The sequence below is a fragment of the Ctenopharyngodon idella genome, chromosome 5 (genome assembly GCF_019924925.1).
Source record: "Ctenopharyngodon idella isolate HZGC_01 chromosome 5, HZGC01, whole genome shotgun sequence".
NCBI classification, from domain to species: Eukaryota; Metazoa; Chordata; class Actinopteri; order Cypriniformes; family Xenocyprididae; genus Ctenopharyngodon; species Ctenopharyngodon idella.
The window spans coordinates 303,539-447,717 of record NC_067224.1 but is presented as its reverse complement, the minus strand read 5'-3'; the positions used below and the strand labels follow the sequence as shown (position 1 = coordinate 447,717).

At 37.8% G+C, this 144,179-nt stretch overlaps 2 protein-coding genes and 1 long non-coding RNA gene across 10 annotated transcripts; 2 read left to right on the top strand and 1 right to left on the bottom strand.

Annotated features, from left to right (window-relative positions):
• Nucleotides 1-39,775: 39,775 nt before the first annotated feature.
• rgs3a (regulator of G protein signaling 3a) lies at nt 39,776-129,047 on the bottom strand. 7 transcript variants are annotated; one of them, XM_051894415.1, is made up of 10 exons: nt 128,957-129,047; nt 127,952-128,063; nt 125,556-125,599; nt 111,855-111,986; nt 81,159-82,019; nt 58,536-58,606; nt 46,152-46,253; nt 45,069-45,130; nt 43,855-44,021; nt 39,776-41,220 (listed from the first exon to the last, which is right to left on the bottom strand). In XM_051894415.1, exons 1-10 carry the CDS (start codon nt 128,990-128,992, stop codon nt 41,017-41,019), a joined length of 1,791 nt encoding a protein of 596 aa, XP_051750375.1. In that variant the 5' UTR covers nt 128,993-129,047; the 3' UTR covers nt 39,776-41,016. The 7 variants fall into 7 exon arrangements, with proteins under 7 accessions (XP_051750375.1, XP_051750377.1, XP_051750378.1 ...); XM_051894417.1 differs by lacking the exons at nt 111,855-111,986; nt 125,556-125,599; nt 127,952-128,063; nt 128,957-129,047 and adding an exon at nt 111,157-111,183; XM_051894418.1 differs by lacking the exons at nt 111,855-111,986; nt 125,556-125,599; nt 127,952-128,063; nt 128,957-129,047 and adding an exon at nt 98,870-99,118.
• LOC127512998 (uncharacterized) lies at nt 46,711-49,323 on the top strand. Its single transcript, XR_007930297.1, has 2 exons — nt 46,711-48,195; nt 48,508-49,323. It is a non-coding gene; the product is annotated as an uncharacterized LOC127512998 (long non-coding RNA).
• A 4,927-nt stretch (nt 129,048-133,974) lies between the features above and the next one.
• Nucleotides 133,975-136,422, top strand: LOC127512997 (uncharacterized PE-PGRS family protein PE_PGRS46-like). Of its 2 annotated transcripts, none has more exons than XM_051894426.1 (2): nt 133,975-135,536; nt 135,633-136,422. In XM_051894426.1, the coding sequence occupies exon 1, from the start codon at nt 134,370-134,372 to the stop codon at nt 135,321-135,323; it is 954 nt and encodes a 317-aa protein (XP_051750386.1). In that variant the 5' UTR covers nt 133,975-134,369; the 3' UTR covers nt 135,324-135,536; nt 135,633-136,422. The 2 variants fall into 2 exon arrangements, with proteins under 2 accessions (XP_051750386.1, XP_051750385.1); XM_051894425.1 differs by having other exon boundaries at nt 135,585-136,422.
• Nucleotides 136,423-144,179: the final 7,757 nt, after the last annotated feature.

Below are 144,179 nucleotides of genomic sequence, written 5' to 3'. Positions count from 1 at the left end.
ATTGCATGTTAGTTAGACAACTAATACAAAATGCCTGATTGCAAACTTTTATTTTTCTGCCCATTGTTCAGTTGTAGAAAACCAACTTCAATTCAGTAAATAGATTTAATAAATGTCTAGTTCAGTCATGAAACTCTAGAGGGCACAGGCTGATCTGTCCTACACATGCAATCTGCAATCACATCATTACCACATGGCATAAGCTGATTGGCCTCTGCTGATCCTTTAGCCAATGAGATTGTTTGCTCAACATTTAAATAGCCTTGTTCAGTGTTTGCTGTAATCTAGTCCTGCAGCTCCATCAGAGTTCCTCTGAACCCTCCACCTCCCCAGCTCCACCTGTCTAGATCTGCTGCAGGATCGATGTATGTTTATTTATGCAGCAGCAGCAGATCTTACATGATCACGTGTATCTATCAGCAGTATCAGCTCCATACTTGATCTGCAGTAGCAGCAATAATCAACAGCAGCAGCAGATCTATTCCACCAAGATCAAATACATTAACACTGCCATATTCAATAACATGCTAAAACTATTCAGAGAGTTGTCATGATAGAAATACATAAATAAAATCAATAATTCATTTATTCACCCCACCCCGCAAACATGATTTTTACTTTACATTTATTTTTTGTTTAATGACAATGACATTCTTTTCCACACAAAAACAGTTCTTGTAAGTTATTTTTCTCTAGTCCCATCAGATGCAGTAATAATCTCCAGAGATCTCAGCATGACTTAACTTGCAAATCAAATATTATCTGAAAGTACAGCAAAGGACATCAGCATAAAATGCTTCTCTTCCTCTACCGTTACACCTCTGCGTCTCTCTCCAGGTTGTATAACTCTCATTACGTGTGGCACTGTTGCTGTGATACCGTCTTACTCATCAAATCATTATCTTTGCTTTCATGAGTTAATGATGGAGAGATGCACGCATGCACAACACGCAATATGAAGTGCTTTCCCACTGACAGCGTTTTGGAACTGCAGCTCTACATACATACAGTAGAAAATAAAGACAAATAAACATGGTCAGCAGAGGACAGTGCTGCAATATGTGGACTGCACTGATGATGGGAGTTTATGTGTGCCACCACTCTAAAAAATGATTTAGAGCAAAAATTCACCAAAACACAACACATATGCTTGTACATAAACATACTTGCGCTTTTGCATACTTAAATAATACTTATTTTAGAATTAATATACTTGAAACGAATATACTAAATGTAATGTTTTCAGATACTAAATGAACTTTAGAGTGTTTTTGACCCATTTAAGTATGATTTAAGTAATTTCATAATTCTCTTGTCTTTGAAATATGGTTAAAGTGTACTGATGAATGTACTGACAAGCATTTATGGTAAACTAATATATACTTTAATGTCATTTCTAATGGTATGTATTTACATATATTTGGAATTACACATTTGTAATGATGAACTTGAAATTTAGTACATTCATATTATATTAACTAAATGTAATATTGAATAACACACTTAAAATGATAAATAAGTACTTTACGTGCTGTCGACACATCAAGATAAGTGTACTTTAAAGTACGACAAAAGACTATTAAACACAATGATTCACTCCCGGTTCACTACCATTATAAAGCTTGGATGAGCCAGGATAGTTTTTAATATTTCTCCAATTGTGTTCTTTTGAAAGAAGAAAGTCATATACACCTAGGATGGCTTGAGGGTGAGTAAATCATGGGATAATTTTTGGGTGGACTATCCCTTTAATGCACATGTGTGCATGGCTGTGCATTCAGTGTGTAATTCTAAGTGTTCATTCATGCATGTCTCTTGTTATGAAACACTGCAGTTCCTCATCGTTCAGAGAGTCTCTCAGTATCCTGCAGCCACCTTCATTATAAAACACTCACTGATTTATGTTTTTGTGCACCTGCGGTCCGGTCAATACACAAACAAAAAGATAAAACACTGGCCAAGTATGTATGTATGTTTTATCTGTTATATACTCCAATCATCCTTGTGAAAAATGTGCTTGAATGTGCACACTTAAAAAAAAATTTTATTTTTTAAAAACTGTACTTGCAGATAATATAATACTAATGAAATAAAAGGCCACTTAAATGTACTTAAAGATGACTATGTTTAACACACTTAAGTACACTTTAAAAATGCAGTTTGCAATAATGTCAAATTAAAAGTTTTACTTTAAAGTACATTTTAAATTTGATTAGTTGACTAACATACTAAAGCACATGTAAAGTATTATAATTCTACCTGCAATGTGTTATTCAATATTACATTTAAAGTTAATATATTTTAAAGTTAATATATTTTAAATGTAATATATATATATATATATATATATATATATATATATATATATATATATATATTACTTCATCAATGTCAGCATACAGAAGGAGACAACACAGGTAATATCGTTTACAAGGTTTGATACAGGTAGCAAAGAGCAGGTGAAGCAAAGAGGTAAGTTGATGGAGTGCAAATAGTTTAAATGAACTTAACTCCATAGTAATAGTCTCTGTTTCTTTGTGGATGGCAGGGTAATGGCTTGCAGGTGAAGGTGATCGGGGAGTGAGAACAGGTGTGAACCAGAGAGGATGATGGGAAGTGTAGTGCTGAGGGTGACTGAGCTGGTGACTGTGACATTACTTCCCCCTCCTGGAAAGCGCGACCTCATGCAAAAAATAGACTCCATCCAGTGTGGGAGGGTGGGTGTCCTAGAGCTGTGTCAGGTGACCAGGGAGGCGCCGGCCATTCAGGGAGCCAGGGAGGAGCTGGCAGCCAGAACGTGGCGGCCAGAACGTGGCGGCCATGACGGGACTAGACTCTGGAATGGCAGCCATGATGGGACGAGACTCTGGAATGGTAGGTTAACAGGTAAGTTGATGCAATGCAGGTAGTTTGAATGAGCTCAAAGTAGTAGTAATAGTCTCTGTTTCTTTGTAGATATGGATGGCAGGCAGACAGTTGATCAGGACTGGAGAAGAGGATTGACGAAGACAGATGACGGTGAGAACCAGACATGTGGTGATCAGGTGAGGAATCAGGAAAGTGGACTGGTAAGTATCAACATCAAGACCAGACACTGAGGTGAGGAAAGTGACTGCAGATATGCAGATGCAGGTGATTGGGGAGTGAAAACAGGTGTGAACCAGAGAGGATGATGGGAAGTGTAGTGCTGAGGGTGACTGAGCTGGTGTCTGTGACAATCATTACAAATGTGTAAATGAAAATATATTTAATTACACGATATACAATTTAAATAGAAATAACATGAAGTATATTTTAGTTTACCATAAGTGCAGTACATTCGGCAGTACATTTTAACTAGGGCTGCACGATATATATAAAAATCATTAAAAAATATGCATATCACAACATCTTGCGATAGTTGCATTTTTTATTTTAATACTCCAAATGTTTACAAAAAGTCCAAGTTTCAGGTTGATGCAGACAGCAGAGATTAGACTGGACACATACGTGTGACATGCTTAATGTTATTAAATGCAGTAAGCGAAGTACACAGGCACGCAGGACGTCACCTCTCAGACAACAAGTGATCCCGAATTCAGTTCTCTTCCACAGCTTATATGTAGGGATGCTTTCTTCTCACAAAAAGAATGCAAAACATGTATGCTGGTTATAGCCTAACATTTTTAGTTTTTAAATATATTTAAATATAATTAACATTTATTTTACACACTTGAAGCATTATCATATTGCATATTGAATATCTCATTGTATAACAAGTTATTGCATATCGCATTTTTCTTCAACATCATGCAGCCCTAATTTTCCATAAATTCTAACCAATAAATATTATCTTTCAGGCATCTTTAATTTGTTCATCAGTTTAACGGTGCTAACAGATGGTATCAGGTTCCAACCAACAAAAAAGGCAAAGACCATCTAATACTTGGAAAGCAACATGGTTTCATAAGCTACATTACTTAATGATTCACTAAATGGACACGAGGAGGAGAGAGAATATGACCTTGTGTTACATTTTAGATTTTAGAGCCAAGGAATTTCAAACCTTGAAATCTGATTTTCTCGTAAAGACACATAATGGGTGATATAACCACATTCCCTGAGGAACTGGACTCCTTCACTGCATCACTGTACCATTTATCAGGAAGGAGTCACACTAGATCAGATTGGTGGTTGTTGTTGAGCAGAGGTAACTGACACTGCCCTTGTGAAAAAGAAGTGCACTTTACTGAAATTGTATAAATTAAGTACAAATTGTACTTGTACATAATATAATATTAATTAAATAAAAGGCCACTTAAGTGAATCAAAAAGCACTCTAAAGTTCAGCCAATTGCCTTTAACATACATTTAAACTGTAACACATTTTTATTCAAATGCAATTAACATGCACTTAAGTGTCCGAAAACATTATATTTTCAGTTTGTACTTACAAGTATATTCTATATTTCTGTATTAAGCACTTGTTTTAAAGTGTCCTTCTTTTTCACAAGGGTGATTATTAAGATCATCTGAACAAATGGATGTTCTAATTCTTTGTGTCGCTGTTAAAGTGATGGAGAATTAGCAGTGCTGATGGACACACTAAGCTGGTGCAGTGATTTGGACCTCCTTAATTGTAATAATTGCCATCCATCTTAAAAGATGCAGATAGCATAAGTTTGACGCACAAATGGTAGCTCAAGTAGGTCAAAATACATGAGGAGAAGCACATAATATAATATTAGCCATCATTCGCATTAGATTTCTCAAGAGGACCATTAAGTTAGTTGAGTCTCTTGACAACAGTAGGTAATTTCCTCTGATGCAAAACGTCATTAGTTATTGTGCGTATTAACATGGTGAACCGGTCTGAATGCAGTGAAGAGAATGAGATTTGAGAGCCGCAGTGGATGGGAAGAACTTTTTTTGTTTAATAATTGCATGAATTTTACATCACTCTACCCAAGCAAAGAAAGTCACTGAATGATTAACATGTTTGCAGAACATCAAAATAATGTTCAATTACAAAAGATCATATTGGGGATGATGGAATCATCTCACACCCCAGAGAATCTGAACTCTGAATGGGATTATTGAGGCTACAGGTCTTCGACTCCCAGAGATCAAATGTTCTGTCCTTATTTAGCCTGCCAGTGACGCAAGTGATTTGTGCAACACGGGCATGTCTATTGATTGAAAGACAACATCTGAAACTTGCAGAGAGAAAGAGGGGGATTTAGGGGTGAACACTATAACAATACCACTTTTTCCACAAAATCCGTTTTTATATTATATCAATTGTCAATCTTAAGCTTACTTAAAGGGATAGTTCACCCAAAAATTAAAATTATCCCATGATTTATTCACCCTCAAGCCATAGGTTTATTTGACTATCTTCTTTCAGATGAACACAATATGCTGCCCAAACACGGAGTGTCTATTTAGACTAAGTGCAAATAGCGTCCCTTGTTGGCAAACGCTATTTACACTAGCTCCGCCCACCAATGTCTGGTTGGGCCACACAAGTTTTAAAAAAGACGCATGAATTCAACGTCTTCAGTGGTGCAGCAGATCTAGCTTTTAATGCGATCGACGCGGGGTGGATTCCACCTTTTGCCGCGCTTGCATTTATTTTCAATAAAAATGAAAATAATGTTCTAAAAGTGGAAATAAACTGTGAACAAGTGTTTAATAATATTAAAAGTGTTTATTGGGTAGGGTTAGGGCAGGGGTGTCCAAACTCGGTCCTGGAGGGCCGCTGTCCTGCAGAATTCAGCTCCAACACCAATTAAACACACCTGAACCAGCTAATCAAGATCCAACTAGGCATACTTTAGTATACTTTAAAAGTATTTATAAAGTAAAATAACTAGCTTCCGGCAGACGACCGTCCGCATACTGCGCAAGTCGACTTGTGCCACAAGAGTAACCCGTGACACGATGTTTGACGCAGGATGTAGGAGTATCGTAAGCTTAGACGCCTCTCGCGATTTAAACAAATAGGGCTGTGAAACAAACTCAAACTCATCTTCTCTTATATCGAAATCCTCTGACATTTCTCTTTAAAACTTCTCGTTTTAGACTTCTAATTTGTGACCAGTGTTTTGTTTTGCTCTATCCTCCGAGCTTCTGCGTTCATCATTGCGTCATGTGTCGGGTCAAAGGTTGTGCTTCCGCCATAATTCGATGCGAACGGCTGTTTGCCGGAAGCTAGTTATTAAAGTTAATAAACTTTTAAATATGGATAATTTTATTACAAACACAAATCACTTTGCTTCAGAAGGCCTTTATTGACTCCCTGGAGCCGTACGGATTAAATTTATGATGGATGGATGGATGCACTGGGCTTCAAAACACTACCATTATAAAGCTTGGAAGAGGATATTTTTAAATATATCTCCAATTGTGTTCTTCTGAAAGAAGAAAGTCATATACACCTAGGATGGCTTGAGGGTGAGTAAATCATGGGATAATTTTCATTTTTGGGTGAACTATCCCTTTAAGACTCACTTTGAGCCAGGAACTATGGTGTGAATCCATAATATCAAGCGTTGCCGAGTGATCACAGAGAGACTGCCACATTATCTTTGGAAAAACGCCATCTCTCAATTGGATTTACAGAAAGGCGTGAGCGGAACTCAATTCTCCTGCAAATGTGCGTCATACCCGAGTCACAGTGAATTTATACCCAGACTTGCAGATAAATTAGGAATATGTTCTACATTACACTGAAACTATTTGTGCTCATTCTTTTGGCCTGGAAGAGAGATGTTCAATGAAGCTCTTCTGTTGCAAATGTCTGTATAATCTCCCATTTTATAATTCCCTATTTTTATGCAACAAAAAAAAAAAAAAAAAAAAAAAACAAACAAACAAACATGACAAACAGTTTAAAAAGAACATTCAAAAGAGAATGCATTCATTTTAACAGAACTAAATATCATTGGACATAATTCTTGGAAGTGTTTTAGAAGCTGCTACAATGCAACAGAGTAAATTGGAGCATTAGTTAAAAATACACTGCCTTCTGTAGCAGAATCATGCTGACTGTCCAGTGCCTCAGTGTCAGAGTAAAACACGTCACAATGGATGTGGAAGCAGTGATATGCAACATTCTTCTTCACTTCCATGCTTGTATGGTTACTATTCCATGCTTTTAAAAAATAGCTATTTTCTCATGTTTATTTTGCTCAGGAACAATGCACTGGCACTTTAATCTGTAGCAGCCTTTGCAGTGTTTTCTGTGTGCCTCTCAACAGAAGGAGCCTCAGCTTGCGTTCGGAAGAGAGCCCCGCATGCACACACATGCTCTGCTTCTCAGAATTGTTCACTGTTGCATACAGAGGAAGGAGTTTTTCATGCCAGAGGCTATAAAAAAAATCATACCTGCGGTCATTGCTTGAAGTGGGCGAGTACTCAGAGATACACAGTACCTGTGCTTGTATAATTTAGTACCTGAGGTTCGTACCACCACTTTCTACAGTCTGCAGGACATAACTTCTCTATTTCATCTAAGTCAATGGATGATTTGGGGCTTGATATGAGCAATTCCACGATATTCACAGATTTAACACCGACAGCTTGTTTAACATTTGACTCTGATCATTCTGTGTACGTTTGTTTGACTATTAGTGCAACTGTGCCTATTCACTTTTTCAGCAGCCATGGTTCTGCAAATATTTTTCCCATTCATTTTTACCATAGAGGTTTTTGAAAAGTCTTTTAAGCCATGAACCAAACCAACAAGCAATAAGCTAAAAACACAACTGCAAACTAATATTTGAAACAAAAATTATTTGAAAATCGGACAGTTTTCACCAGTAATTCCCTGTTAAATATGATTGTTTAAGAAATAAGTTGAAATAAAGCAGGCTTATAGTCTTAACAAAAGCATATACCATCAATTAACAACCTCGTCACAGTGGGTCTGTCTTTAAGTTATCATTATAGTTAGGTCTTTAAATTAGCATTAAATATCAGTTCCTCTTTGGAGAAAATGAATGGAATGAACTTGACTGTTGCAATCTGTGCAGTTAATCATACTTCTAACTAGAATAAAACAAAATAGCAAAATTAAGCTGAATGTTAACTATATACATATTGCCAAAAGTATTAGGACACCCCTCCAAATCACTGAATTCAGGTGTTTCAATCACTTCCATGGCCACAGGTGTATGAAATCAAGCACTAGGCATGCAGACTGCTTCTACAAACATTTGTGAAAGAATGGGTCGCTCTCAGGAGCTCAGTGAATTCAAGCGTGGTACCGTGATAGGTTGCCACCTGTGCAATAAGTCCATTCGTCAAATTTCCTCACTACTAAATATTCCACGGTCAACTGTTAGTGGTATCATAACAAAGTGGAAGCAGTTAGGAACAACAGCAACTCAGCCACAAAGTGGTAGGCCACGTAAAATCACAGAGCGGGGTCAGCGCATGCTGAGGTGTACAGTGCGCAGAAGTCTTTCTGCAGAGTCAATAGCTACAGACCTCCAAACTTTGTGTGGCCTTCAGATTAGCTCAAGAACAGTGCATAGAGAGCTTCATGGAATGGGTTTCCATGGCCGAGCAGCTGCATCCAAGCCTTACATCACCGCAAAGCGTCGGATGCAGTGGTGTAAAGCTTGCCGCCACTGGACTCTAGAGCAGTGGAGACGTGTTCTCTGGAGTGACCAATCACGCTTCTCTGTCTGGCAATCCCATGGACGAGTCTGGGTTTGGCGGTTTCCAGGAGAACGGTACTTGCCTGACTGCATTGTGCCAAGTGTAAAGTTTGGTGGAGGGGGGATTATGGTGTGGGGTTGTTTTTCAGGGGTTGGGCTTGACCCTTAGTTCCAGTGAAAGGAACACTTAATGCTTCAGCATACCAAGACATTTTGGACAATTTCATGCTCCCAACTTTGTGGGAACAGTTTGGAGATGGCCCCTTCCTGTTCCAACATGACCGCGCACCAGTGCACAAAGCAAGGTCCATAAAGACATGGATGAGCGAGTTTGGTGTGGAGGAACTTGACTGGACTGCACAGAGTCCCGACCTCAACCCGACAGAACACCTTTGGGATGAATTAGAGTGGAGAATGTGAGCCAGGCCTTCTCGCCAACATCACTGCCTGACCCCACAAATGCGCTTCTTGAAGAAAATTCCCATAAACACACTCCTAAACCTTGTGGAAAGCCTTCCCAGAAGAGTTGAGGCTGTTATAGCTGCAAAGGGTGGAACAACTCCATATTAAACCCTACGGATTAAGAATGGGATGTCATTAAAGTTCATGTGCATGTAAAGGCAGGCGTCCCAAAACTTTTGGCAATATAGTGTATTACATGTAGCAAAACAAGAAAACTCCCTAATGTGTATTTGATTTAGATATTCTACTAACTATAAGTAACTTTGAAACTACATGTCAATTTATTCTACTAACCCTAAAGCTTAACCTAACAGTCTACTAATACTCTAATGAGAGTTAGTTGACATGTAGGGCCCTATTTTAATGATCTAAGCACGTGGTCTGAAACACATGGCCATGGTGGATTCGCTATTTACATGCCGAAATTTGCAAGCGGAAAGACTGAACGCTTCTCCAGAGAAGAATCCTTTTATTTTTAATATTTGGCATGTTTGTGTGTTGCTGTGCGTCCCTGTTTGTGTGTAATAAGCAGTGTGTATGTGCGTTGTGCACCCACCTATAGGCGCATATTACTAACATGCCCTGTAAATAACAAAAAAAAAAAAAAATAAAATACTGCGGCATTGACTTTAGAGCAGGTTTTTGTTGGTCAGTGGTGCAGTTGTTTTCAGTTGCCTCAAAATAGCAACACGCCAACAATGCGCCTCGTTTTTAGACCAGCAGCCCATGGCGAACAGATGGGCACAAGTGCATTTGATATTTACACAACATGGCGCTGGATGTGAAAATGATAACTGCATTGGGCTGAAACACTTGCGTCGCACCTGGGGCCGCATCGCGCCTGGTGTATGATTGGGCCTGTAGTTGCAAAGCTACTTATAATTAGTAGCAGGGCTTGACATTAACACCCGCCAACCCACCAAACACGGGTGTATTTCAGCAGTAGCGTGTAACGCAGTCACTCCTACTAGCCACTTGGCGGGCTGAATTTTATATATAATATATGTATTTTTTAATTGTGGTCTTTTAAAACGGCATCTGAAATAATTAAATGCAATGTAGTGTTGTCAAAAATATAGATTTTTCAATACTGAAAAATCTGAAACGCTTCCGATACTGATTTTCCACAGAATAGATACATGATTCCAACTGCACTTTCTCACTCTCTTATTGACACACAAACCCACCTCGTTTCATTTGCTCCAGATGAATATTGTTGGTGTTACAGGGCTTGAATTGCGGTGTGGGATTGCACGCATTATGCATAATTTTACTCATTCCCACAGATTTTTTGCTCACACCCAAAGTTTGTGCACATAAAGCCGCCTCTCAGTACTAAATTGAGTTCTTTTTTGCTGCATATTGTACTTAAACAGTCAAATACACACAAAATAACGACTTATATAGTGATGGCCAATTTCAAAACACTGCTTCATGAAGCTTCGGAGCGTTATGAATCTTTTGTGTCGAATCATGATTCGGATCGCGTGCATTACAAATGTCTTTAATCAAAGACCTGACTCTGCTTAGTTCTTTTGTCTTTGTGTGTGAAATTAAATAAGAGCCAGTAAAACTTTCTGAGTAACATTTAAATCATATGAAATGCTGAAACCGTGAAACCCTATCATGAATGGAATTTTAACTGAAAACCTAGTAAGCAATGCACAGAACCTGTATAATTTATCAAAAGTTAATGTTAGTTAAGTTTCCCTTAAATTGTCAACATTTAGAATTACACTAACATATAGAAAGCTAGTTCTACGATTTGTTCACTGACCAGACATCACTATTTGCTTACGGAACAAATCAGTCCGGACTGAAAAACACTTTTCACTTCTAAAATCTTATTCCTTCTTCCTCCCTTGTCACATAATCCAATTCTTGGGGTATTAATAGCACAGGAAAAATTACAATGAGGGGATAGAGCACTTGCAATATTTATACAGACATGTTATGCAAGCGTCTGACGTAGGACCACAGGCCAGAAATTGAGGCTGCATTCCTGGCGATTCAAACTCCTGGGGAGAGGCCTGGATGAAGAATGTGAAACTAACATTCGTTTTCTTCAGCAGGGCCAGGCCTCAAGCGTGTTAGCATGCTGAACCAAGAATCTCATGATGATAACTTATAACACAGAGGTTTTTTTTCTGAATTAGAAAACTAACGGGGTATTTACACATGGCACTCTTACTGATTAGATAGATACTGTATCTGACCACTTCTGAAAGTATTTGCACCCCAAACAAGATGAGAGTTTGGGAAGAGTAAAGCTGGAAAGGAATTCATTTACAGACAAAGCATTATGAAAATTGTTTACTTACACTTTGCAGTGTGTCTGCTCTCAGATCAGTGCATCTGCCACTGCTCCACCTTTAATACACGTGTCTTTGTGTCACAGCTGATAGTTTTGTGGTGCAGTGCAGCTGCGCAGTTGTGCTTTGAGCAACCTGAGTTTGAATCTCGTCTTGTGGTCTTTCTGATCTCATCCCCACTTTGCTTTCTATCCGTTTTCCATTTTGCAATCGAAACAATATATGCAAGTTTATGAAAACAAGATATATAGAAAACTCCTCAGCCAATCGCACTCAATGCATGTAGACAATGACCAAGAGAATCTGCTGATGTGTGTGGCATCATTGCTGATCTGAGTCTTTCAGAAACTGCTGATCTACTGGGATCTTCACACACAACCATCTCTAGGGTTTACAGAGAATGATCCGAAAAAGAGAAAATGTCCAGTGAATGAAAATGCCTTGTTGAGGTCAGAGGAGAATGGGCAGACTGGTTCAGCTGATAGAAAGGCAACAGTAACTCAAATAAGCACTTGGTACAGTCGAGGTCTGCAGAAGAGCATTTCTGAACACACAACACGTCCAAACTTGAAGCAGATGAGCTCCAGGAGCAGAAGACACACCGGTGACTGTCAGCTGAGAACAGCAAACTGAGGCTACAATTCACACGGACTCATCAAAACTGGACAATAGAAGATTGGAGAAAAGATGTCTGGTCTGATGAGTGGATTTCTGCTGTGATATTCAGATGGGAGGGTCAGAATTTGGTGTAAACAACATGAAAGCATGGATCATCCTGCCTTGTATCAGCAGTTCAGGCCGCTGCTGGTGCTGTAATGGTGTGGGGGAATCTTGGCACACTTTGGGTCTCTTAGTACCAATTGATCATCGTTTAAACGACACAGCCTACCTGAGTATTGTTTCTGAACATGTCCATCCCTTTATGACCACAGTGGACCATCTTCTGATAGCTACTTCCAGCAAGATAATGCGTCACAAATCATCTCAAACTGGTCTCTTGAACATGACAATGAGTCACCAGACCTCAATCCAGTAGAGCAGCTTTGGGATGTGTTGGAACTGGAGATTCACATCATGGATGTGCAGCCGACAAATCCTCAATGCGTGATGAATGACATCATGACAATATGGACCAAAATCTCTGAGGAATGTTTCCAGCACCTTGTTGAATCTCTGCCATGAAGAATTAAGGCAGTTCTGAAGGCAAAAGGAGGTCCGACCTGGTACTTGCAAAGTGTACCTAATAAAGTGGCCTACATAAAATGAAAAATTATAAAAATGGTTCCAGAAATGCATCATAAGTAAAACTGAAAAATGATTATCAAATTTTTTTCTTTATTAATGTAATGAAGCTAAACTCTTACACCTTTGATAAATAATTATGTATGATTAAATAGGGCTGGGACAATATATTGATGCATTGCAATTCGTGGAATGATTCTGATATTTTCCAAATGCATCACAAATTGATTCTGAGCTTTTTAACAGCAGATGGCGCTCTAGGCTATTTTTTTAACCGTATATTCAAATGCTCATGAAGATGAGCGCTCGTGCGTTCGGCTGAGTCTGACATTTCTTTGCACCTCAGAATGACTTTATGATGTGAGATTAATGTAAACAGCCCACTGCAAACACCCCTGTAATTCACTTCAACCTTTACAAACTTTATGAATGATTATTTTATAGAAGGTTCAAAGTAAGGAAATGGAAGGAAGCAGAGTATGGCTGTTCCTAAAGCACACAGTGCCATCTGCTGTTGAAAACTAAGCTCAGAACCGATTCGAGAGAGAAACGCGATACATACGAAAAATATCAGAATTTATCCAGAATCATTTCTCGATTTGCGATGCATCGATGTATTGTCCCAGCCCTATGATTAAATAACTATGTAATAATGTTATATTTTTAATATTACTAACAAATTATTTTTGATGCAAGACCCCAGAGCATATGGAGGGAGGGAGAATCATCGGTTACACTTTATTTTGATGGTCTATTTTGAATATTCTGTTGACTATAAGTAACTTTGCAACTACATGTCAACTAACTCTCATTACAGTATTAGTAGACGGTTTGCTTAACACTTTATTTTGATGCTCCCAAACAGACATTCTACTGACTGTTTGCTAGTACTGTACATGTCAACTTATTCTAACCCTGTCTACTAATACTCTCCTAACACTGAAAGTTGGTCTTTGAAAGAATTTTTCGCTGGCTTCTACTATACACAGATATGTTTATGTTCAAGGGGATTTGCTGTCCTGTCACAAATATGAGAGAATAACTGCTGCTTAAAAAGACATGCCTTTAGATTACACTAGTGACACACATACAGTAGGTACAAAAACATTTTAGTAATTCTGTTTTATACAGCAGTAACAAACTGTATTAAAGTCGCCATGAAATCAAAAGTGAGAATTCTTCAGAATACTGCAGTATTTATTATAAATGATAGAAGCAACCTGTCACTCACATGAGAAACCACAACCATCCTGTCACGTTCACTTCATAATCTCTCTTTCTGTCAGAGCGGGATGTTTATCCTTGCTCGGTTCAGATTATGATTCTTCTTTTTGGGTGGGTGATTATTTTGATGCTCTCTGTGATTATTGTGATCCACAGATGGATTTGATATCTTTCTCTGAGATTTTAGTCCTAAATATAGACTGACATTTCAAAACACAATAAAAGGATTGAAGACATTTTGCAGTTTAAGGTCACGCCACTTTATGATTTTAGCAAAGTGGGGTAAAGCAGTTGAAAACACTCATCTCGAATGATCATGACACGCATCTCAATTATCGATTGCATTAAAAATGAATATTATTAATATTACTGTAATACTGTTGCCATGTTCCTGGTGATTGTATTGTACATTGTAATGGATATATTGTTGAAAATTAAAAAGACAGTTAAGATTTCAAAATAATTTCAACTCAAATCAATATTTAATTCCCAAGTAATTATTTATTCAGTGAGTAGGCATATAAAAATCATGATTACTGTATGCTATCCCTGATGTTCATCTTGTTTAACGTGCATTTTAGCTAAAATCTGCTTACTAGAAATCATTTTATTACAAGAGAGCTAATAAAATATATCAACTGAACATTTTGCGTCCAGTAATTTACTTATGTGGCAAATAGTTCTGTAATAAGCAGTATAATGTGCAATCAGTCGGTTGATATTGCAAGTCTGCTTCACGTCAGGCTCTTAATTACCCTATCATGGTTTATTTTGCAGTAACAATCACCATTTTCCTCCATGTGCATTATCTGTTACATGCATTCAACTCCATTTAACACATTTTACCATATAAAATCCATTCCCCAAACCCCTGTTTGATATTCCTCTCACCCCATCATACCTCACCCTGTTCCTGAGTCCGAGACACAACACTGCTTGACATTGAAACGACACAAATGGACTGAAGAAATGAGAGCAGAGGCTTTGTGCTCCATCTCTCACAGGCTTCACTCTCAACCCCAAAAGCAAGCTCACCAGTGGGAGATAAAAATAGGCGGTGGGCATTGTGACTGCGCTGAGGCTGAGCTTTATTTAGATGTAAGTAGGGCAGACTCAGATCTTAGAAAGATAAATGAAGGTGTGCTGCATCACACAGGTTAGCTGCTGTGAGAGGAGACTGACGGAGTTATTCATCTTCTCTCAGTTCACAGGTAGATGGGCGTCAAGGTCTCGAGGTGAAGGAGGGGCTCGCAGTGATTTCTTGCCGAGTTTAAGATCAGCTTTCCAGTTCAAACACAACACGTCTTTGAGTAGACAGCTCTTTGAACTGATTTGTGTTATTATTTGTGAAAGGACTTGATTTATAAACAGTCAAAGTGTAAGATTTGAGCAATGAAATGTGAAAAAAAGAGGCTGAGGCTGAAAATTGTTTATTTCAGGTAGCAAATATTTATTATGAAATGCCTTTTTAAAGGATTAGGTCACTTCAGAATGAAAATTTCCTGATAGTTTACTCACCCCCATGTCATCCAAGATGTTCATGTCTTTCTTTCTTCAGTGGAAAAGAAATGAAGGTTTTTGAGGAAAACATTCCAGGATTTTTCTCCATATAGTGGACTTCACTGGGGTTCAACGGGTTGAAGGTCCAAATGTCAGTTTCAGTGCAGCTTCAAAGAGCTCTACACGATCCCAGACGAGGAATAAGAGTCTTATCTAGAGAAACCATCAGCCGTTTTCTAAAAAAAAATAAAAATTATATACTTTTTAACCACAAATGCTCGTCTTGCACTGCTCTGTGATGCTCCACGCATTACATAATCATGTTGGAAAGGTCACGCGTGACGTAGACGGAAGTACCGCGGTAGGGCGAAAAACTCCATCTCATTTTCTCCTCCAACTTCAAAATCGTCCAACATCATTGTTTTACCTTTTGTTGCAAAGGCCGTTTGACTTAGTCTTTGCACATTTGCTTTGTAGACACTGGATCAGTACTTCCGCCTACGTCACGCGTGACCTTTCCAACGTGCAAGATGAGCATTTGTGGTTAAAAAGTATATAATTTTTTAATGTGAATAATGCATAATGTATAATTAATCCTGCTCGCCATGTATATACTATGTACTTTTTATAGTAATTACGGGAACACACATAAACTATTAACTACGACTTTTCCCTCAATAAACTCCTAATTTACTGCTCATTAATAGTTAGTAAGGTAGTTGTTAAGTTAGGTATTGGGTAGGATTAAGAATGTAGAATAAGGTCATACAGAATAAGGCATTAATATGTGCTTAATAAGTAATAAATAACCATAATTCTAGTAATATGCATGCTAATAACAACTAGTTAAAAGGCCCTAAAATAAAGTGTTACCGTAATTACAATATCTGGGTAATAACTAGGATCTAACCCTGAATCTACCCTTAACCCATGTAGTTACCTTATTTTTACCAGTACTTTCTTAGGTAAGTACACTGTAAGTACACATACTGTAAATAAAGTGCAACCCATTATGTATTATTCTCATTAATTATGAACCTGTATATAGAAGTTCTTAGTAGTCCTCTGAGAGTAATGAAACAATAGTAGTTATTGATTAGCTAATAGTGAACTACCTCATTCAACTGAGCACTATTAGTTACTAATTAGTTAATAAGAGTTTCTTGATAGTTAATAGCGGTTACTAGAATGTTAATATATTCATCTGTTCCTGTGTAGTTATTCATTAATGATGGAACAGTAATCTACATTTTTGATAGCTGGGATTATGCTTCATCAGGGCTTTTATTTTTAGCACTATGGTAGCCTTGTGGATTTTTATAGTGTGGTTTTGCAGATGGCCAGTGTTCACAGAAACATGTGCAGAATACTAAACGATTGAGATGAGTCATTCCACTGCAGATCCTTGCGGTTCTGCTGTGGGTTCGCTGACCGAGAGACGGGCTGTGGATAGAGAAGTCATAGACAATGTGAGTTATGGGATGGGATGGAAATAACAACAACAACAACAACAACAACACCTTTGCCAGGCTTTTGTTCGTAATGAGTCAAGGGTGTCCTTAAAAAATAGCAATTGGAGCATTCCAGTTCACATGGAATGCAAGTTCATATTTACTAGTTGGGAAATCATAATTACAACAGGTGCGTTCAAGTCACTTTCATCAGAGCAAGATGGCAGTGTACCTTCTCTTAACTCCCTAAGAGAAGGGAAATAATCCCTTAAAACTCATCTTTGACCACCAAAATGACATTTTAAATGTTTTTTCCTGTGAAAAAAAATTCTTCATGCCTTAAAATAGCTTGAATGTAACTCTACACTCTTGCCTCATTTAATATACGCAGACCAGACTATCTTCACATAACATTTGCATTAATTTGCATTAAAATATGCACACATGTAGGCTACTTTTACTTGTGTGCCTAATGTGTTGAAAACATAAAAGTATCTTGTCACACACAGTTAGGAATTAAATGAATCACATAAATGCATATTTTCAATTCAAAACGGCCATATTTGAGAAAAAAGTTGAGTAGTTTGCATCCCTGGATGTTACTGTCAGTTCTATCGCAAAACATGTGTTAAATGTTTCGCTATTCACATCTTACCTCACTCACTTTTAGGGCAAAACTGACGTTTCACGCTGGAATTCACGCTCTGCTTCAAAACTTGAACTGAATTAAGCTGGATGATGACATCACTGTTTTCTGCAGAGCTGCTTTATTGCTGATTCGGCTTTTCATGATTGACGGATTTTGCAAAAACAACACCGTTATTGAACTGAACTGAATCAACATTGAACTCATGACTCAAAGTGAATAATGACACTATTGTCTTCTGTAGAGCTGCTTATAGCTAAATTGAACTTATTTCATAATCGATCAACTTTACATTGTTATTAAACTTGAATCAACACTAAACTGACTTCAGCTGAATAACGACACGTACGATTCCTGACCTTAACACCACTGAGATTCTGTAGAAGGGCTGTGCACTCGAGACAAACCAGAGGTTTTGATGAATTTAAACATAATTGTAGAGAGAAATGGTTCATAATTCAACAGTAGTTCATTGTAAGAGAACTGTCGCTGTTTGCATATATACAGTACACTGTAAAAAATATTCCGTAGTTTTTACAAAATAATTTTGGCAGCTGTGGTTGCCAGAATAATTTTGTAAAAAATACAGAAAAACTGTAAACACATTTACAGAACAAACTGTCAATTTTACAGTATAAAACTGTAATTTACAAACAAGAAAATTTGAACGTAAACAAGTAAATTCAACAATGCACACTACTAAAGTCTGTTTTGTACCTTTAACATATACTGACAACCACCATAATAATGCAGGTGGTAAAAGAGAAAGCCACATGAAGAATCAGAGCTCATCACAAGTAGCTTTTCCACGAGCTGAAGTATATACTAATGTAAAGAGGGTGCAAAGAGTCATTCACGCAAACGCAAAACACCATCATGGTAACCCACAACACTTACATAATGCAATAAACATTCATTAAACAACAGAAGATGTAACATAAAACTCTAATGTACATAACTGATAACAAAAACTATTAAGAAATATGATTTTTTAAACAAAATACTTTCAAATGTGGAGTGTCACACAGGGAATTGTGGGAATATCAGTTTACAGTTTTTGACTGTAAATTATACATTGACTTGTTCTTTTTTACTTCTAAAAATTGTAAAATTTACAGCATTTTACTGTGAAAATTACATAAAATGTCTGGTAAGAGCTTTTACAGTTTTTCCCTGTATATAGTACTGGAACTTACTGTTAACCTATTTACAATTTTTTTCCGTAGCATTTTTACAATATTTCACTGTTAAAATCACATTCATTTTTTACAGTGTACTTGTATTTTGCTTAAATTTTGTTGCAAAAAAGTCATGAAAAATCATCCCATTTGGGATGGCGATCACTGAACCTGGGATTCCTCAGAGCTAATGCAGGCGTATAAGAAATAGCTGTTAAATGTTGTAAAATCCTGGTCATTTTATAGAGTGCTTGAAGGAAACAAAAGGAAACAACTGTAGTTTACTGTATAATATGATTAGAATGGAAATTTCAGGTAGACATAAAATAGACTTAATTAGTACTATTTATTAGAAATTACTGATTTATCTTTCATTTGTTTTAAATCGAGAACAGTCAGCACTATTTTTAAACGTGATCAAAGCTACGAGGCACTGGAATATAGGAACTAAAAATAAGGCTTAATCCCTCAATCCCTTATCTGGGTTGGTGTTGCTCAGAAGGGAACATTTTAATAACAGCACGTGTGCATCGGTCTGTGGGGCAGCTGTACTCTTTCTGAATAGACCTTTAATCTAGAGCGAGACCCAAACAGATGTGACAAAAAGCCACAATAAATAAAAGCAGCATTAGCACTGATGTTCAAGCATTATTTTTGAGTCAAAAATGTACTACTGGTGTTTCATATTTTAAAGCTGATATTTTTGAAGTTAACAATCAGCAAAGAAATGGAAATAAAAAGAGAAAAGAATTCCCCCAACAATAATCAAACATGCATTTATTTATTTATTCATTCATTTTATTTCCTGTGGGCAGGGGCGGTTCTAGCTTATATGGCGCCCTGGGCAAACCACACCTTCTGCAAGTCATCTTTCTAAAAGTATTTAATGTCTAAAATTCATACATAATAATCACTCAAAAATGTGCAAACTGTGCTTCAACAATACCCTTTCTGTATGATTTATCAAACATCCAAATTCAGAGAAAACTTGGCTATAAATACTGGTATGTGGTAAGAAAAGCTGAAAATGTTTTTCTGGATAAGAAAAGAAACAAAGGAGCTCATTTTTGTCTCTGTTTCTGTGATGTCATTGATCTGCAGACAAGCATCCTCAGGGAACACACTAGATGACTGGTCATGAATGAGGGGCTAATTTTAGCTCTGACGTATCCGATGGTTAGCTTGCTCTAAATGACCGCAGCGCTGACTGGGCAGTCCAAGATTGCTCTGATGGATCTCAAAATGGTGTGGCTGAAAGGAAAAGGGCAAACTGGTCTAAGAACAGTGCTAATAGATTCACCTGGACACTGGATGAAACAAGAGGAAAGAGTCGAGTAGGGAAGAAAAGAGAGATGTGATTATTCACAGCAGAGAAAGAAAACAATGTATTTCACATGCATTTTTGTCAACCTACTAATAATATTTTAGTACTTAAAGGATTAGTTCACTTCATAATTAAATAAAATTTACTCACCCCCATGTCATCCAGGATATTCATGTCTTTCTTTCTTCAGTCAAAAAGAAATGAAGGTTTTTGAGGAAAACATTCCAGGATTTTTCTCCATATAGTGGACTTCACTGGGGTTCAACGGGTTGAAGGTCCAAATGTCAGTTTCAGTGCAGCTTCAAAGAGCTCTACATGATCCCAGACGAGGAATAAGAGTCTTATCTAGAGAAATAGATGACTGAACATCTACGGCTGAACACCGCTACATACAGTTTCTGACATTTTCAGTGCGTGAGATTGTCCTGTTTTGTTGTTAAACTTAAAGCTCCGCCCTCTTCTTGAAAGGGGGCCGGGAGCACCGGCTCATTTGCATTTAAAGGGACACACACAGTTTTTGCTCAACCCCCAAAAAGTGGCAATCTGTGGGGTATTTTGAGCTAAAACTTCACACATACACTCTGGGGACATCAGAGACTTATTTTACATCTTGTCAAAAGGGGCATAATAGGTCCTCTTTAAATATATTATACTGATAAAACCAATATTTAGACCAGTGTTTCCCAACCCTGTTCCTGGAGGCACACCAACAGTATGCATTTTGAATGTCTTCAATATCTGATCCATTTCTTATCTTGGAGTCTATACTATATCAATATCGCATACTGCATAGTAGGTATGGCATTTGGTTTGAAACTTACTTTGGCACTGTTAAAACAGTATGTTTTATATAGTATGAATATGGGTAGTCTGAATGAAATCTGGACATACTACATCCGCCATGTTGTTACTGTCATGTGACCTGCCAGCGTCACTTCACTGCCATTCACAAATCCTCTCCCGTGGCCTCATGGGATAATAAAGTGTCCATTGAATGCATACTTCAGATTCTTGTCGGAAGTAGTAGGCCAGGCGTTCCCAAACACATTCCTGGAGCCTCCCCACATTTTGCATGTCTCCTTTGTCTGACAAACCCAATTCAGGTCTTGGAGTCTCGACTAATGAGCTGATGATCTGAATCAGGTGTGTTTGATTAAGGAGACATGGAAAACATGCAGTGTTGGGGAGGCTTGACTTGGCTGCTTCATAAATATAAAAATATTGTTTTTGTCTCGAAGGTGGATATCCAAAATAATAAATGAAAGTGACCATTTGAATCTAGCCATGTCATGTTTATTATCATGTCAATTATTGTGCCTTTAGCCCCAACAGCAGGGGTACTCTTTACCCCAAATACCATACTTACACAATCTTCATTTAATGAAAAACTGTTGATTTAATTACTTTGACCAAAAGTGAAAGTCCTTAAGAAGAATTTGTCTTTTACAGAATCAACATTGCTTTGCCTCCCGTGATCACGTCAAGGTTCAGCCAAATGTCCATGTGTATATGAAACACAGATGTTTAGGAAAGTGAGTTTTTGTGCAATAGTGGTTTGGAGGAAAATAAAATAAAATGTGCCTTTTACCCCAGTGCACCTTTAGCCCTGTTGTGTCATGTTCAAATCTTGTTTAATTTCATTGCCTGAGTTCTCATTTGTTACCATGATTTCTGATTAGTTACACACCTGTTACCTGCTTCGTTAATGATCTATCCCAGTGTATTTAAGTCCTCTGTTTTCTTCCGCGTTGAAGTTAATGGTATATGTTGTAGTGGTCTATCACTATATGTGTTTATTAACAACACTATTAACTATGACTTTTGTCTAGGATTAAGGGATGTAGAATATGGTCATGCAGAATAAGGCATTAATATGTGCTTTATAAGAACTAATAAACAGCCAATATGCAAGCTAATAAGCATCTAGTTAAAAGTGAGAATTATTCCCCATACTGAAGTGTTACCAAGTTTCTTAGTTATTCAGTCATTCTGCGTCACGCATCTCTCTGTTGAAGAAGCTACTTGTGACATGTTCCACCCTAAGAGTAATTTTTATTTGATTGCTTTTGTTAATTTGAAGCTTTTATTTGAGTTGGCCTTGTCAGACTTTGATCTACAGTTAAAGAACGGTGATTATAAGCAGTAATCGGCATGAAAAAGATTACTAAAGCTCTAAAAACAAACAAACAAAAAGAGCAAGGTGCACAATTTTCCAGGAAGTTGCAAAGACCCTCAAAGATCTTCAGGCCTCTCTCACCTTGGCTTTGATTGTATGTAACTTCACCGTCAGAAAAACACTGGGCAAAATGGCAGATTTGGATGCAGTTGTTGCGGTTGATTGCTGCTAATGCAGGTGATATTGACCGCTTTTTCACACAGGGGCACTTGGTGTTACATAACTTTTATGCGTTCATACATTTTGTCTAGGATCTGATGACATTAAATTTAAAAAGAAAACTGGACTGGGGCAAAGACTTTTTAATAGAATTGAATGTGTTTTCGTCACAGATTACAAAACAGATTACTTAGAAATTGCTAATTGTCATCTGACTCAACAACAAATGTTGTTCCAGAGTCCGGAACTCATTGCTTGTCTCCAGAGGCACGATGCCTCAGAAACACTATCCTGTAGAGACACTCATGAATGAATCAGAAAGCACCGCTCCATTTTTTCTCGGTAATGGAAGTTTACTTCCTAGGGCCGTTGGCTACTGACCCATTTACTCATTATGCAAGTCTCTCCTTGTGTGAAAGTGACATCCAGATAACCTCTGATTCCCCAGCTCCAGCTCTGCAGTCGGAGGAGGTTTGGGATTATACTTGTGAAATAGGACTCTACATGTTGTTACATTGTTTGTACATTCACCTGCATGTGATTGCATCTGTAGTGTAGTTACACTGTTGACACTTATAATGATATTTAATAGGCTATTTATTTAATAATGTTGCTCAAATTTCTTAAAATTTCTTATTTTCTTAGTGTGTTTAATCAACATTATGCCACAAATGCTGTTGATTTTCTCATTTCTCTTTAGAGTGTTTACTAGCTCTCTATTAAAAGCCCTTGAGTCATCTTTTATTCTTCTTCTATATAAAGAGATGGAGCGAACTGAGACTTTCTCTCGTGGTGACGGTCTTCGAAACGCAGCTGAGAAATATGATACAGCATTATGTAAAAAATGTTTTCCTGATCCAAGAAAATCATAGGTAAAGCTGTGAGCTCAGAGTAAGGAAACAATGTTTGTGTTTTGTGCGAAGCGTCTGGTTTGGGACTCTGGAGAAATTGGTCATCAGATGGCTGTGTTTGCTCTCCTCTGCAGATGAGCTCCCCTCATGAGACCAGCATTACACAACACACATTTACAGCTAAAGGAGACCTTAGGCGTCTATTGCTTTTATATATAGATTTCTACAAATGTTATTAACTCTTTCCCTCTTTTAGTGTTTACTAAAAAAATTCCCAGTCAGCGGCAGCATTTTTTTATCATATTAACAAAAATTTCATGTCCCTCCAGAATGATTTGATGTATGATTATGTAAACAGTCAATATATCAAAAGAAAAGAAAAGAAAAAATCTAGCTTCATTAATTCATTTTTTATCAAAACTTGAATATGGGTAAGTTTCATTAAAAAAGAAATTGAACAAAAACCTGAGAAAATGGATTGCTGGAAAAACTTTCAGTCACAATTTAGTGAATGACCGATAACCAGGAATATACAGTACTTTACATTCACACTAATATTTTTTACAGTGCAATAGAACAGATTATTTCAATGCAGTACATTAATAAGAGAATGGAGTTGTGTTAATTAGTAATGCACCGATATGAAATTTTTTGCCGATACCGATATCCGATAATTCTTTATATTTGAAAGCTGATAACCTATATATTGGCCGATAAATCTAAATCAAAATTTTTATATAATTTTTGAGAGCCTGATTACAAAAACAAAAGTCGCACCATTAAAAGTCAGCTTTAATATATCAGCCAAATTTTCTTATCAGGCCGATAATGATAACATTAAAAATGAACATATGTCGGCCGATACCGATATGGTGGCCGATATATCATTTTAATGCTACATATTTATAGTTTTGGACTCTATTGACTTTCATTGTATGGACAAAACAGCTGAAACATTCTCCAGATATCTTCTTTTGTGTTTTGCAGAAGAAAGTAAATCATGACAGTTGAGGGTGACCAATGCAATATTTAATTTTAATTTCAATTAATTTCAGATTTATTTCAAAGCAGATTTGCATTTTTGCAGTTGTTACAAAATACAATTACTTGCACTTGCACAGACAAATAAACAAAATAACATAATTTGCTGGAGGTTCTGACAAAATGTTAATTGCTGCAGTTTATTTTAAAAACATTTTTTTTAAAAAAACAAAAACAGTTTGAGTGAATGATTCAATGACTAATTTTTTAACACTCACTTGTCGCCACCTACTGGTGAAGCGACAAGTTTCTTTCAAAAGGTGATTTACTCTATTTTGATCTCTACTGTAGACATCAGTGTTTATTTCTGAACTATAAACTTTTATCCCAGAACTTCTGTGATAATTTGAATGATTGTAAGACAGAAATAATGATACTGTGTGGTTGAAAAGGCTGTTTGTGAAGCTGTTTCATATCTATACATGACAACGGCTCTCTCTGGATCAGAACACAGATCTGAATGTTCGCTGTGATCCGACTTGTTAAAGGTTTCATAGACGGAGCCGCATCGCTGGAATAAGATCGTGTGGGTGTTTGAATCGAGATCGATTAATTGTGCAGCTACAATTAACAGTGGAAAAGAACAGATAAGTTCATTACAATACAGCACTAAGCCTGGGATCAGACTAGCGACGAACAGATTAGGAGCTGAAAAGGAAAATCCCTGCCTTCTGTATACTAGCGGCTGGTCATTGGTACATTTGATCCTGCTGGTTCACCGGCGGTCTGGATGATGTTTTGCGGTGACACTAGCTCTTGCTATCAGAGACAAACATCCAGTGGATGGGAACTGCTGTAGTCACACATCCAACTCCCTCACAGATGCTTGGAGTGGAGCTGGTTTCACCCCATATCTGTCACCTGACTTGTTTGTAATGTGTATATTTAAAACCAGAGCATGATAATAATAGCAATCCCATGACATGCACTTTAGCAGAGTAAATTGTTTTTGTGAGGATGAGAAACTGCTTAGTTCCACTGTGACCTCACACAATGTTTCTGTTCAGTATGAAAATTCATTTAAAGGGCGAGTAAAGATCATCCTAGGTAGAGACATGCAGTATTCTTAGAAACCCATGCTAACATGTGAATGCAGCATGTGGTCATTCCTTTGCCTTGTGACAGCTAAAAGAGGATACTAGCTGAGGCGGTCAACAGAGAATGTGAAGAATAAGACAGGCATCATTTTTTAGAGTTCAAAACTTCACACTAGCAGTGGCTCATCCCAGAGACTTCTGGGAGGCTAACATCTTAATCCACAAGATTTTTATATAAATATAGTGGTGACCGGGCACTTTTGTTTGTGCCATTTCAACTCAAACTTTGATATAATGCTCCCACATTCATCTGCTACAAATCAAAGTTGTTTTAAAGAGGACCTACTCTGCTTTTTCATCTTTCTTTAGTGTGTAATGTTGCTGTTTAATCATGAAAAAGTCCCTCTAGTGGGAGTTCTTCTCTATATCAGTGTCAGTGTTTCTGAACTCCTTGAAACGCCTCCATTGTAGTCTTGAGTTTTCTTCACAATATTCCTCATTTAAATAATTCATATGCAGAATAAAGGGGCGGGGCCTGGTTGAGTTAGTTAGTAGTGTGTTGAAACTGGCTGTTATGGTAAGGGGCAGGACATTTCCCAAACACCAATCACAACACGCCGCTCCAGCCGACCAATCAGAGCACATTGTGCTTTTCAGAAGGAGGGGCTTCATAGAGACAGGAACTAAACAGAGCGTTACTGACAGACTGGGAAGAGAGGAGCTGAACAATGGAGAATATGAGGAAAATAATCAACATTCAAGCAGGAAAACCTGTTCTAGTAGAGCACAAAAACAACATCAAGAGTTTGTAAAAGGGCAGAAAATAGCCTCTTGAATAAACAGCTTTTAAATTTTTAACCAGATGAAGAACACATAGTTTTTGCCCTATAAATCTTCCATGTTTTAACACAGACATGGAATGATATGTCCAAAGCACGAATAATGACTTTATAACAAATTTTACAGAATAATAGGGGGAAAAAATGTTTGTTACACTGATTTGTTAGACCATTAAACAAGCACAAGGATAAAGTGATATTTTAATCAACATATTTAATATTACAGAGTGTGTGTAGCCAATATGACTAAACTTCGTGAATGAAAATGTGTTCAGTGTAAAATGAGAGTTCACTGGCAGGGAGAAGTGAAGAGTGAATCTATTCGTGAAGCTGTATATTCATTAAATGAAAACGAAAATCCCTTTGGAACAAGGGAGCAGGGGAAAATGTAGGAGTAACCAAACCTTACACAGACAAGAACAGACCTTTCTGTTCTCTACTGCTCCGTATATTGCTCTAGAACTAGGACACGTTGTGGAAAATTTTGTTATTAAGACAAAGTTAATTCATATTTTGCCCATTACCATGACATAATGTTAAATGTCTTGGACACAATTATTTGGATATTCCACCAAAAAAAAAAAAAAAAAGAGAGAGAGAGAGAGAGAGAAGAAAACTGAGAGAAGGAAGCAAAGAGAATGTTGCATAGCAACCAATTGAGTCATGGTCCATTCAAGTAAAGCACACAAACAATGTGTCTTATATATATTGTACCTGTGGCAATGACTGTTTTCATAGCTATGTATATTCTAATTTTTGTATTTTTATTTATTTATTTTTTTATTTGTATTTTTTTTTTTTTGCAGTTGAACAGGAAGAATGACACATGACAGTCTGGCCAACAATTGTGTTATCACAAACAAAACAATCAACTCAAAGCACAAATACACAATATGCTTACAAAATCTTTAACACATTTTTAATAATATTTGATTAAAGGATGAAGATGTCAGTTTTTTTAGGCCGGACATCACTTTTGGCATTTCTCTCATCTGCCTCAAAATACCGTCTATCTTGGCAGCTCACTTTTACATGTAAAAACAAAAGGTTTTGGAATAAAGCCAGTGATTATCTTGTGCTGGAGGATCCATGAATCATTCCATCAAACAAGCCTTAATGCTTCCGTTGCCTGCCTGTCTGCAGGCAAATACTCTCACAGGCGGTCACTTTATCTCACAAAATAATCAGGATAAAGAATAGTAACAGTGCACTTACAAAGATGCAATGAAGCATGTGTATTTTGAGAGAGTAAAGACAGTGAAGATGAATGGGATTCATGTTACATAACTCACAGCCATTCCATTCATCCGAAAACAAATATAATCTGTGAGCAAACTTTTCATAAATTTGTTGAGACTCTGTGAATGGGCCCGTTTGGATGATGCTGACTGCATCTGCTAATAGCCATTTTTAAGGCTAATGTTTGTGTATTTGAGGAGTGGAGAAGAGTGACTTAGTCTAGCATTTGTTGTTGAGTCACAGCCAATAGTGTTTTAAATAGAATGTGTGAAGCACTTCATCTTTTATAACGTGAGATTTTGAAAAAAGTAAATTGAGGAAAAAAATGAGCGCCCACTTAGTTACAATAAACTTTCTAAACTGTAAGTTGATGAAAATGTAATGCGATGCATTTACTGCCTCAAATGTGGCCATTCTAATGAAGGACAAAACATGTATGTCTGAAATTCAAACTCCATTTGAGCTTGATTTTAGTACAAAGTTAATAATATAATGACATATTCAAGTGTCTGACCATATATAAAGCCACAATATCAACTTTGACAACACAGCGTTTAACTATTAAACTGTTTCTCAATTTCCTGAAGAGTAGCGGTTTTGGACATACAAGGTTTCTGTCTTGTTTAGCTCCAACCTGCTCCATCATACCTGACTGGAAGTTTCTAGTAGTAATCCTAAAGTCCTTTTTTTGCAACAAATTATGTGTTTTGGTAAACACCTGTTACAAAAACCACAAACTGACATACAAGCAAAGAGTCAAACTGCCCAACTAAAGGAAACACCGATCCCCATTAACATTTTCAATAAAACATCAACATCTAAATCTTTGTTAATTCTCAAAAAGAACTGTTGAAAAATAACAAATAAAGTCAGTCTGGTTTGTAAAGAGAGCTTTAATGTGTTTTTCAGTTGATTTCATGTAAGGCTGTGGCTGGAAGTCAGTTGTTGTGTTTCTCTTTCCTTCAGTGATTCTGCTTGTTATCATCAGGTGTCCTAAATAATCGAACAATCATCACTCAATTAATCACTTAAGCATCTAATTAACTCTAACACTGCTTCAGTGTTACTTTTAACACCCTGCTGGTGGTTCCCATATGAACACCGAGTGGTGTTAATTTAATTTACTGTGCAGGAGCAGGATTGGACACCCCTGCTATAAGGCAAACAAGACTGACAGACAAGGCCAACCAACAGAACAATATTTTGACATGTAACCACATAATAATTGTAGCTACCTTAAAAGGTTAGTTCACCCAAAAATGAAAATTCTTTCATTAATTCTTCACCCTCATGTTGTTCCAAAACCCGTAAGACCCGTAAGTGAATCTTCTGAACACAAATGAAGATATTTTTGATGAGATCGGAGAGCTTTCTGTCCCTCCATAGACAGTCTACACAACTACCACTTTCAAGCCCCAGAAAGGTAGTAAAGACATCATTAAAGTAATTCTTGACTCCAGTGGATTAACCTCAATTTAATGAAAAGACACAAGTGCTTTGTTTGTGCAAAAAAACATAATTTACCACTTTATCTAGAAAATATTAATCTCAGAGGCATGTTCACGCAACAACGGTCTTGTATACAGGCTCTCGCATCAAGACAACACACATGCGTCGTGATGCTCTCGTGAACATGCGCAAGATTACTGTAATACTTTTTTTTTTGGTCAACGGAGGAACAGAAAGCTCTCCGATTTCATCAAAAAGATCTTAATTTGTGCTCCGAAGATGAACGAAAGTCTTACAGATGTGGAACGACACGAAGGTGAGTAATTAATGACATCATTTTCATTGTTGGGTGAACTAAGTAAAACATTATATATTAAACATTAGTCTAACATTATAAGTGAATCTCAAGGAACATTTTCAATAATAATAACCCCTTTATAATAAAAGGCACAATAAGTGATACTTATACTCAACATCAAAAAAAAAGAAAAGAAAAAAAAAATGACAAAAACATTCTCTCATCTACATAACATTTTCTTTCCCTCTTCTGTGGAACATGACACACAGCAGACACTCATCCAGGATCAGCGTCCTGCACTGTTCTTCTCTAAGCAGCTCTGTAAACTATCCATGAGGTTAGTTGCTATGGACCTCAGTTTCCTTCAAAACATGTTTAAAGTTCAACGGCTACTGCTGTCCAGGATTATTCATGTATATCTTATATGTGTGTGTGTGTGTGTGTGTGTGTATGCGCGTTTTTGTGACTTATGAGGACACAAATTTGTATAATGACATGGGTATTACACTGGTATTACGACGTAAACATATTTTATGAGGACATTTCATGAGTCCTCATATTTAAAATAGCTTTAAAAACATACTAAACAATATTTTGTTAAAAATATAAAAATGCAGACAGTTTGATGGGTAGGTTTATGAGTGGGGTAGTGTAGGGGGAGAGAATGTACAGTTTGTACAGTATAAAAACCATTACGTCTTTGGAGAGTCCCTGTAAACCACATATACAAGTGTGTGTGTGTGTGTGTGTGTGTGTGTGTGTAAGTGTGATCCTACTTTAAATTGAAAAAGCTTTGCTTTGTAATCATGATGGGGACAATATTTTTTTTTTTTTTTTTTTTTTAATTGAGCTAATGACTTTATCCCCTACCCCTGCATGGACCTCACAAAAACCTTCAAGACATTATTGAATATTTTTATATAGTGCCAGTTTTCATGTGGAGGACCGTGTTGGGGATTTCAGAGTATGAGGACATTTGATCCAAAATATAGGCAAAATATAAAGGGGGCAACTTATGAAGTTATTACTATATTAAATAGAAATTATGATATAACCTTTTGTATGTTCCTTTAGCTCATATATGACCAATGTGTGTTTCTCAGAAAATATATATTGCTACTGATTGATTGCACTGTTATTTGCTAAGAATAAAAGCATCTTTAAAATGCATAAATGTAAGTATAGTTCATGGCTTTCACACAGTGAACTATGTGATATCTTGGGTGAGATGACTCACTATAAAGGAAGTGTATAAAATTATAAAATAAATCGCTTCCTTTTTTTTTTTTTAGATGAACAAAAGTCTTGTTCTCATTTCAGCCGTCTAGCTCTAGATATGAGTTTCCACCCTTTCATTCTGAGCTTCATATAATTTTGCCTAATGTTTAGATACCAGAGTAACCACGTCCAGTCTGACATCATCAGCATGATTCAATATCACAGGTTTCCATTCCTGCAGAATATAAAAGATCCTCATTCGCCACTGAGTCAACTGCTCTGATCCAGAGGCACACATCTTTAAATGGTTATTTTCCTGCGATGTGTGGGTGTACTCGGAAACTTTATTTCTGCAGGCGTTTAACAGAGGGCATGAACAGACGTTGCGTATTGTTAACTGCTGCTTTATTATCCCAGGATTTCAGGTTATGTTTTTCTTCATGTTTCAATGACAAATAAAGATGTCCGAGATGATGAAAAGGAATATACTATTAAAAATCTAGATTAAACACATATGCCATGGTCCTGTAGCCTTTATATTCATGTTTGTTTGAAACAAAACTGATTTAATATAAATAGTATAACCATCAAGCAAGTTTGTTTTTGTTACAAAGTTTTCTATTTGCCATGGCATAAAACAGTCTGTGAATTTATGTGATTTTTTGTGACTTTGAAACACAGTCAAGACAATAAAGGTTTAACGGCTTAAGCGTGTGTTTATTCTGCAAAATTCTTACACACCACAGTGAAATACGTTGTGAAAAATAATTGGGATAAATGATGCAAGTCATAGCTTTTTAATTAATTTGATGATCAAATGTTTTAAATCATTACCCAAACACTAGATTGTATGATGGGCCTAATTTAAAGCAGAATGCAGCTTGTCCTTGATTAATAATGTGTGAGGAATATTAATCAACAATGCACAAACAATTTCTAACGTGTTATTTGTCTTTTTGCTATACACTGTGAAGCCTGTGTGGATGGTTTATAATAAATTACTTTCGGAGACACAGAGGGATGATTAAAGAGTCACGCTTCATCTATTACTGGTTTACACAGAGCTCATGGGACTGTGAGCCAAAAGATATTGAGTTTCGCAGAATAGAACTGGAACACATTTCCAAACACTGAGCTCTATTATTGGAGCTCACCTGAAGAAATGTTTTCAGTCATTCTTAAGAAACATTTAAAAACAAAGCTGTTATGCATCAGTGCTTCCAACTGCGCTTGGCGAGACCGGCCTCACGCGCGGCGAATGAAGAGATCGTTCAGTGTCTGTGCGGGGCTTTGTCATGTGATGGTGGCGAGATGGCTTTAACAAGAAATTCTGCTGAAATCAAAGGAAATTAAGTGCATGACTCGAGGGTGACATGTCAGTATTGGATGATGGGCAAAAAAAGTATTTATTAGCAATCATTAACACTTTCTTTATAGTGAAATAAAGGAATGAGGTAAATAAATGTAGCACACTTGCTTTCAGATAATTAAAGCAAAAGAGAGGAAGATGGTAATGTTGAATTAGGCTTTGAAGGCATAACAATGAAAGTTTTTAATTTGCAAAGAATTAGTCCTAAAGGCAATAGATAAATAATAAACAGAAGAGGGCCCAAGACTGAACCCTGAGGCACACCACTGCTAATCTGAGATGTCCGTGATTTGAAATGTTTCTTGAGCAGCAAATCATCATATCAGAATGATTTCTGAAGGATCATGTGACACTGAAGACTGGAGTAATGATGCTGAAAATTCAGCTTTGATCACTGGAATAAATTACATTTTAAAATATATAACAATAGTTGTTTTGTTTTTGTTGTTGTTGTTTTTTTAATTGTAATAATATTTCACAATATTAATGTTTTACTGTATTTTTAATCAAATTAATGAAGCCTTGGAGAGCAGAAAAGACTTCTTTCAAAAAAACATAATAATAATCTTACTGTCTCTAAACTTTTGAACTGTACTGTATAGTCACTTAATTTTTCATCTTTCCTGACTTTAAAAAAAAAAAAAAAATTGGTTCAGGTGTCAGAGCAGGACATTGCTACACTCACGTTAATATTTTTATAGTTCAGTACTGTAAATACAAAATTCAAATATCTATTTATTGACTTTGGCTCCACTTCTAACAATATGCCGCTTCATGTCTCTCTAACCTGAGTATAAAGAGTAATATGACGTATTGGATCAAAGACTTGCTTATGTAATATTTTCAAAGGAATTGGTTTTTAAACACAGGGGCTCCTCAGGGCCAGAACCGTCCTTGGGGCCTTCCTTATTTGTCGAGTCAAAGACTGATCTTTATCCAACAGAGTTGTAATGTTAGCAAAACAGTTTTCGAAATGGTCTGTAAGAGACACAGAAAGTATCCTGTTTATCATTATTATGTGTGCGTTTTGGGGTATTTGTTGTACATGAATCCTTTAAATAGGATTTTACATGTGTTTTTGTATATGTACAGTAATATGTGCTGTGTTAGGAGAATATTGGGAGAAGCCGTTATTAGATAGTAGATTAAAGTTTGGAACTAATGAGTTAAAGGGTCTTTTAAGGCAGCAAGGACAAATGACCTTGTATAGATCTTCCTAAAATAGACTTCTTTGTAGTTTATGGTGGATTGAATTAAATGACCAGACATCTTAAAATGTTAATAATTTTACAAGTTTTTTCACATAAAAGATTTATTGTTTCATTGCCTTTTGCAAAGGAGCTCATACACTGTATTGTGTTATATATTAAAGCAGTAGAGGTGGCTCTTTTGGTAATATAATGACGGAGACATCTACTCATCTGCGTCATGTCAACTTAAGCTGGTTATTTTAGTCCATTTGCTGTTATTCAAATAGCCTTTGTCTTAAGTTTCCACCCTGATGACGCACACTGGTGCGGTCGAGCTGGTTTATGTCACATTGCAAATGGAAATTTATAATGTATGACAAATAATGAAGCAATAAAGAGGAAGTTCAAAAGACTATATGTAATGGTGTCAAAATTGGATATTTTATTTATCTGAGGGTTGTGAAGGATTTTATGCTTTGTGTGTGGGCAAAATGCAAGAGCTTTTGCTGTTAGATTTAGATCTGTTTCATTCAGGTTTTTTTAACACACTGAGAGAAATTTTGAGAATCTTAAAAAGATTTTTTCATGCAAATTCAACAGTCCTTTGTTGAGTCCAAAAGCTTTGTGTGACATGCTTGCCAATGTCTGATGAATTGATTTATGATACATTTTATCCTACGAAAAATAATCAGACAGTATTTTGAGCCCAGATCCTAACAACCGTCTAAGAAATTACCAGCTACGGTTGACGATATTGTATGTTTGTGTGTGTGAGAGTGAACGAGAGAAATGCAACATAAACTTGTTATTCCCTTAATTGTTACTTTAGTTGTTGTGAAGAATGAACAGTCACACATTTTTTTTTTTTTTTACCTGGACACAACTGACTTCAGACACTGACTATTATTTTATCATAAAATTTTATAAAATGTAATGTTTGATTATAATGACTAACAATACCTAACGTATTAGAGTTAGATAAGACTTCTCAAATTCACATCTGCCACCATTTTGGTGTGTAATTCTCAGTTTTTACAATTGTCTTAAAGGCCAATGGATAAAATGCATTTTTTTCATTTTTGATAAGCTGTTTCACTTGATTATCCGTCACAATATGGAAATAAAGTTGGTTGCAACTTCAGATTAATGCTGATTTTAATCTAGGCATGAATCTGTGATCTAGGCTGAACTTCATGCCCAGCGTGAGTCTAGCAAGCTGATGTGAGTAGACTCTTCATCCCTCCATCTGTATTCTTAGCATCTTGCAAGGCTGACAAGCTCTTTATAGCATCAGGTGATTTGGCTCAAGGCTGCACTATTTGCATCTGGCAGTATTTGTACACTCTCACAAAAAAATGGAACAAAAGCTGTCACTGAGGTGGTACCCTTTTAAAGGACACCTGTTATGCCCCTTTTCACAAGATGTAATATAAGTCTCTGGTGTCTCCAGAATGTGTCTGTGAAGTTTCAGCTCAAAATACCCCACAGATCATTTATTATAGCTTGTCAAATTTGCCCCTATTTGGGTGTGAGCAAAAACACGCCGTTTTTGTGTGTGTCCCTTTAAATGCAAATGAGCTGCTGCTCCCGCCCCTCTTTCCAGAAGAGGGCGGAGCTTTAACGGCTCACGCTTCGGTCGCTCAACAACAACAAAGCTGGAGAATCTCACACAGACAAAATGAGGATTGTCAGTAACGGTGTTCAGCCTTACATTGTTCAAACCGGAGTCGACACTGATGGAGAGACTCAGGAAGAAGTTACAACTTTTAGACGTTTCTGAATGGTTAGTGGATAAATGTTTTGGCCTTTGCAAATAAACAGCCTTTTAATGTCTTGTTTTTACAGAAAACGTGCACAGTTTTCAAGACAATCACCTTTTACACTGTTCTTTACAAACGTGTGGTTATAAAGTATATAAACAAGGTTTAAAATAGATGACGGACATATGGTTTATAGGACAAAAATAGCTTTAGTCACATTTGTTGTGGAACTGGCTAACAGGTAAATCGAATGAAATGGAGATTTGCTCAAAAATCATTAAAAATAAACAGTGTGACACTCACTTCTTCTGGAGGATCACGAACAGTTGGTACAGATCCATCCTTGAGTACCAACTTTTTAGCAAAGCCTGCCTTGTATTGTCCTTCATTCACAAAGCATCCTCGAGTGAAATGATTTGCGCAGACACAAACGAATTTAGGTAGATTTTGGGGCGCATTATCTTCAAAAATAAAATGAATCCACTGCGTCCTCAGTCGCTCAGATGTTGGGAGAAAATGAACTCTCATGTTCACTCTTACATCCAAAAACAGAACACCACGATTGCTTACAAGACTTACAGCTGCTCTATCGATGCAATTGACACTGATTTATAAAACACTTTACTAATAAATTATTAAAATTTATGCTTGCTGTTTTTCCGACACATTCATCAACCAATACTTTTTCCGGTGTGCTGCGACAAGCTTCATTTGCGCGATTAATTAATATTTTAAAAGCTCATTATTATGGTTTAGCATTTCTCTGTAATGTATAACAATGTTAAGCCGACTAATGGCTACTAGTCTTTAGCTGAGTAGTTTAACATGGACCATTATATTTATCAAGATTTGTTTTGCAATCTAAAATTATTATATAATGATAATATTATTGACTATTTTTATGATATTATTTGTAATAATGGTACTATTAAATATTTATAATGTCTATTATATGTTTATTGTTGTGGTCTAAAGTTATTAGTATTATTAAATATCAGATATTCTGCATATTGGTTATAATAAAACAAACTGTGAGTCTCAAGCGTCAGCTGGATTTATGAGGACACCACCTCTGCAGCGTGGGAGATTACTTTTCTTTCTTTTTTTAGTCTTGCACAAAAACACAAATTACAGGCCAGTCAGATTCCCTTTCAGTGCAAGCTGGCAGACTAATAAAGTTATTTAAAGGCCATTCTGAGCATGACGAATGTCCAGTCTTGGCAACTTCCTCTTTTGTCAGGTCTTCTACACTCATAATAAAGTCATCATAGTTATGTATACATAGCATTCTCATATTAAGCTGCATGTAAATTGTCACACTTGTGTTGCTGTTCATGCTTATGGTCATGCCATGGTGACTGATTGTGACGGGAAAATAGAACAAAGAAACACATGTGATGAATGAAAACAAACTGAAAGTCCGTGAAAACTAAGACAAACTGTGCGTTATTGTGACACGGTGGCTGATGAAGTGATGGGGAGGAAGTTTAACAGCAGCTGGTTGTCCAGTAGATCCTGTGTTTATTATCTGAGCCTCAGGAAACTACCTCATCCAAAAAACAAAAAAAATCACATTCCTGATGTAGTTCACCCAAAAATTAAAACAATGTCATCCTTTTTACATACAGCACAGCTGTGGAGCACAACTCTCACATATTTTCATTTTTTTTTGTCCATGTGCATATTCAGACGTGACATCAGTGGTTATGTTTCCAGTTAAATTTTGAAGGTGAAGTTTGTAGTTTCTGCGACTACAAAAATGAAGCATATTTTCAAACAACCTCGCAAACGCCCCTTTCACACACCGCCTCCCCCAACTCAAGCATCGCAAACACAAACACAACTCTTACTGTGCTTCTGAAGGTCCAACATATAAGGAATACTTTTATCTTTATTGCTATGTGTCATAAGCAATTGAGCAGGCTAATAACACTGTCCAGAGCAAAAGAGAGCGTTTCGCTTATAATAAACCCATCCAGCGCATCGGCTCTGGGTGCATTTTTTGACATGACGCACCACATCTGTTTGAGTCTGTCTACACTGGACACATCAAAGTAAGCATTATAAACTGGTACATTTGTCTCTCTGAACAGGTGCATGATGGTCATGTATGGTATTGAAGTGTCCATTGACATGTTCATGACCCGTTTAATCTTTGAAGGTCTAAATGCAGTGAATTTTGGCTTGCAGTTCTGTTACTAAAGCTGGATGTTTTTTTCCCAATGCAACGCCCCAGACAGCAACATAGTGTCGGCCCAGATCCGGGTCACATCTGGTACATGTGGATTCCACGATTGACGGATCTGAGCGGACCGCTCACAATAGGCTTGTTCGACTTCATGCAGCGCTGCGCAGACCGATCGGCGGCTGACTAGAAGCAGTGCATGCCGGTTAGAAATTTTGTCCGACTCGAGACAGCACCGACACCACATCACTGTGACGTATGGCATCAAAGTACCATGAGAGCAATTCGAGAGCAGTCGGATGAGATAAAAAATAATGATTTTTATCTAGCAGACAATGAATAGATGAAGAAATCCTATAGACTTACATTGCAACGGATCTCCTAAATATTCTTCATTTAAGAAAACACTTTTACATTGTAAACTAGGGTGGTGTCTGAGAAAGGTCTCGTCAGGTGTCTGCAAAGTAGGAAGACTTCATCTGCCATTATGATTTCTCTGCTCCTGGCAGCGGCATGTGTTCAGGAAGGCACAGGGTTCAAAGGAACTATTAGCCACCACCGTCTTCCCAGTTAGACTCAAAAATTATGTTGGCATTAGTGAAATTGCATTGTCATGGTTCAAATCATACTTATCTGACCGTTATCAGTTTGTAGTAGTAAACAAAGAGATGTCATATCGATCACAAGTTCAATATGGAGTACCGCAAGGCTCAGTACTAGGACAGTTGCTGTTCACTCTGTACATGCTACCCTTGGGAGATATCATTAGGAAGCATGGCGTTAGTTTTCACTGTTACGCTGATGATACTCAACTCTATATTTCTTCAAGCCCTGACGAAACTTACCAACTCACAAAATTAACAGAATGCATAACTGATATATATATATATAAAAAATGGATGACTTGGCTGCTCTGTTAAGTCTTCGTCGTCAGTTAGGAACCTGGGTGTGCTCTTTGATACCAATCTCTCATTTGAAAGTCACATTTCTAGTATCTGTAAAACCACATTCTTCCATCTTAAAAATATATCAAATGCAGAACAGTTAGTTCATGGAACCATAAGCTCATGCCTTCAGGAACTTGTTTGCATTTTTCACCAGTGTGGCACAGCCAGTTTCACCAGATGCTGGATTGGGGAGTGGACATAATGGGCAGCTTGTTTAAATACAGAAAGTGTGTTGGAGTTACATGATTTAAACATACATGAGTTTCACATGAATCAGTAAAGTTACATAATTTGTTCACGTACCTTCAATATTATGGAATAAGTGACCCATGGAACGATAAGTAGTCCAAAGTCATTTTGTATGCTTCCCTGACAGGATTCATTCATTCAGTTTCATACATGTAAGAGTTGTGTTGATCATTTTTGAGTAATTGATTGGTTAATATTCACCCTACATAAGTTATTCTAGCAGATTGCACATTACATTAATTGCATTAATCAAAAGCAAAGAAATCAAGTTCAGAAGAGAAACCCAGTTTTGTTGTGTATATGATTGAGTAAATTGAACAATCTCTGTTTTCCTGTGTGACTGAAGAGCAGACAGCTGCTCATGAGTGCGTTCAGATTCATCTGCCATGACTATTGTGAAGCTTATTCTGATAAAGGGCTCTTGTTGGGTTGGCAGGGCTGCTTGAAGTGATCAAGGGCCACGGGTTCTCATCAGCGGCTGGCAATATTTCCTTAGCAACTCACTGAAGAGGTCACTCAATTGCTGCTATTTGCAGTGTTTTGATTTCAAGAGTGGCAAGCCTTAAAACAAAGCTCATTCAGAGAGATCTCGGGCCTCATTTATAAAACATGCACGGATTCGATCTTTTGCTAAAATCCACTCCAACTCGACTCTTCGACCACGTCAGGTTTTAAACTAGAGTACGCACTTTTCCTTGTGGCAGAGTCGGAGTACTGCAGGTACATATTTGGAAATCTAAGCAGCGATAATAATAATAAAATCCTGTTAGCATAATTACACAGCATTAAAGTTCAAATATTTAGTATGTATACTTTGGTTCCAGATGTGTAAATTATTTCACTCAATCTAGGCTATAAAATGGCCTATAATGCAGAAACACATTTCACATCTGGAAGCGAGGCGTACGCATGTTTATTTTATTTTGTGTGTATGTTTTCTCTGAATCACACGTGCACACATTTGAGAAATGATCTTAGCCCACTTCTCCAAAAACAACACATTCCGCTGGGATTTGTTTGATCCTCAGTTCTAAATGATGGGGAATGGTGTGATGAATATAACAATGAGGAATGTTATGAAAAAGAGGGAAAACAAATAATAAATGTATGAAATGTTTCATTATATCAGACTGTTCTAGCTCAAGAATATTGCATACATTGGTGGGGTGGTTTCTTATTTACCAGGGTTTATCCTGTGACAATGTGGCATTATTTATGTTTTTATGACAGCTGAGCTTATTCCCCATCCTAAATTGTCATTACCATTAAAAAAAAAATCATTGTAATGCATCCAGATTATTTATGTTTGAGTTTTTCCAATTTCCTATTCCCAGTTGAGTATTATTTCCAGTGGTGAAATGTTCAGTAATGAAACAAAATGTGCCTAAGCTGTCATGAAAACACCTACTGGACTAATCCTGGACATCTTTATTATTTTCAGCAATGCTGAATAATGCAATTCAATGCAAAATGCAATACTACTACTAACAATAAAAGAGAGGCAGGAGGCAATATTGTCTAATTTTGCCATCTAAATGTTTTATTTGTGTTTTGCAATGACACTGGCTTTTTAAACCTCTATTTTCTTTTGCACTTGCTATCTTAGGAGGTGCGTCGGAATTGTAAACAGTGAAAATGATAAAATACATTTCATATAACTACTTACAAGCAGTGTGCGTCCACGCCAGAGGACGACCGTTCCTGCTCCGCCCGTTTTATAACAATACATGTCATTTTATAGCTTTTAGGTTCACATATTTACATAGGTACAGCAACGCTTCATGGTGTTTTTATCTTTTTTTAATCATTTTTTTCTTAAGAATCATATATACATCCATTAACCCGGCTGCCTGCTGCCAGGGAAACACAGTTAGAATAATTTGTGTACTAACGTAATTCTTACATTACCTGTAACTTATACAATAATATTAATGCAGAGCTCAATCCATTGTCTTTTTCATAAAAAAGGTAAACTTATCCATAAGATAAGTCAACAAATAATAAACATATTGCACTTACATCAGGACAGCTGTGGACCTGGATCAAAGTGGAAAAGGGAAATTCGGCTGAGTGCAATGTACAAAGCAACCAGTGAGACTTCTAAATAAATAACTACGTTTCTGTACTGGTAAAACATGTCGTCTTTCTTATTAACAAACACAGGGACAGATCCTAACTGACCCTATTAAATATAGAGTGCATGATTAAACCTAAAGTCAGAAAAGGGAGGAAACAAACGGTTAAATAAGTCTGGAAGCTTCATAGTCGAGTGCCGTAATGTCCTGAGAATACTGTCTCTTCCATTCTTAATATGTCAAGCTACAATGAATGGCTTATTGGCTTTACAGATCGCAGCTAAGCGTTTTCTATAGTCTTTAGAGACCAACGACAGTCCATTTCGAGCTCAGAGCGAAACGCTCCAGTCTTCAGCTGCAGTTTGGTCCATTCCTCTACAATTATTTGTTTAAATTATATTTTGTGCCAGCAACTTCATCATGTGACATGGAGTCGAAAGACATGGAGGAAGGTTCACAGGAACACCATTGAGCAGTAAGTGCATGATCGTCGACGTTCTCCACCATCCAGACATCCAACCGCGTAGGGACGAGACATTTTTGAACGTCCAGGAAAGTCATCGTGAAATGGAGAACAACGAGAGGTTGGTGGCACCAACAGTGCTCGATCAGAAGAACAGGAAGAGGCGAAACAGTACCCAGTTGTCATAGTGTTAAAGAGGCGATAACAGCCTCGATTTCTCCAGTACACAAATTAAATAACATTCAAATGGGAATAACCAGCATTATTCAGCGTGGTGGTGCCCCACTCGTCCAGCTCCATCAGGTCGGGTCACGCTACCTTTTCCTCTCTCTTTCACCATTTGTAAACGATGCCTCGTGCATTTCTCCACTCTCTGTCTTTTTGCCACATTAACAGATAGAATGGCTGATGACAATGAAACGCTAAGTGAAAGAAACCTCGCGGATGCTACTCTTTATAGTGTCTCTCTCTCTCTCTCTCTGTCGTCTTAGGAGGAGGAGGAGGATGTCGATGTGGTGCTTGGTTTCTTTTGGTTCACTAAGTCCATGTAGAGCTCCGAGCGCAGAAATCGAGGATACGAGTCCTTCTCCATCAGGCCGTATATCCTCCTCTGGGCCAGGTCGAAGCAAGAGCGATTGATGTCTTGCAAGTTCTCTTTAGTGTGTTCCCTGGTGTAGGAATCCAGATTCACCTGCGGGACAAATAAAGAGCCATTACTTTAAAGTCCACAGTCGTTTTGCTTCATGTTTTAGTCAGAAATCCAGTGGACCAATGGGGTGCTTCCAATGGACTCTTTTCACAGGTCTATTTTCAATTTCTAATTTAATGTACATTTATATCACTTTAATTACCTTGGCATTAAATTAGAGAAAACTAGTTAACACTGCATGTGAGTGTTTCTAATACAGCGGTCAAGGGAGTGGCGGCAAATTTGACATCTTTCTCTCTTCTGACCAATGTAATCAATCTCTTGACATTTTCTTCCCCTCTTTTGGAAAGTCATAGAAACACTTTCTTGGCTTTTTTGAGGTTCAAACAATTATATTTGTTGCAGTTCACCACTATAGAAGTTTACCCAACTATGATGACTTCCACTTTTGAGAACTGTGTGAAAAGGGTGCAGTCCTGTTTTTACAGGGCCACCTTCCAGCAGCGTTTAGCTGAATCCCTAATTAAACACACCTGAACCTGCTAATCAAGGTCTTCAGGATCACTAGAAACTTGTTTTTAGAGTTAAACTCTGCAGGAAAAGTTTCCCTCTAGGAGCAGGACTGGACATGTATTTTGCGTACAGATGACAAACTGCTGCTTTAACTGAATTTATCTGGGAGTTGGCTGCACAATATTTTTTATAATCCACATGGAAACAAAATCATGATTACAATGACTATGAAAAATCAGTACATCCAGGGTTCGTACAGATACTGTAAAATGAAATTCCAGGACTTTTCAAGCACTAGTTTTCTGGTTTTCAAGGACAACAATGAGAGATCTCACCAAACAATATCTTTATTATCTTTCCAATTCTAAAAAAGCTAAATAGATAAATATATACTAATAAAACAATGGTACACATAAACTGCAGCACATTTTAAGCAATTTTAAGTATAGGAACATTAACAAAAGCCCTAGAACTTTCAGTGCGTAGAAGAGCAAATAGAAAGTGGGCATAAACTTCTTACACGATTATTATTGAAAGATGTAATAACAGAAGGAAAACAAAGGATTTCATTTGTAAAATGTAGAGCATTTCATTGTAAATAATTGCAATCTAATGACTTGTTTACACTAAAAAACATTGTTTTTTTTTTTTTTTAAGGATTTTCTTTAACTCAAATTACAAATGTATCCAATATACAAATGACAAATTATTTAATAATACATATTTAATACAAAGTTTATAAAGGCTATTATTGTTCAACAAATAATATTTTATATTATAATGTTTACATACTTGGTATTGAGAAATGGTCTGATGGGGGTTTATCAACGACTTCAGTGCAGGTTACATAGCTACGCCAGTAGGTGGCGCCAAGGGTCTGACTTTAAGAGTTAGTTAGTAGACCATTCAATTAAAAAAAAAGAAGCTGATTCATTCTGGAACGAAGAAAGGTTGTAAACAAGGAAATTATTTTAACTTTGAACAACACATTATAAGGCGCAACCGACAAGCAAAGCGGCTCCGGGGTGAAGCTGAATCTACTTCAAAGAGATCAATGCATTGACCAGTGATGGGAAATCCCCTTAACCATTGAACCGATACTATGACAAAGATATCGCTTTCCTCATTCAGACTGATTTTTTTTCCAGTGTTTATATGGTTGACCTGAAGAATGCAAGCTGTATCATATACTTGGAAATGTATGAGCAATATCAAACTCAAAGCCACATCAGACGGGCAGCAGTGTTAAATTTGCGTGAAAGTTTTTTTTTTTTTGGCAAAAATTAAACACCAATTTCATATATATTGTCTTTTAATAACTCAAGCACTTTTCAAGTACCTCTTCATAAATATGGCTGTTTTCAGGGGTTTTCTAGGAATTAAATTTCAAAAAGTCAAATTCAAGTACTTTAGGCATTTTTAGCACCTTGTACGAACCCTTTGTGGATGTACAAAAAGTCATGTTGCAACAGCTCATGGAGATTGGCACACAACATAGACAGGCTTATTAACTTTTAAAAGGGAGAAGAAAACACTTCCCATATCTTTCGTTGTTGACATTGGTAATGTTTGATTGTGGTGTTCATTTTAAAATCTGGGTCCTGAAGCTCAAACCAGTTGAGAAAACCAGTGGATAAACTGATCTTTCTTTATGTATAAACCTGCTCCTACATGAAAATGTGTGAAAACTGTGGTTGGTCCCTTAACATTTCAGTGAAATGGTCAATCTGGACTGGACTTTATGCTGGAATTGAAAGATCTGGCAGTGTGAATCTACACAAAGCCCAGTTTCACTGCTGGAAAGTGCCTCGAGCTCCTGCTGCTCGTCTCATTTTGAATTTCCAAACTGCTTTCCAAGTTTGGAAAATGAAAACATGCTCTCAAACTGTCTGCTGACTGTTGTGCGGCCAAGAGGGAGTCCATTAGTCAGGCATGACATCATATCCTCCACGGATCTGACAAATCTTCTAGTTTCATGACACAATGTGGAGTATTTTAAGAATATTTCCAGCCATTTTTTTTAAGCTGCTAAATAATACAGAACGACATTGTTTAGACTTTTTCGATTCCCAATGAACATCTGGAATGACTTTTAACGTCAGACGTTTCAGTAGGCGTTTGCAGTCTGTAAAAGTTCAAATAAATATGAGACTTCATGCTCACCTCTTTACAGGACTGGATGGCGATGAATTCCGCAAAGATTTTCTTAGCTTTCGATGTCATCTTGGACTGCGATTTAATCTTCTTGTAATCCTCGCAGGCCAGCCAGAAATCCAGATTCTCTTCACTAAACTCTGTGCGCAAGAAAGCTCTGAACGCCGCCAGCCCATCTGATGAGGGAGAGAATAAAGAGGCAGAAAAAGGGGAGATGTTATTGGACGGATAAACAGAGAACCATGGCAACGGCAGACTCCACTGAAGAGGCAGCGCCGAGCGCCAAACCCTGAGTCACTACAAGTCAAGAACACGACTCTTAATTGCATTTGTTCTCATCCAAGACTCTCGCTGCTATGCCTTGGACGAAACATTATTCTGTTATTTATTCAGCGTCTCTTATTTGAGTTAACTCAAACCCTCACATCATTTGCACTGCATTTTGCTATAGCTAGAAAGTAGTGTCCAGACACATGAATGTAAGCACTGCAGCAAGATGACAGCATTTTAAAACATCTTTGCGTAACCAGCGATGAACATAAATGCAAAATGGAAATTTTCTATTGTACTGCATAAAACATTTTATGTGACTTACAAGTGAATTTCCATGCCTAAAACAAGTGAGAACAAATGTGCCAGTGACAACATTTAATGTAGGATGTGATCGTTTTGCAGTGTATGCTTAAAAGTGGCTTCCTTACAGTAGCACTGCACACTGACATTTCTCAGATTTCCTTTCAGATCTAAAGGCATCCAGTATTAAAATAGAAGGAAGTGTGGCCCCATCCCAAAGCACACAATCACCTTTCCGTTCCCATAAGAGCCTGCTGATAACAGCATGTGGATGCGCTCAGCCTTTCAAACAATTGCTGCGGAAAAGACATCTCCTGCCCCAAATCTCAGCGCCACAAGCACTTTCAATTTCAATCAGTTTGATATAAAACGAAAAGCCATGATATGTATGGTGGGCAGATATTCATCTGTGGTCTTTCTCTGACTCCATACGGATCTAGTACTCATCTGGGATCACTATGAAAGCCATTGAGCATGTTCAACAGAGCGTTCATTCAGTGACTCAGAGCAGGAAGTCGAGAGGAAGCATGAATGCCTGAAACAATGCAACAATGCAGCCGCCATCCCTGTGGATTCAAGCCAAGCCGAAGGAATTCAGCAAATACAACAAGTTCATTACACACATCCACAGAAGGGTAAAAATATCTTACATTTGTGGACCAGCAGCTTGTCCAACGATTCGCCCCACTTCATTGCCTCTTCTGGAGTGGGCCTGCAAATAAAGGCAGAACGGTTTTTCAGCAAGCCCATCTCTGTCAGGTTTCTCATTGTATGACCCATTCGAAGCTGTGCCCTTCTCTCACTCGAGGATGTGTGTTTGTGTGAGTCTGAGTGTCTGAGTAAGTCTCTGTTGGACAGCCTCTTTTATATTTCCCTCTGTGAAGAGGAGGGGGTGGGATCAGGCCGCACCAATGGGATGGTGTGTTAGCCAGAGGCTCCGCCCACAGCTCCTCTCAAAGACTCATTCTTGCCTTCATCGTCTGTCTAAGCTCAGCACCTACAGTCTGCAGCGTTAACACTTCATTTGACACTGCCTAATAAGGGAACTTTATCCAACAGGGAAGCATTATTCCAGATAAAATCATAAATCATATTATTCAGATTATTAAATTATTCTGACCTACTTACAACTTCTGTGCATTGATTTATAGAGATCTTTTCCATGCAACATTTGCATATTTTATGTATAGCTGAACAATATCACTCATTAAAATATCTCGGCAATATAAACGTTCAATTTTGCAGCACTGTCATGGCATATGGCCTTAATATAATCATAATTTAACCCTGTGATGCATGACATTCACTACTTTAGACAGTTCTTTGGAAGTCATTTTAACCACCATGGGAGATTATCGTTATCTTAAATTTCGATGGTCTGCTTTTGACATTCTACGAACTACAAGTAATTTTGCAACTACATGTCAATTATCTCTCATTAGAGTATCAGTAGACTGTCTGCTTAATATCTGCAACTACATGTCAACTTATTCTACTAACCCGAACCCGAACCTAACAGTCTACTGATACGCTAATATCACAATATCACTGATAAATAAGTTAATATCACAAATTGCAAAAACCTTTTTCACTTCCAAATGTATTGATCTAAAATCCATCCTTTCAGACCCTTTCTCTTTTATCCCACACACATGAGCAGAGAGACACCAGCTGGATCATTACCCAGGAAGCAGGTGGACATCTCACACACACACACACACACACACACTTACTTGACAGACTTCAAGGTTTTGTCGAGCTTGCCGGCTGGGGTGCTTCCGGGAGACTCATTCCTCCTCCTCAGGAAAGCGAGTCGGTTCTTCATGTCTTTGGCCCTGCAGAAAAACGCACAGAAGGATGAGAGTTGAGTTCTGCCGGTCACAACAAAACGAATCAACAAATCGAACTCAGTCACGGAAAACGCAAGCGCATAAATCCAAACGCAGTAACCCATACATGTTCTCCTCAATCCACAGTTATCAAAGCTGAGACGCCGTTTGAAGTTCCTGGAGCCTCTTCTGTCAATCTCTCTTCCTTCTCGCCAGTCCTGCGTCTGAGCGAGCGGATGAGTGAAGGGAGGGTTCTGCCACTCTCCACACCTTCGCTCCGCTGTTCAGGTGCCACCGGGAGTCCCGCGAGCCCTAACCTAGGGCCGATGGGCCCCGGGGACTGCTGTGGAGTGCAGCTGCAGCTCCGAATCTCCAAAAAGCTGACTCTTCACCCCTGGATCCACGTCTCATGAGACGACCGCTGGGCTCGGGAACCTCCAGATGCCCGTCCTCCCTCTGCCTGACCTCACGTACCTCTTCCAGAGGAGCACAATTTCCACCCACTGATTTCCACTGTGGCTTTGCAGATCCTCTGCCCTCATCAGCTCCATTTGGCCTCTCGCACCGCAGGCACACGCTGATGACAGGACCAAAAAAAGAAGCTGAATCCCATTTTTGGCCCTCCCAAGGCCAGCGTTCCTACATAAAGCACGCGCCGAGAGCTCCTGCGCTCCATGATTGTACTACAGACATGAGGTGTTGTTGAAGTTTCAACCCTCTCAACTCAAACGGCCTTTAGAAAATGTCTATGGTGAAAATAATACTGAGCAAAATATAATTTCTGGCTGTTATATATTGACTGTTGTATAACAGCTTTGAATGTGGCTCATCCCATCAGAGCTAATTTTGTGATCGGACACTATTTATTGATTTGTCTATAAACACAACCGTTCAAAAGTTTGGGGATGGTAAGATTTATTCATTATTTTGAAAGAAGTCTCTTCTGTTCACCAAGGCTGCATTTATTTGATCAAAAATACAGTAAAAATTGTGAAATATTATTACGATTTAAAATATCTGTTTTCTATGTGAATATATAGTAAATTGTAATTTATTCCTGTGATCAAAGTTGAATTTTCAGCATCATTACTCCAGTCTTCAGTGTCACATGATCCTTCAGAAATCATTCTAATATGATGATTTGCTGCTCAAGAAACATTTATGATTATTATCAATCAATATTTTTGTGGAAAACGCAAAACATTTTATCTTTCAGGATTCTTTGATGAATAGAAAGTTCAAAAGAACAGCATTTATTTGAAATATAATCTTTTGTAACATTATAAATGTCTTTACTGTCACTTTTGACCAGTTTAATGCGCCTTTGGTGAATAAAATTATTTATTTTCATCAACAACAACAACAAAAAGGTCTCACTGACCCCAAACTTTTGATCTGAGGTTTATATATAATAACTGTATGATAGTGACAACAAGCAAACAAGGGCCTTATACAGTATCATAAATACTACAGCACTTATGGCACTATTAAATGGTTATCCAGCATTTTGCGTCAGCAATGTCAACACAGAAACACCCTTTGCAGTGGAAAGCAGAAATAATTAAGCCAGGTTTTGTAGAAACCACTGGTTAATAATCATTTTCATCCCTCTGAGTATGATGACGGAAAGCGTAGATAAGCCTTGACCGGAAAAAGGAAGTCTGAAACTATTTATGACATATTACGATGTCCTGTAGCTGCTAAGAATTCCCCTCTTCAGACTGACCTATTCCAGGCAAAACACAACACCAGGGTCTTCTCTTTCCAGGGAAAAGCCTTGAGCTAAAATATAAGGATAGAAGATTTCAAGATTCATTTGTGAAGTTGTTTAAATAAAACCTCTTATCTGTTCATCAAGCTGGGAAATGGGATGATGAAACATTAGTCAGCCACGGTGCCAGAGAACTCAGGGGAAGTTTCTCACAGCAGATGTTTCAGAACGAAAGCGGTAATTAATCCATTTTGAAAAATCAACTCCATGAAAAACTGTCAATAATTAATGAGTCTAAATGCTATACACACATTTACCTATCTATGTAAATGAGGACATAAACTTCTATAGGGGTTTGCCAGTTTTAGAGAACTCATTGTCAATTCTGTGGTAAAACATCAATCATCAATCAGTCATTATTCTGATGATGATATTGTCATATTTTGAGATATTTAAACTGTTATCTGAAATGGTGAAGTCAAATCTGCTTCATATTTATCTCTCTGACGTTTGCCAAAGGCATTTACACATACACATCTTTTTATTTAGGATTCTCTGGTGAGACGTAAGAATGTGAAAGAGTTTAGAATCGAAACCCCGAGAGTCTGATCAGATAATACAATAACTGCTGGAATCATCAGGATTTTGGGGAGATAAACTGACTCACACACATGACTTAGATCTCAAACAGCTCTCAAAACAAGGTAAATGCCAAAAAATGCAGTATCTTGGATGGATTACGATTCTGGTTGCTAGCTTGGATATCAAAGTTTGCCCACTTGGAAAAGAAACGGAGCTGAGGAAACAAATCAATCACAACATATTTAATTCCAAAGCTACAAAAATAGTGCTTTTACAAGGAATAAATGAATGTTGGCCAATAGGAATGTATTTTTAACTTCCAGTGGGAAGATCTGAATTAAAATGTGAGGGTCTGGTGGTGGATCGCACACACAAAAGGAAAAATTCTCACCAGTTCATGAGCCATGGAAAATATTTAGAAGTGTAATGAAACAGTTTATGGTCCAGGTCAGGTTTCACTGAGATCTCGGAGGATGTGTAGTTTAGTGAAAACAGATGAACATAAGTAATAGAAAAACCGACCTAAGAACAGTCCTACAACTAATGTACTGTAGTAGACCGTGACATAAGGCTGCGTTTGTCCTCATTCAGCACAGAAATCTACAGGTTTGTTATGGATCTTCAAGTGACATTAAATGCAATGCTGCCACCTACTGGATATGATCATTATCAACACTATATTTATATCACCACCAGCCTCTTGGGATGAGCAAGAACTATGTAAAAAAAAATATATAAAGGATGCACAAAAACATTTTTTATATCATGTTGGTATAAAAACAATTTATATTAAGTTATTTATGTAGCCTATTTGGGTATATTCAAGGTGTGGATTATGGAGGGGTCTGGAGTGTCTGACCCCCCTAAAGAAGTCTTGATTCCCCCTGAAGGACCCTGACTTGGGGGTTGGTCAAAGAAAGTAATCTACCTGTAATATGAAGCTTTACCTGTAAATATGAAGATACATTTGTAGCTCTGACTGATAGTTTGACCACCCCTGAAATGGGTCGTACCATTAACTTTACCCGACCAGCTGAAGTAAATATGCTTTAAAACCGCACTCATTCAGGGACGAGCGTTTATTGCATGAACAAAGAACATAATGTGTTTAAAAATGCATTTACACTTCAGTTGAATGATAACATTTGTCCGCTGTAAAGCTGAATGTGTGAAGCAAAGGTTTGGTGAAAATATATACAATTTAACAACAACACTAAAATAGGAGTGAGAAGTTTATCTGTCAATCAGTTGAGTTTTGTTCATTACTGTTTTAGGGTGTGTGTGTGTGTGTGTGTGTGTGTGTGTGTGTGTGTGTGTGTGTGTGTGTGTGTGGTCATTCAGTGCCACGGTGTTGAGATTCCACACTGCTCTGCAACAGCGTTAGTAATGGCCATGTGGCGTCAGTCAGCGAGAAAAAGCCACGCCAGTGAAAATATGTTATAGATTAATAGTTCTAGAGCTATAAAAAGAGTACTGAAAAATCATATTTAAGTAATCAATTGCACACTCTGTCTTCTGGCTTAAGATCAAGCATAGTAACAATGCTGTTAATTCCCAAAAAAATGTAGTAAAATGAAAGAAAATAAGGATGTACAGCATTCCAGTTTTACTGCTTAGGAGACTTAATGGAGATCCTAGCTATGTTTTATTTGGAAAACAACTTAGTCACCTAAAATTCCAACACACACACACACACACATATATATATATATATATATGTTAGTGCTGTCAAATTGCGATTAATCACATCCAAAATAAAAGTTTGTTTACACATAATATATGTGTGTACTGTGTATGTTTATTATGTATATATAAATACACACATATGCATGTTTAACAAAAATATATTATATTTATATATAAAATATTTACATTTAATATAAATTATATAACTATAAATATATAAATATACATGTATACATGCAAATATTTCTTAAATAAATACATGCATGTGTGTGTATTTATATATACATAATAAATATACACAGTACTTGGATTTTTTTAACATTTAGTTGAATGATTTGATCAAATGCTATATATCAAAATGAAACAACAAAATCTGCTGATTCAGATGATACAAATTAGTTAACATTAAGTTAACATCTAGTTAACATCTATTAACATGATTGCAAATCATATCTTTTAACGAGATGTATAATGTATTTTTTTCCATTCAAATGTTGTTTTTGTCCTGTAAATGCTTCATATGTTTCACACCTCAAGAGGCTGTTGGTCTCACCTACTGATTCAACTTTAACTACTAAATTCTTTATGGAAGACTTTTAGAGAAAACAGAACACAAATATATATATATATGTGTCAGTATATGCAGTAGGAAAAGACATAAGAAAGTGCTTGAGCGGAGCAGCAGTCAGGCGTGGATCAGCTTCAGAGGCGATCATGACCCCTCATTTAGAGAAACACCGGGCTAATTATCAGGCAGCAGCAGCTGCTCCCGCACCTCCTCACGGCTCAGGCTTGTAATCTCTCGACAGGAAGGACACGCCCTCGCTGGAATTCATCAAATTAGGATGCTCTGATCCAGCTCTTCAGAGCCGTCGACAGACATTTCCCCACGGTGAGCCCTGCAGGGAGAGCCAGAGAGGAGATGGTCGCAAGCCACAATTATCTCCAGGCTTTGCCAATTCCCACTCTGCCCGGCTCACATTACTGCCCATAATAGAGCTCAGCGCTATTCCAGGCTGTGAAACCAGGACACTTGCTGTGGGAAAGACATTTAGAACGTGACAGCCATTGTGCGCCTTGCAGAAGGACTTCAGTTTAGAGCCAGAGTGATGGGTTCAGATCCCAACAGGAGTTTCTACAGCACTGGATTTCTCCAACAAAACACTGATTTGTCATATCTGTGATTTTGCATGTGTGTTTTTTATTTCAATGAAGTGAGTGTTTAATAATGTTGTTTATTTAATATTTTATTTTATGGTACTAAATTATATTTATGCAGTAGTTATAATCCATTTATTACCTGTTAACCACTTATTGAGCATAGACATGAAACTGAAATTTCCAACTTAAACTGTAATAAATCTTGAGTGTTTTGGAGCAGCAGACTGAAGTTTGGTCTCTTTTTAAAGGAGACATTATTGGGGAAAAAGAAAATGGGTGAACTTAAAAAAAAGTTATAAAAGTTGAAGTTTATTGTTATGATAAATGCATAAAAATACTCTTTTTTTAATTTTTATATGAAACATATATGTAAAACTGTGAGAAAATCATAGCTATGAATCTAAACAAGTTGTGTTCCAAATTTTAGGTTGATATCTGGCGCAGTACCAAATGATTCCACTAGATGAAATTTCTTTCCCATTTATTTCCAATGCGCTCATTTTTGACCGTAAGAAGCACAAGTGTGACTATTTTTCAGTTCCAGTTAATCTTTCTGAATCATGTTCATGAGTCAAGTCTGTTTTCTTGTGTGTTCACAAAACCTTTACCAAGTTTCATACCATTCCAATGAAGTAAAAAAATTATAAAAAACCAAAACGTAAATTTGTTCAGTCAAAAATGACTGAAGAGCACCAGAGCGAGTTTCATGGATTCACAATCAAAAAACATTAATGCCATAAACGTTCTCTGAAAATTCATGTTCAAATTTTTTTAAATTTGCAAAAGAGTTTGGTTTAAAATAAAATGGTTTATTTTGCATTAAAAAAGTCTATTCATTGTGTGGTGCTGTTTTACATTTTTTTAAATTATGTTTTTCTTAATCTACCATTATTTTCTATTATGATTCTAATTATATTTTTATTGCCTAAATTATTAAAAATGTTTTTATTAAAATATTGAAAATATCAAATAAGGCAGGTAGTACCACATATATGATTTTAGAGTGAAATATGAGTCATCAGATTCACGCCACTTTGTTTTGCTGAATCAGTCAAAAGAAACACTTGAAAATCTCTTCACGGTACAAAGAGGACACACTGAAGTACACCAACAGATTTAAACAACACTAAATCGTAGGTGAATAATATGGCACAGAGTTTCAACAACAACAGTCCAAAGCAGAACCTCCAAAACATCAAAAACCAAACCAAGCAAAAGCTAAAACACGAACCCTTCACGTGTCAGCTCTCCCAAACACCCTGTCAGACAAACCACAGGAGACGTGAACTCCAGTCACCCTCATCTTCTCCATTTTCTAAGCTATCCTTCTATTTTTGCTTTCTATTTTTACCGTCCCTCTTCTCATTACTGTGAGAACTCTCGGAGCAGCAGAGGAGAACACATCATTGGGTCCCTACCTTTCCAGGTACTTCTCAGAGAAATCCACCATTGTGTGTAACATGTGTGTGCTGGGACGGGGCGGTCGAACAGTCACATTCCTCCAACCGCAGAGAGAGTGTGTCTTTATATAGCTCAGATCTCAGAGAGGCAGAACGACTGCGAGCCAATCACAGGCCAGATCTCCATGAACACAGACTGCTGTATTGTGTGTCAGTGTGTCTGTCTATCTATCTATCTATCTATCTATCTATCTATCTTCATCTGTTCAATGACGTGATGCTCATTTATACTGTTCAAAAGTTTGGGGTCAGTAAGATTAGGTTACATTCAGTTTCTATGGTCTACTTTAGACATTCTACTAACTTTAAGTAACTTTGCAACTACATCTCAACTTTTCTACTATCTCTCATAGGTTGTTTACGTCCAGCACTCATTATTGGCCGGCTCCTGCGTCAGCATCACACGCATGCATCGTGCTGGTCACGTGATCAGCTTTGACCAATACTGAGCCGGCATTCGGACGTAAACACGGAAGCCTTCACTGCGTCACCTGTGTAAGGATAATGACAGGGAAGAGAAGAGATTGTTGAATAAAGTGGTTATTTTTGTTTTGTTTTTGCGCACAAAAAGTATTCTCGTCTCTTCATAACATTAAGGTTGAACCACTGCAGTCACATGACTGTTTTAACGATGTCTTTAGTTCCTTTCTGGACCTTGAAAGTGTTGATTATATTGCTGTCTATGGACGAGTCATAAACCTCTCAGATTTCATCAAAAATATCTTCATTTGTGTTCTGAAGATGAACGAAGGTCTTACGGGTGTGGAACGACATGAGGGTGAGGAATTATTATTAGTAAATCATTTTTGGGTGAACTAACCCTTTAAGATTATTTTTTAAAAAGAAATTGATATTTGATATATTTATCCATAGCAAGGACGTGTTTAATAGATCAAATGAGACAGTAAACACTGTTAAATTGTTACCAAAAAAAAGCCTATTTCAAATAAACGTCAATCTTTGAACTTTCTATTCATCAAAGAATCCTGAAAAAAAAAAAAATGTATGACAGTTTCCACAATAATCTGAAGCAGCACGACTGTTTTCAACACTGATAATAATCATAAATGATTCTTGATCATCAAATCATCATATCAGAATGATTTCTGAAGGATCATGTGACACTGAAGACTGGAGTAATGATGCTGAAAATTCAGCTTTGATCACAGGAATAAATAAGTTATTTTAAATTGCAATAATATCTCACAAAATTTTAAGCAAATAAATGCAGAAAAAAGCATTTAAAAAAATCTTACCCCAACTTTTTGAACAATAGTCTATATATTTATTTTTCTGGATCTGAAATAAATTCTGAAATTTTGAAGTGTAACTGTCTGGAGATTGTTGGCAGAGCTAGTCTGGCCTAATCTTTATTATTATCCAAAAGGTATCTGTCAGTTTATTGTAAATAAAGAATAAATGATCAAATATTATTATAAAATAAACAGACATAGATAGACTGTACATCTAAAAGTATTGTGACTCTTGATTTATCCACTAAAACCTGCTGATCAAATATCGTACGTTTGTATGGATTTAAATGAGAGTGCATGAATCTATGAATCATTGATTGTGATTCTGGTGCATGATCAGAGTCCTCTCTCTGTTGGGTTTCTCTGTGAATGGTGACGCTCATAATGAGGTGATGTGATGACAGCCACTCCAGGAAGCGCGGGACAGCCAGTCTCCACACCTGGGAACTGTGGTCGCGAGCTTAGAGAAAGCAGCTGTGTCCTGCCCTCGGGTGAGCCCATAACTCAGCTGAACATGCAGACTGCTCTTTCTCTTTCAGCAGAGGTCTGCAGCTACACTGATCTCAGATGAGCGCTAGTGTCTGCGGTCATAAACCAGGTGCCAGAAAACAACTTCCCTCTGTTAGAGACAAACCAGGTGCAGCCGCTATCACATCATCTGATCTGTGAGTGATGACTTTTTTGCCCCTATAAAGAGCTTTTATATCAACCCTGAAAAAGCTTCCAGCTACTTCGGGTCAATTTCGCATGCCATTGTGTTTTCAAGTCAGCACACATCTGTTCGGAGCAATTCAGGTGATCCGAATACATGACTGAATGTAAAAACCCACATGTGCCACAGATATTCCCTTCTCAGTGAGACGCTTCACCTGATCCTCCATTTTGAGAGTGAGAAGACATGCAGCTAATTAAATGAGATCACGAATCCTTTCATGTGTTGGCAAAGGGTCGGCCGAGATTGAAAAATGATACTTGTCCAATATCCCGTAGGGAAACATGCAAAAAAGTGTCTCTTGAATATTTTCATTCTAAATTGTTTTAACCCACATCACATAAACAACTGAATGCTGGATCTAATGTTTCTAAATCCAAAGTTATGTGAAGCACTCGTTGTTATCTCACAATTCTGACGTTTTTTCTCAGAATTGCAAGATATAAACTCGTATTGTGAGTTATAAAGTCAGAATTGCAAAAAATAAAGTTGCAATTCGGACTTTTGTTCTCGCAATTGCGAGATTTTATCACACAATACTGACTTTATAACTCACAATTCTGACTTTTTTCTCAGAATTGTGAGATATAAACTCACAATGGTGAGTTATAAAGTCAGAATAGCATGATTTTAACTCACAATGGTGAGAAAAAAACATCTTTTTTCCCCTCACAACTGGACATTATAACACGAGACATGAGGAAAAAAAGTCAGAATTGCAAGATTTAAACTTGCAATTTCATGATATAAAGTTACAATTCTGTCTTTTTTTTCTTGCAATTGTGAGTTTATAACTCTCAATTATAACTTTATATTTCACAATTCTGAGAAAAAAAAGTCAGAATTGTGAGATAAAAAGTCACAATTACCTTTTTTATTTCATGGTGGAAACAAGCTTCTATAATTGTGCAAAGAACACTGCGAAAATAAGTCTTTATTAATCAATAACCTGTCCCTGTAATCATGATTGTGTTTTAAAAAATAAGGAACAAGGGATTTTACTGCCTGCAGTGTTTATTTAATCTGGAAACTGCAGTGAATTATATGTATATCAGTAAGTTTTTAGAGTTTTGCAGGAATGTAGGTAGAGGCACATTTTTCCAATGAGTCAATGTTGGTAGATTCTGAACGGCTGCTGAGATGAGAGAGAAGAGTGTTGTCACATTCCTGTTTACTGTTTTGATGTCATTCATCTAAATGTGGCTCAATTTCACATATATTTCACAACACAGCGCTACCCACATTCCACACTCGCTATAACAACACTTCTGTAATTACATATGCTGCATTCTGGGCATTCACTGACTCATGTAGAAAAAATGCATGCATATTTGTGTGTGTGTGTGTGTGTGTGTGTGTGTGTGTGTGTGTGTGTGTGTGTAAACAGTTTAGAAATATTACACTTAGTAAATCAAAACACAACAAAACAAAGGCAAATTATATTATTACCAAAAAAGTGGTAGATGCTATTTACACTATAAGTGCAAATACACTTTTATACACACACTATTCCTATCTGTTCGATCAATGCTAGGACACATGTAATGTCTATTATAGGCATATTAAAGACCTGTTAGCCACTTGTTAAATATTTGCTTCATATTTTATTTATCATAAACACCTCTCTGAGCTGATATACGATGAGAAAGGGGAGAAGAACAGGATCAGAAAAAGGTGGTTTCAAATATGATTTCGGTCGAAGGTCAAAAGCTAAATCTGTTCTTATATTCTGACACTGTCCCAGTTGCCAGCTTGGTTTCTAATGTCATTTTGTCTGGCTCAACCAAACAATGGTGGGCGGAGCTATGTAAATAGCCTATTTGCACTTATCGTTAACACTTAACACAAATCAAGTCATGGCCAATTAGCTCTACGAACTTTACATTCACATATACGTTGCACACACGTCTAAAGTCACGGTCACAATACACTTTGAGTGCAAAATTACTCCAGACCCCACAGCACTGACACAAACCATGCTTTTCAGTTTGTTCTTGAACTGTGTTTTCCAGTCTCCCACTTTCACACGTGAATGTAAGTAAATCCGGTGCAAAGTCTAGAGTTACCAAGACTTGATGCAGCTGAAACAACAGAATCAGAACAGCTGCAAAATAGTAGTGTGTGTGTGTGTGTGTGTGTGTGTGTGTGTGTGTGTGTGTGTGTGTGTGTGTAAAATAACTCACTCCCAAGACATGCACTGAACTATGAAGAACTACTGATTTCAAATAATGTGGCACTCATGTATGTTTTCATGTGCTGTAGTCACTTAGTTTACTGAACACCACTTAAAATAAGTGTCTGCAAGAAGATTAAAACATTACAACCTTTCAAGAGACAGAAGAGATATTCCAAACATTACCAGCGAGTCAGTGGAATATTACGTTTTAATCCCCATCAGATCTGAAAAAGCAGTGGCTGATAAACATCCAGATCATTTCACCAAAGATTAGCTTGAAGCTCTAGGTTTGAAGGAGACTAGACACGTCTCTTTGTGGAAAAAAAAAAACCCTGTATCAAAGGAAACATTCACTGAACTTTCTTCAAGCTCAGATTTAGCGACTCCAGACATTATTCCAGACAGTCCCAGTTCACCAGACAGTAAAAACCTTTCCTTTATTGTGTTGACCTCAAAATTCACAGTAGATGTAGTTATCCGACCAAAGAACACAGGGAGCTGAAGCCCAGAGAGTCGTTCTGATTCTATTGTTCTGGAGGTGCGAGACAATTGACACCTCACAACACAAAGGCTCTGATTAACTATCTGTGATGATCTTCATACAGTATCCATGTGAGGAAGTTTGAGAAGCTCTACATATAAATAAAGGTCCCAAAACAACAATGCAACAGAAGAACTGTTTTTGGTTCCCCAAAGAACCTTTCAGTGATCAGTTCTTAAAAGTGTGAAGAACATTTTAATATTCTAAAGAACTTTTTTCCACTTTAAAGAACCTTTTGTGCAACTATAAGGTCCCGTGGATGTTAAAGGTTCCTCGTTGAAACATCAATGTCAATAAAGAAGCTTTATTTTTCAGAGTGGAGGTTGGCTGCAACTCCATTCAATACACAAGTATTGATCTTCATGTGAACCAAAAACAAAAAACTCTCAATGATTCAACTTTCTTTACCTCTTTGTAACACTTTACAATAAGGGTACATTTGTTAGCATTAGTTAAAATGAAAAATACTTCTAAAGCATTTATTAATCTTAGTTAAATTTAATTCAAACATTTACTAATGCATTATTAAAATCAAATATTGTTTAGGTTTCCATTATTGGCAACATTTTACAATAAGGTCTTGCATTATTTAACATGTACTAAGAATGAAAAACACTTCTAAAGCATTTATTAATTGTATTAAATCGAACATTTACTATTATTAAAACAAAAAGTTGTATGTATTAATATTAATTAATGGACCTGAGCTGACCTGAACTAGTTTATTTAACGTTAACAAAGATTAACAAATACTGTAACTAGTTAATATCAGTTAATGCATTAATACCTAATGGGACCATATATTTCTCCAAAATGCAAAAACACAGCATGTTTTCACATGTGTCACAAAACCAAGGAAATTAGATCTAAAGAAGAACTAAAGACCAATGAGATTTTCTGAGAACATTTCAATATTTAATAACAACTTGTGGAGCCTGATAACTCTCTCTCTCACCAACACCAACGACCAACATACAAACGCAGAGAAACTGGAAGCGGGACTTACAGGTTTTTGGATTTCTTCTTCTTGGTCCCGTCAGGACCCACGTCACAGCTGCATTCGGAGCCGGCACTCAGCTGTGGAGAGAGAAACAGTCGGCATCATCCAGTGAGGAAAGCAATTCAGAAGTCCAGCTCCAAAAGTAGCTAAACCACGACAAGTTAATCCTCACCGCCTGGTACAGGCCATAGTGTGTGTGAGTGAGTGACCCTGGCCACTGTAATCCTCAGCAGCGAGCGTGTGAGATTGTGTGCATATGTGATAGGTTCAGCTGGCCTCCAGCCATGCCCAGGATTACAGCGAGGGGCTCAGACCGGGAGTCACATTACACTTCCTGCCCTCGGAGCGATATTATAGGCTGAACGGACAGGGGGAGGGGAGGAGAAACTGGGCTGTCAGTCTGAAGGTTTGAGACCCTTCTGAGTGTAGAAGAATGAGCCATTGTGTGTGTGTGCGTCCCATCTTGACCCCTGGTCTGGCTGCGGCCACTCATGGCACAGACCTCTCATGTTGCGACTGGACGATAAACAGCTTTTCTTGGCCTTTTCAGTTAGACAAATATTTCCCCTACTGTATATCATGTTTTGTATCAAGTCTGAGCTCCCACGGGATTTGTCACACCTCTGAAAATTAGGCCTTATCGTGCAAAAGCATTGTTTCAACAAACTCTTCTGACAATAGCACATTATTCTGAGACTTGGAAGGTTTCTACTTCATTGTGGCGAACAGTGTTTTGGAGTAATAACGAAGTATGAGAGATTGTGGATGAAAAAATGCTGGGTTGTTTGGGTCAAATATGGACAAACACAACCCAAAATGTAATTGAAAAATTTAAACCAACAGTTGGGTTTGTCCATATTTGACCCAAACATGGGTTGAAACAACCCAGCATTTTTTAGAGTGAAGGTGAGTTTAACCATGCAAATATTTTAAAATAAAATGAAACTTTTACCCACGTTACAAAAAAAAAAAAAAAAAAAAACATCTAGAAATATCATAGCTGTTACTAAAATGATTAATTGACTAAAATTGTTTTTTTTTTTTAGTTTTAATAATTTTGTCATGTGATTTTGTCATTTTTATATATATATATTGCAAAATGTAAAGTTGCAATGAAACAGAAGTAGCAACTGATCTTTTCTTCCATACTGCAATGTACATCAGAGTGCAACAGATTATTGAAACTATGTAGGATGTTGATTGGATGTTGAGATGTGGCTGATGCACTCAAAAAATGGAGTCAGATGAATGTGAGTTTGCATTGGGGGGTTTAAATGGACTAAACATTGGAGAAGTCTGACATACGTCACCAGAAAGAAGTCTATCGAGTTATGGATATTTTGAATAAAGATTGCAAGGTGCAAAATTAAAAGATGAATAATTCACAATGAGATATTTATTTCATACTGACTTTAATATATTTTCCATCATGTCTATTAGTGTTTTAACTCACCTCAGAAGTGGTAAAACTAATTATTGTGTCACACCTGGCTCAAAGATGCAACGTTAAGCGGAGACGACACGGCAAAATTAACTTGAAAAAGAATTTATTACATCAAAAATTAATAAAATATCAGTAATCAGTAATGTTGGGAAATAACTGAGGAGTGTTGTCAGAATGTAAGCATGATAAACAAAACAAATATCCTCAAAACTGGAGCGCAGGACTGGCAAATTGCCTAAGCAGCAGTTTAGGAGCGGCAGCGACTAACAACTGCACGATCTTTAAATAAAGAAGCATCCAGGTGTGCTCAAATCACGCCCCATTCACCAACAAGACCTCATCCAGAACACAACACAACAACTGGGTCATAACAATTATTATTATTACAGAATTTAGAGGTTAGATGGTTCTGAGAAAACAGTTATCAGAACCCACCCATAATCCCACAGGGGTCAGAACAGTCAGCACTGGCATCACAATAAAGTACTAATCTTAGGACCTAGAATGTGGGAAGCAGGAAATCAGATTCCCAGGGGAACAATTTCTGTAAGATCTGATGCCAAGGGCAGAAGAGGTTGTACTGTTATTGATGAATTTTTCTCATTACCTCTCGGTTGTAAAATGCTTCACATACTACTGACTTTACAGTGAAACATGGAGCTTTAAAAAAAATACCAGTCCAAATAAATGGCACATTCTTTTTACTCTGATGTGGAATGCAAACGTTTGGGCACTCCTGGTCAAAATTTTCTGTGAATAGATAAGCGAGTACACTTAAAAATTATGGTTCCAAAAGGAATGCCAGCGAAGAAACATTTTTGATTAATCTGAAGTTAAGGGTGCAAAAGGTGATTCTTATGATCAGAGATCATTTATTATAGCTTGTCAAATTTGCCCCTATTTGGGTGTGAGCAAAAACACGCCATTTTTGTGTGTGTCCCTTTAAATGCAAATGAGCTGCTGCTCGCGCCCCCTTTCCAGAAGAGGGCGGAGCTTTAACAGCTCACACTTCGGTCGCTCAACATCAACAAAGCTGGAGAATCTCACGCAGACAAAATGAGGATTGTCAGTAACGGTGTTCAGCCTTACATTGTTCAAACCGGAGTCGACACTGATGGAGAGACTCAGGAAGAAGTTACAACTTTTAGACGTTTCTGAATGGTTAGTGGATAAATTTATGTAGTTGCTGTGGAGTTGATTGTAAATTTTAGGGATTGTGATGTCACCAACCCGGGAAGAAGCTCGTTGTAGTCCCTACCAGCCATTTGTTGTAGTCCTTAAACAGAGAATTCTTTAAAAGAAAATATCTCCCTTTGCATTGAACTTTGAGCGTTGTAACTTTGCAGATGTTGTTTATGCTCAAACAGCAACATTACACACTAACTAAAGTTAAAAAAGTGAAATCATAATCAAGGACCCCTTTAAGAGATGGCAACCCATGACATTCTAACCGGAGCTGTTCACGTCCTCAGACTTGGAATTATACTGTCAACAGTATCAACACCAAAATGAATCTGCAGCAGTCATGTACAAGCTCTCTATGTTGTTTACGTTCTTTATTATTGTAATGTCATGTGCTTTGAGACATGAGGTAGTTTAACGCTGTCTCTTGTGACGCTTTGCCGACAGCAGTTGTGTGTGTGTGTGTGTGCGCGTTCATGTGTTTTGGAGGAGAAGTGGCTTTGGACGGCGATTCGCAGGGAGGGTGTGAATTGTATGCTTTCAATGCTATCAGGCTAATGTTAGCATTTCCCAGATCACCTACTGCACCTTTAAACTAAACATTTTAATAATCTAAAGAACCACTTCTCACTATAAAGAACTTTTGGTGCAACACAAATAGATGTTCCATAGATGTTTAGGTTCTTCATGGAACCATAGATGCCAATAAAGAGCCTTAATAAGTGTGTAGAAGATGAACTGATCTCCAATAGGTATAAAGCTGAAACATTCTGAAATTTTTTTAAGCAAGACTTATGTGTTATTTTTGTTGTAAACAATTTTAGAGTGAAAGAAGGAAAGGAGCACCATTCAACATTTTAGGCACCCTCTCAGATAAGATCTCAGCTAACCTTTACCAAAGTCTCCGACCTTAGTTTTTAGGTCTATAGCTTGTTCACAATCATTGTTTGTAAAGGCCAGGTGATGCAAATTTCAAAGCTTTATAAATACTCTGACTTCTCAAAAGTCCCAACAATCAACAGCCATGTGCTCCCCTAAGCAGCCATTTCCTCAGTTCGTAATGCAATTAAGAACTGCCAGTAAACAGGAATGGTGGAGGTCAATTTGAGGACTGGAAGCCCAAAAAAACTTTCTGAGAGAGAACTGGATTGGTGGTGTACTGTTCTACTCTGAAGCGACACCTGGACATATATGAATCATGCAAAAAAAAAACTTTCCTGCATCCTCAGCACAAAATTCACTGTCTGAAGTTTGCAAGAGAAAATAAAACTTTTGTGATGGAATGAGCAAAGGTATGATTGGAGGAAAAAAAAAGAATGCAGAATGTCATGAAAAGATCACATCTTCAATTGTTAAGCACAGATGTGGAACTTTGGGCTTGTGTTGCAGCCAGTGTCACGGGGAACATTTCACTGGTTGAGCAAAGAATGGATTTAATTAAATACCAGCGAATTCTGGAAGCAAACATCATGTTTTCTGTAAAAAAGCTGAAGATCAAAAAAAGGATGCTTTTACAACAGTATAATTAAATCCTCAATGGGGCTCAAGATGTGCAAGTTGAAGCTTTTTCCATGGCCCTCACTGTCCATCGACCTATGCATAATCGAAAATCTGTGGAAGACGGCCCAAGAATTCACAAAACTAGATTCCTAGATTTGATCCATTTAAGATGATGTAAGCTTTCATATATAGTGTGTGTATAGATGGGAATCCATTAGTTTGCTGATGTACTGGGTTGGCACTATATTAAACCCTCAAGTCTGCGAATTTAAGAGGTAAAATACTAGCAAAATGGCAATGGCATGGAATGGAGAAGATGTGATGTGAATGGAGATGTGACCGGACACTGAATGACTGTGAAGGCAGAACTTAAATAGTACACAATAAAAGGCTAAACAAGGTAATTAATCAAACACAGCTCATAATGACATAACCATAGAAACAATTGAGGAGCGTGAAATTGAACAAAGGAAAACAAACTAAAAGTTTGTGAAAACTAATCTAACAAAACTTTACTGTGACATAACTCCCCCCTCCGGCAAGGCGCATACTCGTGCTGTAACTGAAAAAGAAGCAAAGGGAGGGATGGAGGGGGCTTTGGAGGGATGGAGGCGGGATGCGGTGAATGGATGGTGATGGGAAGACGACGAAACCCTGGTGAAGATGGATGAAGCCTGATGGCGCAGATCCAGAGCTCCACAGAGTTGACAACCCATGGTGGAGACGAAGGAAGAAGGAGCCAAGATGTTGTTGGCGTGGCTGCCTACATCTGGGGGATGACCGATGGATACGAGTCCGGAGGATTCATAGGCGCAGGCGGAGGGCTGATGGAGTTGAGCGACATCACTGGAAATAGAGACCTAGGTGATGCTGCGGCGACGAGTGTCTGAGGCAGAGCAAGAGTACCCGAGGACTGGGGCGATGCCAGTGTGACTGAGGAGAGAGGAGAAACCAAAGGGAAGGAGGAACCCGCTGCAAGTGTGGAGGGATGGAGCGCAACGGATGGCCCGTAAGTGTGTGGTGGAAGTAGAGTGACGACTGACCAAGGGGGAGCTGGTGGGACGATGGAACCCGATGGAGCCGCAAGGCCGAGGGTCTCTGGTGGAGCCGCAGATGGGAGGAGTCAAGGCAAAGCCGACAGGTCGAAAGGCCGAGATGGAGCGAAGTAATCTGAGGCTGGAGGTGGAGCCACAGGATCCTCTCACTCAGGTGCTGCTGGTGGTTGCATGACCTGTGGCTCGACATCACGACAAGGTGACCCCAGAGATGATGAAGGGATGCAAACAACCAGCGATGGCGGGGCTGGAGGACTGGCTGAGCTCTGCTGTGATGGTGGTAACTTGAAATTTGACGGGATCAAAGTAAGTATGACACAGTCCAAACAGGTCGATGAAACGTTTAAATCACAGTCCATATCCTTCTCAATGCTGTCTTTAAACAGAAAAAAATCCACAATATAATCTAAAAACAGGGCAGAGATACACACGGTCATGCAAATGTGACCAGACCAGAAAATTACCCCAAGATTTACTCGCCCTCAAACCTAGGTGTCAAAATCCTAGGTGTATATGACTTTCTTCTTTCTGATGAACACAATCTGAGTTATATTAATACATATCCTGATGCATACAAGCTTTATAATGGCAGTGAAGGGGACCAACGAGTATGAAGCTCAAGTCACATCAGTTACACTTTTTACGTTAGTTGAATACGGAAGGCGGTCTGGCGGAAGCTAGATATTTTACTTTAGAACTTGTTAAATATGGATATTTTTCTTACACAAACACATTGCTTCATTTCAGAAGGCCTTTATTAACTCCTGGAGCCGTGTGGAGTACGTTTATGATGGATGGATGGAGGCACTTTCTTCATCTTCATACTCGTTGGTCCCGTTCACTGCCATTATAAAGCTCGGATGCATCAGGATATTTATTAATATATCTCAGATTGTGTTCATCAGAAAGAAGAAAGTCATATACACCTAAGATGGATTGAGGGTGAGTAAAGCTTGGGGTCATTTTCATTTTAAAGTGAACTAATCCTTTAAATAATAGATTTAAACAAGGTAATTAATCAAACACAGCTGAAAAGAACGAATTTGTAATGACGTAACCTTAGAAACAACGGATAAGCGGGAAAATGAACAAAAGAAAACAGGAACTAAAGAATTACAAACTTTTTTTTAAAAAGTCGCTGTTTGAGCCTGATTAATTTTGGCTTCGTCATCCTGGAATATGGCCATGATGTGTCTTCCTACTCCATAACTGTTCCCAAACATATAACATACTAGAAACATAATAATCACAGCAATAATGATCCAGTCATAGACTCTTAAGTATCTGTGTCCTTTAAAAAAAATAAAAAAATAAATAAAATTGATAACCCCTGGTCATTTTATGCTTTTATTTTAAATGGTAACAGAATTTAATTTAGTTCATGGTTGAGCCTTTCTTTTAGTGCTCTGGACTCTGTCCCAAGTAAAGGTGACTAAGTTAGTTAGGGTTAATGTGCAAATGTTGTTTGTCAATGAGAGCCCACTAAATGTCAAGCAAAAACATCAGAATGATACTGACGTGAGTGAACACACGTGTGAAATGACGTTAGAGGAAGTCCATTAATGTGTGACGAGCAGGCTTCTATAAAACAGTCATGTGAAGGCTTCAGGTGGAATACAGATGTAACAATATTTACTCTAGTGTTGTTTATGTCAAGGCGTCATGTCAATTTTTTACAAATGAATATCGTTTCAAAGGAACTTTACAGAAAACTATCGTAAGTGAACAAGCCAAAAGCAGCAGTGGCCATAAATAAATAACATTGTTAGGAGGGAGAAAAACTTGAGAGGAGCAAGGCACACATTACAATGTCAAATATGTGTAATACTAGTCACGTGTTAAGTGAAAAAAACTTGTAAGGATAATGTTTAAACATTAAGAATAACGATTAATTTATAGTTGTTGACGTCCATCCTAAACCTCTGGCTGGTATAGACTGTGGTGTCAGATTGCTATGTAAACACAGGCCACTGCACAGTTCAGGTTGCTACAACCATTTGTGGGTATTTATTTATTCCAGAGCAGGTGGGCCATATTCTTGACTGTGGTGACGTGTGTGTAGTGCCGCACTAAAGGGTGGCCATAGTTATGTTCCAATACAGAGGTCTACTGAACGTCACAGCTGTTCATTAACAGGACTGTTTCTGCTTTTTTAAGGTGCTCAGAGTGCTTTTAACACGCTCCTATGCAATTGCTAGAATGTTCTGGGTGGTTATAGGGCATTACTTAAATTGTTATAGTGATCCTTGCAAACCTCAATCATAATTTCTTACTGTACGGAACCATCAATGATGATGGAGCTATATTAATAATATATTTTAATAATCTTTTTCCATGCTTTAAAGAAGGGCACTTATTTTGATGTTTTGACAAACATACTAAAGCACATGTAAAGTACTTGATTTTAATTTTATTAACTGTAGTGTGTTGCTCGATATTAGATTTAAAGTCAATGTATTTAAAATGTACTAAATTGCAACTTCGTCATTACAAATAATTGCAAAGAAACAAACAATTAGTTGTCCGTAAACATTATGTTCAGTTCACACATAAGTCGATAACACAAATTCACTATTAACAATGACTTTTGCCTCAATAAACTCCTAATTACTGCTTATTAATAGTTAGTAAGGTAGTTGTTAAGTTTAGGATTAAGGGATACAGAATAAGGCATTAATATGTGCTTTATAAGTACTAATAAACAGCTAATATGCATGCTAATAAACAACTAGTTAAAGTGAGAATTGTTCCTCATACTAAAGTGTTACCGTATATTCTTTTAAAGTATATTCTTTCTGTAATAAGTACTCTTTTTAAAAGTATGCTAAAAATACTTCTTTTTCATGAGGGCAGTTATGTCTTTAATAACAGATTTGTGAACATTAAGATTAAACTAATGCTGCTGACACTGTAAAAGACACTGAATCCCATGCAGTCTCTGGGAAAACACCGATGGTTCATCTTCTCCCTGCATACCACAAAACACATGCTCCGAACCTTTCTGTCTGAATCTCTCCCAGCGTGAGCACTGCCCTGAGCTATAAATAACCTCCCCACATGGGCTGCTCCGCAGAGAAACAGAGAAAGGGAGACAAATCAGGACAAACAAAGAGGGAAATATGTTAGGAAATAAGAAACATGTCTAGAAAACTAGATTTAAAGAATTTAAAGAATTTATTTTAGAATTGAATTGTCTTTTTGGAGAACTGGATTCTGTTTGCATCACCGAAACGTTATTTTCCTGTTTATCACTGTAAAACTGCTTTAAAACAATCTGTATTGAATAAAGCACTGTAGAAATAAAGGTCACTTGAGTTGATAAGAGCAGGTGGCTCATGGGAGCTGCAGATAAACAGATCATCAAACCCCGGTTAAAGGCTAAACTGCTGAACAGTCAATTGCATGAAACACAGAGAGAGCCAGTTTTTGTTGTTGCTGGATTTTTTTTTTTTTTTTTTGCTATTAAAACCCCAGGTGAGGAAAAGAAACACAAAAGTAACGTAACGCATTAAGGCAGCCGCACACCGGATTAGAAGTGCAGTCTTCCTCCACACAGCTGACTTTGAAGAATCTGTGGTTTGTGGCATATAATTCAGGATATTTCCCAGTTTTTTGTCGTCCTTTTTGTTATTGTTCCACTACTCCACGCTATCAAAGTCAACTGAAGAGTGTTGTGACCTGGTAAAATGAGATATTGAGTGAATGCTCTCCGCACATAGTATACGTTCAGCAAATACTTTCACTTCAAATCCGCTAAATCCCAGAGTCATCTCATTCAGAAATACCAGTTTGTTGGCAGAAACCGCTAAACGGCACTTAAGTCAACAGATGAACCAATTGGAAGACACGAATCGAATCATGTGATTTCAAGATGAATGACGGTGTGCGTATGAGCCGCTATCAATTGACCCTTCGCAAAGACCCGCCCCCCTTAGTTACTGTTGCTTTGTCCAACAAGCCCTGGCGCTGTCACGCCACACAGAGTAAAAAATACATCGCGGAGCAAAGAGGACACTGACAACACGTCGACAGACAAGACAGAGCAGGTTACTTATGATATTAAACAAAGTCCCAGCTTTCCAATTATGTAATTTTTTAAGAAATTCAAGCAATAAAAACTGTTTCATGCTCTTTCATGTGTCGTGACAGATCACTATAGCGCCTCAGCTCAAGCTCATCTCTTCCTAGTTAATTTATAGCATCAAATAATCATGAATGAACATCAGAAGGAATGTTGTTTCAAACGCGGAAAGATGTCAGTACACACCATTTTTCAAGTTCATGTCCACTGAGGTAAATCTTCTAACTCCTGACTGTTTTGTCGGACAAAATGGCGGATTCGGCATTATGATTGGTTAGATTGCTTGTCAATCAAACTCCCGGCGAAGGGTCAATTGCAGAGCTGCAAGTTTTTATCATGTTTTGTCCATCGTTACAGTGACAGGATTTCACGAGTAGCAATTAAACACAACAGTGTTCCTTTTGCTGCTGTAAAACTGACAGAAACTGACGTTTTACTCTGTTTAGTTGTCCAAAGAGGTTTTTGCAAAAAAAGCACACATGGACAGCTGGTTTTGCAGAAAAAGACAGTCAAATTTGTTAAATACCAATGAATTGACTAAAGTGACATTTCTGAAAATAAGGCATTTCAATAACTGACTAATAACCTTTTCATTGCCATTAAAGTGAAATTACTGAACCTAAACATAGGAGCCTGGTAAAAAAATGCTCATTTAAAAGAAAACATGTCAGACAGACTTAGAGGGTTTTGCATCTGAACTCTTCATATGCTTTCGCATTGAGGTTAGTGTATGAAAAATGGCACAACAGGGCAAAATGAAAGAATAGAAAGGGCCACGTTTATTAGACCTATTCATTTTTTCCTATATGTTCAGACATGTTCAAGCAGTAAAACTATGAAAGTAAAAATAAATGTATCTTGCAGCACAGGGTGAAGTCAGTATGTACTTTAACAGTGATTTGGAACAAATACAAAGTTCTGTCATGAAACTCTAGATGGCGCAGGCTAATCAACCTGCTCGTAATCACATGGTTATCTATAGGGCACAGCTGATTGGTTCCTGCTGTGTCAGTAGCCAATGAGCTCGCTGCTCAACCTTCAAAATACTCGGGTAGCATTGCCTTAGCAGTACACTGCGCTTCAGAAACCCTCCACCTTCCCCAGCTCCACCTGTATATATCTGTGGGACGATTTTGAACAGCATCCTGAGTCGTAGCTGGGCACCACGGACAGACACCGAACGGCGCCGCCGCTGTGCGTACACTCATAGAAAACAATGCATTCAAATTTTAAAGACACGACACAGCACTGCTCTTCTTGTCAAGTGTGCGTCCCGCTTTACTTTCCATAAAAAGTACCTAAGTATGCAATTAGTTTTTTAGGAAGTAATGCAATAATGTAACACATTACTTTTAAAAGAAACTTTTCATAACACTGCTGGGGAGCAGCAAACCAGCATCCCAAGTGTGCAAAACATATTTTCAGAAGCCAGCTGTTGCAGGCACTAAAATCCTTTCTCATTCTTTTTATCCTCCCACACTTTAGATCCAGAGGTGTATTAGTTCCATATTCACCTCTGGCTGTCTTTGACAAACTAAAGACTGGTTAGTCCTGCCATTTCTTTTTGAGCAATCACAGTATCTGCAGACTGCAGATGTTCCTTCACATTTTTGTTATTATAACTTCCCTCCTCTCTTTAGCTAAATCAAAATCACAATTCAAACATGCACAGTTTCCAAACCCCCTCTCCAGTATTAATCCGTGTTGGTCTCTGTGAGAGCACGGAATCTGCGTTTCCTTGCATTGTGCTGGTTCTGGGTGAGACTGATGTGGATAAGAACCCTGAAGACATGGCTGCGCTCCCGAGGGTTCCCGTTTCACAATGGAGCGTGACATAGCTGAAGAAAGGCAGGAAGGGGAAAGGCCCAGCAGAGCTAGAAATAAGAACCTGTGGTCTGAGCTAGCAGGTGTCATGTGCATTCATGAAAACCAACGCACACAAACACAGTTCACACATTCATGTGCACACTTGATTTTCTGACGCAAATGTGAGTGGTGTTTGCCCATGAAAAACCTGCCATCACAGCTCTAGCTGAAGTCTCATTGAAAGTCTGGTCTCTAGATATGGCTCGGGTGAAGGGTCATGAAAAGACGGGTCCATTAGACTTAAAGGGTTAGTTCACCCAAGAATGAAAATTCTGTCATTTATTACTCACACTCATGCCGTTCCACACCCGTAAAACCTTCGTTAATCTTCGGAACGCAAATTGAGATATTTTTGTTTAAATCTGATGACTCCGTGAGGCCTCGTCACTTTATAATATTAATATTGAACCACTGTACTCACATGAACTGATTTAAATATGTTTTTAGTACATTAATGGATCTTGAGAGAGGAAATGTCATTGCTGGCTATGTAGGCCTCGCTGAGCCATCGGATTTCATCAAAAATATCTTAATATGTGTTCCGAAGATGAACAAAGGTCTTACGGGTGTAAAACGGCACGAGGGTGAGTAATTAATGACAGAATTTTCATTTTTGGGTGAACTAACCCTTTAAACTAATTCTTCAAGATTTTATTTCTCCATCAGGTGTGATGTTTCACACAGAATATGGTTTGCATAAAAAAAAAAGGGTAATGTGAAAGCTGCACGCAGACCGGGGATGATCAATCTGATGTGAAAAAGACCCGCACGCTAAAGGTGAAAAGGATAACAAAAAACAAATGTGATATAGAAACCACAGCTTTACTGAGGAAAGGCAACCATTTCAGTCACAAATTTCCTTCTTCTGTGCCTAAAGGTCATGCTGTGACAGAAACATTTGCTGTTCCTCAGTAAAGCTGCGGTTTTTAATCTCAAAATATGCTTTTTTGTTGTCTTTTTTCACCTTTATAGTGCACCGGTCTTTATTTCCACTTTTGATTTTTGTTAAATTTTTGTGGTTTTCCCCAAATTATGCTATTTGACAGGCATAGAAACAAATGTCATTTACTCTAATATATATATATATATATATATATATATATATACACATGTGTGCATTTATGATTATGCAAGATGAATGGAAATGCGTGAGGCTCATAAGAAAGAATCAAATAATATTGAAACCAGACCAGAGGAGAACTGAACAATCACACACAGATTTAATGTGCCCACTGTAAAAACAACCTTAGAAAAGTAAATGTGTGGTCACATTTACCATTGGTCAGCTCATTTTGACAGTAAAAATCAAGTCATTTCAATAGGAGTCCACAGGATTGGGAATTTTACTTTAGAATGGATTTCCTGACACAGATTATGCATCGGGTTGAAGTTGGTCATGCAAATTTAGGATGGATGGATGGATAGATAGATAGATAGATACAAAAGTACAAAAAGACTCATCAAATCTAATCAAACAACAATAAAATGGCAACAAGTGGCTATCTGGCTGTGTGTGTGTGTGTGTGTGTGTGTGTGTGTGTGTGTGTGTGTGTGTGTGTGTGTGTGTGTGTGTGTGTGTGTACTACCTTTCCTGCTGTTATTGATCTCTGTTAAAGCATAACATAGGCACTTCCCGTCTGTGTGATGACATCCTGTGATGAAGGATGTTTGTGAATATTGTACTGTGTGGGTCACTTCCTCTTTCAAGACTACATGGTTCAAATCCAGCAGGGACGTGGTCCAAAGTTCTCCATCATTTAAAAATCATTGATACACTCTTTGAAGAGCCATCAACAAAGCTCTGTGTTATTCCATTGATATCGTTCGGCATTCCTGAAGCTCAGAGTGTGACGCGGAGCTCCAACATCTCTCCAGGAAACACCGAATCTTCATTTACATGCAGCACTTTTATTCAAAGTGACTTAGAAATAAAGCAATTTATGGTTGAAGAACCAACAATAGAGCAGTACCCAATGCCAAGCTTCAAGGGTAAGACAGAGTATAAAACTATGTTTTGTTGTTGTTGTTTGTTTGTTTGTTTATATAAATTCGAGCATAAATAAAAACACACATGGAAACTCTCTCAGTTCTGTTTGAAAAGCATCTGTACAGGATTTGGGATTTTACAAAAGGAAAATAGGGTCAAACTCATCAAGGCCTCATGAAAGCCAAAAAGCATGTGAGTAATTTGGGCTTCCTGTCAGACAAACAATAATTCATAAACTGGAGCAGAGGTGTCTGGAGTCCTGGAGTCTGGGGTCAAACATGCTGACCTCTGGACGGTGAAAACTCACACTGACACAGATCACGGCCAAGCAAGAGGCAAAGGAACAGCAGATGCACTAAAGAATCGAGGGATAGTTCACCCAGAAATAAAAACTTTCTTTACTCTCCATTGAAATGCAAAATGAGAAATTAGGCACGATGTTCACCCTACTCTGTTTACTTTATCTGAAAGTAAATTAGTGTTTTAAAAAAAATCATAATGTTGTTAGGGACTGTGGTCTTTAGCCTCCTTGTTAGAGCGCCCGACTCCCATGCCGACAGACCCGGGTTCGAGTCCCGCTTAGAGCGAGCGGTTCGAACAGTAGGAGTTACACATAGAAACTATTAACCCTCTGGTGCTCCTCAGTTACGGGTCATAGAATTATTAGAAATAGACACTTTCTAAAATTTTTCCCAATTTGTGCAGTATTTGAGTCAAAAATTACGGTGGCGCATTGCTGCCACATACATAATATTTTTTCCACTCGATTATGTCGTAATAACGAGATATTATGTCGTTAAAACAACATCTTTTCTTGTAAAAACAACATCTTTTTCTCATTAAAACACCTTTTCTCATTAAAACGACATCTTTTTCTCGTTAAAACGACATATTTTGTACGTGACGTGTACGAAATATAGTAGGCCTTTATCTGATCTATAATAAAGTTTAGATTTATATAGCCTAGATCAGGTCATCAGTTAAACAGGCTATTCAATTCACATTTATTTGTATAGGCCTATAGCGCTTTTCACAATACATATAGTTTCAAAGCAGCTTTACAGGAACTGCATGTCAACATTACAGTTTGGAGTAATCTGTTATCAAAGGTGACTCTGTGCAAGTTATGTAATTTCAGAAATGTAGGCTACACATGCAGTTAACGAACAATGTGTTAAATTTAAGCAATGTATTAGGCAGAAACAACGATCTAATTTAAGTATGTTACGAAAAGATTACGATGTCTAGAAAAACGTGTAGGCTATAGTAAACACTATACTAATAAAACATACTATACAGAAAAATTGGTTTGTGCAGAATTGTATCTTTTAATATCACTTTGTAGGCTACATTAAGCGACGTTAAGCTTTTTCTTCATAATGGTTTTCTATGAGAGGAAAACGCTTGTGTGTAGCCTAATTAAAAGAACTGCGTTCATATTCTGGGCTCATCCGCTTTGCTCTACATAATATGGTTTATTAGTATGATCTTTACAGAGTTTGGTCTTGTACGTGGATACTGGGACACGAGTAAAGTACAAAGCATTGTTAACATAATAAATAATAGTTTACCGTCCAAGTGCGAAGATAGAAATATTTGGATTCGTGCCGAATGAGAGATGAGCCCAAGTTTCAGTTTCAGCTTCGGTTTAAATCAGTTAGTTTAGGCTTTAAAATAAATATTGTTTGCAGCTAATGAATGCCACTATAATTTGTTTATTTTATACTTATATTTTTCATTCTTGTTTTGTATTGAATACCATTACATTTTAAGGATTTGTTGTGGAAATAGCCTAAAATACAGGTTTTTTAGCTTAATCTTTGTAAAAATTTTCATTTTTACCAGTATTTTAGCTACATTAGTTTTGAATGTATAATAAAATACACCAACTAAATTCATCTGGGTTTTCTTTTTTCTTTTTTTTTTTTTTCTCCTCTCAAAAATGTAAGTCTGACCCAATGCATGACATCAGGTGTGACTTATTTTCCAGAAAATAAGGAATGCTAAATGTAAAATTGTGCTTTATTATTAGAAACTGCATATTTACAAATGGGGATATATGCCAATAAAACAATAATATTGTGTTCATTACTCTATGGGCACTGCCATTGATACAGGCATCGAAAGGTATTTTACACTATATTTGCTTGCTTTTCGAGCGTGGAAGTGTGATAAAGGCACTGATTTAGGCTATATAAATTCTCTAATATAGATCAGATAAAGGTAAATGTACACGTCATGTACAAAATATGTTGTTTTAATAATAAAAAGATGTTGTTTTAACGACATAACATCTCGTTATAACGAGAAAAGATGTTGATTTAACGACATAATATCTCGTTATTACGACATAATTGAGTGGAAAAAAATATTATGTATGTGGCAACAATGCGCCACCATAAAAAATAGAGCAAACCTATTTAAAATCCAATGAAAGGAGGCAGATTGGTGTCATCTGGTGGAAAGAAATAAAGAAAAATGATCTGTAATACCACTGTTTAGCCACTAGATGCCTATATATAAATATATACAGGCCTGTGTATCCCCTAGTGGCTGAGAACAGTGTTTTCAGAAATAGGGTACTTACTTATTAAAAATTAGGTTTTGCATTTAAATATATATATTTACACTATATCAAAAAGCCACTTTTCCACTGTCAGGCCGAACACTTCTAAGAACAGTAAGAAACGGTTCCAGTTATATTTCCACTCGAGCCTGGTTCAGTTCGGCATGATTACAAACCGCTCTCGGCGCTGAACTCTCAGCACAGTTAGCTAAACGTGTTTAGATTTATGGTTTTGATTTTCTCTCAGTTTTAGAGTAAAATGTGTTTCGGAAAATATATATTTCATATAAACATTGAAAATAGTGTTTTTATGCATTTTTCAATAAACGGAAAATTCTATAACTTTTTTTTAAGTTCCCTTTTGAAATTTTTTCACCTTAGCGATAATCTGTCAAGTGTCCAAACTGAAGTCTGTGCGCCAGAGATTCAAGATTTATGACAGTTTAAGTTGGAAATTTCACTTGTAGGTCTACGCTCAAAAAAAAAATTAAAAATATAATACATTAATTTGATTGTTATAAATTTTTTTTTTTAAAAATCGGTCATTTTTGACCGCCACTCTAAGAGCAGCAGAGGGTTAACCTATGAATTTTCATTTTTGGGTGAACTATAACTTTAAGGAACAAACTTGCACATTTATAAAAACGGCTAATAAAAATCCTCCTCTTCACACTTATAAAACAGTGCCATGCCAGCCAGAAGTTTTGAAACCATGACAACAGAGCCCGAAAACTTACGGTAACTGGCTGTTACAGGGTGGGTTTAACTCTTTTACAAACACTTGAACTGCATCATTGCCGTACTGTATCTGTACAGTGACGGTCAGGACAGCCGCACTGGCACCGGCTCTACTATGACCAGCATAGCGGGAGTACAACACACGGCAGCACATAACCCCGCGTCTGACGACTGACGACTGCAGTGATTTAACGTCAACCACTGACTCCTGCAGCTCTTCCAGTAATGTGCTGAATAATGTAGAGGGATGTGCGGCAGGACAAACACAATGCACTGGACACACTGTTTTTCAGCTGAGCAAACTGGTGCATCAAAGACTTTTATCATCACTTTTACTTTTGAGGAGCAGATCTTTCAAGAGTGTGAATGAAGTTTTTCATTCAGCATCCAAATATGAAACACAACTCTCCATAAATGGTACTGTGATAAACTACAGTATCTCGTCACATTGCTCAAACTAATGCTCAAATCATTCTGAAGGTCATTCAGTCTGTCTCTGCTCATGTTTGTTAATTGCAGAACAATAATCGGTGGAAGAACACGACAACAGCTCCCTCTGTGGGTCAAAACAAACACCTCATGATTGAGGCTGTAACCTGTAGGCTCTGTTGATTGATTTTTCTTGCCACATTAAGTATTTTTCTACTTGATGAGCTGATATTGAGGGAACTGGCAGGGACAGGCCGGTCTACCTATATAACTACTGTTTCAAAATGTAGTCAGCTACTATATAGTTCAAATTAACTTGTTTAAAGTATCTTGTAATTGAGCAAAAACAATGCTGCATTATGCATTTCAAGTCTTCTGAGGCCGAACAATTGCTTTATGTATGCTAGTCATATTTTGATAATGTCATTTCACCGCTGTACAGTTGATTTAAAAATTTTCAGTAACACTTTACTTGAAGAATTTATGTACTATACATTATAAGGTATTCATAATGTATGTTATAATGCATTAGAGCTTTTCATAAATAATTGTAACCAAAGTTAAAATGCATTGTAATATTAGCAGATTCCTGTTGCATCTGAAACTGGTTGTTTGTCATGTTTTAATGCGTTATACTTTCTAAATGTGTAACAATGAATAGATGAGTATTATAACTGTGCTAACAATTATTCATGAGATCATACATAAGGTGCATTACAAGGCGTAGTTAATGAATTAAAAATACTTTTATAATGCATTATATATACAGTAATGGCTTTAAGTAAAGTGTTACCAGATATTCATTTGAAATCATATTCTGACCCACATGTGTTGTTAGATAATACTAGATGAGATTAGTTCATTAGTATCATTTTAAATATTGTCAATCAAACGGTAAAACATGAGAATAAATCAGTGCAGCTCTTACAGCATCTTAAAGTCAATAAGCCAGAATAATTATTATAATATTGTTGTTGTTGTTGTTTTCTATGGCAAGGATTAATTTGTTTTCAAAACAGGTTTATCCCAGAAACCATGATTTCGACTAGACCTAACAATGCACTTTAAATAAACGACACGGTCATTTCACATTCTTCAGTGCACAGAGATTATTTTTAACCCAGTCCAGTTCAGTTTATTGTGACTGTACTCCTCAACACTGTCCACCTCCATCTTGCCCACATCGATTGGGTTTAGCAGGATCTTCTGCCTACTGAGATCCACAACAAGCTGCTTAGTGTTTCTGATGTTAAGATGAGGTGATTCAGCTCACAGCACTTCTCTCTATAGCTGAGTCATCTGAAAACACTGATGTGGATGTCAGGACCGCACACGCGCTCTTTCACTGTAATGCGCCCCCTTCTATTCCTTTGCCCCTCTTGATGTGATTCCTGTCCACACACACAAACCGAACACCATCTAAGCCCACAATGTAGTCCAGAACATTTTTGCCAGTTAAACAACCCTCATGAAAAATCCTGTTACTCTTAGCAAGTGATCTTCCATCTTTTTCAGCAGCGATGAAACATTCCCCATGAAAACGGATGTGGTTTATAGCCCCGTTTCTTTAGGCATCGTCTCATCCGGTCCAACATGCCAAACATCTTCTCCTCAACTCCTTGTGGATTTCCAGGCTCTGGCCATTAAACACACTGTCTGAGACTCATCAGCCGGTCCCTGGTGTAAACACCGATCCTGAGCCGCCTCCACCAGGACGAGGATATATGGCATGATAAAAACAATTACAGCTACTAGGAAAGAGCAGATAAAGCCAAGTAAACCAAGTAAATAATCTTAAAAAAAAAAAAAAAAAAAAAAATCTATATGTTAGGTATCCAAAAATATCCTTGTTTAATAAATGACAATAAATACAAGGAAAGCGTTGCCTTTCGAGACATAATGAAATTGCTTGTAATTTCTGCGTACTCCACTGCTAATCATCATCTTCTCCCAGGAAGGCATTCATTTAGACACATTTCCTCCAAATGCATGCGCAGACACACAGGATCATGTGCCCGTTCAGGATATTTATAGTCTCATTATACACCAGACTCAGGCCTACAGAAACTGCTGTGGCTGAGAAAGAGCTGAGAGTTGACTGTCATCGCTGGAGCGCTGACTTTATGGCTTGTGTTTCATATTTTCTTAAGTGAACTGCAAAGCTGGAAGTGAGTTACGAGCCACTGCGTTAGTTGAGATTTTCATTCATAATGAGCCGTCTGAGATACTTGGAGATGTGTATAAGACAGGAGAGTGCCTGCAAAAGTGACTATTAATAGTTATTATAAATAATAATAGCTGAGTAACAGTCAGTAATAACAAAAAAGCATATTTTGATATGACTTGGTTTTAATACGTAGGGTAAAATGGGGGAAGATAAAATGGGAACAATGAGAGTTTACTTTTCAATTCAATATAATCATTCAGGATGGCAACCAAATCAGAATCCCAGTAAAAGAGATCTATCTGAAAGGAACATTTATTCTATGACTTTTATGTGGGCATATGAACATTTACTATAATATCTGTATATTTAGTTGCCCATATTTTTAATTAAAGATATGTCATAATAGCAACAATTTAAACTGAATGATTTCACTTAGCCTACAGATTTGAATGAAAAGTGAAGATTCACTTCAAAATAAACAATGCTTTTTACTCCACCACCAAAAAAAAAAAAATAAAATAAAATTATATATATAATGGATCATTAACAAATAGACACACAAAAAAACTTTGATATTCAACATAATACAATGTTGTAGATCACTATTTTCTGGAGACATGAAATTAGATTAATTAACTTCAAAACTATTTATCTGGAGACAAGAATTTAGATTAATTAACCTCAAAACTGTCTGACTAAATCTCACAAATGTTGAACAGGCTGCTGCAGATCATGGCAATGGATGATCTGATCAAACATAAAGATGTACATTACAAAAAGAAGCGGTCCAACAACTAATACTTGGGGTACACCGTGTGAGACAGAGGTAAAACACGATTTGTGTTGCTTGTCACAGAAATGATCGGTGAGTAAACCAGTTCTTAGAGACCTTTCAAATTTTTTGCATCTCTGTCACCCTCAAAACACCCTGTTTACATTGTCTAATGGTCAATATGTTGAAATAACAGTAAAGAACTGCAGCATAATTCATGGTTTAAGTTGTAACCTCGCTGATGTTTTACCTGATGCAAGTGAGCAAATTAATTCAAAAGCATCTAGTGGCACACAGTTCTCCTCCTCTGATATTTCCTCCAATTTGATTGGTCACACGGCATCCCAAACTGTTGGTATCACTTGTCTGTGTTTGTGTGTCCAAGACAGGCTGTCAGTGAGGATTTTTCAATGATCATTTGTGCAAGTTACATTGTTACGCCAGTCGGCAACAAGAGATCGTCTTTATGAGTGAGTCATTGAATCATTCACCTCATTCACTCTCTTTGAATCAATCACACACACCTTTAGTTAGTAGCTACTAGAACACAGACCTCCCATCATTCACTCTTCCCATCATCTAGGGGTGTCCGTTTCATGTCCCCCTGTCCCTGAGATTTTTTTTTTTTATTAATCAAAATCAGTATCAAAACATTTGTCTAGAGCACCATTTTTACATTTCTCTGAGAACTATTGTGTTGTATTAATGTCACTACTGACTAAAAACCATCTCTAAAGGACTTCATATAGTAGCCCACTGTGGCAGTATCATGTAATACCAAGGTACAATAATATATACCTGCCATGGCAATGAATGATACTTCTTTTGCATTGTAAACACTATAGAATGGATTGCAGGTTTGTTTTAGTGAACTGTAGCTAAAAATTCACTTTAACCATGGTTCTCTATTTGTTCTCAGTATTGTGCTACAGTTTTACAGAGTGTGAAACCACTCCAAACGATTCAGTGGATGAGTAAACTGTCCAAATGATTCTTATCCAGACCATTTTTCTAATCCGTTTGACCAATACATGTAAAAGAACTGACTCAAAAGAGAGATTCATTGTCAATCATTTTAGACATCTCGTGTTTCTGCATGTGTGCTACTTTATGTGGCTCATAAAAATCCTTAAAAAAAAGGTGAAAATAATAAAAAGGCATAACAAAACAAATAAGAGGTGATGAGGAGATGAAAGCAAGAGAAACATCAGCCTGCACAGTGGCTTTCCTGAGGTCTTCAGTGATGTATAAGGTGTGTAGGGTGGCAGCTGTAGAAAAGCTACATATGGTATATACTTGTTTATATTTAAATAGGATGGACAGAAATCACACTTGCTTACACAAACAGAAACAGAGCTCAGTCTATCGTGCATTCATGGCATGCACATAAATGTGTGTTCTTAAAATAGATAACATCTTTAAACACTGTTCAATCTGGTTAAAGAGCAAAATAAATCAGCAGAACGCCACTTAGTGGACAAAACAGAGAGCACAGCCTGATTCTGAGCCATATCAACAAATATCAAGGAGCAAAGTACATACAGAATAATGAAAATATCAGCAAAATTTGAAAGTTGAAGTGTACACACGTTATTACAAATGAATTTAATTGTATTAATTATATCACTCTAGCAGTAACAATGACTGTGAAATCTGACTTTTGATTTTCACCTGGCAGATGGTAAAATGGGTGAAAAATATCCTATAGAGTTACATTGACCAGAATATCATGTTTTATATGTATCACGTTTTATATTTGGGTGAACTATTCCTTTCAGAGAGTTCATGACTTTGTCTTGTGCCGTGCTTGTGATTTGTGAAGAAAATGAGTGGTGCTTATCTGACTGGAGTAATAATGCCAAAAATTCAAGTTTGCATAACAGGAATAAATTACATTCTAAAATATAATAAAATAGAAAACAGTTAATTCAAATTGTAATAATATTTACAGTTTTTACTGTATTTTTGATCAAATAAATGCAGACTTGGTGAGCAGAAGAGACTACTTTCTAAAACATTAAAAAAATCTTACCGACCCCAAACTTTTGAAAGTGTAAGTGGCTGTTTACACGACACTGTTTTCAACTACAAAAGGGAAATTTTTATGCATTTTGGGGGCCTGAAAACGCAAACTTTTGAAGACGGTTTCAAAGTGCAAATTTTAGAAATCAATAACTTCATGCGTATTATGTGTTCAGTCTATAGGCACATAGTGTTTCTTTACAAAGTGACATCGCCATCTACTGGCCTGACAGCAGAATACAGCATTTTTAGTCGTTTTCGTTGACCATGTGAATGGGGATCGAATTGATAACGTTGTCGTCTGTACATGATAAAAACGCAAAGGAAAAACTTTTCCATTTTTAGTAAATTGTGTAAACGTGCCCCAAGTCTACTGAATTTCTTGCCAGTTTCATTCTCCATCTAAAAAATCATACGTCTGACCAATTGGATGTGTAATTGTAACGGATGTAGGCCGGTAAGAGCTGTGTGTGTAAACCTCACTCCCCTGATCTCAAGAGGCGCTCTAGCGACTGATGCTAGAGACTGTGGTCTTTAGCCTTCTTGTTAGAGGGCCCGACTCCCATGCCAGCGGACCCGGGTTTGAGTCCCACTTAGAGCAGGCGGTTCGAACAGGAGAGGTTATACAATGTCATCTGTCTTCAATAAAGTTGGTGCAAATCCCTAACGTTGAGTATGAGCAGTTTGTAATAGTGACGCTTGCCTTGGGCCCACTAATATATCAGCTGAAGCAACTAGCATGACAAAGGGAAATTATTAATAAACTGTTTGGGCAGACTCATTTAATAAGATTGTCACAGTAGGAACAAGAAGGACTTACTTTTCTTCCGGAGAACAGCATACACAGCTGGTGCATGGACCCTCCATTTTTAGTCAGCTCTTTCTTCAGGGTTTTGGGTGACGGAAGCGACCAGCCGCCCTTGTGTGTCCCTGACCCCTCCATGCAGTTGATGGCATTATCAGATGTGAAGCAGGTAGTGCGGGGGTCCTGGAGAAGACTGCCCTCGCTGTGTGTGCGTCTGCGCAGTGAATTCTGCACGCTGAGTCCACCCGGGTGCTTTTCGCATGAAGAGGCCTCTACCATGCTCCTCCGTTTACTGTCACTGCGTTCCAGGTAGTTATCGTCACTGTCTTCCTCTTCCTCATCCTCATCCTCCTCATCCTCCTCGTACTCTTCATCGGTGCCAGGAGTGGAGAGGGCGTCCGCACTGAAGGAGCGATCTAATCGCAGCTCAGGGATGACAAAAGATGAAGAAGATGATGAAGGAGGAGCGTTCGTGTCCACCGCCTCTGAAGCATTGTCCTCATCAACAAGTAGCTGTTTGTCATCTTCACACTCTCTTGGATGTGCATGTAAGAACTCCCGCTCTTCTTTCTCCTCAGAGCTCCTCATCTCCTCCTCTTTCTCTTTGCCTTCATCCTCCCTCCATATCTCATTCACGCTGCTCTCAGTGCTTTTCTCATCTTCTCCCTCAGTGGAAGGCGGAGGTGTTGGTGGAACCAGGTGGCAGGTCTCCTCCAGAGAGGTACACACGTCCTCCAGCAGGGCGAGACTCCTGGACTGAAGGCTGCTCGCAGTGGTGGCCGACACATCGGACAGGTTGCCCAGGGATTGGTCATCCTCAGAGGTCGTTTTCCGGCCCCTGGGGTCACATGGCTCATCTTGCTTGGGTTCCAGCATCTGACAACAGAAGAACACAGTGTTGCAACACCGTTACATTATCAGTTCTAACAGATATGCATTATTACAATCAATGTGTCCCAGTTCTCATTCTTATGCATTATTCTATGCCGTCGTTCACAAAAGAACAAGTGCATTTTAAATACTCAGATGATGCACTCATTGGACACCTCATTCACTCACGTCTACCCCTAAACCTAAACGTTATTGTTTAAAAAAAAAATGCATTTGCTGAAAATGCAGGGACTCGTACCCAAGCAAGGTACAGCGATGTACCAGGTAAACTAATGAGCAAATTTTCTATATCAGAACAACCATACATATGGAGCTGGTTATATGATGCAAACATCAAATTGTACAAGTTTACAAATCATGCAATATGGTAAAAGTTTTGAGATCATATCATAGTATTGTGCAACATTAAAATACTGAACAAGAATGAAAATTTATTAATCAATAATCTGCCCGTAATCCTAATTTGTGTTAACAGGAATAAAAGATGTTGGTGTTTTACTGCCTCTAGTGTTCGTTGCAGTGAATTGTATGTATACTATACAGTAGGTACGTTTTTGGAGTTTTGCAAAAATGACTGATATTTAACCCTTTCATGCACAGAGGTCACTACAGTGGACAGCTATTCAAAAAGCATTTTCTTGCATATGCATGGGTTTTGATGACATAGTTGCACATCAGCCTCTACAGTGGACTCTAGTGCATCATCCTATACACTGCCACCAAGTGGCAAGGCAGTGTATGTCGAACCGGCATACCAAGTTGCTCTGGACTATCCATCCATTCCTTCTATCCTAGAAGACTCTTGCAGGTTAAAAAAATATATTGTAACATGAAGCAATATCTAATGAGTCATATCACAGTTAAATTATCCAAGTATTGATTTTAGACTGGGAGAAAATTTTGATTAATCATCTGTCCACTATAATGGACATCATGCATCAATAGCTATATTTCAGCTACAATTCATACTACTACTGTGACTGTTGTTTTTGAAAATACTTCATCTGCAGTCACTGTTTTTACTGTAAATAAATGTATTTGTGCTATTAGAATGTAATTTGCATTAACATCAAAAAAGTAATTTCATTATGTAATGCATGTTACTTGTAATGCATTACTTTGCTCGTTACATCAAAAAGTAATCTGATTACATAATGCACTTTAATTGTAATGCGTTACTTTACTCATTACGTCAGAAAGTAATCTGATTATGTAATGCACATTACTTGTAATATGTTACTTTACTCCTTACATCAAAAAGTAATCTGATTACATAATGCATGTTACTTGTAATGTGTTACTTTACTCCTTACGTCAAAAAGTACTCTGATTACATAATGCACGCTACTTGTACATGTCACTATATAAAAAAATGCAAAAATAATAATAAAAAAAAAAGTGAGTGAATTCAAACACTGAAGGGTCAGAATTATGGTTGTATGGTTGAAAATAATCATCTGCAGTTGTACATGTTGGCCAATGCGCATGAGGAAAAGAAGTGTGAAAATATAATATCAACAATAACAGACATTCACATTCAGATGGGATTAGATTTTCCTTGAGGGGAAAGTTGAAAAACAAAAGGTAATTTGGTCTGGAATTTGTGCAGAGGTTGTATGTTGTCAACCTCTGGTTGTCACAACATACTGCAAAAAAATGCGCTAATTTCCTTCCTAGTCCCGTCTGAATAGTGCTTATTTTCTGTCTTTGTTTTTGTTTCCGGTTCCATAGATGCTGGGTGTGATTTGTTAAAAACAGAGAAAGGACATTTGAACCTTTGTTGTAGAAATTTAGAAACACAGTGTAATTCATATCAAATGAGCAGTAAAAATACAAAAAATAATTGTTTAAACTGAATTAATGAAGCAGATAATCATTTGTAGACAAATTTGTAGTGTATTCATTCCACCGTAGTTCAGGGCAAGCCGTAATATCAAACACATCTTACTAGGATGCTGCATGCAAAGCTGAAAAGAAGAATCTATCAAGCATTTTTAAAAAGCATTTTCAGAGATGGGAAATGCATCCCATCTGACCAGAATTGGAGTTAAACTGGGAATGAAAAGGACGACCAGAAGACAGACAGACAGATAGACAAATACTGGAAGCCATTTAATGTGTTTCACAAAACTCAACTCTATTCATTTCTCTCTGTCAGGACCAGCTCCTGCTGCTTATCACTCACTGTAACAGAGTTTTCTCTAAGCTGCTGAGAAATAAACTCCTCTGGACCTCTTTTACTGCAACAGAAAACAAGCTCAGCTGATGCAGCCAAAAGCAGAAGTCATAAGATGGAATTCATATAACTGCTGCTCACATGATGTACGGCATATTAGCTCTCTCCCATCCATAACTGGAGCTTCGCTAAGAATGAGCCTCTTATCTCGCCTGTGGTATTTTTAGGTTGTGTAAAAGGTTACTACTGAACAGAGCGACACGGAGGAAATTAGGGCACAAGAACCGAAGACAGATGATTTCCCTTAAACTTTTTCTTTTCTGCTCTGTTATCCGTGACGGGATGGTTCAGTCAGTGTTCGCCGAGTCCCACATGGATCACTCTCCCATCGTGACGCAGAAGAAGAAAATAGAATAGTTGCGTAATGTGTAAAAAAAAGTGTTTGGGGGAGAAAAAAGAAGTGTATAAAATAAGAGAGTGACATGAACTACAAATTTGAGAGAAACAGACTATACAAAGACAGATATTAGATATTTTTTGCCTGTGAGATGTTCAAATGAGCAGTGGTGATTGTGATGCTTGCTTTTCCAAACACCACTAATTATTTAATCAATAAGGGTGCAGTATCACTTTATTCTAGCTGCTTGTACAACCTTTTTAGTCGCTCCCAGGAAATCATCTCATCTATTATTCATTCAAAGCATTAAGATGATGACTGGAAAACATATTTTGAACAGAGATAACTTTTTTATGCAGAAAGTGCCTGTGGATTTGCCAAAAGATCTCTGGATGGAACATGAACATCAAAGACTTTAGATATACAAAGATATAATTAAGATTTTAATGCTATTTGAGCATGAGAAACAACAGGACAGATCACATCAGATTTTGTTGCTGGTTTGAAATATGAAATATGTGAAATATGATTCCCCCCATTCAAGTAGATAGGATTTGGTCTTGAATGCCTGAAATAGCTGCCCGGAGGAGTCCGCCGAGTGAACAGAGTCTCTTTGAAAGGGACTTTGATGAACACATATATCTGCATGTGAAACCAGAACTGTTCTTAGTATATAAAATGTGTGAGGACTCCACGCATACAGGTGATGATGTGGAACTATGTAATAACTTGTTTTTATTGTGTTCTGAAATGTGTCAGATCAACACAAACTGCCTGTTTCTGCGTATATAGTTTTCTCTGTCAGGTCAACCACTGCAACGGACCCTTTTCACAGACTGTGATTCATTTCCACAGTTATTAAATATAGCAAAGGTTTTTATTTATCATTTTTAATAAATTTTATGTTTATGTTAAACTTTGTGTTGTCTTACCTTGGCATAAAATTACAGAAAACTGGTTGCATGAGTGTTTCTAATACAAACGGCTGAGGAAGTGACAGCAAATTTGACATCTTTCTCTCTTCTCACCATCGTAATCAATCTCTAGATATTTTTTTCCCTCTTTTGGAAAGCCATTGGCCATTTGGGAATAGCCGTCACAGCTGGTGGCAGAAAAATGGAAGTGACAAGTGGAGGAAAACAGGTGAGATCCAAGGAATAAGGGGAAAAAATGTCTTAGGATGGTCTTCATTTTTATAGAATACCATCATCAAAGACGGCCTTTGAAGATAAACGCTGACATTTATGGTTGTAAGCCATTAAACAGACAGACTGGAAAGATGAAACCTGGGATAATTAGTCAACTATTAAAGCATGAATTTGATGTAAACAATAGATATACATAGTATTTAAGTATGCAGCTCACGGTTACAGCTTATAATAATATTTAAACCTATGACATTTTACAAAGATAACATTTAAACCTATAACATGTGAATCTCACAATTCTGACTTTTTCTCATAATCTCCAATTCTAAATTTATTATTGGCAACTGCAAGTTTATATCACAAGAGAAAAAACATCAGAATATCGATATTCTGATTTTTCTTCTCAGAATTGTGAGATATAAACTCAAACAGCAATCAATTGTCTTTTTTTTTTTTTTTTTATTTTGTGACTTCCATAGACTAGGCTCCGCCCACAAAACACATCGTCAAACACCAAAATGGTCTATAGAAACGTTATTGTGGATTTTTTTTTTTCTTTTTTTCTTTGGCTATTGGAGCAAATGAGTACGCAAAAAATGTATTTGTTGTAGTTTCCATTAATCATTATAGAAGTTTTCCCAACAATTTTGACTTCACCATGAACCACATTTCCAGGGTTCTCAGCGGGAGCAACCGTTTGAAGCAAGTTACTTGAAGTTAACACGTTCAATCGGCCAGTGCGACTCAAGCATTAGCCAAGCATTTGTATCCTGTGTGTTTCTGGCTTCAGACTCTGAGAGGAACTGGTCTGGTGTTGAGCTGTGATGTCAACTACAGCAAGTGTGTAGAGTTAGTGTTCACACAAGAGTCAAAGCCACTGTTGAATGAGCCGGAAAGAGCTACAGCACATGTAGGGCATGAATGATTAAACTCCACACAATCAGCACCAGGAGCGATTCGAGGAGTTCAATATTAGCGGACTCAACCCCAAATGAGGGTATGATTAAAAAAATAATAATTTTATTTAATAATTTAATCTATTGTTTGTATACTAGGGTAGGCATTCTACACTACATATCAAGTCAATCCCTGAATATTGATTTAATTTCTAATCATTTTAAATAAACAGCTAATTAAGAGTATAGACAAACTTTATATTATTGTAATTGTCTAGATTGGCAATATGGTGATAAAAAAAAAAAAAATTAAACATTTTTTTCAACACATGTAATGTTTTAAATTCTATTAATTTTAATCTGTGCAGTAAAATTAACTAAATTAGCTAAGATCTAAATTTATCATTTTCGTTCATGGAGATAACATGGAAAATGTTCCATGCTTTAGTGGAGGTTTTCTGTCACCTGGTGGAAAACAAACACTTTTAACATGAAAATGACATGAAATTATCACTATAACCAGTAGATGGCAGCAGAGCACCACTCATTAGCTCATTTGCCAGTTCCACTCCCTTTTATAGTTCTTTTCGCTTGTTTTGCTTTTGGATTTATTAAAAAATTAATATTATAACAAATTTTAGCTTTTTTTTTTTTTTTTTTTTCTCAGTATGTATAGCAAGAGTAGGAAAAGTCCAGGCCAGATTTTACAGTGGATGTGGAAACTGTCTTGAATTGCTTGAACTGCACATGAATACATGAGCTTTCATTCTCGACACACAATATGATAGTGAATGAAATATATATTGAATGAAAGATATAGATCAAGGATGGGCAACCCACCTGCAGATGTTATCAAACACAGCTGCCTGTAACTTAAAAAGTAATTCTAATCAAGTAAGACTTTGATCAGATTAATTGGGTTGGAATCTGTGAGAGGAGCAGAGCTGCCAATCCTGGACATAGATTGAAGCAGCACAACTGTTTTCAACATTGATAATAATCAGAAATGTTTCTTGAGCATCAAATCATCATATTAGAATGATTTCTGAAGGATCATGTGACACTGAAGACTGGAGTAATAATGCTGAAAATTCAACACGGTAAAACCTGCAGTTGAGCAGCATATGTTTTCAAGGTCTTCTCAAGCTGCTGTTTTAGCTCTGGGAAGAACGTTGCGTCTCATTTGAGTACAACCAGGTCTTGTTGTTCCCTGATGAATAATCCAGCATTGCTGGTCACCAGCATAAGATGTGTTTTGCATGCTGGGACCATCATGGGATGCTGGTTTGCTCATAAACCAACATGGAATTAATGCTGGATTTTTCAGCAGGACTGGAAGCTTCCAACAAGTATTGATTCTCTCATCTTCGCACTCGAACATGACCGGACACAGTAAACCTACTGAGTTCACATCGTCACGGGCAAATTGAAAGGGCAACATCACTTTAGGGAAGATGAGACACTAGTTATATCATACTACAATATTTCATCATTGGAGACCTTGTGATTCACGTCTTGCTGTCGCTTGCATAGCTCGTGTGGAACCTCAGGCCCCACGGAGGTTGGAGATCGGGCCGTTTCTTTTTAAAGAAAGCAATCTGGGAGTCAAGCATTTTTAGCTTAATATGTTCACAATGCGTCACGAGTTAGGCTGAAACTAAGACGAGATGTTATCAGGACTCTGAAACAAAATTCTGACAAAATTGTGCCTCTCTCTTATTATATATTAATGAGGACACTCGCATACAGGAGGAGCATCAAGCTTTGATCGAGCTTCAGAGACCTATACCAGCTACTGAACTGAACTGCCTTTTGAAACCATAAAAAAAACCTGTTTGGTTACTTTCAATAAATGTTGACTGAAATAAAATAAAATATAAAAACTTAAACATTTTACATTTTCATTTAGTTTAACTTGGTGTACTAAAATAACTAAAACTGAAATAAAAAAATTGATGACAACTGCAAAAAAAAAAAAAATCTTACTCAGAATTTCTTGTTTTCCAGCACAAACATCTAAATCTTAAGTCAAGATACATTTACTGGAGAAGCAAAATGACTGAAGATATAAAGAAAAATAATCAAAATTAAGTGAGTGCTTAAAATAAGAAAAGAAAAAAAAATCTGCCAATGGGATCAGAAAAATAAAATTAATTCAAAGTAAAAACAAGACTATTTTTCTGAGCCAACTGGTAGATATTTTTTTAAGCGTGAACTCACTTTATTTTGATAGAATTTTCAATAAACAACACTTAATAATGACATTTTTCTTCTCAAATAAATGTATCGATTTAAGAATGTTTAAATATTTATACTGGAAAACAAGACAAAAATACTGAAAAAGAACATATTTTTTGCTGTGTAGGCATATTTTAATAAGATTAAGGTTTTGTCTTGTTAAGCATCCTCCACACTGATTTAAGATCATTTTTTGTGAAAATGATTGTGTGTATGTTTTCAGACCTCTCAGCTCTCTCTCAGACGACACCTTCTCAAACCATATGATGCACATTGCACCAAAAATTTTAAAATCTTTCTCAAAATGGCAAACTCCAATTTAATTAGCCATCTTTATACAATTTCCATGAGTGCACAGGCTTTTATCAGTGCAGCAGGAAACATGTTTATGTGCAAGGATGGCATTAAACCTTTCAAAGACATTTTATCAAGTAAACTAAATGGATGAATCTCAAGAAACTTGTCAAGAATCTGTCATTCCAAAATCAAACACAAGAAAAAAGCATTTCGATTTTCTTCAAAGAAAATGACGGCTATTTTTAGGACCCTTAATACGTTCTGCTTTGTGATATTTTCCGGGGTCTGTGGAGGCGCCGAGGGGAATACTCCAATTATTGTTTGATTAAAAGATGTGTTAAACAAAAATACAATATTAAGTTACAGAATCTCAAGTACAGAATACAAACTGAAGAATGGATTTAGTCACATTTACTGAAAAATGATTTGTGTATAACTGCATGTTAATTGCATCAAGCCCAACAGAACAGATGTCTGGGTGAGAAATCGACTCCGTTATTTTGTGCTGACTCATAAAATCCCATATTTCAAAAAATGTGTTGATGGGTTTATAGTGCATTTTCACATGTTTTCTGCTGAGTTCAGCATGTGCCATGCAATGAAATTAAGAATTTTTTCGTCAAATGATAATCACAGTTACAACAGAAGCAGTAATGTGTTGGTTTTGTACCGGACGAACTGATATAAATGAGACCAGAGACTCAAGGCTGGAGCCGCTCTGATACGAGTCTGAACTGTATTGATAGACATCATGATCATCTGAGCGGCAGCTGCTTCAGTGCTTGACTAACGTGACCTGCCTGAAGACATGCTTGATTCCTGGTGATTTTGTTCCAAAACATGTCATAATACCATCAAGGTTACACTTTATTTCACTAGTCCACTTCGAAGTCTATTCTTCTAACTATAAGTAACTTTGCAACTACAACTAACTCTCATTAGAGTATTAAATAGTTTAGGGTTCGGATTAAGCTGACATGTAGTTACAAAGTTACTTATAGTCAGTCGAATGTCTGTTTGGGAGCATCGAAATAAACTGTTAGCAGATATTAAGTAGATAGTCTACTAAAACTCTGCTAGCTGACATGTAGTTCACAAGTTATTTATAATTATAGAATGTCTAAACCCAACTATCAAAATAAAGTGTTAACCACATCGATACTAAACTGGCTTTCTGCACCATTTGCTATTCATAGAGCACCAGAGCACAACACATACTTCTCTAAAGCGATAGCTCACACTAAAATGAAAACTCTGTCATCATTTATTCACCCTCATGTAGTTCCAGCATCATAAGTCTTTCATTCTTCTTCAGAACAAAAATGAAGATTTTGTAATATTCTCTCATAATTTTTGTCCATCCATTGAAAGTCTATGCAATCAACATTTTACAAGCTTCAAAAGTAGCATAAAGGCATTGTAAAAGTAATGCATATGACTCTTCTGAAGAGACACGGTCATGTTATATGATCTTAATTTAGGCTTTTATTTGTATATATATACACTGATTAGCGCACATCAAATATGGTAACAGAAGCTCAAACATGCGGTCTTGACTTCGCAGGTCAAGGAAGAGCTGTCGTTTACCACATCTGATCATCACACTATTGATCATCACACTTCCTAACATTCAGACACACTGAATCTGTTTTAGTCTAGACTACAGACTCATCCCTTCTCATACACATAATTCATTATCTAAACATATGATTACGTTGCATTAATTACTATAATATAGTTGTTTATTATGTGACTTTGAATTAAACATTTGCAAATATAACAAAAACATTGAAGAAATGCAAAGTTAGACTAAGTTCTGTTTCTTTGTCTGCAGCATTCTCAAAAATATCTTAGCAAATTATCATTTCCTACTTTTTCCAGATATAGGAACTAGATAAAATGCATGTAATTAATTGATAATATCATATCCTACACTGTAAAAAATATTTTAATGATTTGTTAACACAACATTTTGTCAGATCAACTTTAATAATTAATGTGGTTCAGATAACAGTATCTTGAGTTTCTGTTGATTAAACCAATCGCCTTCATTGTATTAACTCAAATTTTTAAATTTCAATTGACGCAAAAATTTAAGGCAACCAGGTAACTTACTTAAGTTAAACCAACAATTCTTTTTTACAGTAAACATTATCCTAATCAATATATAATATCCTTCATATTTCTTTAAAATACAAACAAGCATAGAAACATTTTAGCCAGCAAAATTATTATGATATTTTGATAAACTAGCTTCATGATCATAGAAAAATCAATACAGCATTGGCAGCAAAAGTTTTCTTGTCGGCCACGTCAAACAGAGGCTATCGAGTGATTCTGTAGTGACGCTGAGAGCTTGGGAGGAACTGAGTGCAACAGCAGCTAAAACACATAAATAAATCATCTTGATGAAATATTTGAGAATCTATTCTAATCACAGTATCATAAAACCGTTTCTTTCTGTTTTGGAAGAATCCTGTCACCGGGAATCGACCAGTGAATAATGTTGGTGAACATTAATGTTGGGATGATTGATAAATCAATGGGACACTGAAGTTAATTGGCTGCTGTCCCGGTGTGTCCGTGCTCGCAGAATGAGGGAAATCATTGGGAGAGACGCGTCTTTACAGCGGCTTCGGCACAGCATTAGAAACAGCAGATTAAAGGCGTAAGTGAATGTGCTGGGGCAAACACCTCGAAGAGGACACATGGAGCGGGAACGTGCCTCGCACACCAAAACACCTCCAGATCCACTACAACTAACAAGAGCAATGAAGATACTGAGACAAATACACACACAAAAAAAATGTCCCTCTTGTTCAGTTTATTTAACTAAAATGAGCTAAAGTAGCATGATTTTTTAAACATTTGTCACAATTTAATTGTGTTCAATTCACCTAATATATATTTAAAACTGAAGTTACTTAATTCATTTGTGTTGAAATATATGAATCATTTTTGTTGGCATAACTAACTGGGCAGTGGATCTTTAGTTCCCAGCATGCTTTGCAAGGGAATCCATTAGGAGAGGAAATTTAGAGATTAAGTGATATGTTATGTGTTTTTCAGTAAAGGGAAAGATGTTGGTAGTTTATGTTAGTGTTTAATGGACATTTAGAGGAGTTTCTGTAATGTTTATGAGTTTTGTGGTTACCATTATGCAGTAAGTGGCAGTGCTGAGGATGTGGGCACGATGCTAATGTCAGTATTGACTCCAATTAATAAAATAAATAAATAATAATAATAATAATAATAATAATAAAACAGAGAAAGAGGCACAACAGCTTGTCACAATAACACCATCCTGGGAAATTTGTCTGTTTTTCATTCAAATTGTGTACAGAACCTTGGTGTTTTCCTAGAGAGCCGCTTACATTAGGCAAAAACTCTGCCGTTGCCTCTAGCTTTTTTCAGCTTCGCTTACTTTCTAAAATAAAACATTTTCTGTCTGAAAAGTCTCTTGAGATAGCCATCCACTCTTTTATAACCTCACGTTTGGATTATTGCAGCTCTCTGTCCTACGGTATCTCTGAGTCCCAGGTATCTCGACTCCAACTGCTTCAAAATGCTGCAGCCAAATTTCTCAAGAATAGTCGCAAATACGATCATTCCATTCCCATTTTACGAGCTCTTCATTGGCTTCCAGTCCAATTAGGATCGACTTTAAAATTCTTCTATTTGTGTATAAATGCTTACATAACCTTGCCACAAACTACCTGTCCGACTGTACTGTGTCCCTACAACCCTCCGAGAAGTTGGCAACCTTAATTTATCGACAGTCTCTTGCTCAAAACTAAAACACAGAGGAGATGAAGCCTTTTCAGTGGTGGGGCCGAGACTGTGGAATAGCTTGTCAGTAGCTCCCTCTCTATCAGTTTTTAAATCTTTTTAAAGCTTTATTAGTGTTTCTTTCTCCTATATTTTATCCTATGAATAACCAAAAATTCACATCATTGTGAAATATGACTGAGCTAATTGTTGAACAGTTGCCAGCAATCGCTTTTATCATTGATATTTTAGTCGAATCAGGCAGTTTGTCTCACTTTTAGCAAGCAGAGAAGATTGTGGAAGCCCACAAATAGAGCCATAAAATATTTAACAGAGTACAGAAAACAACCTTTACCATTTTTATGGCTATTAGAGACAATCTTTCTGCTACTGGGGCTCAGAGAGAGAGAGAGAAAGAAGGACACGGAGGCAAGATTAATCAAACACAGAAGGTCAGGGACACACAATACTTGATTAAGGTCACACAAACCATCACAAAGACATTCGGCCCAATAAAGACGCCCGCTGCAGTCATTAACATGGCCGCCGCAGGGAAGCCTCATTCTCTTGATCCCTCATGCCCGATCACACCAGTGTGTGTACACTTCTGTTCTCCACAAACAAACATGGTTATGGCTGCTAAATTAAAGAAGGGAAGTGAAATGTTGAACCCATAGGCGGGGCATGTTGTATCAAATGACATCAATGTAATAAAATGTAGGTAGTGTTTCTTACAGAGTAACATAGGGGAAAACAAAATATATTTATCATTTTTTGGCATCTCTATCATTACACAAATCAGTGAGCGGAAATTTCTAAATTGACAGGAGGAGCTGCAAATCTGTAGGTCCTGTTTACAATCTATCCGTACCGATTATAAAACTAATGTCATGTGAAGGTTTACAAAGCCATGATTACAGTTCATAAGCAGAGAGCACCGATCGCAAAACTCAAGGCACAGATTATTGGAAAAAAATTCTGCCACTGTATGTGACCCTAGGGGGACTCCATACTTTCTCATGCTGCAGTAAATAGAATTCACAAAAGGGAATAATGTGAATTATTTCTTTGAATGCATGGAATGTACATTTACTGTTAATATGAAGGAATGTTCCCTAATGATTTCGCTCTGGTGTTTTGAATTATGTGTTACTTCTGTGTTAAATTTTACTTTTACCATGGTTAAAACAACTATCGCAGGGATTTCCATCAATTGGACTGCAGAGATGCCATGTATGATATCAGTGCTGATCAGGGTTGGAAATTTACGGGTTTGGGGCAAAAATGCCATGAAACTGCATCCCAAATTCAATTAGACAGCTTCATTGATCTTCGTGAGAGTGCCGAACTCTCGCTGAACTGAAGTCACTGACCACTTCACTGATGAGGAACGTTCTTTGCTCCATTTCTGTAAGAAATTTATTCCCAGTTTGAATAACCATTTTGTTTTTTCATGCTGCTAATGTGAAATCCTGATTTATAATATGTAAAAACACAATAAACTAATTCATAGATGGTTTTCAATTTCTTCCGTCTGTGTAGCCTACAAGAGCTTTCATGGACGATCCATTATTACATGGACGGAGGCAAGAAAATCTAACCGTCTAAGGAGGTCACATGGTCAAATGCCACAAATTTATTTCGATATCATTAGTGACCTACAAATATCTTTAAAAAATTGTCTTAAGTAACATAAGCAAGTAATTTAACTTTAGTTGTTCTTCTTTTGCTCAGGTTTTCTGCCTGACTCCTGACAAAAAGACCCCAGTATGTCACACGTGTCTGAATAGATCGTAACGCCTCAAACTGTGTTCAGATATAACCAAAGTCTGACAGAAGCCAGAGATCTCAATAGAAACTCATTTAAAGTTCATTCTTTCAACACCACGTATATTTTATAGTTATATATGCTGTCTCAGTTTAGCTAAGACAAAGTTGATGCCTCCTGAGATTTGAACGAGCAAAAACAATTTCCTCACAAATAAGGAATAATACTTGCACATACTCAGAAACACTAGTAAACACAACGAAAGAAATAAACTGCACCATCAACACACTCACCGTGAGGACGAACACACAGCCGAGACACGAGAGTCAGACCCTGGTCACATGTGCATCAGTGTGTGTGTGTGTCAGACCGGGTTAGAGTGCAGATTCAAGCTTCTTCTGCAAGATCACAAGAAGTGCAAGAAAGAATAGAGACAGGAAGAAACCTAGTGGTTGGACGGGCGACACCCTCTTCACATAAACACATCATGAGTGGAAGGAAGAGAGAAAGAGAGAGAGAGAGAGAGAGAGAGCCCTTCACAAACACACCATTAAGCGCTGATCGCTCACCCCAGCCTCACTCAAGACATCATGCCACTTGGCTGGACTTCTATGTCCGACTGAATACACAATCATTAACGTCCAGCACACTCACGGTAGCCCTATCTGCTCTGTTTGCACTGCTGAAAATGGCCTGAAAAGCAGAAACTTAAGTATGGAAAACAAGCGCAAACTTGTTGAAATCCTACTAAAAACTACACAGCACAGGTCTTACGAAGAAGAAGTATAGTTAGAGTTCATTTTATGAAGTATACTTTAGTAATGTTCAACTATATTTTTTAGTATACTTTATGAAGTATACTAATATCAATGTAGGGTGAATTCAGGTTGATTGGGGCACTTTTTTCAATTCATCTGAATGGCAAAAAGTGTCCCAATCATCCTGAATTCCACCTACTAGTAGTAAACTTTTAAGTGTACTATTTCAGTACTGCTTGGGACTAAACTGGCCCACTTTTTAGTATATAAAAGTATGTGTTTAAGTGCACAACTTACGTTTCTCATTTGTACTGCATCTGAACTACAAATGAACTTAAAGTATACTAGTAGCTAATACTAGTAGTATATTTTTTTTAGTTAATAAAAGTACACTTTAAGTGCACTCTCAGTAAACTAGTAGTTTTAAACTGCAAGTAGGCTATACTTTAAGTGAGCATATCATTATAGTTTACTATTGTGCCTGTAGTACTTTAGCTAGCTGTGTGGTGGGAATTTAAGGTAATCGTAATGCTAAACACCTGCAGAGAATTATAAAAGGGTTTTGGTTCTCTTCTGTAACCCGTTTGGCCCTCTGTTATCCTGGTTATCGTTTATTTTGCTTCATGTATTAGTTTAGTTTGGCGGATTTATGTTTGCAGGCCTGTATGTTATGTTGAAATGTGTGTTTATTATTCTGTATTTGTGTTAATTATGCAGCTTATTCTTTATTCACTTTGATGTTCCGAGCGTAATGTTTTCCGTAGCCGTATCCGATCCGGACATATAGATTTATAAACAAAACAGATATTTTCAAACAATGTAAGTTTATAAGACAGCATGTAAAAAATCATTTAATAGGCTATTCAATCAAGTCAAGCATACTTAGAATACTTAATTATACTTTAAAGTATATCTCAATCAAAAGATTGAGTCAAGTATAGTCCAAATATACTAAGACATTTCTGTCAGTATAAGTCAAATATACTTAAGTGTAATTTTAAGTATATTTCTGAGAAGTACATAAAAAGTACTCTGAAAGTATACTTTCTAATTTTTAGTTTAAAGGAGGTATACTGCTAGCACACATTGATAAGAGGGGAGGGACATTTTTGATTAGACTAACCCTAACCCTTTGAATAGAATTGGTCACCACAGCCTGCAGGATGTTGATTTATATCTGATGGTGACCGGTGATCTGTCATGCTGCATTAAGGTCCACTGACATTCATTTGTATTTCCGGAACAGTTCACTCTGGCTGGTGAACACCTTCGAACTACCACTGGTCCGTGGCGATGACGTGATTGGTAGGTGTCTATTTACAGGATCTGTCATGTTCATTTCAGACTCTCTGCAGTTTAAACAGTGGGTTTAAAATGCAGTTGAAAACTGTCCATGATAGAAATCTCCCTAAATTCAATGCAACAACACTATTTATTGTAGCAACGAGTCACAATATAGCACATAGACCTTCTTTTCTGTGTTCACGGACATGATGTAAACACACAAAAGTGAACAACATAAACCATGTACATTCCACCAAATCAAATCCAACATCTAAAAATGTGTAAGGGAAGAACAAAGACATCAAAACAGATTAAATTTTCCATTCATCACCAAACAAATCCACCACATTGTTCTGAAATAATTTTATAAAATATATATATTCACATAAAAATGTAACCTACTGAAGGGAAGTCAGCTGGAACTGCTGCACAACCCTGGTGTCTAAGCTGTTGTGTACATTTGTGTTTTATTGTCATTTTATATTCTTGAAAGAGAAATATCATATATTGTTCATATCTTTTTTCCCTTTTAAGTCCACTAGTATCTCTAGTAAGCCTTTATGGCGCCCCTAGGCTTCACACACGTGATATAAGAAACAAGGGTTTCTGGTCTTTCCTTCCGGGTGCTTGTTTTGTTTCTTCCATGGAACACAAAAGCAAATGTCTTCTCCATGCAACACACGAAATGTGTCCAAAAATGACAAAAAAGTACCACAAGCAGCTCTTAAATTGTCATTTTGTACATTCCAACAGGACACACTGAGACACGCCACATTTAACATCACTGACATCAGATATCATTGACTGAATGCGTCTTATTTCAGGCCTGACACGCCATATCTGAACATGTGCCAGTAATAAAAGGGAAGATTTTTAATCAGTTGGGACTTAAATATTGGATTTGTTCCTCACACAACACCTGCTGAATGCCTTCAAATATATCAAACCAGTCATACGAACTACATTTACAGCACTTTCTTTGTCTGGAGAAGAGCAGTATGAACACATGCAAATTTCTCTTTTTGTGTTTCACAGAATACATCAAAACAAGTTTGAAACGACATAAGCGTACAGAAATGATGACAGATTATGTGGGTAAAACTAATGAATTGCAGACAGTAAAGTTGAGATATTTTAAACTCAGCTTTTGTTACAAAACTTTTCTCAAATACCACAACAGCAGGAAGTGTTTAAGAACAACAAGTTGAGAAATCCCGTCTTCTTATCTTCCTGCACACTGACACTAACGTCTGTCTCGTACAGTTACAGTTCACCTCGCCTCCATGAGCATTGTGGGAAATGTACATGTCAGCGGCTGCCCAGTCATATAAACTTCATAAAGCAATCTATCATCATGTAAGTCACCTCTCTCTCTCTCTCTGTATGCTTTGCTGTATGTGAAAACCAGAGCAAGAAACTTTATTTACAATTTTCCACTTGCTTATCTCAGCAAACACCATTTATAACCAATAAAACACACACACACACACACACACACACACAGAGAGAGAGAGAGATACATGAAATATGAGCATGTTAAACATTTCATTTATGGTGTTCATCACTCATCATAAAATGCATAAAATATTGCCTCCTAAAAAGGAAATAAATCCAAAACAATATCCAAACAATATATGTAGGCTATACTGTCCATATGAAGCTTATATGAACATAAAAAATGCATTACAAAACCTTAAAGCAATTAAAAAGAAACCATATTAACCATATTAATTTCAACTAGTAATTATTGAAAAATGTAAAATGTAATCTTTACTGAAACCCCATCATATCCAGCTAAAGTGCAACATAAATCTATATTAGAAAAACATATTTATACAATTAAAAAAAAAACATATTTTAAGAATAAAACAAAAAATAGGAAAATAAAAATGTACATATAATAAAATATTTAAAAAATAAAAATACAATGTAAACCCATTGTGATATTCAGCAAGGCAAACAGTGCAGCTTTAGAAACATGTATTCATGTCGTCTCGGTCTCACACACACACACACACACACACACACACACACACACACACACACACACACACTGTGTCACATTAGGTGTAAAGCTCTGGTCATTAGCAGTAAAGCAGGTGTACCTTGAATACAGGCATCTGGCCGCTCTGAACGTCTGTCTCACATGTGCTGATCCTGAATCCTGTCCGGTTCACGTCTCCTTCTGTACTTCTAGAAATGCAAGTTCCCTTTTTTGCGTCTGTTTTGTTCTACCTGTTTCTTTCGCTCTATCAGTGTGGATTTGTCTCACTCTCTCCACGGTTTATTACATTTGCTGCAGACTCAGTGTGTGTGTGTGTGTGAGTGTGTGTGTGTCTGAGGCGCGACTGTGCTGCTGAACAAAATGACTGGAGAGAGAGAGAGAGAGAAACAGAGGAGGACTGCACATGTCCTGTCTCTCTCTCTCTTTCTTTCTCTTTCTCTCTCTCTCTCTCTCTCTCTCTCCGGAGACAGGCCGCTGTCCCGCTCTGCTTGCTGTTATTTTTAGAAGCGGCCGAGTCGTGAATCAAAAGCTCGCAAAAGAAACAGGCACATGTCATACGCCAGCAGATCTCTGTCACACACACACACACAGTCCGCACAGGCATCTGTGTGCACATTTCATCAGCTCTGGTGCATAAAAGTTGTTTTATTTTTGAGAGGTCATTATTGAAGGAGGCTGTACATTGTGTTCTCGTAAACTAAGCTTCTATGCATTACTCTGAGAACTTGAGACATATTTGCTGTTGCAATTCAGTTTGAGCAATAATGACCAGAAATGAAGCCACCTGATCTACAGATATGTGACAGATCCCAGCGCAAACACACTGAATCAAGGTCATGAGAAACCTTCAGTCCTTCAGCTCTCCAACAGTCAGTTAAATCAGAGACGTCACCTTCATCACATACAGTTAAAACCAGCCTGAAAAAGCATTTGCAATTTGGGGAGACTTGATCAGATTACAAACTTATAAACTCTGTATGCGTATAGTATATAAATCAAATGGCTGCAGTACATCAGCCTCATTAAAGTCTCATAGACCCTCCGCTGAAATAAATTCATTCATCAGAAAGCAATAAATGAGACTGTCTCAGGACTCATTTCATTACCATAAAACATATCTGCCATGCAGGACTGGCATAACATTAAAGTTATAAATTGCTATAGATTGTCCTTTCTTTAAAGACAACCAAACAAGATCCATCAAACGCTGAGTATTCCTGTTTAAATCTTGCAAGAATTTATTGATTTATTTTTTTATCAATCATCATTAGAGCACAACACATTTTACACAGAGAAAACTAGCTTGATCCATAATTCATGAAGGTTAGGACCTTAAAGGGATCATGAATTGAGAAATCAGCTTTTCCTTGAGCTTTTGATATATAAGAGGTCATCGTACTATAAGAATATCCTGTAAGTTTCAGAACTGAAAACTTCCTTGTTAGTCCAATAAAAGCTTTTATTGACACCAGACCCAGAGAACGACTGATCCTAGAATGTGTCTATAGATGGTGAAACTCCGCCTCCACAGAAGAAATCAACGCCTACTTCATCATTGCAGCGTTAGCCCCGCCCACTGGTGTGTTAGTGAGATGAGGAGGAGAGAAGAGCGATACAGGACTAAAATAACATTACCTTCAAAGGATCCTAATGCAGGAATATGGTTATTTATTTTCAACAATGTGAATGTCTCAGTTGAGCTTTATTTAATTGTATTCGGTACATTTCACTGTGGATTCATCTGTAAATCAGTCACAGACTTTTACGATATCAACAGTAATGCAACAACATGTCAGTAACTGTGTTAATTCTAATGCCTGATCTGATATTAATGATTCATGTACAGTCAGATGATCTTTGTCTGTGTGTCAGTAAATCAAACCAGTGACTAAACGCTCAACTTCACCTTGTTTCTCTCAGTAGGATGAAAATAATCTGTTATTTAAACTGTGATTAAATTATATATAGAAAGTGATCAAAGAGCGCTCCCTTTACAATCGCTGGAGCTGTCAATCAAACAGAGCGAGTTTATCAGTGTCTGAGTTCTGGACTCGCACCAAAACTCCCGTTTTATTCAACGAATCTCTTAGTTACATCGTGTTTGCACTGAAAGCATGAAAGCATTCGTTAATGTGCAGAAATTGAGTTGTAATGACAAGATCACTGCTTTCATGAGCTCAACAACATGTCTGTGATCGACTACAATGTTCATCACTGCAACCTTTCATGCCACGATCTAAATATAATGCCACAGATCTAAATGTAATGCTATAAATTAAAATGATTTACTTTTCATGCAGTAAACTTTTCTGGATTTATTTGACATTTTAACTTTCTGCGTTTCTGCCCAAAGGGCTGCAGTCCATATTTCAAAGTGCAAATAATGGCCATTAGTAGCATTAAAGGGGAAAGTGTATTACAGGTGCAGTGAAGTGCATTAGGAATACACAAATGTAATAAAACTTCTGATCAGGTCCGTGAATTTCTTTCACCATTTCAAACTGACTATATGTTGTTTTCTTTATTTGTCATAATTACAAATATTTACTTATGCAACTTCTTTCTATATGTATGTATATCTGCATGCAAAATTGTGAAAAGTGCTATTGAATTAAATTAAACAATAGTCTACCTGATATTCAAAGTGTGAGCAAATTATTAAAAAAGGTAAAGGTCATAATTATAAAACTTACTTATGCAACTCAAAACACATTTCCTGTAAACTTTTATCTAGGCCAATACTATTTTTTATACTAAACAAGTAGAACTCAAATACTGTTCATTGAATTGGACATTTAATCATAACAGGTCAACATAGTATTCAACAAAAATAAATCACTGAAGTACTTAAAAATGTAACAAATGAAATCATTTTATTTGCAAATTTCTCATGGTTACGTCTGAGCTGTAGGTAAAAGTTGGGTTTGAAAATTCTGCCCTTACAGCCAGTTAGCAGAAACAAACTAGATGTTTCAGTTCATACCTCACGTTTTCTGTTGTTTGCACAAAAAGAAAGTCTGACCTAAAAAATTATATAGCATCATCTAAAAATAATTTGATCATTCTCGGATTTGAAATCCATGGTGAGACTTGTGTCTTTAGCTACAATGACTTTCTAGACTAGTCTCTGACAAATGTGCCAAAATCTGCAACACAGATTCCCAATAGTGATCTCTCCAGTGAGTTCGGTTGTTTAGCAAAAGTACAGCTAAACCGATTGTTGGTGAGTGTGATGGCATTCGCTTTATGGCGTGTTTGAAACATACATCAATCATTGTGGTTCAACCAATGTTAGGACGTTGGGGCAGGCCAATGGGGGTCAAGGTTTAGCGTCAGCAGTTAGAGCGTTTTCAAGTCATGTCAGAAAGAAAGTATTTAAAATGCACATGAACAGCAGCACAACTCATCATTATGAGTTTAGGTAACTGGATTTTCTTAAGAGTTTCCAAGTTAAGTATGTGACGGTGAGAAAACATTGTCAGAGGCAATGGATGCAGAATCTGCCCTAGTGAAAAAACCCTACCAAAATATATTGAAAATAGGCCTACATTCATTTCACACTAACTAAAAACCCATTAATATACAGTAGTCAACACTTGAAATGGATCTAAAAAGTTCATCAAAGTTGTCCTTAGAAAAAGGTTTTAGGACAACATTGATGAAGGATTTTGATCCACTTCAAATGTTGACTATTTACAGACATACTGACATAAATATTTTAATTAAACTTCATTTGCAATTCTTCTTTATTGCACAATGCATATTTCTAAATATTAAGCCTAAAATGTGTTTAATATCACTATTAGTAAGGATAGTATGATGACTGTATAATTTGAATGCAAGATATATATACTTGTACTAAAGTATACTTGCAGTAGTTCCACTTTAGCATAATCAAATATACAGTGGCAAGAAAAAGTTTGTGAACCACTTGCAGAATCTGTGAAAATGTTAATAATTTTAACAAAATAAGGGAGATAATAAAAAATGCATGTTATTTTTTATTTAGTACTGTCCTGAGTAAGATATTTTACATAAAAGATGTTTACATATAATCCATAAGACAAAAAAAAAAAAAATAGCTGAATTTATTAAAATGATCCTGTTCAAAAGTTTGTGAACCATTGATTCTTAACACTGTGTGTGGTTACCTGGATGATCCACGACTGTTTGTTTGTTTTGTGATGTTGTTCATGAGTCTCTTGTTTGTCCTGAGCAGTTAAACTGAGCTCTGTTTTTCAGAAAAATCCTCCATGTCCTGCAGATTCTTCAGTTTTCCAGCATTTTTTGCACATTTGAACCCTTTCCAGCAGTGACTGAATGATTTTGAGATCCGTCTTTTCACACTGAGGACAACTGAGGGACTCAAACACAACTATTAAAAAAGGTTCAAACATTCACTGATGCTCCAGAAGGAAACACGACGCATTAAGAGTCGGGGGGTGAAAACTTTTGAACAGGATGAAGATGTACAAATTTTTCTTATTTCGCTTGAATATCATTTTTTTTTTTTCATTTAGTACTGCCCTTCGGAAGCAACAGAAAATACTTGCATGTTTCCCGGAAGACAAATTAAATACAATTTACCTTGATCTTCAAATTCCAAAAGTTTTCACCCCCCGACTCTTAATGCGTCGTGTTTCCTTCTGGAGCATCAGTGAATGTTTAAACCTTTTTTAATAGTTGTGTTTGAGTCTCTCAGTTGTCCTCAGTGTGAAAAGACGGATCTCAAAATCATTCAGTCACTGCTGTAAAGGGTTCAAATATGCAGAAGATGCTGGAAATCTGAAGAATCTGCAGGACCTGGAGGATTTTTCTGAAGAACAGAGCTCAGTTTAACTGCTCAGAACAAACAAGAGACTCATGAACAACCATCACAAAACAAACAAACAGTCGTGGATCATCCAGGTAACCACACACAGTGTTAAGAATCAATGGTTCACAAACTTTTGAACTGGGTCATTTTAATAAATTCAGCTATTTTTTTGTCTTATGGATTATATGTAAACATCTTTTATGTAAAATATCTTACTCAGGACAGTACTAAATAAAAAATAACATGCATTTTGTATGATCTCTCTTATTTTGTTAAAATTTTGCACATTTTCACAGATTCTGCAAGTGGTTCACATACTTTTTCTTGCCACTGTACTTAAGTATATCTTTAGTTGGACCTCAACACAAAAATACTTGTTCCAGTTTAGCAGACTTTAAGTATACCAATTTAGTATACTAAAAGTACAATTGCAAGGTATTTATATTAAGTACATATAAATGTAAATGCAATTGTAGTACACTTAGCATAAAATAAATGTATTTCAAATATTTTAATGTATTTATTTTTCACTAGGGTAACCTTCACGTCACTTCATTTCGTAATAAATGTTTGTTTTTTTCTGATGATAACATGAACAATCATTTATATCTGCCGTCACAAGCTGCTTTTACCCATCTTATCACACACACACTAATGATAGACAGTAGGAGTGTGTGTGTGTGTGTGTGTGTGTGTGTGTGTGTGTGTGTGTGTGTGTGTGTGTGTGTGTGTGTGTCCATGTGCACACGCTCCAGTGTGAGGTAAAGATAGTCCCTGAGTGTCCGGTATGACGCAAGACTGTTGAGCGGTCAGGGCTTATTTTTAGCCTCTTCCAGGAGTGTCACAGGGCAGCGACTGCAGAAAACAATGTTTCTATAATCCCTGGACATAAAACTCCTCATGTCAAACGTGGGACATCACACATCGAAAAGACTACAGCATGTTTATGAATTACTCATGACCTCATGCTGCTGTTCAGCCAGAGACTATCCTGCTTCATTAAACACAAAAACACACATTAAACATTAAAGAGGCCATATTCTGCCCTTTAACAAAGCCTTGATGTTGTTTTTGGGCTCTACTAGAACAGGTTTTCATGCTTGAATGTCTTCTGGACAGATAGAAATTTTGACCAAAAAGTCAACATGCATTTCCATAATTTTGCAGTGTTTTCTCTAGAGCTGTCTGCAGAGACTGTGGCGTTATTTGAATTCATCAGAGAGGTCAAAGAGGCACGTTTGGAAAGGACAGGGAACCGCTGTGTTAAATTAAGTTCAGAACATCACCGTCCATCATGTGATATACTTGCCTTGGAAGAGGCAGCCGAATTACAAATACTCACCATATAAAAAGATCAGCTGACAATTCAGTGATACTGTAGAAGCTTTTTCTAAACACATCCAACAAGTCTGCAGGATCTGAAACATGTCTTGCATTGTTTACTATGTAATTAACTGACCATTAAAATTACTAGATTACAACGAAATAACTATAAAAGGAGACATTTACATCCCTTTAGTTCAAGTCAGTGTGTTGACCACAGAAAATATACACTTCTTACTCTCTTGTGTCATGCATGCATGCTTTTTCCTCCTCTTTTCCATACTACATTACTTCTCTTTACCTGTTGCATGTCTGAAACAGAAATGAAATAATTAATTCTAATAATGAATTAGTTATTAGAATATTAGAAGGTTTAGAGTTGCAAAAATGCAACATTTATTACTGAATTTCAAAAGTATACATACAGTGTCAGTTGATTGGAATTTAAGTGCAGCATTTCTTTCTTAACATTTTTGTCTGCAATGGCGAGAGAAATAAAGAAAGAAATAAAGCAGTAACGGGCGTCTGATCATTGAGAGCAGTCACACACTGAGTTTGTACTGTTGGTTGCACACAGACGGCAGCGGCATCATTACACAGCACAATGAAATGAAACGTTTATGGAAGGAAATGACAGTTAGATGACATTTCCCGTGAGTCGCCACATGGCCGCCGATCCAGCTGCTCTCGTGTCGGTGTCAGAGCGCGTCTGTGTGTGTCACGCTGCTCTCTCTGCCTGTATGATTCATGAGGCCTCATCATTTCCTCTTACATCACAGAGTCAAACAGACACACACATGTACACCTGACACAACGTGACTGACACAAATATGTACAAACTGTAGTAGAGGCTTCCCACACCTGCTGAACAATGAATGTTCCAAGACTATTTAAATGTCACATGACTTTTGATATTACGTTTTTATTTGTTTCGATGAAATAGTAGTTTAATGTTTACAGGTTTTCCAGGAAACCAGAATGTGGCATATATTTCCTATGAATAAAAAAAAAAAATGCAACTTATATTTTGGAAAATACAGTATATCTGTCATGACCAGTGTGCAGGAAGATGTCATAGTGGGAAGTTTTCACAAGCTCTATAATTGGCACGAAAGTTCACAACATACACCCCTGACCACCATCACTTCTCTACTGCTCTGTACACAAATAACTGTACTTCAACAGAACACGCTGTAAAAAAAAAAAAAAAAAAGAACAGTTTCTGAATACTTCACTTATTAACCTTCAGCCTTTGAAAAAAAAATGTTCAATGGGGTTCTAGACTCAATTTTAAAGAACACTTTATGTCAAATAAGGAGAAATGTCTTAAATTATTGCATGACACTTTCAAGTTTAATGGGTTATTTCCATTTTTTAAGTGATAAAGTATGTTTAATTCATAAAATGTAATTAAAATTAAAAATGAATTGAAACAAAATTAATTATTTAAAGGGATCGTGACATGAGAAATCAAAGTTGCCTTGATCTTTTAACATATAAGTGGTCTTTGTATAGTCTTCCTCATTAGAAAAAATGAGCATTTATTTTATCAAGTTTCAAAAACGGCTTGTTTTGATATTGGGTGACCTGTGATGTCACACGAGTAAATTCATTTGCATATGACTGCCTCCAGAGCAAGACATCGACCAATAGTTATACATCATCGCACCATATATATATATATATATATATATATATATACACATACACAGAGGTGGTCAGAATTATTGGCACCCTTGGTAAATATGATCTGAAAAATAAATCTGCATTGTTTATCCTTTTGATCTTTAATTCATAAAATTAGCAAAAATCTAACCTTTCATTGAAGGAAAAGAATTTAAAGTGGGGGAAAATCTCATTATGAAATAAATGTTTTTCTCCAAAACACATTGGCCACAATTATTGGCACCCCTAGAAATTCCTATGAGTAAAATATCTCTGAAGTATATTCCCATTCATATTTACATTTTGTAGCACACCAGGGTGATCATGAACATGATATTGTCCAGCCATTCCCTTAATCATTCATCACAATGAGAAAAACCAAAGAATATAGTTCTGATGTGCAGCAAAAGATTGTAGAGCTTCACAAAATAGAAAATGGCTGTAAGAAAAAAGCTGAAGCATTGAAAATCCCCATTTCCACCATCAGGGAAATAATGAAGACGTTCCAATTAACTAAAGATGTTACAAATCTGCCTGGAAGAGGACGTGTGTCTAAATTATCCTAATGCACAGTGAGGAGGAGAGTTTGAGTGGCCAAAGACTCTCCAAGGATCACAGCTGGAGAATTGCAGAGATTAGTTGAGTCTTGAGTCTCAGAAAGACTAAAAAGAAATTATCAATCAGCACCTTCATCCCCACCGGTTGTTCGGGAGGGTTTCAAGAAAAATCCTCTGCTCTCATCCAGAAACAATCTCCAGCATATTCAGTTGTCAGACACGACTGGAACTTCAAAAGGCTTCTATGGTCAGATGAAACTAAAAAAGAGCTTTTGGCAGCAAACCCACCAGATGGGTTTGGTGCACACATGGATATAAAGTACCCCATTGCCCACGGTTAAATATACTGCTGGATCTTTAATGTTGTGGGCCTATTTTTCTGCTGGAGGTCCTGGACATCTTATTCAGATACATGGTATCATGGATTAAATACCAACAGATAAATCAAAACCTGACCGCTTCTGCTAGAAATCCAATAATGGGCCGTGGTTGGATCTTCCAACAGGACAATGATCCAAAACAAACATCAAAACCAACACAAAAATGTGTCACTGAACACAAAATGAAGCTTCTGACATGACCATCCCAGTTCCCCGACCTGAACACTATTGAAAATGAGTGGAGTGAACTGAAGAGAAGAAGCACCAACATGGATCTGGAATCTGAAGGATCTGGAGAGATTCTGTATGAAGGAATGATCTCCGATCTCTTGTCAGATGTTCTCCAAACTCATCAGGCATTATAGGAGAAAACTCAGAGCTGTTATCTTGGCAAAAGGAGGTTGCAAAAAGTATTGAATAAAAGAGTGCCAATAATTGTGGCCAACGTGTTTTGGAGAAAAACATTTATTTCATAATGAGATTTTCCCCCACTTTCAATTCTTTTCCTTCAATGAAAGGTTAGATTTTTGCTAATTTTATGAATTAAAGATCAAAAGGATAAACAATGCAGAGTTATTTTTATCATCTTTGATCATATTTGCCAAGGGTGCCAATAATTCTGACCACCACTGTATGCATATATATATATATATATATACACACACACATATTGTTTTTTGTTTGTTGTTTTTTGTGCAAAAAAACTTTATTAACATAACTGAACCTCAAGGAACATATTAGCCAATAATTTTATCCCTTAAAACTCATCTTTGATCACCAAAATGACCACCAAATGATCAACAAATGATCACCAAAACCTAAACGTTTTTTCCTGTAAAAAAAAAAAAAAATTGTTAATGCCTTAAAATAGCTTGAATGTAACTCTACACCCTTGCTTAATTTAATATACACAGATCTATGAATATGATAATTAGCCCCGCCTCCACTCACTGGCACGAGCTCAGAGATCCACTCGATCAACTTTCTGAGGTAAACGCTGCACAATGCTATCGCTCTTTACAACACTGGACATATAATGGTAATTAATATGATTAGCGTTTTGTTTGACTATGTTATCAAACAGCTAATAATGTGTTGCTAACGTTACACAAACCATGTTCACATTCACGAGTCAGACAGTGTCTTCTAACAATCAGTCTCCTTACAAACACTTTGAACAACTCAGAACATCAGTGGAGAAACGCATACAGTTCATCATAACATCGTAATATTCATCATACACCCGCCATATTGCTAAATCTACACGATTTTTCATATCAACAGAAATATATACCAGGATAACCTTCTTTTGAGACTCCCTTGTGCGGTCAGTTAATGATATGCTAAAGCCCGCCCACACATTGACGTGATTGGTTACAAGATAGTTTGTGATGTCAGAAACACCAGCGATTTCAAACCGCGCGTTTGAGACTGTCTTTAGATCACTGCAGTTTTAAAGAGAAAATACTCAGCAATGGTGTTGAATTATGAATTTGCACATGGTTTGTCTTAAAGCATGTTAAAAACACCATAGACATATAAACAACATTAAAAACTTGATCTTCACTACAGGGGACCTTAAAATAATGTAAAAAAAAAAAAAATTATGACCCCTTTAAAATTAAATCCATAAAATGACCCCATGATGGGAACCCCTTTAAAGGTTATATATATATATATATAAGTTTCTACATTTCTTCTAAGAGCGTAAAGTAGGCAATCATCATTTTCAGCCATCTTTATTAAAACAAAGGCTCACATTTGTTATGACAACCGAAGATGAGCTATTAAAGACTTAATTTGAGTTTGCTCATTTTCTATCCCCTCATCATCATGCCTGGACTAATAAGAGATGAGTCTCAATCATTTATACAGAGATTATGGGTAGATGTGATCCCTCTGTATCCCATATTAGAGAGCAGTGGGAATCTGCTCAAAAACTGCTCAAAACTTACTTTTATATGGTTTAAAGTCCTTTCCCAGGCTAAACTTGCAAAATGTTTCCTAATCTATGTCTTTTTTGTGACAGGTGCAAACAGACCCCATCCATCAGCTACCAAGTGTTTTGGTCCATATCTGTCTGGAAACAGTATTGTAATTTTATTCAATTTATTAATTGCATTTTCAGTTGGCCAAAAAAATGCTTGTTGATGTTTCATTAATTGTTCTAAACTGAGATTGTTACTGTTCATTGTTTTATAAATGTCTTTTGTATTTTTTTTTTTTTTTTTTTCAATCACGGTTTGTAATTTAGCTGAAATGTATATAATATGCTATTTAATGGCACGTTCTATTTCAATGAAAATTATAAAACTTTTAGTTTTAACAAAAACAACACCGCTTTGGACAACCCAACACAGTACCAACACTCGTTCTCATAGACAAATGTCCTTAAAAGCAGGCCAAAAAAATTGGAAAACTATGACCCACACTGTTACTGACGCAGGCTGAATATTTTGAATTTTGTTTTATAAATATCTTTTGAATTTTAATGGTTTGATGCCAATAATTCACTGCACAAAACAAATTGTGCTGCAAACCATGTTTCTTGTAGTTGCACACAATGTATTAATGTGAGTTTTGTCATCATTTTCAAAGAATGAGAGATCATCATCACAGATGCAGTTTGACTGGATGCACTCCTTTCAATGTCAATGGCAAAAAGTAAGGGATGTTTTTATCCTCCCTTTTAAAAGTTGACTGGTCAATTTATTTGCAATAAACTATATGGCTAGCTTAATTTTATTTACTTTTGCCATTTTTCCTGCTGTCTGCGACTCTATCTGACAAAACCTGCGACCTATTTTAGGTCATATCCAAGACACACACACACAGACATTTAAACGGATCCGGCACATGGCACAGCTGCAGTGAAAGACACGGCCGGAACAAACAGACAGACAGAACGACGGAACACAGAGGTGAAGGGAGGCATAAAGCAAAAGAGGAGAAGAGAAAATGAGTGAAAAAGTGTGAAAGCTGATTCAAAGGCTGATAAAAGCATCTGTGATCAACACACACCTTCTCTTTCATGTGAATGGAGAGCAGAGGAATAAATGATGGCAGGTGTGAGAACTGAATGAAAGCCTATTAGACTCATTCTGTGTTCCACTCTCTGTGGGACATTATACTAGACATCTCAGACTTCCAACCATATATTTCTCTGTTCTGTTGGCTGAAACATAGAACACAGAATTGACAGGCACACGTGTATCAACAGGAAGGATCGTTTACCCCTTCAAGGCCGTGACACAAAAAGACAAAAATCAAAGACATATTGCAATGCTCAGGTAACAGCCTTCTGTCTGTGCCGTCTCGACTTCTTTGCTCGCTTTCATCACTTTCACTTTAATTCTCGTGCACTGTCCCGTTGGCTAAACTGAACAGCCAATCAGAGGTTTCCCGAAAGCATCATTAGCAAACTGTAGGTCCCATTGAACTCTATTGGTAACGACGGAGCTTAAGACCATAGTTCGCTATGGGAAACACACCCCAGAGCGCTCTATCTCACCGCGCTCTATCTCACTCCACAAAAAGTAGCCCGACAGACGCTCACCGACGGCCCGACATTGGCTGACCGTCACCTTCGTACACCTGTCCCTACAAACATTTGCCAAACAGATTCAGTATCAAAACATGCACTCACATCATTCATCATCTCCACAAAGGTCCGGCGATCGAAGTCTTCTGCAGCAACACAATCACTTTGTGTGATAAACAGAGCAAAATTAAAGTGGTTCTTGTTGATGCTGTACAAGCTTATGTTGAAACACACTGTACCTACAATCTGGAAAGAGAGCGGCTGGGAGATGATTGGATGAGCGACGCAATCCACAATGAGATTATCTGCCTGTTTGTTCATGCAGAATTCTTGTGCCACAGACTGTGATGTCTACTGCAGAGCTGCTTTATAGCTGAACGAAATTAGTTTCATAATTGACATCGACACTGTTACTGAATAATGACGCTATTGTCTTCTGTAAATGTGCTTTACAGCAGAATTTGTCTCATATTTGATAAAGTCTGAATTCTGTTATTTTCCTGTTTATCGCTGTGAAGCTGCTCTGGAACAATCTGTACTGTACAAACTGCTGTATAAATAAAGGTCACTTGACCTGACCTGACAGATGTCAGCACTTCAGAGCAATTTTCTTGCAGTTTTCAGTATGCTGACAGGAGTGTGTGAAAACGCCCTCACCTGCATATCCCAAATTAGCAGAGTTTGTTCATGATCAACAAATGTAAGATGCAGTAAGAACATGGCAATGATGAGCAGCCGGCCCAAAACTCCATCACATCCTTACTGCTGATTATGTCCAGAGAAACATCACGCACGTACTGTACCTGCTGAGGTGGGCAGAACGTCTGTCTTCCGTGCAGCTGAAGCTGTTTTTGGATGTTCTCGCTCAAACACTGGCACACTCTTGCTTTTTGCTCCAGAGAAGTTGCTTTCAGACTCAGAAGACAATCACATTTCTGCAGAGACACAGACAGAGAGAGACAGAGATGAATATTGCAGTATGCAAATGTTTATGCGGTTTAGTGAAGTGAAAAAAAAACAAACCACTGTAGTGCAGAGAAGCAGAAAGAAATGGAAAAGCTCTTATTTGTTTATTTGTCTCATTAACCGCTTTCAAGCGCTGCCAGGAGTGATTAGAGATATGAGTATGATCCATTTAGTTAATGAAAGCCATCTTAAGACCCCAACTGTGCACTTTACTGATTTATACACTTGTCACAGAGAGATGATGTCATGACAATGCTAACTGATGTCTACACACACACACACACACACACACCATATTTTAATGGGGACATTCCATAGACATAATAATTTTTACACTGTATAAACAAATATATCAAACTGCCCATTTTGGCGAGTATTCATGTAAACAGTCAGTCATGTCTTCAGCGAAAGTAAACAGTTAGAAGAAAGTCATATTTGGATCTGTACATTAGTTCTTAAAGTGACAGTGGCCTAAACCTGCTGCTGTCTGAGACTTTAATGTTAATTCAAACAACAAAAGATAAAGAGAAAATCGTTCACTGCTCTTGACTGAGTAACTTTAGTAGCTTTAATAAGGGTTTATACAAGGAAGACTGTATATTTTAACTATATTCAGTTACTAGAGGCAGTAGTACCTGAATAGACCTACCTGACAAACTTAAAGCACTGTTTATTTCATTTCTATCTAGTTCTGTTGTATTTATTTGTTCTATTTTTGGTAACACTTTATTTTAGGGTCTTTTAACTAGTTGTTTATTATCATGCATATTACTAGAATATTGGCTATTTATTAGTACTTATTAAGCACATATTAATACCTTATTCTGCATTCTTAATCCTACCTAATGCCTAAACTTAACAACTACCTTACTAACTATTAATAAGCAGTAAATTAGGAGTTTATTGAGGGAAAAGTCGTAGTTAATAGTGAATATGTGTTCCCTATACTAAAGTGTTACCCTAATTTTTGTTTCTTATTTACTGACTGTTAGATTTTAGTTAAAGTATTGTACGTTTGGTCGACTAAAACTGAAACAATTCAGATGACTAAAATATGACAAAAACTAAATGATATTTTAGTCGAAAGACTGACTAAAACTAAAAATAAATCAAAACTTGCTGTCAGAACTAACACTGCAACCATCAAACGGTCTCCTCTATTGTCACAGAACGTGTGTGTCGAATGAAGCGCACAACAGGAATAGTCCAAGAAAAGGTATTTAATAAACAAAATCCAGAATAGGGAGAACACAGCCACGTAAAACATAGACGAGAACGGACGAAGACTGAGGGAGAACACAGGGACTAAATACATGTAGCAAACAAGAGAGCAAATCAGGTGATTAACAGAACAGGTGAATGGACTCAAACAGTCAGACACACTGAGACACGAGGGGCACGTTCAAGATCAAACCGGAGCGTAACGTTTTGCTACGGTTTCCGGGTTGAACAACATGTTTCCTGGAAACGGTGTGCAACGGGTTTGAGATACGTTTTCTCTTGTTTGGTGGGTGTGTCAAATGTCAGCCCAATCAACAGCAGCATGTATATAAACCATGTGGTATTAAAGAGACGGCTCGCACAATGGGTATTAATGTAACATAAAAGTACTATACATATTTATACACTTTCATAAACTTTTCTATACTCCTCTGATTATATAATGGGAAATATTACAATATCATAGCACAACAATAGGCCTAGTGATCAGCAATAATGATAAGCCTAATACTCACAATAAAAATAATAAGGTCATAGATCATAACACAGTCTCGGAGGTAAGAAGTGGATTATCCTTCATCTGAAATGTTTGTCTTTTCATCCTGAAATGCGTGGACAATGTTGGACCACAATAATTAGGAACCACAGTTTCCACAAATCCCTTCACTTGATTGGGATGTTCGCTTTTATTCTGGACGGCAAGAGCAGTGACTGTAACTTCGAGTGTATTTTGCAGGATTAAACACGTATTTATACCGATTTCATCAGGCTCTGAAAACTATGGCCTTCTCAGCTGCCATAGTTGCAACTCTTGCGTCATCAGAACAGGGCGTTCAACGCATCACCGTTTCCGTTTAAAAAACTTTTTGCACCGTTTTGTCGGGGCTGAACACAGCCCAGGTCACAGGGGAAACACAATGAGAACTCTGACACCTATAGATGAGCCCTGATATGGTGACACTTTACAAAAAGGTCCCATTGGATAACATTAGCTACACTCTTAAAAATAAAGATTCTTTATTGGCATTGATGGTTCCATGAAGAACCTTTAACATCCATGGAAATTTTCCATTCCACAAAAGATCTTTACAGTGAATAATATGTTCTTTAGATTATTAAAATGTTCTTCACACAATTTTTTTTTTTTTTTTTTAAATGGTTCTTTTAAGAAGTGTTCACTGAAAGCTTCTTTGGGGGAACCAAAAATTGTTCTTCTACGGCATTGCTGTGAAAACCACTCAAAAGTATCTACTTTTTCTTCCAAAAAAAAGAGTACATATTTTCAGGGCGTAGAATAGGTAGGGGAATCGGGACGCAGCACACGAGACACGGTCCTCTCTGGTTTATTGGAGATCAGACACGCTGCCACATTCTGGATCATCTGCAGAGGCTTAGTTGTGCTGTTTGAGCGGCCGGCCAGAAGCAGCTTGCAGTACTTTGGTTTGGCAGGAAGAACAGGCTGACGCAGATCATTAACACACATATTAATAATGCTCAAAACATCAATTCAAATTCTATTATTTGGAATTAATTTCGATATGATTCACTGAACAGTATTTTTCAATCTGCATGTCAAGTCAAGAAATCAGAGATCCTCTCCTTAAAATTTGATTAAAAGTCAAATCGTAGTTTTAACGTTAAGAGACTGTAAAAATGCTACAGCATAAACCTGTTAATTGGTTAAATTTCTATCAGCCACAGCTGCTGTTTTTGCCATAAATGTCACTGTTTTTGTTTACAGTGTACCAGATGTAAACACTGGTAAATCACCTGAGCAGTTATCTTCAGATCATCTGATCTGGATCTTAATACCAGATCATGTGTCACAGATGAAGTTTTGATATATTTATATTTCCCCACCGTCAGATAGAAGAGAAAGACAAGCACAGATGCTAGAGGAAGCTGGTCTGTTATTGTCTGAAGAATGATGTGGCTTCTCAGCCCAGCACCGAAATCAATACAAGTCATTCTCCTCGATCCATCTTCTCAACTTAATAAAGCGGCCTGAGACCATCAGTCCCGATGAAGCTCCATATAGCCGGTGCTGATGACGTCATCTTCGAGAAGGACCAGTTTCCCAATATGGAAATTTTGTCATCATTTACTCTCCCCCAAATGTTATTCCATCCCTGTATTATTTTCTTCATTTTCGCAAAAGGAAATGTTAGGAAGGATGTCTCTTTTCCATGCAATGAAAGTAGATGTATAGATGACAGAATTTCATTTCTGGATGATCTCTTCTTGCCCCATCACATGAGAAAAATCTGAACTCATGTCATGATGCTTTGACACTTTAATAAAATGATCGCATGCTTTTACATTAAATGGGGTTTATGAAACAGGACTCTAAAATGTCATCCAACGTCCAACTATTCCACTGAGATGACAAAAGATTAGCAGATTCACACAGCCTCCATCACAAAACAGAGTAACTGGGGACGTCCTATCCCAGAAAAGTGTTCCTGGACAACCATCAGCCAGATCCGCAGCTCAGATATGGGTTGCATCTGGCTGCCTCGGGGACCGAGAGACTTCTGATCCAACATTTCCCAGCTGCTGCTGGTCTCTTCATCCAGCCACAGACCAGAGTCCTGGACCAGGAAGACCGGCTGTCGCACATTAACAACTCATGGAGCATTCTTATGATGCATTCAGTATTTTTCTTTATTACTGTGGATCTGTCTGCAGTAAGAGAGAAGACTAGTTTAAGGATCTGTGTGGCTAACATGTTTTTATCTAAGGATTTTGGAACTGGAAACATCTAAGACACACCATGAACACTCTGAGCTGACTGACGGTCAACGGCGGCCCGACTTTGGTGTTTTGGAGTTTCACGGCCTTAAGAAAATCAATATGCAATAGTGGTTTCTAGTTTTGCGTTTATTTTGAAAGAATCCTGGTCTGTAGCACCGACCACCAAGAAACCTCCTCATCAACAGCATTTAATATGAAACAAATAAACTTTGGTCTTTTGTGGTGGGCTGTTTCACCAGAAAGCTAAAGCTGTTGGTCTCTGAGGTATCTACTCTTTTAGAAACAAGGTCATCACACAAGTATATTTGAAAGTCGCCTCTGCTGGAGTTGAACCCATTTTAAAATCAGCATCAACTTTCCTTACAAATCAGTTCTGTGGTTGTACTGTGTGTTGGTATTAGATGGCAAAATTTTTTCGATGGTATGTTGGTCACACTTTATATTAGGTGTCCTTCTATGTACTTACATTGACAAAAAAAAATAAATAAATAAAAAATAAGAACTTGTTGTGTTCATATTGTATTGCAAAACACTTTCGCTGCTCTTGAGGTGTGATACGGGTAAGTTAGGCACAGGTTTGGTGGTATGGGAAGGTGTAAGGGAAGAACAACAATTTTAGATGTAACTACATGCAGGCATTTTTTAAATGTAAAAGCATGTATGTACACAATAAGCACATTGTATCAAATGATGATTAATTTAAATGTTAGTACATAGTAGTTACAGCTTTTCTTCAGCTGAGACTGGAGCATATAGTCAAGAGAGAAGGAATCATAGACCAAATACCAGACCATTTTGCCACCTCCATTTCAAAGTTGAAGTTGAATATGAATCTCATCTTTCAGCTTCATAACACATATCTACTGTAGGTCAACACGGGAATGGCTTCAGAGGGATAATGGCTGAGTAAGATCCCAGACGTAAATCCATTCGAAAAAAAACTTGTGGAATGACTTGAAGAGGGCTGTAGACAGGATATTTGATCGATCTGGAGCTCTTTTACAAGGAAGAGTGGGAAAAAATTGACAAATCCATCCATCCAAACTGCTTGTCCTATGTATGTTTGCGCAGATGCTGGAGTCTTCTTGACGGCTTGACAAATCAAGACGTGTTAAGTTGATAGATTCCTGTTCAAAGACTGGCTGTGGTAATAGAAGCAAATGGTGCTTCCAAGTATTAGTTGAGACACATGCACAATTTACAACCTGATTTTTTTTATTTTTTTTTTTTTTATCATGGATTCATTCTCACATTTTAAAAACCAGCAATTTTAACAAGGGTGTGTAGACTTTTTATAGTCACTGTGTCTTGTTTTGCTCAACACAAGGCAGCACTGAATCTATCCTTCACTGAGATCCTAGAATCCAAATGTCTGTTTGTGCCGTTTTTTTATGCTTATTATAATATTGTCTTGCTAGTTTTGTAACATTCAAACACAAAACACACTGTTGGAAGTGTCTATTTCAATGGACTCTAACCCATAAAGGCAACTCTACTGGCACTCAATAGAATTATGAGGTTCCATTTCAGTTCAGAATGTACGCAGTAGACAGAAAGATACACTCTAAAAAACGCTGGGTTGAGCCTGTTGGGTCATTTTGTTGGGTTATTTTTCCCATGGTTGGGTTAGATGCTTTAAATTAAAAAAAAAATAAATAAATGTTGTTTAACTCTATAAGCTGTATAATTGAGCACTTTTTCACTGACATACACATTTTATCTCACCTATATTTTTGTACATTCCTGCTGGGTGTTCTTGCTTATTAATAAATGTTCACCTTTTGATTATTACTGTTGCCTGTGTTGTTACTCAAGTAATTCTGTGTGTGATTTTACTTTTCAGCCTATTTTGGTTCATTTTAAGCCAGCAATATAGTAATTTTTAATCAACAATTGAGTTCAATAAGACAACCCAGCATGTTGGGTCCAACATTTAACCCATCCAGCTGGGTAAAAACAACCCAACGCTGGGTTTGTCCAATTTTGACCCTGCGCTGGGTTGCCAAATAACCCAAATTGTGTTGGTTTTCACCCAGGATTTTTTAGAGTGTAGCTCACTAGGTTTTGTAACAGCGTTTTAGTGTGTCCAAAGCAGAATATTATGTAATATGATTATCAGTCTCATATATTTCCCAAAATGACAAACTTTCGAAGCCTATGGGATCAAACAGGGGGTAAAGGGTTCTCATAACATTCCAAGCGGAGCAGAGAAGACTCTACAGCACAGCAGATGGCAACCATCAACCTGGCAAATTTGCTGACAAGGGCCATAGAATCTAATAACCACACACTTCCCTGAAAACACAACCAAGCAAAAAAAAACCAAAAAAAAAACAGAGGCATCTGTAATATATCAGTGCACTAAAGGCTGACTGAACTGCAAAAAGATGCCCAGGAGAATAGAGCTGTTTATCGAACTATGCTTAGATGTTATGGATGGATTACAGTCTCAGAACACAATGAATAATTGATGCTGTCAAACACTCATCTTACCAAGATTACATTTATGACCACCATTAACTGACGCTGCAGAGCTGTGGACTGTTGCCTTTCACCGCTCAGCAATCAGAACCTCAAAATCTGTTACTTTCAGTCACAAAGGGCTTCATGTTGAGAATGAACGAGTGCATCAATGTTGGTCAAGCTACTCACTATTTATTTATTTATTTATTTTCTGCATATTAGTTATTACATCAACCAGTAAGATTAAATGCCAACGCCTCCTCGATCACCCAGGATGCACCAAAAAAGTTCTTCATTTAGCTTGAATGTAAAACATAAAAAACAGCAATGAAGCATTTGATACTAGATCTCTACAAACAGCTGAGCTACAGTCACACTACTGGGTGTCCTGCAATTTAATGATGTAATTTAGCTAATTACACTGAGATAATTAGTAAATTTATTTTATATCCGATGTCACTCCTGCACTCTCACTCTTACTGCGCTTCAACTCAGCTATGACTCCAATGCCTGATGATAAAATATCCCGACTTCTTGCCAGCACACATGTGGGGTGTCCAGCGATTGTGGCCTTCATTTATTAGACTAATGCTTCTGAGCAAAGCACAGAGAAAAGCAAAAGAGCCCTGGAACATGTTTAACCCTTAAGATCACCATGACATCAATACTGGAATATTGAAGTATTTATTATAAACGATTTACTGTGCACATCATTTTTTTTTATTTTATTTTTTATTCATGTTCCAGGTAATCTTGAATCAGAATATCTTCTCCCTCTTGCAGCATCTCTTCTCTGATGACGAGGGCGGGGCAACCTGTCACTCACATGAGATCCACCAATAGCAAACCACAACCATCCAATCAATTCCCCACAGACTGTTTCACTTAAATATACGTCACAATAGGTTAGAAACGACTATCTTTATTTACACTTTAAATGCTCCAACTCTTGAAAGTACGGTGGGTTCTGATTGGATGTCATTATTTTTATCGTTAACCAGTTGGGGGGAAAAAATGTTCTGAAAGTGATTCCATATAGTTACAGCTGCTATTCTTTTATATTTAGAAAATTTTTTTGAACTACAACTTTATCGTTATCATAATACTTATCATCCTTAAGGGTGTGTGTTTGCTCAGATCTTCTGAGTACAGCCCACTCCAAAAACAAAACCACTTCTGGGTCTTTTCACTAACATAATAAAGGTTTGGTGAAAAATGTTAAGTCTAGATTTTACAAATGCATTAATACTCAACTCATATTTATTTACAAAGCACTTTTAAAACCATAAAAATGGACCAAAGTGCTGTACATAAAATAGCATAAACTAACAGTGCTTACAAATATAAAATAACAACATAAACCATGTCATCTGTCACACTACATATCACTCACAATAATCAGACCTAATCAAACGCCACAGAAACTGCACAGAAATTGCTCCCATTTCTGAACTGTAAACCAAATCAACCTCCACACAGTCAGCAGTCCACATTTTTCCTGAGAAAACAGGTCCTCGACACGTGAAAACCAATAGGATGCGTCTTACCTCCCGTCTGCAGATCCTCAGCGGTCAGGCTGGTGTGACGGGATCAGCGCAGACACACAGGCGCTCTGGACCAGCAGGGGGTGGGGATGAGGCGCTCCCACTCGCTGCCTGCATGCACACATTTTCCAGGCCTTGAGAGGCAAATGACTAGCCCAGCTGATGTAAATGTGTTTCCATTCAAACATCTGCAGTCCATGTCAGAGGAAACCAGAGCACATTTTCATCTGATGATCTTTCTGATTATGTAATCAGACTCATGACAAACTCTTTAGATATCACAGCCTGGGTTTATTTGAAGGCTGTTAAAGAAGGATCTTACAAATTTACAGGCAAAAGTAACAAACTATTTTGCAGTTGATTGACAAAGGCACCCAAAGCTACCAGGCCTGATTTTCATTGAAATACAAAGTTCTCTCATGAAACTCTAGATGGCACAGGCTGACAGGTCTTTAACTCAATCTGCTCGCAATCACATCATTCTCTATAGGGCACAGCTGATTGGTTCCTGCTGTATCAGTAGCCAATGAGCTCGCTGCTCAACATTCAAATACTTGTTCAGCATTTGCTGTAGCAGCTGCAGCGCTTTCAGAAACCCTCCACCTTCCCCAGCTCCACCTGTATAGATCTGCTACGGGTAATTCATGTATGCTATATTGTACAGCAGCAGCACGTCTTGCTCTCAGCTGTGTGTCGTGTGTGTTGGCAGTAGCAAGTCCTGTACTTGCTCTGCAGCAGCAGCAGAAATAACAGAAGCAGCAGCGTAGCAGACCTATTCCACCAAGACCAAACATCTCAACATTGTCATATCCATTATCATGCCAAACACTCTGAGAGCCGTCATGAGACATATATTTATTTAAACATCTTAGTTAGGATTAACAGCAGCTTATCTTAAAAATGCTTTGCAATATCAGCCTGTAATGACACATTTATCTCAGTTTCTTTCTTTACTTGACTAGTAATGAGTACTTTAAAGGGGTGGTTTATTATGATTTCACTTTTTTAACTTTAGTTAGTGTGTAATGTTGCTGTTTGAGCATAAACAACATCTGCAAAGTTACGACGCTCAAAGTTCAATGCAAAGGAGATATTTTCTTTTACAGAATTCGCAATTTAAGGACTACAACAAATGGCTGGTAGGGACTACAACGAGCTTCTTCCCAGGTTGGTGACATCACTAACTCTAAAATTTACATAAACCCCGCCCCCGAGAACACACAACAAAGGGGGCGGGGCCATGTTGGGCTGCTTTAGAGAAGAGGAAGAGTTGCTGTAGTAGAGTGTTGTTGACATGCCGTCATTTTACGCCAGATTCACAAACGAGGGTCAATTCAACGCTGGATTTGCACAAAAGATTAACATGACGGCACATGCTAGTCGATGAGTTGAATCAACTCCACAGCAACTACATAAATTTATCCACTAACCATTCAGAAACGTCCAGTTTCATTCTAAAAGTTGTAACTTCTTCCTGAGTCTCTCCATCAGTGTCGACTCCGGTTTGAACAATGTAAGGCTGAACACCGTTACTGACAATCCTCATTTTGGCTGCGTGAGATTCTCCAACTTTGTTGTTGTTGAGCGACCGAAGCGTGAGCTGTTAAAGCTCCGCCCTCTTCTGGAAAGGGGGCGGGAGCAGCAGCTCATTTGCATTTAAAGGGACACACACAAAAATGGCGTGTTTTTGCTCACACCCAAATAGGGGCAAATTTGACAAGCTATAATAAATGATCTGTGGGGTATTTTGAGCTGAAACTTCACAGACACATTCTGGAGACACCAGAGACTTATATTACATCTTGTGAAAATGGGCATTATAGGTCCTCTTTAAAATAACTATTGCAATTGCTTTGTGTTTATTTGTTCTTTTCTTTTTCTTTTTTTTAAAACCTTTTTTTTAAATCATTTTTTGTGTGTGTCTTTGAATGTATGTTTGGTTAGTGTGTGCAAGAGGACGTTTCTTTCGTGCAAGGCTGCCATTGTATATAAATAGGTGAAACGAACAAATGATGACATTTTTTAACAAAAACCATTAAAGTTTTCCCTAACCAGAAGCTATGATGGGAAGGTACACTTTCTGTGTAAAGAACAGGTTGAAGCCTTTAGATCAAGAGAGACAAAGCACAAGTATAAAAGGCATATTGAAACTCCTGTAACATGTGGCAAGATATAAAAGCTGTTAATGACCATTAGGACTTTCTCCCACTAATTAGTAATGACCCTTTTCTCCCTGATGAACCTTTTTTCTGCTCACTTTGAAGACCAAAACAGTCGAGTATCCTCAAATCCTCTTTTGCTCCTCAAAGTGAGCAAAAAAGCAGTCATTTTATTATCAATGCGCATCAATATACCTTCATGTTAAATATCTCTATATATTTTACAGTCTGTTGCTGTTGTTAAAGTGTCATGAAACCCTAAAACACATTTTTTTTTAGATGTTAACATATGTAAAGATTGCACATCAATGAAAACAACTATTTCATTGTACAAAATTATATTGTATCAAACGAACCTGTACAAATTTAGTGCCAATCACAGAGCCGGTCACAATTAACAAAGCTTATTGGTGATTTAAAACATGTTATCATCCAACGTGATGGCAAGACTGATGTAAATCAATATTTACATTGTATAATAGTAGTAAATTTACCATGTGTCCCGCACTGTCCCATAAAATCACATCTACGTCCTGCAACAGAGCAATAACCAGGTTGTCACCCTACTTTTGCATGTTAGGACAAATGGTTTTCATACCAAGTGTGGACGGCACCAGAGTTCAAGCAAAGTTGGGCTAATGTACACCAGAGACTGGAAATCCACTTTCATACCAAACAAAAAAATTAAACTCTCTAGTAAGAAAGTGCCCTTGTTTCTACATACGAATCTGCTAGTCAGCACCTCAATGCAGACTCAGTGTCATTATACTTGTCAAAAGAAAGAGAGATGGCATATACTTGGACACGGATTGCTCAAGGAAGACGGGAGTGGGAGAAAAACATGCAGACACAAAAGATATTCCTCTAATGAGATTGTTTTTCTCTTAGTTGGGCGGGTTTCTGGCAAGTGACATCTCCAGCTACTACGAGTGTCCATCGAGACACATAAGAAAGAAGAATCGAATTATTCCTGCATTATATTACTCAAGGATGGAGCCTGCTAGTATCCATCACACATCACAACAGATGCCCTGAGGTGTGTTTCCCAAAAGCATCGTTAGCCAGCTATGGTCGCAGGTCCTGTTGAATTGTGTTGGACCATAGTTGGCTCCATGAAACACATCCCTGATCGATCTAATAAATCAGCGGTTCTCAACCCTGTTTCTGGAATTTATGATCAACAGTGAGCTAGTAATTACATCACTAGCAATGATTCACAATCATGGTCTCAAGTCTAAAGGGATGCTATTATTATTTTTTTTAGAGCTGTGTAATTAGAGGTGTAATTGTAAGGGTGTCGTATATTCCAAATGAAAACACTTGTATTGCATTGATTCTATGTTTGCAATTGTATTAAAGCTGTGATTTTGTACATTAGATAAATTCTGAATTACATTTTTAAACAATTTGCATTTCCAATGAGATGTCATTAGTATGTGTACGTATTTGTGTGGCTCTAGCACATACAATTGTACAAAATGTAAATGTTTTTATTTATGTACAACTTTTCAGACACTATTTTTAAGTTTTGCCGTGATTTATAGAGGAGTAAGATTAATGCCATACAATTTAACATAGCCAACATATTAATTTGTTTTTTAAAAAAGTTATACTAAAACATCTGCAACCCAGGCTCATGTGGAAAAAAATGCCTATGGCAACATTTCTGCAAAACTATATTAGGCCTCTATTGCTTCTTGCTTCTCTATTGCTAAAATGTCCAGTGGAAAAATGTCCATCTGGCAACATTACATTGGTTGTAGTACCACATTTGTGTCACATTTAAAAAAAAAAAAAAAAAAATGTAGCACATACACTAAACCTAACCAATAGTGTTAACAAAAGTAAATGTGTGATAAAAAAAAAAAAAAAAATGCATTTGCTGAAGCAACCATGCCAATTTAGCTTGCTTCATCAAGTCTTTGAGATCTTTTATCGTGACTCGTGTTTCACGGGACTCGTACCCGAGCGTTTCACATCACAAGAGCAATGCTGTACCAGAGCAAGTTTACTACATCAGAAAAGCCAAACATATGGAGCTGGTTACGTGATACAAACATTAAAATGTATTTATAAATCATGCACTATGTTAAAAGCACTTTCAGGTCATAGCATAGTATTTGTGCAAGGATCCGCGCCAAAATTAGTCTTTATTAATCGATAATCTGCCTTTGTCAGCAGTTTACAACTTCGTTGACAACTCCGAGTACAACAAGCGGGTTTTTGTGCTGGACGATCATGCTGCGACCAGATCTTCACCCTCAGAAACATCATTGAACAATGTGTCGAATATCGGAATATCAGATTTAAAGATCTTTATCTTCTGTCATCATGCTGCATTAAGACCGAATCGGGCCGAACAGATTTTTTTGACATCAAAAGGGTGTCCGACAAGGATGTATTCTGTCCCTCATGCTGTTTGTCATAGTGATGGACTTCATTATGAGAAAGTCAACTGATTATGTTGGGGCTGGCATCCCTTGGACTGACCATGACCGCTTGGCCAACCTGGACTTTGCGGACGATGTGGCATTACTTGTGGAAGATGATCCGCAGCAAAAAGTAGCCACAAAGTCCATGCTTAGTCGGCCCAATGGGGTGCATGACTGTCATCATCACACCCCAGGGCGTAAACAGGGCGTGACATTTCCATCAACGTCAAATTTCGACTGTATGACTCTATTGTTCTGTCAACTGTCCTCTATGCCAGTGAAACCTGGAGCATGTCGGCTCTCGTTTGGAATAAGGTAAACGGTTTTCATCATCAATGCCTCCGTTGTATCCTTGAGATACCCTATACTGACCAAATCCCAAATAAAGTGGTGCAGCGACGGAGTGGATTTGACAGGCTGGACATCATAGTTGCGGAACGCCAGCTCCGTTTGGCGGGCATATCTTCCGCTTCCCGCGGCAGCGCCTGCCTCAAGTGGCAATGAACTGGATCCCACCAGGCGGTAAACGCAGACGTGGCTGCCCCTGTATCACCTGGAGCCGCACTTTCATAGCCGACCTTAAACTCCTCGATACGTCATGGGATGAAGCCGCAGCCACTGCGATGGATGGACATCGATGGAAAAAAAATTGTCTAAGTAACTAACTAAGTCTAAGTAATCTGCCCTTGTAATCATAATTTGTGTAAAAGAATAAAAAAAATAATTGTTGGTGTTTACTGCCACTAGTGTTCATTTCAGCTAGAAACTGCAGTCAATTGTATTTGCATGTGTTTGTTTTTGCAGTTCTGCAGAAATGTAGCCAGAGTCTTGTATATTTCCAATAAGCCTGGGTTGTGAAAATCATACTAAGGGACAGAAATGTTTGTTTATTATCACCCTCAAACATATAAACAAAACTTTTTTTTAAATTAGTTGTATATTCTGAACATATTTCTGTAACTCACCTCTGTCATGTGGATCAAGTAGAATTGCAGATCTTCGCTGTGATCTGAGGAAACAAACATGATAAGGTCATAAAATTATTTAAGAAAGGCAACATTTTTCAACATGACAGGGCTGGAGCTAAACTCTGCAGGACAGAGGACCTGAGGATCCCTGTCCGATTCACCCGTAAGGGAAGTGCACTTGAAGCGAGTACTCTGAAGGGAGAACAATGTTACTTTGATAAAAGACTGTTGTAACACTGTACTGTCTCTTCATGTGGTAAAGTAATAATAATATATATAATATCATACAAAATATTAGATTTGGTGGAAACTGTTGTAGGTTTTATTAATTTTGTAACACCTCATTTGAATAAAATGTATGTTTTTATCCTAATGGTGTTGGTGACCAACCTTCCACTAATTGGTCTTAATTGGTCAGCTGGTCAATGAGAATTAGATAAAAATCATTTTTTTCAAAAGGAGTGAACTCACTTCTTCTGCTGTACCCTTCACTTCCAGTGCCCTTCAAAGTGCAAAAAGCATTTCACTCCCAACAGTTCTCAGAAAGCATACAACAAATTCATATATATATATACACACACTGTGTTTGGAGTTCACACCATATTCTCCACCCTCACACTATCCAAGATATGCGTGTTTGATTTTCAGGTCACCTGACCAGCTGCCCATCACGTTGTCTCTCTGTCCTCTCTCAGGAGCTCTCGGTCACTCAGTGGTTGACAGCCTTCTCTGATCGTGGCTGTTTGCTCCGTCCCTCAGACCTGTGCGTTTTATAAAGCCTTATTGAGCCCTGAGGTTTCTGAGAGCTCAGTACGTTCGTGTTGTGTTGATGTGCTCATCAGATATGTCTGTGATTGGCTTCAATGATCAATGCTTCAAAAACGTTATAAACAGTCATCAATGACTCTCTTCACCGAGTGCTTACACAGATACACACGGGAGCGTTTGAAAGCAGGCGTCTATCACGGACCGGTCCACTGATAGAAGCCCGTTTTCAAACTGCTTTCAAATTCAAACACTTCTGTGCGTTAATCATTGTAGCCAATCACAGACATCTCTGATGAGCATGTCAACTCAATGGCCAATCAGAGGCGTTTATGAATCCTCTCATCAGAGCTCAAAGCATCACATTTTTTAAATTTCAGTACAGATTCGAAGTCGGTACTTTTGATAACTCTACTGGAAACAACTCAGAATAAGAATCAATAGCCATTTCTGTGAGGTTACATGTCACACTATCAATCCACCCATCCACTCATCCACATATCCACTCACTCATCCATCCACTCATCCACTCATCCACTCATCCATCCACCCACCTTTCATTCATTCTTCCATTGATCCACCCATCCACTCATCCATCCATCCATTCAAAATGTAACATTAACATCCAGTCCTCGTTTTACAGAATCTTCATATTTGGGTGAACTATGACATTCTTTTACGGCTCCCTTTGCCTCCAAAGCTTATATTTTACATCAGTACATTCTGTTATTTTACAATTTATTCAGTTAAACATATTTCATTTATTTTAATTTCATTTTAGAGTTCTATACTTTTTGTTTGTATGAGCTGTATAATTATGACACAATCTGTGCCTTTCTCACTTTCCACCAACGCATCATGATCAGATGTAGGTTCTCTTCATTTAATACATCGTTCACAGAAGATTGCATCTTGCAATAATATAACATTAAAGTGCTATTGTGTTGTTTTTTTGTTTTTTTTTACTTATTTCAACAATACAGTACATACATGACTATTCCAATCTTCACTAATATAAAACCAACATGATTGATCAAATATTTCATATTCTCTAATGCCATTATTTCAACAGTTATCAGAGGGACTGATCAGAGGAGACAGTCTGTGAGACACCTGCAGGTTCTTCAGCTACGCTGTGACGGTCATCCTGTCACATGATCACACACACACTGATCTCACTAAATTAGTTGAGACATCTACACAAACATTAAATTTATAGCTCTGCTACGTCTCCGGAGCAAAGACACAGCAACAATCCGAGCAAAAAATCATCCCAGACAATCTAACAATTGACTATTTCTTTTGAATGATTTATCAATTAATTTAACCTATTATTGATTTGATTAATTGCAATAATATATATTGGGCAAAGCAGTGGTTTTATAATGGTGTGATCTTTTCTATTTTTGCCATTTCATGAATGATCTTAGTGATATTGCTGAAAAGAGTATAAAATAGGGCATGTTAAATGAGCTGTATTTTTTTATTTTTTTATTTATTTTTTGCCTAAAAAGAAATTGACAGTGGCATAAATGGATGCTGGCTTAAAGGGTGGGACTTGGGACTCTGAGAACACGGATGTGAACACTGATTTTTGTATTTTGTGAATGTATGCAGTCGTCACTCACCATCCTGCAGCTGCAGCTGTCTGAGGTACAGCGGGTTTTGAAGGACATTACATCGTCCCAGTTCATCCTCTCTGGTCACCAACATCAGATCTGAGTATATAAAGATTATTACCTAAAAACAGAGAGCGACAGTGAGAGAGTTCAGCAGAAATGGATCAAACACAGACGTTTCAGAAGAACAGTTGGAGTCAGGTACATGTGACACATGCAGCCAGTGCTTGAACTGGAAAGTAAGAAAGTAACGGCATGTTAAAACAAGCTTCCAGTGTGCAAGAATAAATCAGGTCGGCCCGTCACGGTCTTATTTAGCCCAAAAATAGTTGGTCCAAATTTATCCCAAGATGGATATCTTTTCACCAACCCAGGCTCATTAGAAAAAACGTGCCTGTGGCGACATTTCTGCAAAATGATAATTCTCATCTTTCACATTTCACAACAGTTTAAAGTGAAATGTCCGGTGAGTGGCACTAAAAGGTTAATGCTCCATTGCATTTTAAAATAATATACACCTACACTAAACCCTAAACCCACCCGATAGTGTTAACAAAAGCAACTGTGACATAAAAATGCAATTGCTGAAGCAACATGCCATGTTATCTTGCTTCTACAAGTCTTTGAGCTCTTTTATCATGACTCGTGTTTCACGACAGCTTCACATCACGAGAGTAATGCTGTATCAGGTGAGCTTCTGAGCAAGTTTACTACATCAGAAAAGCCACACATATGGAGCTGGTCATGTGATACAAACCTCAAAGTGAATTAGTTTACAAATCTTGTTCATTTCTGTTTGAAATGGCAGTGATACACTGATAAAAATGATTCTGCGGTGAAGTAAGAAAGAAAAAACAAATGTAATTTCTACATCAAAAACTTAATTCAGGCAAGAATAAAAAATAAAAAAAAAAAAAAAAAAACTGACCCCACATTAATAAAGTTATAAAACTTCACACTGAAGGGTGAAATGCCATAAATCCACATTCACAATATATGCAGAGTATCTCTTACCTTAATAGAGAAGTGCTTGCTCTCGTGCAGAATCATTTCTTCAGAGATCACCAGAGATCTAGTCGGGCTACACAGATCTACAGGCTTCAGAAAAGAAAGAAACAGACTCTGGAACAGTTTATAAGGTAAGCCAACTTTGGCTTAACAACTTATATAATATTCACTGCTATTAACTACATGACTGAAGAAAGTGCTGAACTAGCAGTACTGCTTTTTATAGAGTACTCAACCCACACAGCAAACATCTTACCACACTATTCTCTAAACTAGTACACTGTTACATGCAAAAACTGTGTTTGAAATCTGGACCACCCAGCTAACAAAATTATGGTCTAAGAACGTTTTGCTGATGTTCCAGTTAAGTTATGAAAACATTATTTCTCTGATCCTTCAAAATAGTTTATAATAAATCATTTTAAATTCATGTTATGCAATCATTAAGGGAACATTCCATTTTATAAATCTGCAAACATTGTGGGAACGTTACTTTCGAATATTCTCTGAACATTCTGAAACAAGTAGTAACATTTAAAAATTGTAACCAAAACACTTCAGAAAAAAACGTGGTATAAACAATGTAAAAAAATAATGTTTCTGTGCTAAAGTTTTGAGAGCAATATTAAAAACCAGATAGTGTTTAACAAACATTCTACTGGAAAAACATTTGTACATAACTTTGGCTAATGTTCTGGCAAGGTTCTCTCAAAGTTCTGAGAACGTTCCCTGTTAGCAGCAAAACCCACCGACAACCTGCTATCTGTAGTATTATCAAACACTTCATATATAAAGATGGCACACTCATAATATGATAAAATAATATAATTTTGTATCATATATTATGAATGGAAGAAAGTGTAACACGTAATATGGCGGAATAAGTCCCGCCTTCTTATCCAACCTGAAAAATGCAGTTTTTGTCATGATTCGAGCATTTAGAAACAAAATTTGAGACAGTTGTTGTCAGATTTCATTGGTGATTTCAAATATAAATTTAATTGAAAGCTTGGTGAACAGCTTTGGAGAATTTGATGTTTCCCCATTTAAAGAGATAGGAGCTGCACTTGAATGCCCGAGAGGCGTTTCTAAGATGGCTGCCGAGTGAAATGACTTGTCTTAAAGGGACTTTATTTATGTTATGTTACAAGAATCTCAGAAGAGATCACTACTGGAGCTCAGTAGATCTTATGATGAAGATAAGGAAGATTTACCTGCACAAAGATGGGGAAGATAAGGATTTTAGGTGTCACTTTAACGTAGGTACCATAGTTGGCATGAGGCACGTGTGACCTCACAATGGTGCAGTTCTGATAGTTGGCAAAGTTTGAGTTGGTAGTTGGCTGTTGGTAATGTCCGCTTTGCTGTGTTTTGGATTTGCTGTTGCCAGAGCGACGCAGAAAGCACGTTCTGCTTGCCAGTCCAGGCGCCGACTGGGAACCAGCAGCCGGAGGGGCTGGAACAGACGTCTGAGGTGTGGGGTACATCCGGCCAGCTGGTAGAAAGTAAAGACTGTAGGTGAGATTTTAGTCAGATACAGATTTTGCAACACACTTATAACTGGGACATCGCTAGTCCCTTTTTACCAGGACACGAGCCCCAGTGAAGTACTGCTGTGCCCCAGTAAAACCATTAGGACAGTATTCCAGCCTCCTCTATGATTGAAATGGTTCTTGGTATTCTTCCTGCAGCAGGAACCTGGGCATCATGTCACATCATTGAACATGTCTCTCTTTTTTGCAATCTAATGTGTCAAATAGATCTACATTATCCTGCTTAAAGGATTAGTTCACTTCAGAATGAAAATATCCTGATAATTTACTCACCTCCATGTCATCCAAGAGGTTTATGTCTTTCTTTCTTCAGTCGAAAAGAAATGAAGGTTTTTGAGGAAAACATTCCAGGATTTTTCTCCATATAGTGGACTTCACTGGGGTTCAACGGGTTGAAGGTCCAAATGTCAGTTTCAGCTTCAAAGAGCTCTACATGATCCCAGACGAGGAATAAGAGTCTTATCTAGAGAAACCATCGGCCATTTTCTAAAAAAAATAAAATTTATATACTTTTTAACCACAAATGCTCGTCTTGCACTGCTCTGTGATGCTCCACACATTACGTAATCACGTTGGAAAGGTCACGCGTGACGTAGACGGAAGTACCGCGGTAGGGCGAAAAACTCCATCTCATTTTCTCCTCCAACTTCAAAGTCATTCAACATCGTTGTTTTACCTTTTTTGTAAAGGCCGTTTGACTTAGTCTTTGCATGTTCTCTTTGCAGACACTGGATTGGTACTTCTGCCTACGTCACGCGTGACCTTTCCAACATGATTACGTAATGCGTGGAGCATCACAGAGCAGTGCAAGACGAGCATTTGTGGTTAAAAAGTATATAAATTTTATTTTTTTTTAGAAAACGGCCGATGGTTTCTCTAGATAAGACTCTTATTCCTCGTCTGGGATCATGTAGAGCTCTTTGAAGCTGCACTGAAACTGACATTTGGACCTTCAACCCGTTGAACCCCAGTGAAGTCCACTATATGGAGAAAAATCCTGGAATGTTTTCCTCAAAAACCTTCATTTCTTTTTGACTGAAGAAAAAAAGACATGAACATCTTGGATGACATGGGGGTGAGTAAATTATCAGGACATTTTAATTCTGAAGTGAACTAATCCTTTAAGCGTCTTACTCAAGAGCACAATGGTGAGGCCTTGCATCTCACTTTTTGTAGGGCTCAAACTAGTAACTTTCCAAACCCTGAGCCTTAACCACTTCACCACACCATGAACAGAAAATGCACTAGAAAACAGTCATTAGGGAACTTACCTAATGTTCTGTGGTTGTCTCCATAGACAGAGCCCAGTACCTGAAAATGTAGAAAAGTCAAGTACACTGAGACAAAGTACATGTTAAGATATTCTGTGCAGTTCTCACTGAATCAAGATCAAGAAGGTTATTACAATATTAAGCCTTTTTCACACAATACACAAGCAGCATGTAAGCGAGATCGGTTTGGTGCTGCTTACGTGTGCGGTGTGTCACAGGCCTTATGGTCACTTCATTATAACAAATGGAAACTTTTCGTACTTCTTTGATGTGTAACATATTATGTTGTGTTATATATGGATTTAATTGAAAACACAGGTTTCCTGTAATAGTAGGTTTCCTGATACATGGTTGGTTACAAAGACATTTGTCAATGGAAACAGTGGGTCTCATTCACTAACTGAGTGTAAAATCTGCATACAAATACATTTAGAACATACTGAAACCCCACATACTCAACGTGTACTAAACGTGTTAAGATTAAAAAAATAAAACACAGGTTTTCTTGTGTTTCAGTTTTGATGATGACAGACTTGGCATTGCTTGGCATTTCTTGAGAACACTTGGATGTAAGAATCATTTAAAATTTTGGGTAGCATTACTGTAGGTACAGCATCTGTCTACAGTGTGAAGGATATTTAAATGGGTTTTAAAAAGACTAAAGACTACTTACAAATAAAGAAACAAGATATTAAACAAAAAAGGAAGCATGGGAACAATTTTGATTTTGTGATATGCTGAAGATTGTAAGGAACGCTGGTATTCTCTCCACCATGCCTCAGATTGTGATTTAGGAGTCCTCATGATAACTTCTAAGCTGTTGTAGGTTTAGAAACTACTTCAGAGCAGTTCACCTACACATTTAACAACTGGAAATCTCATGTCTGCTCACATTTTCACATCATATTGAGACATTAAGCAGCGTTGAGACACCCTACTGATGGACAAGGCTTCGCTCTACCTGGCTTCCAGGGTTAATAGGTGACAGGATGATATAATCGTCCCCGTTTGACGCTTTCACACGCGTCCCTCTGAGCGTCTGAGTGCCGGTCTTGCCGTCCACTGCACTCCTCCGTTCTCCCCACAGGATTCCCGCTCCACTCCCTCCACCGCACAGCCTGTCTGAGCCGTTGACTACAACCCTACGGCTGGTTCGGTGAGCGGGCAGAGGCGGTGGCAGTGGCGTTTTGTCCCCCCTCTTGCTTTTAGCCGGGGAAACTGGAGTATCATAGTAGTTAGAAGACTTGTAAGAAGGATGATGGATCAGCCCCTCAAAGTTGGACTTAGCAGAGGGTCCCGTACGCCAAACTACCACTGTGATCTCACTTAGACTGTTTCTGGAGCGAGTGAGAGATACAAGAACAAAAGAAGGAAGAGAAGCAAACACAAAGAAGAGCTGAGTCATGATCATTGAGAGCGTTTTTGTGCATGACTTAATAATCAAACATGTAAGATAGTGTAAACACCTTTAACAGGTTTCACCTTGCTAAAAAGAAGTGAGCTTAATTGTTTTGAATGTGCGCTTCTGGTGTACTTCAAATCTTAAAAGTATATTTATGAAAACATTTTACTACTTGCAGATAATATATTAATGAATTGAAAAGCCTTAAGTACACTCTCATGACTGTTTCATAACACACTTAAAAGCACTTTTAAAAAGTGTAATAATTTCAAATTAAAACATTGACTTTAAAGTACATTTTAAATCATTGTGTAACGAATAATTGATGATAGGCTGTTGAATTATTAGAAAATAATGCACACCTGAGGTGGTAATGTGTTATAGTGTTACATGTACCTAATAGCATGTGCGAGTTCTACACACTTCCAGTGTTTGACAGTCTGACCGTTTAACTGCAAAACAGTGTCCAACTGCTGCAAACCAGCCTGATCCGCCGGACCACCTGAGAGAAGAAACACACATGTTGGGTTTCCATGAGCATAATGATTTTTATACTGTATAAACTGTATATTCTGTCCCCTAACCATAAACTCTACCCATCACAGAAACTTTCTGCATTTTCACATTTTCAAAAAACATCACTTAATATGATTTATAAGCTGTTTTCCTCATGGGGACCGAAAAATGTCCCCACAGGGACAAGGATTTTGAATATTGCCATCTTTGTAGGGACATTTGGACACACACAAACACATATATATATATATATATATATATATACATATATATATGTAATGATGGGACGGCAGAGCGGGGATCCATTTGCAGCTTTATTGAGAATAGTCACCAAGGCAGACAGGGGCAAAGGCAAAGACATAAACGGGACAGGCAATGGTCGAGGCAGGCAGCAGACAAACTGTATCGGGTCACAGGCGGAGATCAGGGCAGGCAGCAAACAATCACAGTCCAGTACACAGGCAAGGTTCAGGGCAGGCAGCAGAGAATCACAACGAATAAACAATCCAACGGTAACAGGGTAAACAGTCCACAAGAAAACGCTCAGAGTTGATCACCGGGGCAAATCAAGACTTCGCAAAGGGTGTGTGTGTGTGTGTGTCTTAAATAGTCCAGGTAATGATCTGCAGGTGTGTGTGGCAATTGGTGATTGGTGCATGTGATTGGAAGGGAGGATTATGGGAAGTGGAGTCCAGGAACTGACAGGAACAGACAGTGATCGTGACATAACGCCCCCCTTCCGGAAGGCGCGTCCTCGCGGCGTAAATGGCACAGATAGGGAGGGGGGGTGGGTACATTGGAGACCTGTTGGCAGACGGGAACGGGGTCTCCAATGCAGGTCCAGGAACTCGGGCAGCCACGGGGGGTCAGGTGCCACGGGCAGCCACGGCGGGTCAGGTGCCACGGGCAGCCACGGCGGGTCAGGTGCCACGGGCAGCCACGGCGGGTCAGGTGCCACGGGCAGCCACGGCGGGTCAGGTGCCACGGGCAGCCACGGCGGGTCAGGTGGCTTGGGCACCCACGGCAGGTCATGGTCCGTAGCCGGCCACAGCAGTTCACAGGCGGTTGAAGACCGTGGGCGTGTAAGGTCCCCACCCGCAAGCTCAAGCAATTCGGAGGCCGCTGATGATCGCGGCCGTGCAGGGTCCCCACCCACAAGCTCCCCACCCTCAGGTATATGGCCCCCCCCAAAAAAGTTCTTGGGGAATTCAACGGAGGCCGTGGCGGTTTCGTGGGTAAGGAGCTCGGGTGGCGCCGGCAGGGCGAGGAGCTCGGGTGGCGCCGGCAGGGCGAGGAGCTCGGGTGGCGCCGGCAGGGCGAGGAGCTCGGGTGGCGCCGGCAGGGCGAGGAGCTCGGGTGGCGCCGGCAGGGCGAGGAGCTCGGTGCCGGCCTCCGTGGCTGTATCAGGAAGAGCGGATTGCTCTGGGACGGCAGCGGACTGCTCTGGGACGGCAGCGGGCTGCTCTGGGACGGCAGCGGACTGCTCTGGGACGGCAGCGGACTGCTCTGGGACGGCAGCGGACTGCTCTGGGATGGCAGCGGGCTGCTCTGGGACGGCCTCCGGGCCTACAGCGGGCTCTGGGATGGCTTCCGGGCCTACAGCGGGCTCTGGGAAGGCCTCCGGGCCTTGAGGGCTGGAGGAAGCCTTCTTCCTCCTCCTCCTCCGTTTGAATGGTTGAGGCGGTGGCTCTGTGCCTACCTCCTCGGTGGGCGCTGCAGCGGGCTCACGGGGTGGAGCGGACTCACTGGCTGGGACGACCCCTATGTTCCCAGACACTGGCGGGGCGGCCATCTTGCCCGTGGGCACTGGCAAAGCAGCCATCTTGTCCATAGCATCCCGAGAGGTTGAGTGCGTCGCAACCGGCGAGCTTGAGGGCGTAGCAACCGGCGAGCTTGAGGGCGTAGCAACCGGCGAGCTTGAGGGCGTAGCAACCGGCGAGCTTGAGGGCGTAGCAACCGGCGAGCTTGAGGGCGTAGCAACCGGCGAGCTTGAGGGCGTAGCAACCGGCGAGCTTGAGGGCGTTGCAACCGACGAGCTTGAGGGCGTAGCGGCCAGCGGGCTTGAGTGCGAAGCGGCCGGCGGAGGCTTAGGAATGCCAGCCGCTCGTGCTGAAGTCAGCGGTGGATCAGCCACACTGGAACGCAACCCACCCTGCTCCCAAACAGATCCAGAGACGTAACGTGACTCTAGAAGAACAGCGGGGACATGACGTTGTTCTGGAAGATCAGAGGAGACGTGACTTGGCTCACGGAGGTCAACTGTGACTTGACTTGGTTCAGGATAATCAGCGCTGACTTGACTTGGTGTTGTTATTATGGTGGCCGCCATTTTGTGAGCGTCATCTGGCGCGGCGGCCATTACGTGAATGGATGAAGTGTCGCATTTCTCCACGACACCCACAGTAAATGGAGAGCCAACAGTCAATAAAGCATAATCCAAAAACAGACTTAAAGATGAACGGGGTCCCTCACGAATGAGTTGTTTTTTAAGTGGCTGATTGATGCCCTCACAGAAAAAGTCTATGAGCACGCAGTCCGGCAGATCTGACCAATAAGCAATGTTCAAATATTCTGTGATATAATCCTCTATCGATCGTGTGCCCTGCGTGAGTCCTAATAACAATTGTGCGATGTTCCTACCGGGCCATTGTTCTTCAGGAAAGCCGCTGGATCCATGTGTTGGCGAAGTCTTCTGTAATGATGGGACGGCAGAGCGGGGATCCATTTGCAGCTTTATTGAGAATAGTCACCAAGGGCAGACAGGGGCAAAGGCAAAGTTATATATATATATATATATATATATATATATATATATATATATATATATGACATAACAGTGAGTTTTAATCAGTTGTGACGCGTATGACCTGACAGACCCTCACATGACACAGGTGATATTCTGACGCTTTAAATGATGACATAACAGTGAGTTTTAATCAGCTGTGAATCATGTAGCCTAAAACTCACACACACAGTGACCCATGATTGACCGTGATGCTTAATAATCCATGACTCAGAAATACCACACATTCCCAGCCTTCAGTTCAGCAACATCCTCTGGCACACAAACACACACAGACACACACAGACACACACAGACACACACAGACACACACACAGACACACACACAGACACACACACAGACACACACACAGACACACACACAGACACACAGACACACACACACAGACACACAGACACAGACACACACAGACACAGACACACACAGACACACACACACACACACACAGACACACACACACACACACAGACACACACACACACACACACACCAAACACATAGAGCAGTTCTTGCCTGGATCGACTGCTTGTATACGAACAGGCGAGTCAGAGCAGATGGTGAAGCCGAAGCCGCCCTTTCCTCGTAGAATGGTCACCTAAAGCACACACACACATATGAGAACAACACACTGCCATCTGCTGGAACAGGTAAGACACTGCAGCTGTCCGTCAGAGAAGCAGCAACACACAAGTTTATTTGCTTCTGTGTTACAGAGATTTACTTAAGCAGTAAAATACAAAATCTTGTGCTATATTGTACATATACATATCCATTATGAGTGCTGCACTGTTATGAGGAATAGCACAGCTGTTACTCAAATTGCATATTTCAGCAGTATTTATTCTAGATTAGTAATATTTCATATTCTGATTTGTTATTGATGAAATTCTACAGTCAAATATATTTACAGCATATAATGAGCCCTACAGTGGATATAAAAAGTCTACACACCCGTTAAAACTGCTGGGTTTTGTGATGAAAAAAATGAAACGAAGATAAATCGTATCAGAACTTTTGCACATTTAACGTAAAAATTACAACCTGATACCACTGAAAGCGGCACATTTCAGAAAAACAAAAGGCATATTGGGTCAGTCACATAAACACAGCCATTATGTTAAAACTGTGTCTCAAGATCTAATATGACCAGCTGGCAGTTAGTTAGGGCTAACAAGTCTTACTTTTCGTTATTAAATTAGGTCAATCTACGTTTTTATGTAACGTTTTTTCAAAAAAAAAATGATGATAGTTGGTCTAATTTGATAGTTGGTCTGACTAGATCTTAAAGGGGACCTAATATGCCCCTTTTTACAAGATGCAAGTCTTTGGTGTCTCCAGAATGTGTCTGTGAAGTTTCAGCTCAAAATACCCCACAGATCATTTATTATACCATGTTGTAAATGCCTATTTTAAGTAGAAGCAAAGACATGTTTTCGCGTATGTGTCTTTAAATGCAAATGAGCTGCTGCTCCCCGCCCCGCTTTCCAGAAGAGGGCTGAGCTTTAATAGCTTGTGCCTCAGATACTCTGCCGTCTGTTTATTTTTGATTATCATCTGTATCGCGGCCACGCTCAGTTCTTTGTCATCACGAAAGTTTATTATCTGCATGCGTTTTAAAGCCATAACAGTTTAAACTTCTGATATATGGATTTCTTATTGTGTTTGTCAAAAACACACAAAGTTCACATAAACACAGTCGGTTATGTCTGTGAACGTAAACAGCTGGGAAAGAAATTGCATGTGTACATTAGATCTGTGTATTAAAGTGACAGCAGTGTAATATACAGTACCTACTGCTGTATCTGCTGTTGATATGAATCAAAAAACAAGAAAAACAGAAAATCGCTCACTGCTCTTGATTAAATAACTTCAGTAGCTTTAATAAGAATACATTTCTCTCTTAAATGCTGCTGTTAAATGATAAACATGGTACAGCTCACTTGGGGGAGGAGCTATGCTAATAGGATAGATTCATTCACCAGTCGTGGGCGGGGCCTGTTCCGATGTGGCGTCACACTGCAGCACATTCCTGAACGGCTCGTTTTGAGACACTCTTTCAGATTTATGGGGAAAATAACAAACAGAGTGGATGGGTTTTACCACAGCAGGGAGGTTGTGTACACAATTATATTCAAAAACAATATAAAAGTCAGTTTTGCATGATAGGTCCCCTTTATTAAGACACAGTCTTAACTTAGCGGCTGTTTATGCACCTGATCCCAGATTGACACGGAGAAGAAAAGAGTCAAACAGTATTTATATGTTTTCAAACAGCCATTCAGATTTTTGTATTCGCTCTGGCGTTTATCAAACACCACCAAATACTGAAATAATTAAAGGTGCCTTTTTTCATAATATTTGTTTACACATATTTTTGCATTTTATCCTGGACTAAAGCCCAGATCAGAAAAGAGAATATTTTCTGTTATTATTATTATTCTTAATGTTTTATTAATTTAATTTTTAATTAAGCAATGGTTAACAAGATTAAACGAGTTTAAAGTTTGCTCAAGTAAATATATCTTCAGATTTATATCTTGAAACATATACTGTGTAAGGCTCACTGTGATTTTGCCAAGTAAAACATGTTTCAAGGCCAACATATTTTGTAGATCCTGGAACAACATTCCTGTCTGTAAATTTAGCCCTAAACCTAACCCTACCCATAACTTATCCCTGAAATCAGAGGGAACTGATAGGTGAAGAACAGAAGCACTAACCCTGGTTGTAATCCTAAACTTGAGATAAACCGTAAACTTGTCTCTCAAATCTGATTGGTTGACTGAAATGTTGTTCAAGGATCAACAAAGATGTTGCACTCTGTGAAATCACGTTCACCACAGAACTGAGGATGATAATCTGGTAAAACTTTACAATAAGGTCAGTGTAGGATGGGGGTGGTTAGGTGAAACCGAAGGTAGTGATGACCCCTTTTAAAAATCCAAAATGTGAGGGCCGGCCCTGGGTGTGAGTTTTACAGACAGCAGATTCACCACATCTGCAGAGGGTGTTTAAGCCTCTGTATGTGATGGCTGATCCTGACATGAAATGAAGGGATTACAGCAGAAATCTGGATTAAACAGAGAGAGAGAAAAGAGAGAAAGGGGGATGGAGGGGTGAAGAGGAGAGGAAAGAATGAGGGGAGTAAAGAGGAGAAAATGACAGGATATGAGAGAATACAAGTTGACAAGAACACTCATCCCTTATGCTTTTCATTTACTTTCTCTTCATCAGATCGTGCATTTTCTCCATGCAAGTAAATGATTAGATTGAGTTAACATCTGAAGAGAAAACATTTATATTCTGTGCTATCGTCTCTCGCAGTGAAGCTCTACCACACTGACAGACCCCAGACCCACTGGAAAAATGTCTGCAAAATGATATTACTTTGACTTTCACGTTTTGTGACACTTTCAAAGCAAAAGGCACGAAAAGATGAAAGTGAATCTGGCTTTTATTATGTTAGTTGTTGTACGTATCGCGGTAGTTCAGAAATGAATTGTTATCCAAAACGTATGAACATGAATCTGGCTACGTTTTATATCATCTTGGTTGTTGTAAGTATAGCAGCAGTTCGAAAAATGAAATGTCCAGTGAGTGGTGTTAAAATGTTAAAGAAAATGTCCTTACTTACAGAACACTTACAAGTATACTACTACTACATTAATATTAGTATACTTAAAGTCACCCTGCCCCTGTAGTCAATTTTATCCCTTAAAACTCATTTTGATCACCAAATTACATATTTAAAAAAATTAATGAACAAGTAAAAAAAAAAAAAAAAAAAAATCTTAATGCCTTAAAATAGCTTGAATGTAACTCTACACCCTTGCTTAATTTAATATACACAGATCTATGAATATGATAATTAGCCCCGCCTCCACTCACTGGCACGAGCTCAGAGATCCACTCGGTCAACTTTCTGAGGTAAACGCTGCACAATGCTATCGCTCTTTACAACACTGGACATATAACGGTAATTAATATGATTAGCGTTTTGTTTGACTACGTTATCAAACAGCTAATAATGTGTTGCTATCGTTACACAAACCATGTTCACATTCACGTGTCTTCTAACAATCAGTCTCCTTACAAACGCTTTGAACAACTCAGAACATCAGTGGAGAAAGGCATATAGTTCATCATAACATCGTAATATTCATCATACACCCGCCATATTGCTAAATCTACACGATTTTTCATATCAACAGAAATATATACCAGGATAACCTTCTTTTGAGACTCCCTTGTGCGGTCAGTTAATGATATGCTAAAGCCCGCCCACACATTGACGTGATTGGTTACAAGGTAGTTTGTGACGTCAGAAACACCAGCGATTTCAAACCGCGGTTTGAGACTGTCTTTAGATCACTGCAGTTTTAAAGAGAAAATACTCAGCAATGGTGTTGAATTATGAATTTGCACATGGTTTGTCTTAAAGCATGTTAAAAACACCATATAGACATATAAACAACATTAAAAACTTGATTTTCACCACAGGTGGACTTTAATACATAAGTAAAGTTCATGTATATTTTTAAGTATACTTCTTTGTAAGGGCAGAAATGCTGAAAGATGAATGCACTCACTTCAGGGATGTTTGCTAAATTACTACTAGGGTAAAACCAACATTTTTCTGCTTTAGGATTCTGACGCCACCCTCTTACTCTGTGCCAACCTATTCAAAGACTCTACAGAATAGGACTTTTTACAACCTAGTGAGAGGTCGATTTAAAAAGAAAAAAACAAAAACAGGAAAGACAAAACTTCTACATGCATGGTAACCCTGGCGACCCTGATGAGTTCATAACCTGCGTTTGGGCACGGTTCTTTTTAGAGCTGCACATTACAACACAAAGCCAAGGAGAGGCGAGACCATAAAACGCACACAGAACAAGCTCTTAGAAGGGCATCGACCGGGCACTGAAGTCTATTCAGTCCGTCACTTCACCTCCATTGGGAATTCAGAAGGGTTTTTCCCTCCTTTCTTCATTTAAAAAGTGGGATTAGAGGAGGAGGGCTGCCTCCTGTTAGTCCTGCATGAAGAAGCACCTAAAACTTTGAAAAGAGTCGGCAGAAAGAGCGATCAGGCACTGCCTTGCTTCCCAGGGTAAACCGTAGGGAATGGCCTGATGAAAGAGTCAATTTGAAGGTGATAAAAATTAATCATTAATATCATTAATTTTATTTGGCCATTAGGTTTCCCAATGAATAGTCACCAATGGCATAGTTTAAACTATTTGTTTAAAAGTTTAAGTTAGTTCATCCCTGCCCATCTGCAGTGCATACAAAGTTTCAAAGTTCACCAGAATGTCTCTGCATTCAGTTTTGTCCCAATTTGAGAGGTAAAAACTGTGTGTGAATGCGAGAAAAATATTTTGGTGCACATTTGAGTGGATGCTTTATACCACACCTAAAGCACAGTCTTGGCACCAATTACAGCACATTACCTAGAGTTGGAGCACAAATAGCATATATAAAATTACCCATAGCAGATCTATACAGGTGGAGCTGGGGAAGGTGGAGGGTTTCAGAGGATCTCTGCTACAGTGAACACTAAACAGCCATTTAAATGTTGTGAGCAGTAAGCTCATTGGCTGCAGATGTCACACTGCAGCCAATCAGCTTGTGCCAAGTAGTTAACGCTAAGAAGGCCCTGTCAGCCTGTGCCATCTAGAGTTTCATGCCAGGACTAGGCATATATCACGATAAAGTTATTGTGCTGTTTTCTCATTTCTGTTATTAAAAAAAAGAAAAAAGCAAAATACAAACAATAGGACAAATACAATATAACAGAAATAAAAATTAACAAATTGTTTTTTCAGGTACAATGTTAATTTAGAATTGGTACAGAAATTTAATAATCAAATTTAAAAGTAAAATATTGCATAGTCTTAAAAACAAAAATCCCATTGATATCTTTGGAGCAGACAGTTAAATTTGATGACAGATCATGCTTAAAAACTGTATTTTTGTCATGACAACAAGAGATTGGATATAGATCTGCTTACCACAACTTAAATAAATGCATGGTTGCAAGTTAAAAATTCTAATTTATTGTTTTAATTAAACCTTTTAAGTTGCAAACATTATTTTATAGAGTTCTGTTGACATAATAATGTTGATCATTACATCAGCTTAAAATCGTCTGTAATTTAAACAAAAATTTCTGCGTTAATTGGCTTTTTTTTAATTAGGTTGTAGTAACTTAATGAAATTGTCTTGATAACTTTGGAAATTAGGCAGAGGATTTCTAGTTCCCAGCATGCTTTGCATAGGACTGGATAAGGAGAATAAATGTTGAAATAAAGTGTTTATTTGTTTTTAGTGAAGGGAAAGAGCTGTTAGTGTTTAATGCTGTTAAAAGAAGTTTCTGTAACGTTCTGTAAAGTTTGTGCTGAAGAGAAGGTCAACTCTACATTTACTCTATAAGCAATGACTGCGCTAATGCCAGCGACAAGTAATATCTTACTTGTTCATTAAATATACCTGTTAAATGAGTTATGTTAGTGTGTGCTATGATAGCTGTTGATTTGAACTGATACTAATTGTTTCCAGGGCTACAACTCTGCTAGTTGGAGCAACTCAATTTTTTTTGAGTAATCAACTTAAAACATTGTGTTTATTCTACAAATTATTAAGTTCCTCTAACTCAATGTTGCTTGTTGGTTGAACGTGAATTCACTCAAAATTTAATTATAAGCTTTAAATTATAAGCAAGCTGAAATACATCAGGAATCTTATTTTGAAATGTCTTTACTACTTCCAGCAACTCTAAAATATGTGCCATATAAAAGATATTATAATAAAAACACCATAGAAAACAGTAATTAATCAATAGTCGATCATAAGCAATCGCTGGGCATAAACGCAATCCTGGTGTCTGTTAAAAGATCCCAAATGTATCACCAGCAACAACTTTTTCATTGGAGTAGTGAAAAAACATCTTACCACAATGGCGTTAACAGAGGTAGACTTTCAGAAAATCAAGCACTCTCAGGCACTGAACCGAATACACCTGAGGCTCTTGATGTCTGGTTTTGATGTGCAGCTGCATATGAGATGCAGAGTTCAACAGGACAAATGCCGACTGAAGTCAGAATCAGTTATAGTCCGGCAGGACGAGAAGGGTCAGAAGTATTCAATGCTGTCACTCAACATATGCACAAAAACCATGAAGATAGCGGCACAAAAACAAAGAGAGCCTACGGGGATTCATGTTTGAGCAGCCAGAGAATCAGCCGTGTCCTGTCGCTTCGTTGGAGAAAGAGCTCTCGTTGCTGCTGTTCAGTCAACCGGCCTTTTATTTCCATGCAGACAAACTGCATCGATGATCTATGGCCTACTGCCTTTAGAATATTATTCAATTCGTAGGAAATTGGGTGACCAGATCGGAAGACAGAATACGAAGTCATCATGCGTTTTAATCTAAATTTATGGGCTCACCTTTTTCTACAGCTCAAATCCAAATGTTTCCATATTGTCGATAAAACATTTGGTAACAAAGCTTTATACTTCAGTCGTGTCACAATGTCTACCTGAACCAGCAACCTCAACAAAATGGGTTTCCAGCACAGCCCTGGTGGAAAGCTGAATGCATGTGGCGTTATATGTAAGACGAAATGTTATAGTTGTACATATTTATATATTTTGAAGACAAGAGACCGAGTTGTACACACATCC

What these genes read in the sequence shown, in the direction of transcription:
- rgs3a (XM_051894415.1), bottom strand. Translation starts at nt 128,992, where the DNA reads ATGATTCTGCACGAGAGCAAGCACTTCTCTATTAAG. An exon ending in CAAGCTGCTGGTCCACAAAT is followed by an intron (nt 44,022 to 45,068) that starts GTAAGATATTTT and finishes CTCCCTCATCAG; the next exon opens with ATGGGCTGGCGGCGTTCAGA. An exon ending in CCATCCAGTCCTGTAAAGAG is followed by an intron (nt 41,221 to 43,854) that starts GTGAGCATGAAG and finishes TTTGTCCCGCAG; the next exon opens with GTGAATCTGGATTCCTACAC.
- LOC127512997 (XM_051894426.1), top strand. Translation starts at nt 134,370, where the DNA reads ATGGGAAGTGGAGTCCAGGAACTGACAGGAACAGACAGTGATCGTGAC.